Source organism: Scardinius erythrophthalmus (genome assembly GCF_964197995.2).
Source record: "Scardinius erythrophthalmus genome assembly, chromosome: 23".
Taxonomy (NCBI): domain Eukaryota; kingdom Metazoa; phylum Chordata; class Actinopteri; order Cypriniformes; family Leuciscidae; genus Scardinius; species Scardinius erythrophthalmus.
Genome location: NC_138243.1, coordinates 6390166 through 6515915, shown reverse-complemented (window position 1 = coordinate 6515915; position 125750 = coordinate 6390166). Strand labels below are relative to the sequence as shown.

At 38.0% G+C, this 125750-nt stretch overlaps 5 protein-coding genes and 1 long non-coding RNA gene across 13 annotated transcripts in view; 3 read left to right on the top strand and 3 right to left on the bottom strand.

The window, feature by feature from the left end:
• Nucleotides 1-25918: 25918 nt before the first annotated feature.
• On the bottom strand, nt 25919-31954 carry LOC308683543. The gene is made up of 4 exons (XR_014029258.1): nt 31894-31954; nt 30905-31016; nt 30658-30829; nt 25919-27837 (listed from the first exon to the last, which is right to left on the bottom strand). It is a non-coding gene; the product is annotated as an uncharacterized lncRNA (long non-coding RNA).
• A 16798-nt stretch (nt 31955-48752) lies between these two features.
• il11ra (interleukin 11 receptor subunit alpha) lies at nt 48753-84369 on the top strand. Of its 2 annotated transcripts, none has more exons than XM_081353555.1 (12): nt 48753-48929; nt 70628-70724; nt 73672-73738; nt 74205-74365; nt 75592-75706; nt 76519-76688; nt 76790-76959; nt 78233-78380; nt 79170-79259; nt 80612-80711; nt 80824-80903; nt 83182-84369. In XM_081353555.1, exons 2-11 carry the CDS (start codon nt 70628-70630, stop codon nt 80900-80902), a joined length of 1197 nt encoding a protein of 398 aa, XP_081209681.1. In that variant the 5' UTR covers nt 48753-48929; the 3' UTR covers nt 80903; nt 83182-84369. The 2 variants fall into 2 exon arrangements, with proteins under 2 accessions (XP_081209681.1, XP_081209682.1); XM_081353556.1 differs by having other exon boundaries at nt 48794-48929; nt 79170-79247.
• Nucleotides 84370-86053: 1684 nt separating this feature from the next.
• LOC308683219 (uncharacterized protein) lies at nt 86054-97255 on the top strand. Its single transcript, XM_081353561.1, has 3 exons — nt 86054-86248; nt 96490-96564; nt 96650-97255. The coding sequence occupies exons 1-3, from the start codon at nt 86192-86194 to the stop codon at nt 96953-96955; spliced, it is 438 nt and encodes a 145-aa protein (XP_081209687.1). The 5' UTR covers nt 86054-86191; the 3' UTR covers nt 96956-97255.
• tmem267 (transmembrane protein 267) lies at nt 89568-104712 on the bottom strand. Of its 6 annotated transcripts, none has more exons than XM_081353559.1 (4): nt 104538-104620; nt 103334-103744; nt 94124-94350; nt 89568-90786 (listed from the first exon to the last, which is right to left on the bottom strand). In XM_081353559.1, exons 2-4 carry the CDS (start codon nt 103703-103705, stop codon nt 90753-90755), a joined length of 633 nt encoding a protein of 210 aa, XP_081209685.1. In that variant the 5' UTR covers nt 103706-103744; nt 104538-104620; the 3' UTR covers nt 89568-90752. The 6 variants fall into 6 exon arrangements, 3 of the variants coding, with proteins under 3 accessions (XP_081209685.1, XP_081209683.1, XP_081209684.1); XR_014029233.1 differs by having other exon boundaries at nt 90054-91144; nt 92556-94350; nt 104538-104712; XR_014029234.1 differs by having other exon boundaries at nt 90054-91351; nt 93253-94350; nt 104538-104712.
• A 10189-nt stretch (nt 104713-114901) lies between these two features.
• LOC308683643 (cystatin-C) lies at nt 114902-116914 on the top strand. 2 transcript variants are annotated; one of them, XM_081354182.1, is made up of 5 exons: nt 114902-114992; nt 115128-115373; nt 115850-116001; nt 116090-116191; nt 116298-116914. In XM_081354182.1, exons 2-5 carry the CDS (start codon nt 115280-115282, stop codon nt 116382-116384), a joined length of 435 nt encoding a protein of 144 aa, XP_081210308.1. In that variant the 5' UTR covers nt 114902-114992; nt 115128-115279; the 3' UTR covers nt 116385-116914. The 2 variants fall into 2 exon arrangements, with proteins under 2 accessions (XP_081210308.1, XP_081210307.1); XM_081354181.1 differs by lacking the exon at nt 114902-114992 and having other exon boundaries at nt 115083-115373.
• The window catches only part of rassf6 (Ras association domain family member 6), an 11046-nt gene continuing 2201 nt past the window's right edge, over nt 116906-125750 (bottom strand). The window contains exons 5-11 of the mRNA XM_081354180.1: nt 123343-123431; nt 122606-122799; nt 118112-118213; nt 117913-117964; nt 117497-117615; nt 117311-117408; nt 116906-117233 (exon numbers count right to left, since the gene is read on the bottom strand). Coding sequence (XP_081210306.1) covers nt 117158-117233; nt 117311-117408; nt 117497-117615; nt 117913-117964; nt 118112-118213; nt 122606-122799; nt 123343-123431 — 730 coding nt within the window. The 3' untranslated portion in view covers nt 116906-117157. The remainder of the gene's footprint in view (nt 117234-117310; nt 117409-117496; nt 117616-117912; nt 117965-118111; nt 118214-122605; nt 122800-123342; nt 123432-125750) is intronic.

Below are 125750 nucleotides of genomic sequence, written 5' to 3'. Positions count from 1 at the left end.
ATGAATGTAAATGAGGAATCCCCAAATGTGATGAATGTGATCGAACACAGACTGAATGGGCCAGTAGCTAACACTGATGCTAACTGGCGCTCAAGGTCGAGCAGACAGCGGCACTCAGCTCAGAGCACAGCCGAGCCCAGGACTCTGATAGTGGGGGACTCCATAATTAGAAACATTAGCGGCAGGGATACAACTACGTGCTGCCTTCCACAAGCAACAACTTCTGATGTAAACAGGGAACTTCAAAACATTCTGATGAAACATAAGACTGCAAATCGACTCATCATTCATGTGGGGAAGAATGATATTCATAAAGAGCAGTCAGAACTCCTTAAGAAGGATTTCAATGAACTTTTTGAAACACTTAAAAGACTGAAAGTTCAAACATTCATCAGTGGACCTCTCCCAGCAAGAGGAACAAACAGGTTTTCACGGTTGCTTGGGCTAAACACATGGCTGCAAAAAACCTGCAATATAAAAGGAGTAAACTTCATTGACAATTTCAATCTTTTCTGGAGTCAGAGACAACTGTTTCATCGGGATGGCCATCACCCAAACAAATTTGGTTCAAGAGTGTTAAAGGACAATATCTACTTCTCCCTCAATCATCCTTCTTCAGTTTGTGCCAATCCACTCAATCTGAACGGCACACACACACCTGGACACAGTAGGAATGTCCACGGGACTTCACTTCAGCAGCAAAATGGACATGCGGTTGACATATCACACAAGGACAATGATAACACCACTCCGCCACAACAACCTCTGCTCACGGACACAATCTCAGCTGAGCCCTGCCCACAGAGAGACATATCAGAACTGCTTGAAGATTCAGCACCCAAGGACGACTTCCTGGAAAACAGCCAGGGAAGCCAGGACAGCATATCACAACCTCCTATAACACCAGAGCAACAGCCCCTTTCACCAGACACGCTATCCCTCTCTCCAGCCTCGCCTCTTCTGTGTTTCTCACAGAAAATGGAAGAACTGGTGTATGCTGGAACCAGACTATCCCACTCTTTTGCTGCAAGCCCCCAGATACCAACCAAAAAACGACAGGCACCATTACCACCCGCACCAAAGCCTGCGGGCCCAGCTCGCCCTCCCCCTCCTGTGAGAGCTCTTCGGCCTCTGCCACAACGCCAGGGCCCACACCCTCCTCCATCTGTTCGAGGTGAACCAAAAACAACTGATACCAGCTCTCAGTGATGTGTTTTGGGTCCCCGCTCTGATAACAGTAACTTTCTCAAATGTTTACAGAACAAGCGGGAACCCAGTGTGCCGGTATCTTTCTCTATTGCTGTTCTATTACAAGATAGAAAGTCTAAGGCCTTCAATAGCCGTGCAGCAAACCTAACTAATCTGGTGCCTATTACACGTCAAAGTAAGATTGATGTGGGGACAAAAAGTAAGACTGTTAAGTTAACACTTTTAAACATTCGTTCACTTAAAAATTAATCACTTCTAGTCAACGATTTAATAACCACAAACAACCTGGATTTTATGCTTCTAAATGAAATCTGGCTAGAAGACAGCTGCAGTGCAACAGTCCTCAATGAAACAGCCCCTCCTAACTTTACTTTTATGAGTGTCTGCAGAGCTGTTAAGAGAGGTGGGGGTCTAGCTGCTCTTTTTAAAGATATCTATCAATGTAAGCAAATATCATTTGGGAATTACCCTTCTTTCGAATATCTGGGTATTGTGTTAAAAGGTGCTCCACGCATTTCACTTATCATTATTTACAGGCCTCCAAAATACTCTCCAGCCTTTGCTGAGGACTTTACAGAACTGTTATTAGCAATTACCTCAGAGTTTGACTGTTTTGCCATTGCTGGAGATTTTAACATCCACATAGATAATGCAGAAAACAATATGGCAAAAGAAATCAAAAGTGTTTTAAAAACTTTTGATCTGACTCAGCATGTACATGGACCCACACACAATTGTGGACACACTCTAGATTTACTTATCAGTAAGGGTCTAAACATTTCATCGATTGTTATTAAGGATGTAGCACTGTCTGATCATTTCTGTATTTTCTTTGATATATTGATCTCTCCTGCCACTGAAGCTAGATCTGTGTCTGTCAAGAAGAGATGCTTAAATGAGAACACTAGTGTACTATTTATGAAGGCTATATCCTTAACACCAAGCATATCTGCAGACTCGGTTGATTTTCTCCTTGATTCTTTTAACTCAAAAGTTAAAGGTATAATTGATGATATTGCTCCTGTGAAAGTCAGGAAGAAGAGTGGCAGACAAAAAGCACCTTGGAGAAACTCAACAGCTGTGCAAACTATGAAAAGACAATGCAGAAAAGCAGAGCGCATGTGGCGGAAGACTAAACTTGTAGTCCATTATAACATCTACAAAGACAGCCTTCATGCTTTCAATATGGAACTAGGCAAAGCTAGACAGACTTTCTTCTCAAATATTATAAACAGCAATTTAAACAACACACGCACTCTTTTTGCTACTGTAGAGAGACTGACAAACCCCCCAAGCCATATTCCCAGTGAAATGCTCTCAGAGAACAAGTGCAGTGAGTTTGCTTCTTTCTTCTCTGAGAAAATCAGTAATATCAGAAAGGTGATCAGCACATGCTTGAGTTGCTCTGGGGTCAGACAGATCAGACCACCTGAGAAAGTAGTTACTATGTCTGATTTCAAAGAAATTGATGGCAAAATTTTGGAAGAAACTGTACAGCACCTTAAAACATCAACATGCGCTCTTGACACACTTCCCACATCATTTTTCAAAAGTGTGTTAAACAGTTTAGAAGCAGATCTTCTAGAAGTGGTAAATGTCTCACTTCGCTCTGGGAGTTTTCCAAACTCCCTGAAAACTGCAGTTGTCAAGCCCCTCCTGAAAAAGAGCAATCTGGATAAGACCATATTAAGCAACTATAGGCCGATCTCAAATCTTCCTTTCATAGGCAAGATCATTGAAAAAGTTGTCTTCAATCAGCTGAACAAATTCTTAAGCTCGAATGGATACTTTGACAATTTTCAGTCTGGTTTCCGACCGCACCACAGCACAGAGACAGCGCTCATAAAGATAATAAACGATATTCGCTTAAATACTGATTCAGGCAAACTATCAGTGCTGGTGTTACTCGACCTCAGTGCTGCATTTGACACTGTCGATCATAACATACTTCTTGACAGGCTGGAAAACTGGTTGGGGCTTTCTGGGATAGTCCTAAAATGGTTCAGGTCATACTTAGATGGGAGAGGTTATTATGTGAGTATAGGAGACCATAAGTCTGAGTGGACATCCATGACATGCGGAGTACCTCAAGGCTCAATTCTTGCGCCACTCCTGTTCAACCTGTATATGCTCCCAATGAGCCAAATAATGAGAAAGAACCAAATTGCTTACCACAGCTATGCAGACGACACACAGCTCTACTTAGCCCTATCGCCTAACGATTACAGCCCCATTGACTCCCTGTGCCAATGCATTGATGAAGTCAAAAGTTGGATGTGTCAAAACTTTCTTCAGTTAAACATAGACAAAACTGAAGTCATTGCATTTGGAAACAAAGATGAAGTTCTCAAGGTGAATGCATACCTTCACTCTAGGGGTCAAACAACTAAAAATCAAGTCAGGAATCTTGGTGTGACACTAGAGTCAGACCTTAGTTTCAGTAGTCATGTCAAAGCAATAACTAAATCAGCATACTATCATCTGAAAAATATTGCAAGAATTAGATGCTTTGTTTCCAGACAAGACTTAGAGAAACTTGTGCATGCTTTCATCACCAGCAGGGTGGATTATTGTAATGGACTCCTCACTGGCCTTCCCAAAAAGACCATAAGACAGTTGCAGCTCATACAGAACGCTGCCGCCAGGATTCTGAGCAGAACTAGAAAATATGAACACATCACACCAGTCCTCAGGTCTTTACACTGGCTCCCAGTTAGATTTAGGATTGATTTTAAAGTATTATTGCTGGTATATAAATCATTCAATGGCCTAGGACCGCAATACATTGCAGATATGCTCACTGAATATAAACCCAACAGATCACTCAGATCACTAGGATCATATCAGCTAGAAATACCAAGGGTTCACTCTAAGCATGGTGAATCTGCTTTTAGCTATTATGCCAGCCGCAGCTGGAACCAGCTTCCAGAGGAGATCAGACGTGCTCCTACAGTAGTCACTTTCAAATCTAGACTCAAAACACTTCTGTTTAGCTATGCATTTACTGAATGAGCACTGTGCCAATGTTCGTCCGACTGTTTGTACTGTACTGTATTTTATTTTTTTATTTTTCTTAACTGTTTTAATTATTCTTATTTCTTTTTATTATTTTAATTTCTTTTATGTAAAGCACTTTGAATTGCCATTGTGTATGAAATGTGCTATATAAATAAACTTGCCTTGCCTTGCCTGGACACTGTTTTCTCCAGAGCTGTTGTATAGATAAATGAACTTATTTATATTATAAATTAATAACTAGGGATTTTTACAACGGAAATGAATCAACACTGAACTTACTTACTTAAACTGAACAATGACACTATTGAGATTAGAGGTGAGAGAGAGAGAGAGAGAGAGAGAGAGAGAGAGAGAGAGAGAGAGAGAGAGAGAGAGAGAGAGAGAGAGAATTGATTTTTTTTTTGAATTTTAAATACACCTTTATTATAATAATTTAATTTTAAATTATTCACACTTCATCCAACAACTTGTTTTAAACATGTATATTTAAAAAGTCAACAACAATTCATTTCTCTCACATAAAGTACACAATACCTCATTAACACACCAGATTTCTACAAAGTTTGGTAAACAGTCTTATAGTAGGCAAACTCTACTTTTAGTCTAGCTGCCACAAGACCCAAAAAACATACTGTAGGAACCACATTTATTGCATCCTGCCCTAGAAGTTTATTTTTCCTTGTTTTCCAGATTACTAATTTTGCAGTGCCTGATAAAAAATTGATTAAAACCAAAGTCCTTTTCCTTTGAACGGAATACCTTGGACCATAAACAAACAATTTGAAGGAAAAGACCTCACCCAAAGCTAAAAACCAATTGCTTAAAAGGGAAAAAAGAATCAAGATCCCATAAATGTGAGCACTGCACAAATAAATGGAACACTGATTCTACCTCTAAACAAAAAGGACAACCCACCCCAACACTAGGATTAAGATGCGCCGCATGTCTGTTCTACTGCTCCATGTACAATTCTCCACTGGAGATCACCTGTCCGCTTATTAATTGAACATTTGTACAGAGCACGCCAGCAGCCTTTAGGGGAAGAGTCAAGTCCAAGAAAATTCATCCATTTTGTAGAAGAAACTCCAGTCAATAGTCTGGCATTTGACACTTTTAAACAAGTCAAGTACAAAGCCTTCTTCCTAGTTAACTCAAAGCAATCCAAAACAGGGGTTTTAAATGTCAACAAACAGTGATCATCCTCTTCCCAATTCTCCATGGCAGCACTAACTATGAGTGAAGGAAATACATAGTCATGCCCTTCTGTCCACTCATGGATCATCGTTGTGTTATACAGAAAGTCTCTGTACTCCTCTCCTAACGCCCCACGTACTTCTGCAACAAACTGCTGTATCATTCTTGCGGATTTCACTTCAGTCCTTTGGCTTATAGCTTCCACACTGCTACTCAATATATGGCCCAACTTCATATATCCAGCAGCCAGCAACCATGAGCGTAAGCATGCAGATGATAAAAATCTTGAAGACAGGAGAGGGTTAAAGGGTTAGTTCACCCAAAAATGAAAATTCTGTCAGTAATTACTCACCCTCATGTTGTTCCAACCGTGTAAGACTTTCGTTCATCTTCGGAACACAAATTAAGATATTTTTGATGAAATCTGAGTGCTGGATCACTCCTCCTGCAGGCTTATGGACACTATAACTTGCTGGCCCAGAAAATGTATTAAAGACATTGTTAATATAGTCCAAGTGACTCCAGTGGCTCAATCTTAAGTTTATAAAGCGACGAGAATACTTTTTGTGCGCAAAAACAAACAAAAATAACGACTTTATTCCACTTTTCATTTCCTTCTCTCTGGACCTCGAATCTTTTACGTAGTGTTTAAGAGTGACCAGAGTCGCCCAATAGTGAGCCTACGTGGTGACGTGAAACACAGACGCGCTATGCTATTACACTACGTAAAAAAAACTCAAGGTCCAGAGAGAAGGAAATGAAAAGTGGAATAAAGTCGTTATTTTTGTTTGTTTTTGCGCACAAAAAGTATTCTCGTCGCTTTATAAACTTAAGATTGAGCCACTGGAGTCACTTGGACTATATTAACAATGTCTTTAATACATTTTCTGGGCCAGCAAGTTAAGGTGTCCATAAGCCTGCAGGAGGAGTGATCCAGCTCTCAGATTTCATCAAAAATATCTTAATTTGTGTTCCGAAGATGAACGAAAGTCTTACGGGGTTGGAACAACATGAGGGTGAGTAATTACTGACAGAATTTTCATTTTTGGGTGAACTAACCCTTTAAAAAACAAAGGTTCTTCCAGCAGCCAGGGCCCGACTGACAAATCAGGTTATCTTGACACATTAAAAACTTCCCAAGCTTCAAGCATAGATTTATAATACGGGGTAAGGTCTACCAACTCAGACTCTTGTAAATCCATAAGAAATAAGTGTTTATCGAGTCCCATTCCGCCTACCCTCTGCAAAAGGGCTATTGCAGTGTCCATCCAAGCAAAATTGCTGTTGTATAGCAGTCTTTGAACAGTATGTAAACGAAAAGTCATTAGTCTTGCCTTGAGGTCCACCAAACCCTGTCCCCCTTCTTGTACAGGAAGATACAGTACAGCAGATCGGACCCAATGGTATCCAGACCAGAAAAAGTTCACCAAGTGCCTCTGAATCGCTTGAACTAGACCTGCTGGTGGTTGCAGTACATTGAATGTATGCCACAAAGTGGATGCCACCAGATTATTGGGCACCAAAACTCTTCCCCTGTAGGACAACTGGGGTAGCAACCATTTCCACCTAGACAATCGTGTGCATACTTTTTCCTCTACGCCCTCCCAATTTAATTTTTGAAACTCATTAGAACCAAAAAAAAAAACACCTAATATCTTAAAACCCTCTAATTTCCATTTGAGGTCTCTAGGCAATTGTGGGAGGTTCTCTGAAATACCTTGACCTACCCAGAGAGCTTCACTTTTATCCCACACTCTCAGAAAAAAAGGTACGAAAGCTGTCACTGGGGCTGTACCTTTTCAAAAGGTACACTTTTGTTCCTCTTAGGTACTAATTTGTTCCTTTTAGGTACTAATTTGTCCCTTTTAGGTACTAATATGTACCATTAAAGTACCAATATGCACCCTTTAGATACTAAAAAGGAACCTTGTCAGGTACAGTCCCAGTGACAGCTTTCATACCTTTTTTTCTGAGAGTGCAGTTCACCTTGGCTGTTGAAGCCATCTCATAAACATAAACATCAGACAACACCTTGACATCTCGTGTGTGACATATGCACTTAAAACTGTTCTTGAAGTCTTAAAAATAGCAGGTATATGCAAGCCAGACATTTTTTCTCGTAATTTGCAAAGAAAAGGTTCAATCGCTATACTACATAGCTGTCCTGATAAAGGACACCCCTGTCTTGTGCCCCTTGTTACAGAAATGGGACGGCTCAATCCACCTCCCACCTTGACAATACAAGAAGCCCCTGCATACAACAATTTCACCCATTTTAAAACCTTCCTCAAAACCAAAAACATTAAAGAGATAGTTGTGGTCGACACGATCAAACGCTTTTTCTTGGTCCAGGGAGATTAAACCAATTTCTGTTTTAGAAACTCTGCAAATATCCAAAACATCCCGTATCAAAAACAAATTGTCAGATATTGTCTTTCTGGAACACAATATGTTTGGTCACTGTGTACAATTAAATGGAGGTACTTTTTAAGCCTATTTGCAAGGCATTTGGATCAAATTTTGTATTCAGTAGTCAATAGGGCGCCTGGTCTCCAATTCTTCAAAAGAGACAAATCCCCCTTTTTAGGCAACAATGATAAAACAGCCCTTGACAGGACACAGGCAACATATCATCTTTGTAAACAAAAAACTTCAAAAAGATCCTGTCCAGTGCAATGCCAAAAAAATTCAGGTTGCAAACCGTCAATGCCTGGAGATTTTCCTGAATTAAGTTGGCCCAAGGCAGCAGTTATTTCTTGATAGGATATATCAATATCCAAAGCAGTCTTTGAGTCAGAGTCTATTTGAGGTCAATCTTGAAACAGTTGTGCAGAACAGTTTACATCACAATACTCAGCGGTGTAAAGATTTGAATAGAAATCCACTGCGTGACGACGCATATCTTTTTTATCATACGTCATCCTTCCATCCAATTGTTTTGGATACACTCCAAATTAAAAAAAATAAATAAAAAATGCACTTGGGGCATCCATATCTGCAACAGAAATAAAACGAGACCTTACCAAGGCCCCTTTTACTCTCTCATTTGAAGAAGATCACAACTCCATTTTTTTCCTCTGTAACTTACTACTTAAACTAGGTTTTCATAACTACTTTTTTTCATTTTCCACTGTTGCCAAAATATTTCAAAATGCCTACAAAATTCTTTATCTTGAAGCAGTCTAATATTAAAATGCCAAAAAGAGGACTTATTTGGGCTCTGAGATTTACTTATTACAATCGAAACCAAAGTATGGTCTGTAAAACCCATTGGTGTGATAGAAAAATCAATAATTTGACTGCTCAACTGTTTGGATACATAAATTCTGTCCAAACGAGCAGCAGTAACTCAATTATTATTCACCTTGATCCATGTATATTGCCTCACGTCAGGGTGTTTAACCCTCCATATATCCAAAAGATATATAAGCTGCCCTTATTAACCTTGATAAACAAGATGAAGTCAAACAAGATGATATGGGGTTCTTCAGTATTTCGATCAACAGAAAAATTCACTGTACAATTCCAATCTCCCCCAACTATGACATTGCCATCATTAAAGCATTTTTTAAAAAAACTACTTAACACACCAAAAAATATTAATCTTTCAAACCCTACATTTGGTGCATAAACATTGATGAAATAATAAATTTCCCCATCAATTTCAGCTTTAACAACAAGAAGACGGCCATTCATTGGCTCTTCTGTACTCAAAACAGTAACTCTTAAATCAGGTGAAAAGAAAATTGCCACTCCTGCACTTAAATTTGTTTTATGGCTTAATTTGTACTGCCCTTTCCACCACAGTCCCCACTCAACTTCATTTCCTACATCACCATGTGTTTCTTGAAGATAAATAACATGTAATTTGTTCTGCTCTATTATTTCAGATACTAATGCACGTTTGTGCATATCCCTCCCCCCATTAATATTAAGAGAACCTACTCTTAAAGCATCCATATGTAGGTTTAAGAGGGAAAGGAGAAAAACAGATAAAAGCAGCATTACAAAAAGAGACACCATGTGATGCATGAGATGGTCAGCTAAAACAAAACCTTTAACGTTCTCTTTTTTTCCACATTTCTATACTTTCTAATTGCCGTTACATGTTTCTTCAAACGAAACCTTTTATTTTCACTTAAGATCTCGAGACTCACATTCTTTTGATGTACTGAAACAGACTTCTCAAACTTCTCAAAAAATCTATCACATTGACTTGCTTCCCAAAAGTATCATCCAGAAAAGCATTAATCTCCTCTCAAGTATATAATGAGGGATCATCTTGTGAGAACTCTTGAGAGTCCGCCTCACCACTGCACATAGAATCTCCCTGTGTACATAAATCAATGTCATGTATAGATGCAGCTAGTGTTGTCACGGTATCAAAATTTCAGTATTCGGTACCAATACCAGTGAAAATCCACGGTTCTCTGTACCAATTTCTTTGCTGATACTTCCTCGTCATCATGGAGAGCGCAGTTCGCACCGTTTCAAAAATAGTCGATCTCCGAATGCGAATGTACTTACTCTGAATTTTAGTATTGTTTTTATATGAGGATCCTTTTTCAAATACAAGGTCAAAATTGATTTTCACTAATGACAAAACAACAAATTATCCGTGAATTTATATGGAACTAATCTTTAAAAGCTTTTCATCTTCACTCTCCTCATGTAACGTTGCATTCGGAGATCGATAAGTTTCTCCTTTCCACAAGCGCTTGCTCTTCCGTGGCGTCTGTCGCGCCTGGAAAAACGAGCGTGCCGCGTTGCTTCTATTATGAGCGCGCTTGCCGCGCGCCTACATTTGGAGTTACGAATCTGGACGCGCAAATAACGCGCTATGTGAACGGCCACTTATGGCCACGTGACATTAGCCTAATCCAAAATATTTCCAGATGTGTCTCTTTCCTCCTTTCTTATCAGCAGCACCGCCGGTCGCCATGTCTCAGCGCTTTAATAAAGAGGACGCGCAACTGCACGCGCTCAGTGCATGCGTATCAGGGAACCGGGTTTGAACGGGTCCTCGGTGCCACCGGTACTAAAGAAAACTTGGTACCGTGACGTTTACATTTGTTTAGTACCAACTTGGTACCGAAGTACCGGGTCTTTTGACAACACTACCATCAGCATTATCTCATTTCAATTTACCCTCCGCAGCCTCAACACAGCGCGTTAGAGAAGGGTCAGATTTTTGGGCTTTACCAAGTTGCTCTCTCCTCATTCTTAAAGAAGGTTCTAGATCATTGATCTCATCATCTGTTTTAACCACACTGGGATATAAAAATAACCTTAACTCGCTGGGAGAATCTATAGAAGCAGGACAAGTGCCAGATAAATCAATCACATCTTCATTTTTGCGTGCCAGCGCATGCTGAAAATGTTAAAGGAAACCGACTACAAAGCTCCGAATCACAAATCTGAGTCTTCGCTACAATTGGGTGAGGAAAAACCTTACCACAGGCCAGGTCATTTCCCAAGATTAAACGCTACAGGCAGTCTTGAGTATACCCCCACTTTTAAAGGACCTAAAACTAGATCAGAGGTCAGAAACACAGCATGAAGGAGAACTTTTACATAGTTCAACTCGATTACAGGAACCAGCACATCAGTTCCTGTGTACGTCACATATGAAAAAGGTAATGTACTGTACTTTCCAGGATAAACGATTGAGCTGTCTCTGTGTCTCTCAAAATAGAATAGAGTAGAATCAGGAGAAATTGACACACTACCCTTAAATACAAATAAGTAGTTGAGCTAGTCTGTTCCTCAAAAATATCTGCTGCCCAATGTAGTTTTCTTTAGGGCCACAGAAACAAGGAAGCATCTGTTTCTCTCTGACAAATTGAAACCAATGCATAGCTACCTCCTCCACTTCCCATCACTGATCATGAGGCTGGGCCACTTGTTCACTTATGGACAATGAGGTTTGAGAACAAGCACTTATATTTCAAGCAATGTGTGAGGAGTCTTGAAAACAGTCACCAGTTACTTCAGTCTAGAGCCCGACCGATATGGATTTTTGGGCGCCGATGCCGATACCGATAAAAAAAGCCAGATACCGATATATCGGCCGATATTATTTATGTGTATATTATAATATAGTAGCAATATTATTTATGTGTATTATAGTACAGTAAGTTTGGACACACTTTCCAATTGGTGTGTACAAACTTTTGATGGGTATTGTATATAGAATACACAGTATAAACAGAATAAATATATAAACGTTTTGCAATGATCACTCAAATGTGGTGATCAAACACTTGTGTGACAAAGATATGTAGTGCAGGCAGGGTGAATGATAGAATGAGAATTTGAGCTGTAATCAAACTAGTTTGCATTGCATTTTATATTATATTATATTATAAATACTGTTGCATAATCTTCACTAACGACTTTGTCTTTTAATTTAGTCACGTTATTTAAAACATACCTTGTATCAATAAATATATCAAAAGTGTCACTGACAAAACCTTATCTTCTATTTTTAATCTTAATTTCTCTAATATCTACCAGTGGAGGAAGAACTCAGATCTTTTTAGTAAAGTAAAATTAATAATATCATAATGAAAACGTTTATAATTACATATGTACAGTAGTTTTATACTATTTTAAATAAGTAGTAAGCAAAATGTACTAAACGTGAAACTAGGCTACTCTTAATGCAAAATGGCCCTAAAGTGTTATAATTATATAAATTATTGGAATATTGCTTGATGTTGTAACGTAGCAGAATGAGCTTTAACACTGTGTCTACACCGGACGCTGCTGTTATTGCTCGCGTCGCAACAGTTGTTTACCCGAGACGTGGCACAGTGCCCGTTACAAAGCAGAATGGGGCATAAGTTTACTGTCGGAGATTTGTCGCTCGCACCAAGCATTTTAATCAATGTTTCATAAAGGGGGGTGAAATGCTATTTCATGCATACTGAGTTTTTTACACTGTTAAAGAGTTGGATTCCCATGCTAAACATGGACAAAGTTTCAAAAATTAAATTGTAAGTTTGAAGGAGTATGCTCCTTCCAGTTTGTCACAAGTTTCGGAAAGTTTTTTTTTGAGTATGGGCCTGTGTGACGTCAGATGGGGCGGAATTTCCTTATACGGGTCCTAAGGGCATTTCTCCCGGAAGGACACGGGCGCGCGCACAACCGTAGACCAGAGCAAGAGAGCGAAAGCAGTACGCCCATCAAAGCGCTGTGCTCGGCTTTAGAGAAGTCAATGTCACCAAAGAAGTGGGTTTTTGGTTGCCAGGGCAAGACAACCCTGCACAGATTCCCAAAGAACCCGGCGTTAAGGGAACAGTGGATGGAGTTTGTTTTTTCCAGAGCATCAATGGAGTTGTGCAAGACTGTTTGTTCCCTGCATTTCGACGATGATTGTTTTATAAACAAAGCCCAGTTAGACGCCGGATTCGCGACGATCGTCTAATGCTTAAGGATTATCCCAACGATAAAGGTTCACGGTCGTGCGTCGGAACCACAGGCGGTGAGTAAAACTGCTTTTCTGCTTCAAATGTCTGAGTGTTGTTAGTTATCCGCGCATAAGCACAGCTTTAGCTCCGCTCACACGGCACGCCTCCAGCCGCTCGTTTTTTTCCGGAAAGACTCGGTACAGCCTATCTTTCTTTTATAAATATAATAAAACTAAAGACTTTTTGGAGATTTGAAGGATGCAGTACTACTCTATAGGTACTCAAGATTAACATGAGATTGACTGAAAATGAGTGTTTCACCCCCCCTTTAAATATAAATTTATCGGCCATTATAAATGCCGATAGCTAGGAAAATGCCTAATATCGGCCGATAATATCGGCCCGCCGATATATCGGTCGGGCTCTACTTCAGTCCTACATGAACTCCAGCTCATTCTTTCCTCCAGTTTTGCAAGTGAAAGACTCATCCCCTTACCATGTTGAGCTATATAGCAGTAAGGTACACAGTGCTGTTGAGGTGGGCTTGGTCATATCTGACTTTTTGTCGAAAGAAGTGAACTTTTGGGAAACTCTATATAAAAAGGGGTTATTTATATGCCTTAATAATGAAGAGTCTCTGGAATTTGGACAACTTAATCATGTTCTGATGAAATAAAACAAAGATGTGCATGTTCTTCTGATGCCACACCCATCATCTTACCCCCGCTTACAGTTACAAAGATCACAGCAGTTAAACTGATCGCTGATCGATTGCTCCTGTCTGCCTCACTGCCTGCTGTGAGTTTGTTTGCTTCGGTACTGTAAGCTCCATCTTAGCCTCGTATTTCTTTGTTTTGAACCATCATTTACTACAATTTCTAGTTGTTTATACTACTAAATATAGCTTACCCAACATCTCAGATAAACCTGACATCCCTAGCTTCCGTTTCTACTAGCACAACACGCTAGTAGCTAATTCGGTAGCCTGTTAACGCGCCACCCGTGCGCTCAGCTATTTTTTATTTATTTACTTGCGCGCTCGTGCCTTTGAGTTCATAAAAAGCTCAGGTGAGTAAGAATCAGTCAACAAACATGGTGAGTAATGTCTTGTCCTGTTATTGTCACCTGCACTTCATGTCACATGTTTAGCATAGCCTTCTCTGTTGGCAATATAGGATTTATATGTGATAAATGCAAGGAGACAGTTAGGCTGACGGAGAAGATTTCAGAACTAGAGACACGCATCAAAACTTTAATTGAGGATAGTAAGAGTGCTAGAGCTTTAGATACTGCTTTGGATGCGCCTAGCATAGTGAACTCTTTACATGATGCGGTTCTGGCTGAAGTAGAGCCCATGCAGCAGGGCAAATGGGTGACAGTGAAGGATCACTCTAGTCGCGGATCAAAAAAAAACTCTGTGAAACACCCATTGAGAATTCTGTTTATTGTGCCCTAGTTATTGGCGATTCTATTACATGGAACGTGAAAATAGAGACACCAGCCACCATAGTCACATGTTTGCCGGGAGCCAGAGCGCTTGACATCAAAGCAAATTTAAAAGTGCTGGCTAATGCTAATCGTAAATTCTCTAAGATTATTATTCACGTCGGCACTAATGATGTTCGACTCCGCCAGTCGGAGATCACCAAAATTAATATTAAAGAGGTGTGTGAACTCGCAAGTACGATGTCAGGCACTGTAATTTGCTCTGGCCCCCTTCCTGTTCGCAGGAGTGATGAGATAGTTAGTAGATTGTGTTCACTGAATCGCTGGCTGTGTCAGTGGTGTCCGCAAAATAATATAGAATTCATAGACAATTGGAAAAGTTTTTGGGGCAAACCTGACCTGTTGAAAAGAGATGGTATTCATCCCTCCTGGGATGGTGCTGCTCTTCACTCTAGTAATTTGGCTCATAGTCTTAGAGACAGACTGGCTTAACCGACTGTCTGCTAGCGGCCTCGCGTCACCAAGGTCAGATAAATCCCATCACATAGAGCCTCTTTCACCTAGATATCATCATATAGAGACTGTGTCTGTTCCCCGAATTTGGAAATCCAAAAAACATCCAAACCCATCTAAGGTTAAAAATTGAATTGATGTTCAACAAATAAAAAACAGCTATAATACAGATGAGCAAATGCTAAAGCTTGGGTTGCTGATTATTCGATCGCTTACTCCAAAAGCACTCATTGTTAATGATATGATTTCAGATAATAACCTAGATATGCTGTGTTTGACAGAAACCTGGCTAAAACCAAACGATTACATTACTTTAAATGAGTCCACCCAGCAAGATTACTGTTATAAACATGAACCTCGTCTGAAACTCAAAGGGGGAGGTGTTGCTGTAATTTATAGTAATATTTTCAAAACCACTAAGAAATCAAGTTTTAAATATACTTCTTTTGAAGTGTTGGTGCTTAATGTAAAAATATATAGTGTAAACGATAAATCACATTTGAGATTTGTGCTGGCTACTGTATACAGGCCACCAGGGCACCATAAAGATTTTATCAAAGAATTTGCTGACTTTCTATAAGAATTAATATTGACTGCAGATAAAGTACTAATTGTTGGTGATTTTAATATACACATCGATAATGAAAAAGATGCATTGGGTTTGGCATTTAGCCTACAGACATTTTAAAGTCTATTGGAGTTAGACAACACGTGTCAGGACCTACTCATCGTCGTAATCATACTCTAGATCTAATATTATCACATGGAACAAATGTTGATGCCGTTGAAATTCTGCAGCAGAGTGATGACATCTCAGATCATTATCTAGTCTCATGTAAATTACATTTAGCCAAGGCTGCAAAGCCAACTCCGTGTTACAAATACGTAAGACCTATCACTTCTGCCACTAAAGATTGCTTTATCAATAATCTTCCTAATCAGTTTCATCATCTCAGCATCCCAGATAGCTTAGAAGAACTTGATATTGCAACAGAAACTTTTAACTCTCTCTTTTTCAGCACTTTAGACACAGTTGCTCCGTTGCCCAGACGTTTCCAAGCAACACAACAGTAATGACTTTATGAACTTTATGAATAAGATTGATAATATTAGGGAGAAAATTATAACTATGCAACCGTCTACTACAGTATCACATCAGGCAGTGCATTGTAGTCTCCCTGAGGAAATTTTTTATTCATTTATTGATATAGGAGAGAAAGAATTTTGCAAACTCGTTAATTCATCTAAATCAACAACATGTATGTTAGACCCTATACCGACTAAGCTACTGAAAGAGATGCTCCCAGAGGTCATAGATCCTCTTCTTAATATATTTAATTTGTTTTTGTCTCTAGGATACGTACCAAAAACCTTTAAGCTGGCTATGATTAAACCGCTTGTTAAAAAAACGCAACTTGATCCTACAGAATTAGTCAATTACAGGCCGATCTCGAATCTACCTTTTCTGTCAAAGATATTAGAAAAAGCAGTATCCTCACAACTATGTTCCTTTTTAGAAAGAAATGATATCTGCGAGGATTTTCAGTCCGGATTTAGACCGTACCACAGTACCGAGACTGCTCTTGTTAGAGTCACAAATGATTTGCTCTTATCATCCGTTCGTGGTTGTATCTCGCTATTAGTGTTACTGGATCTTAGTACTGCATTTGATAATATTGACCACAACATTCTTTTAAATAGACTAGAAAACCATGTTGGCATTAGTGGAATTGCACTAGCATGGTTTAAATCATACTTATCTGACCGTTATCAGTTTGTAGCAGTAAATGAAGAGATGTCTCATCGATCACAAGTTCAGTATGGTGTACCACAAGGCTCAATACTAGAACTGTTGCTGTTCACTCTGTACATGCTACCATTAGGAGATATCATTAGGAAACATGGAATTAGCTTTCACTGTTATGCCGATGATACTCAGCTGTATATTTCTTCAAAACCTAACGAAACTTACCAATTCACAAAATTAACGGAATGCATTGCTGATATAAAATATTGGATGACTCGTAATTTCCTACTACTAAATTCTGAAAAAACAGAGATTCTAATTATTGGACAAAAAAACTTCCTCACGTAATAATCTAGAATACTGTCTAACACTTGATGACTGCTCTGTTAAGTCTTCGTCGTCGGTTAGGAACCTGGGTGTGCTCTTTGATACCAACCTTTCATTTGAAAATCACGTGTCTAGTATCTGTAAAACCGCATTTTTCCATCTTAAAAATATATCTAAATTACGCCATATGCTCTCATTGACAAATGCGGAACAATTAGTTCATGACCTCAAGGCTAGATTATTGTAATGCTCTACTGGGTGGTTGCCCTGCACGCTTAATAAACAAACTACAGCTGGTTCAAAACGCAGCAGCTCGAGTTCTTACCAGAACCAGGAAGTATGACCATATTAGCCCGGTTCTGTCCACACTGCTTTGGCTCCCTGTTAAACATCGTATAAATTGTAAAATATTTCTGATTACTTACAAAGCACTAAATGGTTTAGCTCCGCAGTACTTGAGCGAGCTCTTAACGCATTATAGTCCTTCACGTATATTGCGATCTCAAAATTCCGGCCAGTTGATAATACCAAGAATATCAAAATCGACTGCTGGCGGTAGATCCTTTTCCTATTTAGCACCAAAACTTTGGAACAGTCTTCCTGTTGTCCGGGAAGCAGACACACTCTGTCAATTCAAAGCAAGATTAAAGACACATCTCTTTGACCTGGCATCAGGGCTTGCATAGACTAGTCGAGTAGTCAATAGATCGACTACTTCAACCACTTGTCGACGCTGTCGGAAACAATCGACTACTCGAGCGTCCATTAACCATAAATTAATTAAAAATGGCGAACGTCACCAACAGACACCACACGTCAGATGTGTAGAAGTATTTCATCAAGGATGACAAAAATATTGTAATTGGCCAACTCTGCAAGAGGCCGTTCACAGATTGCATCTAAAAACGTGTGGAAAATGCTGCCGTGCCGCTGTCTCCTACAAGCGCTTCCGCTCCCATGGCGTCTGTCGTTGCTATGCAACCATGAACTGCGCTCTCCATGATGACGACGAAGAAGTATCTGCAAAGGATTAATTGATTTCTAGCCCTTGCATTAGCTTTACTACTAGGTACATTTCTGGAGATGAGAAGGAAAAACCTGCCCTGTACAGCTACCCGAAGCTGATTGTTTTTTGTCACATGACCTGTGGTGTGCTTGAGGCATTCTGAAAAGTTGAGATGTTTTCATCTCGCCACGGCATCGGCGCGCCTGGAAAAACTAGCGCACCATGTCAATATCGCCCTGCGCCTACATTTGAAATAACGAACTTAAGCGCGAAAAAGACGCGATATGTGAACGGCCCCTAGAAGCAGACGTCTGAAATGAAAGGCAAGAACGGCTATTTATTTGGCTTTAGACTGTTACATGAAAATTTAAAAATAAAATGTCATAATTATAATGTTTTGAGAGTTTACTTATGTAATTGTTGCATTAGGCTATGAATTAATAAATGTTTATTGATAAGATCTAGCTATTTCATGTCTTTTAATTTACAGTAACATGAACGACGAGTAGTCGAGTAACTTGAGTATTGTTTTGATAAGAAATCGACTAGCAGACATCAGTAGTCGTGCAACCCCTACCTAGCATACACATAATACATTATAGACTTCTATAATTCAATGTTAGGCTGCATAGATTAGGTCAGCCGGAACCGGGAACACTTCCCATAAATCCTGATGTACTCGTTACATCATAAGAAGAATGGCATCTACGCTAAGTTTAGTGTCTGTGTCTATCCCGAGGTTTTCCCGCAGCCTGCCGGATCCAGGCCGTATCCAGATCTGATGAAGGATCTTCGCCTGGACCCGATAACAACGCAGTACTGAAGTGCCAACTAGTCTCTTCCTATGGTGGATCCCTTTACCACTCCAGATAAAGCGTTGTCGGGAAATTTGTTTTGCGTACCTAAGTGATAAAATAAAATAAAATTCTGTATCAAAATTTATAAGGAAAGACCTGTACTTTTAGGCTTGGTTTGTAGGGAATTGCGCACATATATTCAAACGCACATAACTATAGAACCAATTCTTAATGCGCATGTGACCGCCATCAGCGTTTCTCACAGGTTCGCGTTTAAAGTCTGTGTAGAGAGAATGGTGTCGTCTTAGCGGCCCCAAATTTAATAACAAATGATCGTTGCGACGGAAGCGAATCAATCAAAACTAACTTTAGCTGGAAAATAACTTTATTAAAGAACCGCTATAAAGCCACCTTAAAGTTACCTTAAATTATACGTTTATCTCTGTAAAGCTGTTTTGAAACAATATACATTGTTAAAAGTGCTATATAAATGAAGATGACTTGACTGATTTACATGTCAGAGTATGGGCTCCATAAAATTGGAGAATCTGCAAGAGATATGGTTTACATTCACGCTGATAAGTGTTTCAATTTTTATCCACTGCCAGCATACTGTCAGTTTGCAATGAAAGTAATATCCAGGAAGCATGGTGTTTTGGACCTCTAGCTACGTTTCATTTTCACTAATCATTTATTTCCACTTTTAGCCACTCTTATTAAAAAAGCACTACCAGCGTTTAGCCCACTGCAACCCATTTTGGCTGTCCTCCAAAACCTTGCGGTGGAAACAGTTAATGATATAAAGTTTGTCCAGAAAGATGACCTGGCAGGAGTACTCAAACCCATTCAAGTAAGGAAGCTTCTTGCACATAAACAGTAAGACCTAATCCGTAATATGACAGATTAATGATGTTGGAATGAAAACATTTCACTTCCAAAAGATAGCTCTTGCTAACTCTGTTTTTAATTACATTATTTGTAAATATTGATACAACGGGCCTGTATTTGGAATATAAGTGGTATAAGTGTACTCATTCCACAAGTTGTACAAAGTTGTGTATTTGGTACAGTCAAAAATGTATCTCTGTTGAAGACTTACATTGATATTTTTAACTGAATGTGTCTCTTTGCTTTTTAGGGGTCTTCTCAGCTTCAAGCCACTCAAACTTGGAGGAATATTTCCCAGTCTTACTCCAAACTATTGTAACACCACCTCGGGTCAGTACAAGCCCAAGCTCAAGCCTACCTGTTACTTCACAAGGAACATTTTCAACACTGACTCCCTCTGTCTGAGACTGGCACTACAATTTTAAAAATCCCTTGGAACATGCTGCCAGCTGTTTTAAGGAAGAAATTAGAGAATAAGGAGCGGTCAAAAGACAGGGAATGAAGGAAATAATTCATATATTTTCAGGCAAAATCCTTGCATTCGCAAAAAAATGTCAAAGAAGCACCTTAATGAAATTGCACGAAAGATGGTCATAAAATATCCAAAGTCTTTAAAAGACATGATAGAAGATGAAGTTGTTGGAAGTGCCCATGATTCTTAAACAAAACAACTTAAGTGCAGAATTGATAACTACTTAGTGAAATGAAATGCTGGATAAGCACAACAGTACTCCTGCAGATGACAAGCACTGTTCCAGAAAATATGAAGAAACGTAAAGTCTCCTATGGCTGTATTGTGTTGGAGTCTGTGCCTTTGCATATGGATGCACAGATGAAGAAGAAAAAAAATTAGATGCAAGAAAGGTACATGAAAAATGACAGGAATGAAAAGCGAGTTAATCTCGGATACATTTGTATCTTAGAGAAGTGACACAAGGTCTGGCAAGGACACACAGGTCCTTAAAGAAGAATGAAGAAAGACTTCAAACTTTTAACTGGTATCCACATTAATGAGGCATTTGAAGAGGCCATGATAACTAAATGTGCAAGAGTTCTTGACTACTTTCAATCTCTTCCAATGGAGAAGTTAGTCATAGTTGCAAAAGACAGAGCTTAAATCCAAACGAGTGGTGGACCCTCTGGGGCAGTGTTGATGCTACTATCAGACTTCAAAGAGGATCATACAAAAATGCTCAACATCATCGACAAAACAGGTTGAGGCTGAGACCAAACACCTGCCACCCACACCATGCATTGTTGCATGTGGTAAGTGAGATTTGTCTGTCATAAATGCAAATAGACACATTTAAAGTAGTGGATTTGCCACACAAGTCCAATATCTGCAGCAGCTTTCATGGTGGCAGCAGACCAGGAAGCGATAATGGAAAATTTGAAAAGCTTCAATGACACTCAGGTCACAATGTTCATCATTTATTACATTTTCAACATGCACTACCTAGTGGAACTAAGGCAGGGCCACGCTTGGAGTTTTTTAGGTAAATGTGCCCTAATTATCTTCTGATTGGGAATGTTTTTAATTCTTTAAGATAGATTATAGTGTTTGTCTCTGTATTTTTAATGCTGTCTAACTGTGAGGTGATGTTTTGTTGATATCTAACAGTGTTTGTATTTTGTACTACTCCTTTACCAACAGATGCATATTTAAGATCAATCCTGACAAAGTTGAGCCTCTGGAAAATTTGAAAATAATGCGTGTGAACCCAGTCCTGACTCTTATAACCCACATTTCTGAATTTGAATGTAGTTCTTGATTGGTGAGCTGCTTATTGTCACTTTGCAAACTTCTACTCACATTATTTTACAATCATAGAACATACATTTATGAAAAATGAACACTGAGCGTAGACACATAGCACAAGTGGCACAAATGTAATTTACAATTTTATTTGGATTATTAAATTTGGATTACTATATATGTCTCTACAGTGTAGTTCATAGAAATTAAATGATTAGCATAGGGCTGCAACGACGTGTCTGATTGCAACAACGTAGTCGATGTAATCGATTACAACTACGTAAATTCGTTGATTATCAGCTCTGATTATGCTGATAATCAGGCATTATGCCAAATATCCAGAATGCGATTAAAAGTGTGGAATTTTTTTTAACCGAGGCCGGATAAAATGGTGCTCGGCACATGTTGTATAACTGAAATGGCGTATCACTATGCATGAACATCTCAAAAGAAAACATCCTGGGGCTCTCCATACTCAAAATTATGAGACAGCGTAAGTATTTGAACTATTACAGTCATTTTTTTCACATGATACTAGAATACAGGCCATCTAGTATGTTATGCTTAATATTGTTGCGTTCATACAGCATTCTGTTTTTTAACGAGCTGCCTTGTGTACAAGCTATAAGGCGCGCTGAAACGAACTTGGTGTTCTCAGATGCTCATCTTGTCCAGTATTCTTGCCGTGCAAACCTGCTGCGGTCTGTTTATTAAATAACAGAAGAGAGAAAATCATTCACTGCTCTAACTTTAGCTTCAATAAGATATTTAAGTATATTTAGAGGGTAAAGTTTTGTATAGAGGGTAAATATACTTAAAGAGGGTTATATTAAATATATATATAATATAAGGTGCCATTGCATGGATTATTTTATTATTTTAGAATGTTTTCTGGGGTGCCCTTATAATGTTAGTATGTTTTTTAGATCAAAATTTGTTATAATTTAGAAATAAAAGGCATTTTTCCTAGCCTGATTTTAGCCTCTGATTTGAACGCTCTGTTTGAAGGGGCATGTCTGTGTGAGACTTCAGTGTAAACGCCCACTGCTGTGATTGGCTGTGAGACTCCAGTGTAAGCAGGGCCGGATCTAGACATTTGGAGGCCCTAGGCAAAATTCATGTTGGAGGCCCCCCCACCCCCAATAAAACACACTTGAAACAAATATGATTCCTAACCTTTTTATTTATACAACATTTAACTTTAAATTTAGTATATTTTTACTTACACAGTACATAAGTTTGGACAAATTACTATTTGTAATGTTTTTGAAAGAAGTCTATAAATCCTCATCAAGCCTGGATTTATTTGATCAAAAATACAGAAAAATAATATAGTGAAATATTATTACAATTTAAAATAATGGTTTTCTATTTTACTAGGCTATACTTTAAAATATATTTCTGTGATGCAAAGCTGAATTTAGTGTCACGTGATCCTTCAGAAAACTGATTTATTATCAAATGTTAGAAATGGTGCTTAATATTTATTTTATAACATGTGATACTTTTTTTCATGATTCTTTGATTATTAAAAAGTTCTTTTAAAAAAGTCTTCAATATCACTTTTATAAATTTAACACATCCTTGCTGAATATTCCTGTTTTTTTTCTGTATTTTTGATCAAATAAATGCAGGCTTGTAGCATAATAATAAACTTCTTTCAAAAACATTAAAAATAGTAATGGGTCCAGACTTGTTACTGGTAGCCTATCAAACTTTATCTAAGCTAATCTCTTTTTTGTTTAATGAAGATGTTATTGTTCTTGTTGTTATTTTGCTGTTTTATTCAGTTTATTCACAGTTCCAGAATACAACTTCAGTAGATGAACATGAACGTGCTTTTATAATTTGTCTGCGTTATGGGCAGGATTTTTCCCTCCCATTTAATCAATAATGACTGCAGATATTGTCATATTATTAATATCAGTAATATGTTATTATGTATTGCATTGCTACCTTAAATATGCTATACACAAATCAAGTGGAAGAGAAAGACACGATCGCTACTGAGCAGGAAAAAAAATCTAAACTAATATTCGTATAGGCTATGATGTCAGGGTATTATCTAATCATCAGCATCAGAATATAGAAGATAGACCCATATGAGATCCTTTATTTGAAACATTTAAAAATGTTGCAGTGTGTTGGTTTTTTAACTTTGAATACAAACGTCTTGTCTTTTACTTTTGTAGCTTTTTTACTAGTCAGCTCTGGACGCGATGTTATTCACTGATTCTACGCGCAAATTCAAAGCGTCGCGTCTGGGCACGTTAATGACGCTCGCGCTCTTTTAAACTCACAAAGCGGTGAATGATTTTTCCAGAAATGACGCTGATCTACAGTAGCCCACAAGTTTATATTTAAAATACATTGCAATCACACCAAAATCGATGACCTGCATTACGAGCTGTGCTTCTTTGCGTGCCTATTTCTGCTTTTGCTTCGCACTCGCAGCACCTGATGGATGCGTTCGTTGACCGCCTCTGATCGCCTCTGACGTCCCCTCGGACTAAACTGGCTGGCGCCTCTATACAGTCATGGGCTGGCGTTAATGTGACGTAATGTAACAGTCTATGGTTAAGATAAACATCGTTACTATTTTTAGTTGATTAATAGGCTACATTTTGAAATAAATTGTAGATAGGACATTTAGGCTAAATTTTCTTTTTTTTTTGTCCCTCTGTCTGGGCCCCATCCCGCCAATCGGGCCCTAGGCACGTGCCTAGTTTGCCTTTGCGTTAATCCGGCTCTGAGTGTAAGCCTGTTGATCACGTGAATGAAGATCTTATCATTGCAACGCAGTTTCTGCACTCTCACTAATGATTTCACCAATGCAAACATGATGTACGTACAGTAAGAGCTTCGTTGTGCAGTGTAACAGCGTCATTGATTTTCATAACGAGTTTTGGCAAGTGTCCAGATAAACTTGCGCTGTGTGATTGACAGCTTGGGCGACTGGAAAGGGATTGTTCTTTGATCGCTATCTGTATATTAATCACAGTTTAAGTAAGATTATTTTCATCCTACTAAGAGAAACGACGTGAAGTTGATCGTTTAGTCACTGGCTTGATTTACTGATGCATAAACAGTATTGAACGACTTTGAGAGAAAGATTATTTGTCTGAACTTGAACAATTACACATCAGACATTCACATAACCCACTGTATCTTCAGTGGCTCGGATGAAGGAACTAAAAAATACCTTTGTGTTCACTTGTACATCCAAACACTGAGCAACTGCCAATGCTTCGCTCGTTTTCAAGCCATGATGTCTCTCGAAGAAAAATGATTCGGACGATGATTCAGCTGCGCAGTTCCGCCTGGCCTTGAACATGGGCTGGCATATGCAAATTTTTGGAGGCGTACATATTAATGATCCCGACTGTTGCGTCACAGTCGGTGTTATGTGGAGATTCGCCTATGAGATTTAAATAAGAAGGAGAAAACAATGGTGTTTGAGACTCACTGTATGTCATGTCCATTACTGAACTCTTGTTATTTAACTATGCCAAGATAAATTCAATTTAAAATTCTAGGGCACCTTTAAGAGGGTAACTTGGTACAAGAACAAGAGTCAATACACACACAATTTCGTAACACATTTTTCTGTAACATGAAATTCTGGTTATTTAAAGAATACCCCCAGATACACAGGCCAGCTGACAGTCTTGCCTGGGCCCGGGACGAGATAATCTTAGATGCCCCCCCCCCCGCCCCGCCCCGCCCCGCCCCGCCCCGCCCCGCCCAGATCTCTCCTTTTCCCTTGCTCTTCCTCTCCTCTGCATTAACTATGTTAACAAATACAACTTTTGATTTCAATAATGTAGGCTATTAGTAGCAAGAATATTAAAATTGATATTAAAGGCATAGTTCACCCAAAAATGGAAATGCTGTCATCTTTTACACTTCCTCAAGTTGTTCCAAACCTGTATAACTTTCTTTCTTCTGCTGAACACAAAAGAAGATATTTTGAAGAAAGTCGGTAAACAAACGACTGATGGACCCCATTGACTTACATAGTAGGAAAAAAAAAATACTATGGAAGTCAATGGGGACCAGCAACTGTTTAATTACCAACCTTCTTTAAAATATCTTCTTTTGTGTTCAGCAGAAGAAAGAAAGTTATACAGGTTTGGAACAACTTGAGGAAGAGTAGCCTAAATGATGACAGCATTTTCATTTTTGGGCGAACTATCCCTTTAAGAATGCCGGTGAAGTGCAGTTTATGTTAACTAATGTAGTTAACTAGAGTTTAATAAATGGAAGATTATTGTAAATTATTATTTTTTTAAATACACCAATTCAGTGTTGGACAGATCAGTTGTTTTAACCCTTCATTAAAGTGAATGGTTCAAAGGAATCATTCGTATTATGCGTATCGGACGTGGTGTCATTAGTGGACTTGTGGCCTACGCACAGTCTATGAGCCTACGGCACGCATTGTGTGATTATCTCGGCAGTTTAGGACATCGCACAAGATTTGTGTCAACACAGAAAACATTTCATCACTGGATAGGTTTTTTCGTTTACTGAAATTGTGGTTTATGTCCGAATGGGCGGCACGCTTTTAAGAGAAAATAAGGCAATTTTTTTTTTTTTTTTTTTAGCACAAGTCACTCGGCTAATTCAGGAGAAAAAAATCTCCAAATGCTCCACGTGAAACTGCGGTCTTCCTACCTTTTACTATAGTGTCAATTGATTTTGATTAATATGCACGAGGGAGAGAGAGCAAGACAGCGCTCTACGTGTTGTTTGAAGACGAGAGAGCGCGCGCGCGCGACCGGCGCTCTCTCTCTCTCTCTCTGAGTCATTCTATTCTACATCACTTACCGATCAAATAAGGCTTTGGCAGGACAAAAATTTGCTTTGGCGGCCGCCCAAAAAATTTAAATGCAGGAAAACTCCTGACAAGGCTCGTAAACGTTGGCTGCGCTGTTTCTTACCTTGCTCTCCGTTGACTTTACTAGTTCCAGCTTCACCGTCACAACCTTTTTTAAAAAATATTTGTTTAGAAAATCTCCCAGGGCTCTAATTTCTTCTTCCCTTCTTCTCTTTTCTTTCCTTTTCTGAGCACCGGACTTGTGCTGACCGGACATTTTGAGAGTTCTGAACTTCAAATCAAATGACAACATCAAATTTTGATCAGTGGCCAAACCATTTTTGTGTTGGGGGTGGGGGGGTTCTTGGCCACTATTTCAATGACAATTAGGAAGAAAACAAATAAAAAGCTTTTATGTAACTCAAATATTACATATTTTTTTCCACAAATAGGCCTTATTTATTTTTATTTTTAATAATTTAATGAGGGCCCACTTTTGGGCCCCCCCTCTACCCTGGGCCCGGGACAACAGACCCGTTTGTCCCCCCCTGTCGGCGGGCGTGACAATACACGTGCACTACTTGGGCATCTGCGGCTCCTCATCCTCTTCAACACTGGCGCTGGAGTCTGATGATGTTCCCAGTGTGTTGTCGAGAAACAATGCTCCTCCTTTGGCATGCGTTACTGGGTTGTCTTGTGCTGTGTTGGTGGCTCCATTTTCACTTAAGTTGAGCTGCCTCATTTTCTTTTTGGCAGCCAGTGTCATGGTTTGTACTGTGCTTTGGACCTTCACGTTGACAGCAGACAAGAACTTAAGTTTTCTGAACCCGGGATCCAGAGCAGCATCGATTAGGACTGTGTTTGGAGATTCAGGTTGAAACACAGTCCTTGCCATCTTGTTGTGATCTGTTCTTTGACATGAGATTGCTATAATTTGACTGGTGCAGTCTCAAAAGCTGAACTCTGAATGGACTTCTTAAGGCTTTGCACTATCTGTGGAAGGGCAGAGAGGGTAACATATTGTTGCCCTCTCAGAAACACCGTAGCTCCATTGAATGGCTCAAGTCCCTGAATTAGCTTCTCAATCAGGTTCCACTGTTTAGGCATGAAATCACTTGGAAATAGCTTGGCGGTTCTTCAGAGCACTTTGCACAACCTAGTTCAGGGTGTGACCTGCACATCGCACAGATGCCCATCCATGCTTTTCTGCCAAAATCTTCACTGCAACATTAGCACCGTTGTCATGAATAACAGCTTTTATTTTCTCTGGTTAAATGTCGAATTTGGCAATAACATCTTCAAGCCACTCTGCAATATTTGCAGCTGTGTGTCTTTCTTCAAGGGGCATCGTCGTCAGGCTGTGGGACTCCTTTTCCCAATCCTCCCAAAGAAAGTGACACGTCACCCCCAGATACACCTCTTTAGCAACACTTGTCCAAATGTCGGTTTTGAGTGCAACGCTGTCAGTCTCCTTAAGGGTTCAACTTGCCTTTAATTTCTTCATATATTTATTCTCCATAATTTTCATTAAGTAGGATCGGAGGAAGCGTGTACCTGGGGTTGAAAGTGGAAATCATCCTCTGAAAGCTCTCATCCTCCGTGTCTGTGACAATCATGTTTAAAATGCTGTTTGTAAACTTAGTTGCTTGCTCAGTTGAACAGGATGAAACTGTCCGCACGAAGCTGTCCATACGACTCTGATTTACTGAAGAAAAGGTAAAATAAAAAATGATTAGGGATATTCACAGTTCCCTTTCAATTGCTCCTGTTCCCTTCCTTCAGGGATTGAGGGATACATTAGTAACCAAGACGTTTTTCTCCATTGTGTATACACAAAAAGTGGAACTATGCCCACAAGTCTGAAAACTCAAAGCTTGTGTATCAACAAGACTCCAGGCTGCTAAACATTAACTACAACCACATTCTTTTCTCTCAATAGAAATTTTTAAATCACATTTTGCATATTTTGTTCATCTGGAAAAGACTGGCATTCATAAGGCCACAACCTAATTACCAACAGGTCTCAGTCACATTTTACCTTTTCAAACTCAATTGGCAAAACACTTCAATCATGTCTCAGAGCATAAAAGAGGACTGGCTAATGTACATGTACATCCTAATAGCCTCGTGCACACCAGGACGATTATTGCACGCGCTTATCACCGACGTTTAATGCCTCGTGACTAAACAAAGGGCATCAATGTGAGTATGCACACCGATGTGCAAAACTCCAGGCGTAAAAGCGTACTTTTTTTTGTATTCGGTTTAGTTTTTTTTGGTTTTATGGAGGAATTATGGATTACGGAGAGGCGTCACTCCATGAGGGAGTGAATTTGCACGTTCACGCGGTGCATCACCAGTATGAACACAAAGACGCGACGAAAAAAGTCTCAAAAAACGCTGGCAATAAGTTTGCGCGATAATCGTCCCAGTGTGCACGAGGCTTAAGAATGGCTAATGTACATTAATTTACTATATTTACCTGATATATTGCTTTCTGTGGTGTTTTTATCCATAACTGTGAGAGAAGTGTGTGTGTGTGTGTGTCAGAGAGAGAGTGAGACTGTCAACCTGAATGACGCTTAGGCTTTCCCAAAACTTAGCTAACTTAGGGACATCATAACTACTAGTCCCCATATTGATCTACGGTCTTAAATAGTCACTGCACATAGTCACATTCAACATTAATTTTTATGGGCCTTCATTTCAACTAGCAATCATATTGATTTAGGCTAAATGTGAAGGCTACCGTTACCTTGTATTGACTCCGCTCCGTGGACCTGGGGTGTATTCCAGAAAGCAAGGTTAACTTACCGTCAGATAAACCTTGAACTCTTGGTTGGTTAACCCCAAACTTGCTTACTCTGGGTATGTCGGTTCCAAAACACATGTGAGGAGTTAGTTTAATCAACCTCCTATTGGTAACCCAGAGTCATGGCTGGACTGGCCATTGGGCACACCGAGCATTTGCCCGGTGGGCCGACGTGCTTTTTGGGCCGATATATTTGGGCCCAAAATTTGTACATCGGCGGGCCATTCGTTTTGTTTTGTTTTGCTTAATTGGCGGCGCTGGGTTTGTGCCGGTGTAATGCATCGGTCAAAGTCAGTGTTAGTTTTTTTTTCTGACAGACCAGCCCATGAAACACGTAGATCAGCGGCCCATTGGCTCTTTTCTTGATTGACACTGGGCTGGCCCAATCACAACTTTAAACGAGTGAGCGAGCGTGCAGCAGTGTCAGTGTGTATCTGTCAAAATAGATGGAGAAGAAACGCAAGGAATGTGCAGATAAATAGCGTGAAAAAATAGAACCAGGCCCTTAAAGCAGACGCTGTAAACTGTGTCAAAATATATGTTTTCTGACCTTCATCAGCTCCTGTGGCAGATGATGATAGTGAGGACGGAGGATCAGGAGAGAGATGGGAGAGTGTAGAGTCCGCGGTAGCCTAAGCAGAACTACTTTCAAAACACTTAGGCCATGTCATAAGTGTAGATTATTTCCACATCTGCATAGTTGACGATTACTGCAATTCACTAGAAATTTAATAAGAGACGTTTGTAAACCATGTTTTCCGCCAAAATAAAAGCTTGATGCAGTTTGCGTCAAAATAAAAGATCATGTGCTTATCTCTTTCAAGTATAGAAATTGGTACAACACTAATTATGAAAGTTTCCTTTATTTTTTAGTGCATTTGTTTTACAAAATATGGCTATTACTGTCATTGGATTAATATTATAACTATTATTAAATAATAGGCCTAGGTGTAATGTAAATAGACACTGTAACTAAAAGTACTGTAACTTAATTTGCACACTGAATATGGGTTGGAGCTTTTAATTTTGAACTCTCAAAGTGCACCAGATTGATGAATTTAACATTAAAATGCACAAAATTTTCTCACGGGTGGCCATGCCCCCGAACCCCCCTGGAAGGACAGAGGTCACACCACCATATTTTAACAAAAATCCTGTAAGAAACACTTGTATTGCTATGCCAGAGCCGCTTATAGCTTGTTTTAGGATTCATCACTGTGGAGTATAGTTCAACTGTATTAATAAATATCAAATTTTGACTTATTTCATCTGTTAACTCTAACTCGTTCCTATACTCGCTCATTACATGGCATTAGTGGTTTTAATGAATAGGAGTTGGTATGCATATAATTAAGGGCGTGCAAAGATGGGTGGTGTTTATGGTCATATAGTGGGCCGGTCTGGGCAAAAATGCCCGGGCCGATTTTTTGTCCCAGTCCAGCCCTGCCCAGAGTTAATGGATCGCCGATTTCAGGAGTCACCATGGAAACCAAGGGAGAAAAAAAGCGAGCTACATATTTCGGTGAAACTGAGTTGGAGGTTTTAATGCTTGCTTATGAAGACTATAAGCCCATTATAACTAAAAAAAGCTGCGCATCAACAAAAGAAAGTAGTTGGCTTGGCAAAAAATTACGGACAGAGTAAATACATGAGTCTATAAAATTATACATGGGCTATTTTCCCCTTTCATTGTGACGCAAAAATATCTCTCACCTCTCACCTTCCACCTCTTAGTGTGGCAATGTTGTGAAGAACAACACCTGTGTTCTGCTGTGGGACAGGTTGAATTGTGCCTGTGGTCCAGGCTCAGGTTCAGGGTAGGGTGTCATCATATAGGGCAGACAAGGGTACCCTCTGTTCCCCAGAAAGTAACTATTGAAGTGTCCTATAAAGGTAGTTAAAGTGTATAATTAAATAAATAAAAAAACATAAAAAAAACATTGTGTAAGGCAAAACATACCTTGTTGAAATTTGTGGCACAATGATGACTCCCTAAACATTCTGGCATCATGCACAGACCCTGGCCATTTGGCTTCAACATTAGTGATGAGGTGGGTTGCATCACATATTACCTAGTTAGTGGAGACCAGTAATGAGAGTGATTTAATGGTTTAAACACCCAAAAAAATCTATTGTCACCTGCACATTGATGCTATGGATTGACTTCCTATTAACATAGTCTCCTTCATTGACTGAAGGAGCTTTAATGGGAATGTGGGTTCCATCAATGCACCCAATCACATTTGGGAACCCTGAAATTGAAAGTTATATAATTAGAAACATTTAAAATGATTGTGACTGTACACAGTTTGGATAGATTAAGTAGTGCTATGTAACCAAAATGGTCTGTCATAGAAAATCATAGAACGGACAAACCCGCCACTCTGTGGAATTCCTCTTAAAGGTGCAATGTGTGATATTTCTGAGGATCTATTGACAGAAATGCAATATAAGATCCATAACTATGCTTTCAGTGGTGTATAAAGACCTTACTTAATGAACCTTTAAGTTTTTATTACCTTAGATATAGTCATTTATATCTACATAACCGCGGCCACCCCCTTCTATGAAGGTCGACATATTGTGACGTCATGTTTCTACCATAACCGACAGCGAACAAACAGCGCTACAGAGCGCGTTTCGTCACTAACTTGAAAGAAAAAGACGAAGCAGAAAACTCAGGTTGTCCCTGACTCTGCAAACGTGGAGAAAAACATGCTGTCTGAACGACGCCTCGGACATAGTAACGTTAGCTATTTCCCCTTACCTAAGTTAGTTGCTTTGATGCTCTAATCTTATACTAACTACCATGGAAACAAGCTATGGTAAAGTCAGTGAATAAAAGACTAACACAATGATAAACAAGTAAAAATAACAATCGCAATAACATGTGATTTTACTGAATAATTAAGTAAATATAATTTAATATAAAATATAATATAGAGAAACCTCATTGCTTGACTTGCTACTCTCTGCTGACTCAGACGACGACATCTTCCGATCCTACGTCGGCCACCGTAGCTTCTCATTCGAGTTTGCAATTTGAAGGAAAGGCCGCAGTTATTGACCAGTTGCAATTCGCAAATCTCACCACTAGATGCCGCTAAAAATCACACACTGCACCTTTAAATGACCCTCAGTGGTTTATGGCCAGGGAACTGCACAAAAGTGTGTAGGAACCGTTTGAGTGCAATGCATACTGTACGAACAGCCCTACACATCCCACATGCTCTGCATTGTATTGTATACAAAAAACTCCCTGTTGCAAAAAAGCGAAGGGCAATGCACAAAATGTGCTCCGTGTTAAGCACTAATCCGCGATGTGTCACGTTTGCTATGTATGGTTTCAAAATCTTCGTTAAATAAATTAACGATTCTTTTGAAAAACGGTAACGCTCCCGCAAATATTCATTTGGATATGAAAACACATTGATACGTGGTCGTATCACCCTCTCTCGGCGGAAAAGGTTTCGTATTATCTGTGCTTCCACATCCACTGGATCGTCTTCAAAAGGGCACTGTCATGATTCTGGCTTTTCCTATCCTTTTCCGCCCTCTTCTGGTCACTTCATTCTTTACACTCACTTGTTTTACGCACGCAATCAATCACTCACTCTCTTTGTCCCAGCTGTTTCCTATCTTCTCCTGTTCTACCCTTAGTGCATCGCACCTGTCCCTTTTTCTCTCTGATTATGGTTGCTACTTCTTCTTTCTCTTTCTCCTGCCTCTTTGTCGGATTGTTCGTTGACTTCAGTTGAATGAAGAACTGTGTTACTTTCTCGCTCAACCTTATTCCTGTCCTGACGAGGAATTCATCTAGCAGCAAGTATTTTACTTCTCATGCTCTAACCAGCTCTCTGTGTTCAGTGAAACGCTTGACTGTGCTGCTGCTGCTGTTCCCCGCTGTGTCTACTATGCATCCATCTCTGTGACCTGAGGCTAGCCACCTGCTGTGTCCTCGCATCGCCGCTGACCGCTGTCCAAAATACTGTTTGCAAGAGGATTATTTCTGTTTATGATTACTGGCCGTATTTTCTGGCTGTTTCTGTTGTCTATTATCTACAAGGAAGATTTCTGTTGAACTGCTTTGCTGGAGGCTACCTCGTTTACTTTCTATTAAAAGACTGATTCACTGTCACTCGCTATTGGGTCTTTTCTCACCTCATAACAGGCACGCCATGCTCCGTCACCTCTCTGAAACAAACTAACCCTGGAACATAACCTGCTCCGGAGCAGGCTAAGTTCAGAGAGTGAGTTGCTATGACTACTAACATACCCTGAAAGTTACCTCCGTTTTTGGAACCAAAAGTTGAGGTAATCCGCTTACTAACGCCCGTTTCACACATACTCCGTTTGCAGTGCGTATGCGGTGCGTATTTTTTCCGTACCCATGTTAACAGGTTAGAGCTTTCACACTGCACACGGATGCAGTCCGGCGATCCGTTCCAGTTGCGGTGCGTATACAGCAGTGCAGCGATCGTTTCCGCACCGAGTCTATTTTTGCTGTGCTGCACGCGCTGAATTAAAGTGACAGTGCATGTTTCGTGGTCAAAATGAACACAGATTGACCTAAAAATGTAGCAATTTCACCATAAATGCGATTAATTAAATAAAATTTAGTAATCTCAACATAAATGTATTTAAATACTTTTTTTTTTCACTTTAAGACCGGGGTAAAGCAAGGAAAGCTACAATTTACCTCAACAAGGTGACATAATGAACAACACTTGTCTCATTCGTGGAGGTGGAAAAACAAGTTCTTAGTGATATGCAAGATTTATTGTATTCAAATTTAAATGAAAAAGAAAAGGCATGAGAGTCGGCTGTTTTTGTCAATTTTAAGTTTTAATTTAAAATGTTTGCGATTTAATATAAAGTACATGGTTAAATATTTGCCCACTTGCTTGAGCAACTTAATATAAGTAAAAGTAATCCATTAAATAATAGGCTGACGTTGTTTAAATTGTGTATAAACGTGCGTCTGTTAAAGAGTGTATATGCGTACAAAGACAATCGGAATGCTGATACGTTAAGACCGGGGTAAATCAAGGGAAAATACCATTTACTTCAATAAGACAACATAATGAACAACACTCGTCTCATTCGTGGAGGTGGAAAAACAAGTTATTAGTGACATGCAAGATTTATTGTATAAAGATTTAAATTATGCAAAAGAAAGGCAAGGGTATGAGTCTGCTGTTTTTGTCAATTTTAAGTTTTAATTTAAAATGTAGGCTATGCGATTTTAATAGTATAGCCTGCCCTACATGGTAAAACATTTTTACCACTTGCTTGAGCAACTTAATATATAATTATATAGAAGTAATGCTTTTAATAATATGTTGTTTAAATTGTGTTTAAACGTGAATACGTCTATTAAACAGTGTATATGTGTACAAAGAGAATCGCAATGCTGACAAAAAAAACTTTTTTAAAATAAAAGTTGCTGATAACTTCTGGATTTGAAATACAAATAGTGAGTATGTATTCGTGGTATAACAGCAGCGAATCAGTTACGCACTGCAAACGCAGCATATGTGAAAGCACTATTGCGCGTGCTGCTCCTGCACTGCATACGCACTGCAACACGCACCGCATATGCACTGCACACGGAGTATGTGTGAAACGGGCGTTACTCTTAAACATACCCGGTTATGTCACATAACCTGCTTTCTGGAATAACCCCCTGATGCGTAGACTGGAAGTTTTCAGTTGAGATGTTGAAGCATTGGACTCGTACTGTTGGTACGCCAGTTCAATCTTACATTAAACACACTGTATGGAGTTTTCTTTCTGATTTAGTATGAAATGATCCCAAACTTTGGAAACGTTCTGTTGTTTTCTTTGGCCTCAATCTTCTTGCCCCTCGCTGTTTTCTCCCTTCCTCCATTTTTCATTCTGACGCATCTTCTGTGTTTACATCACATGGTCCAGAGTTTAGCTGGGTGTGCATCAGTAATAATGGTCTGTGGGGAAACGCAGTGCTCTGTTAAATTGACTAAAAGCTTCAAGGTAAATAATTTGCCTCAATGACTTTTTTTGTATTGACTCGAGGAATCGTTTCATCCCTAGACAAAACATTTCAAGACTCGCATCTGTAAGAAAGTGCTGTTGTCAGTCTCAAACATTAATTGTGAACGCAGCCATAGTAAACACCTTTCCTCATAAGACCTACAGTACACTGACTGCATAAATATTAACTTTTGTGATAATAGTAATCTTTAGTTAAAAACTCATAGGCCTACATAGATTTCGTGTTGAAATATTTCACTGATATATGTATATATATTTTTGGTTTCTTTCTCAGATAGAGGCAAAGGTTTTTTTTTTTTTTTTTTCTTTTCATAAAAAGGATGCCACTGTATGCACCCCCCACGTGGTCGCTGGGCTTACTTAGTATTCTCAACATGACTGTCAAGGATATGAGACCCCTTTCTATTGTGAACGGTCAGGACTTCTGTGAGATGGTCAGCACACTTTGTCCTGAGTATACACTTGCCTCCAGGAACCACTTTGTTGACAGAGAAGAAATATATGGAGACACTTGAGAGTGAAAAGCTTCACTCAAATAGGTCAAAACAAATATCACTCTCACCACTGATGCATGGACAAGTATTGCCACTGAGGCATACTTAGGTGTCACCTGCCATTTTATTAAGGATGGCTGGGAGCTGATTTCATATAACCTGACCACAATGCCACTTGAAAAGCATCATACAGCTAAAAATATTGCTGCTTGGGTGTAAAAAGCAGAGAAATTTGGGATATCCATGGTTAAAGTGTTGGTATAAGACAAATATGAAGAAATGCATTTCTTAGAATCAGTCCCTTTTTCTCTGGGCCAAGAGAATAAGACAATAAAATGTCCTTATATGGTATAGATCTTCTTTCTGAATTAAAATAACAGGAAAACAGCAGAATGAAGTGTGAGTGATATATAAAAAGGCATCACGCACTAGGTGGCAGAAAACTCTGATGTCTGTATGTGAATGGCCTTCTTGCAAGAATAAATTACTACAAAAGACAAGTGGGTTTGGTTTTCATTGCAGTCTCACCACTAAATAGATAATTTCCGCAACTGGGCTCACACATCCTTGAGTCAACATCTCAAGCTCCTGTCTGAGACCTTTTCGCGTGCTTGTGAGCACAACCGTGGAAGGTCCAGACACCCCTAGTGTGGCAGTGTGGGTATTCTCATTCCCAAAAGTGCTTCAGCGCAGCACTGAGTGTAGCTTTTAAAAGGGAACATCTCTGGTCACAGTCTGATGCTGTTAAGTTCAATGTCAATTTCATTGACGTGTTACACACGTTTTTCACAGCTGGGCATACAAAGATGAAATCCCAAAGTGCTTCAGCACAGCATCTCATTCCCGCTTTTTTAGGGAACAGGGTTACAGTAACCCTGCGATGTTACTTAAGCTGTGCATTTGAAAAGCAAAAAGCACCAAATATTACATGTTTTTACTTCAAACTCACTTCATAATGTATGAAAACATTTGAAGTAACATGATAATTCATATTTTTTTTTCTCTAGTGTACTGAAGTGTACTGAAAAAGCAAACACCTTTGAAATGACAGGTATGTTGAACAGGAACTGTTTCAGGAATGACACAACGGTGGTTGACTGTTCAATATCTCTGTTTTGATCTGTGTGCTTAATAATGTGCCTTTTTGTCCTCCGTTATGTATATTTGGATTATGTTGTGTTGTAAATGAAATTAAAAGAATAAAAAAAAATAATTCTGTTATTCTCCTCACATTCTTTGTTCTAGTTCCCTAACAGTCCCATTCAGCTGATAGGGCCATTAGGGGAGTGTCTTTGTCTTCCCAGGTGTGAAACGCATCAATATTCATGATGATTCCGACCTCCCCGCATATAGGCTTTCTTACACAAACCATTTACCTACATGCTGCTCACATATTATTGTAGCAGAGTTTGTGTGCTGAATACAGGGTAATTAGACTTTGGCCATGAAAATTTTTATGAGTAACAGAAGTAAGCACAAATGTCAGGGCATGTCAAAACATCTCCAGGGCCCAGAAAACACTTCAGACCACAGAGGGTTAAACCTGTCACTTACCGTTTACACCTCCTTACAGGTCCTTAAAGCTGCAGTCCGTAACTTATTTGGGTTAAAAATTATCCAAAATAATTTTTTTAGCAAGCACATAACCAGCCAGTGTTCAAAACGATCTGCTTGCCTTAGCTCGATTAAAAACGGTAAGCTTGTAATAATGTTTTTAATTCCAGTGGTACTGGTGGATTTCCGCGGGAAATTCGAGCATGTCTTTGCGTCATTACGTCACATCTGTACACATAAAGAAGAGTCTCGGCTAGTAGGCTATATTGTGTGTGAGGATGTTGGAGGTGGAGATTTATAGCCTTTTCTCACAACACTTGATATAAATAAACTGATCAATTTGATGGCGGATCCAGAAAGGTTCAAACGACAATCACCAGTGACAACTGGAGATTCACCCTTTGTAAAAAGTGGCTACAGAAAAAAAGAGACTGCAACCGGGCCCATGTGAAAATGTCACACGGGCCCATTAAATGTAGTCCCGCAATGCTGATGTTGTTAACATTAACAATTTGAGAACAAAGTATAATTTGCACGGTTTGACATGATATTATAAGCGATCGTTAGATGTTATCAGCATGATTTACTGCAATGCTTTTTTTCCCTTAGTTGGTCAGAACAAAAGTGGATGTTACTTTCTTTTTCAGACGACATTTTTTGGTGTAAATTCTTATGTTGGTCATACTTCCAAAAAGTAGAATCTGTGATTCCGAATGACAGTATCCACACTGGCAATGAAGTTTGACTGACAGTTTGAGATATAATCAAAGTCCTTTTAGGCAAGTCGTGCCACTCGGCCGCCATCTTGGCAACTCCTCCGGGCAGCTATTTCGGACTAACAAGACCAGGCTCCTATCTAAATGAATGGGCAGAGAGTCAGAACTGCACTTTCACTGGTCACTGGGACATAAAAACTGCATGTATAGAAACAGCAGTAAAATATGATAAAAATCGCTGAAAAATTTTGATGACTTTGCCCCAAAATAAGGTTTAAAACGCCTGTTTCCCCACAGGTTATACTTTTACTACGCATGCGCAAGGGTTCACGACACCAACTTCATTGAGTCTCGATTTCTGTTGAGACATTCAGATGGTAGAGTCAGAATTTGGCGTAAACAGAATGAGAACATGGATCCATCATGCCTTCTTACCACTGTGCAGGCTGGTGGTGGTGGTGTAATGGTGTGGGGGATGTTTTCTTGGCACACTTTAGGCCCCTTAGTGCCAATTGGGCATTGTTTAAATACCACGGCCTACCTGAGCATTGTTTCTGACCATGTCCATCCCTTTATGACCACCAATAAACAGAATTTGGCATGACATTCACATCGAGACTCATCAGACCAGGCAACATTTTTCCAGTCTTCAACTGTCCAATTTTGGTGAGCTCGTGCAAATTGTAGCCTCTTTTTCCTATTTGTAGTGGAGATGAGTGGTACTCGATGGGGTCTTCTGCTGTTGTAGCCCATCCGCCTCAAGGTTGTGCGTGTTGTGGCTTCACAAATGCTTTGCTGCATACCTCGGTTGTAACGAGTGGTTATTTCAATCAAAGTTGCTCTTCTATCAGCTTGAATCAGTCGGCCCATTCTCCTCTGACCTCTAGCATCAACAAGGCATTTTCGCCCACAGGACTGCCGCATACTGGATGTTTTTCCCTTTTCACACCATTCTTTGTAAACCCTAGAAATGTTTGTGAAGCAACAGCCATGTGATTGGTTGATTAGATAATTGCATTAATGAGAAATTGAACAGGTGTTCCTAATAATCCTTTAGGTGAGTGTATTGTCACATATTTTTCAATATATGAAAAGCGGCCATTCCTGATGTATTATTCAATATATTGTAATATATTAACACAATATATTATTCTGTATATTTTCAAATATACTGTTAAACCATTTAATATATTGATCATTCATATATGGGAAATATGTTTTCGTTCCGTAAGGGAGTACAGCTCCGATCCCAAAAGCTGAAGGATGTACCCAAACCAAGAAACGTTGGGTGAAATCAGGACTTTGTAGAACTGCTCAGTCCAGAGAACCAAGCTTGTTCAGGTGTATTTGATTTGATTAAGGTTGAAGGAAGCTGTAGGAACAAGGGTCTTGAAGGCAGGAGTTGCCCAGCCTTGGATTAGAGGCAAGACCAATGAGCACCTGCCAATTGCTTTTGCACATGCCACTCCTCTGTACATATGGGTATATACGATGGCGGCACACATCCAATAATTCAGATTTTTGCTTCGGAGCCGAGTGGATGTTTCGGAATGAGCATTTCTAAAGAATGCTTTCAGCACCTTGTTGAATCAATGCCACGTAGAATTAAGGCAGTTCTGAAGGGGAAAGGGGGTCAAACACAGTATTAGTATGGTGTTCCTAATAATCCTTTAGGTGAGTGTATATTTACTGATATATCATAATGTATGTAATTATACTCTTCCAGTCACCAACTACTTACTGTTGTTATAATGCATTGCTGTGGTATTTCGCCTGTTTTTGGCATGGTTAAGTGCAGCGTTTCCCCCTGGGCGCTTCAGCATAAAAGTGCAGTTTTCCTAAAAGATTAAAACGGACAACGAGCGTCTTTTTAAAGATGCCTTTCCGTTTGTGTGTTTCTGTATGTGTTCGTTTCCTATCTTCTTCTGACGGCCATGATCACTGTCTCACATGTCTGGGCTAAGAGCATGCTGTTGGATGATTGTTTGCCTCCCAGGAAGCCTCTCACTGCCAGCTCTTTTACTCCCTGACAGAGGCACGCCTTGGCACGGATGTGTTGGCACACCCTACACAAATACGCATTACCCCCATTAAGCCCGCTCACACAGACACTGTGCAAGGTCAGGGAGGACGAGGAGCAGGTCTTGATGGTTGCACCTTCCTGGCCCAGCCGGACTTGATTTTCGGACCCGATGCTCCTCGCGACAGCCCCTCCTTGGCGAGTTCCCCTGAATAATTAATGCATCTCAAGATCTCACCAGAGTATTTTTAAACAACTTAGCATTGCCTTTTTCACTTATTACAAACTTTGACTTTATTTCTTTTGTACGTCTACAAAAGCTCTTAGTGAGAATTAAAAGAGGTTTAGCTCTAGATAATGCTGATGTTTTATTGAACATATAATTTCATTTGAAGTCACCATTATGGTGATGAGTGTTTCCTTTAGTTGAGCACTTAAGTTAATTCTCTTTCTGCCACTGCAACAGTTCACTTATCACAACAGAATTCAAGTTATTAATCTGTTTTTAAACTTACTTTGCTAAATTGAAACATCTAATAATGTACAGTCATGTCAATTTACAAAAATCAATCCAAAACCAGACAATATTTAAAATAATGAGTTGAAATGACCAATATGGACACTTTGATTGTACTTAAAAATTTAAGGCAGCCTTTTAACTTAAAAATGTCATTTGAAATGGCTGAAAATATTTAACAGTGTACAAAATGTGTAGAGCTCTGGGTCCAGGACTGAAAACCATTGGTCTAGTGCAGTCTTTACGGCATGGGATTTGCTAAAATGTTAGTATAGTGTTTTATAAGATATTTCCAGAAGATGTCGCCATATAGCTGCTCAGACATCCCAATTCAAGGACCAGCAAAAAAAAAAAAAAACCTCTCAGATTAAAAAATATTACACAAACACACTTCTTTTAACTAAATGACCAAAGTGTGATATACCCATGTAATTGAAATGCTTGAAACAAATTCAAATGGTTAATGAATTAATAATTATCGATCATGCATGTAACATACTGCTACGTGTTTTAGGATTTGTAGATAGGCATAGTTCAAAATGAAATGTTGTTGTAGAACATTTCTGATTATTTAGACAAGCTTGAGTGCAGATTGTGATGTAATTTCAAATAAACTAAACTGTTATGTTCTATGAAAATGAAACTGGACTGAAAAGTTCAGCTATAATGTATGATTAGCAAACAGTTTGTGTGATGTGTGCGTTTTCATTTTAGTGGCCACAACACCATTTGAAAATTAATATATTGGGTAACATATTTGTGGGGATGTTGATGTGGTGAGACATCTGGTGCATCTGGTTTTCTAGCTCAGATTACAGACTAGAAACTTTACTTCTAAAACTTAGTGGAAGACAACAAGTTAAAGACAGTAAACACAAAGAAAGCATCATCTGGATTTTGATATACTCTCCATATAATATCTAAAAAATCACCTGTGCTCCAGTGATTGCTTCTATTGTCAAGATGGAACATGTCCATAGTGTTTAACACTGGAAAATATCCATTGCCTTCTCCACTCTATGGTTTTAAAGATTAAAGGTTTTAGATTATTATTATTATTATCCACCACCACCAGGTCTGCCACTATACTTTTGAAATGGAAAAACAAAAATATTTGCTTAAGAGGGAGGGACATTCTTGGAATAAATGAGATGTGAACACTTTAATAAGAAGTGACATAACACTAAAAGTGCATAAGAAAGGTGAGATTATTTAGAGGAATGACATTACAGGCAACTTGTATAATTTCTGTAATTATTCTTATTTACTTTACTTATTGAAGTTAAAACATAAGGAAATGCCTTAGTGATTTCAACAATCAGTGTGTTTATCATGATCAAAGCTATTCACTGATTTTTTTCTCAGTTCATATTTTCTTTTCCCTTGGTTTTCTAAAGCTGATTAAAGGATATACATTAGATACTAGATAACGTACTAGATAACGCTGCAAGCAACAAGTGACCTAGATATCTTGCTCCACAAACTAACAAGTTCATATCCATCTATGCATGTGTTATTTTTATTTGTACACTAGACTGAAAACAGGTATAAAATGATCTATTGAAAGATAAAACTGCTGGTTACATTACATGTGTCACCAATTCAGGTGTGTTAGAGCAGATTAGGAATGTACAATTTTGACATTATGACTTCTTTTGGGCACTCAGTACTGCTGTAAAAATGTTTTGCTTATAATTTTTGCTTTTACTTTTATTGTGTTACAATAATTTTTATTGCTGTGTAATGTAACAGGTACTTCTTTGTGAACGTTGTTTTTTTTTTTTTTGTCAAGAAATGTTTTATAAGGCACTAAGTTGTAGGTGGGGATAAGTGTTTTATGCGTGCTATGCTCTGTGTCCAGTACAAATTTCATCTGGGAAGTATATTTAAGATATTACGTTTCTTGGTAACATTTTTAAACAACTATTTTAAGGATCTTTTTCTACATTTTCTAGGACAATATTTTAAAAATAAATAATAATAAAAAAAAACTTAAAGGGAAATAACATCACACTAAAACAATGCCACATTATTGGAATTTATCCCAGCCAAAAAATCATGGTGGGGCCGATGTTGGTACAACATGGGCTTGAAAAGTGGGCCCTACATTGGTTTGTCCATGGAATCCATGTCAGGCCTATCTGAATTAGCCCCAGTATGGGACCCTTCATGGGTTTGTCCATTGGATCTATATTGGCCCTATCTGAATTAGCCCCAGTATGGGACCCTACGTGGGTTTGTCCATGGGTTCCATTTCGTGCCTATCTGAATTAGCCCCATATGGACCCAAGATGGGTTTGTCCATGGGACCTATGTCATGCCTATCTGAAGTAGCCCTAGCATGGGACCCTACAAGGGTTTGTCCATGGGATCCATATCAGCCCTATCTGAAATAGACCTAGTTATGGTCCCTACATGGGTTTGTCCATGGCAGTGTTCATTTTGGCAGCCATTTTGGATTTAGTCTTAGGCCCCAATCACACCTAACACGTTTTTTGCAGTGAGAGGCACGGTTTTACCGCCTGCTGCGCCTCGCATTTTTGGAGTTGAAAAAAAAGCAACTTTTTTTCCACTGTCCAATCGAATGATTGGAGAGGCGGGCCTTCCGTTGTAATCAGTCCAATCAGTCCATCTTTCATCCTCTTGTTTTAGTCTGGGGAAAAAAAAGGTCGTTAATGAACATTTTTCGTCATAGTTTTATTTTAACGAAATTAAAGGGGTGGTTTAATATGATTTCACTTTTCTAACTTTAGTTAGTGTGTAATGTTGCTGTTTGAGCATAAACAACATCTGCAAAGTTACAATGCTAAAAGTTCAAAGCAAAGGGAGATATTTGCCTATAAAGAAATTGCTTTTTAAGGACTACAATAAACGGCTGGTAGGGACTACACGACATTCCTCCTGGGTTAGTGACATCACCAACACTAGAATTTACATAAACCCCGCCCCAAATGTCCTGTTGCTTCTACATGTTGTCACTTCTTCTTGAGTCTCTCCATCATTAGGTAAAAGGACACAGCTTTTGAAGCTCCGCCCTCTGTGCCGGGAGCAGCAGCTCATTTGCATTTAAAGGAACAGACACAAAACGGTGCGTTTTTGCGCACCCTCAAAAAGTGACAATTTTAACATGCTATATAAAAATATCTGTGGGGTATTTTGAGCTAAAACTTCACATACACACTCTGGTGACATCAAAGACTGATTTTGCATCTTGTGAAAATCATTATACCACCCCTTTAACACTGGTCCATGGGTTCCATGTCCTGGCCCAGGCATGTACTGGCCGTCGGGACTACTGGGAGATTCCCAGTGGGCTGACATGCTTTTTGGGCCGATACATCTCATACTTTTATTTATCTTTTTTTTTTTTTTTGTCTTAACGGCCCATAAAACTCTTACATCGGTGGCCCTTTTGTTTTGTTTTGCTTAATTGGCGGCGCTGGGTTAGTGCCGGTGTAATGCATTGGTCCAAAAAAAAGTCAGTGTTAGTTTTTTTTTTTTTTTCCTGACAGAAAAAATCCCCCATGAAACAGGTAGATCAGCGGCCCATTGGTTCTTTTCTTAAAGGGATACTTCAGGATTTAGCATTAAGCTTTGTATTAGTAGAAAACCTTTGTATTGTATTAGTAGAGGATTTTCTGGCCAGAGGCTAAAGACTACAGCCAGTAGTAGGGGCTGTTCCGCATGTTTTCAGCCCGCCCATAGAGGGTGGGATCTCACTCACAGAATGTACACAGTGTCAGCCGTCTTTCTTTGGAAGCTAAGCTAGCAGGCTCTTGTTCTGTGGAGAAAGCTGAATAGTAGGAGAAAGCTGAGTAAGTAAGGGTTACATCCTCCTTTTCCCGGACTTCGGGACCTTCGACCCCGGGCGAGATCGTTCAAAATGTCCGGGATTCGGCTTTTGCTTTTTGCGGTCGCCATTCATTGTTTACATGCACACCTCTTGTTTCAATCTAACTGAATTCATTCCGATTGGTGAATCTGAATGTAGTGTTTACATGAACGATAAACAAGTGATCGGTTGATGTGCGTTTTACCATTGCTAAGAGAATTCCTGCTCCTCCGTGAGCGATGCAAGACCTATGTGCGAGACCCGGCGCGTCTCAGTAATGACGCCACCCGCCTCGCGCCGTTCTCCCGCGGCCGTCAGCCTCGTCCTGCTCGCCACAGTAAACATGATGAATGGCGACTGTTGAACGCAAAAGCCGAATCCCAGACATTTTGCCCGATCTCTAAATCCCTGGCAAACTCATCACGTAGGCTAGCCTTGTTGTTTTCAACTGCGCACTCTTACCGGTAGGCGTGGCCTCCTAAGGCAGCGAAGCAAGTGCATTCTGGGAGTTGTTGTCTTTCATCCACATAAGCCAAAAATACATTTTCTGGCTTTTCTCAGCCTAGAAAGCTCCAAATTCAAAAATTTCTTCACATTTCTTCTACTTAAATGACCTATTTTTAAATACACATTCATCTTCCCAGAGGTGAAGTATCCCTTTAATTGACACTGGGCTGTCCCAATCACAACTTTAAACACCTCCCCCTTTGGGCTCTGAGTGAGCGTGCAGTGTCAGTGTGTATCTGTCAAAATAGTCTGTCTGAGAGATGGAGAAGAAACGCAAGGAATGTGCAGAGAAATAGCGTGAAAAAAAAATACAGGCCCTTCAAGCAGACGCTGTAAAATGTGTCAAAATATGTTTTCTGACCTTCATCAGCTCCAGTGGCTGATGATGATAGTGAGGAGGATCAGGAGAGAGTGAGAAAGTGTAGAGCCTACGGTAAGCAGAACTACTTTCAAAACACTTAGGCTATGTCATGATTGTAGGTACCCATTAGTTACGCATTATTTCCACTTCTGCATAGTTGGCGATTACCGCAAGACGATTTCACTATAAGTGATTTCACCTAGAAGGCCCGAGGTCCACCCACCAAAAATCATGTGAGAAACACTGGTATTGCAATGCCAATGAAGCTTATAGCTTGTTTTTTGGATTCATCTCTGTGGAGTATAGTTCAGTTGTATTAATAAATGCCAATTTTGTACTTATTTCATCTGTTAACTCTCACTCGTTCCTACTCAGTCATTACATGGCATTAGGTTTTGAGCAATAGGAGTTGGTATACATATCCAAGGACGTGCAAAGATGGGTGGTGTTTATGATCATATGTAGTGGGCCAGTCTGGGCCAAAATGCCAGTCCCAGCATTTGTCCCAGTCCAGCCCTGGTCGGGCCTGACTGAATTAGCCTCATTATGTGCTCTAAATAGGTTTGTCCACAGGTTCCACGTTGGCTTTGTCAGAATTATCCAAATTATGTCCCCTAAATGAGTTTGTCCATGGGTTCCATGTCAGGTCTTTCATACTGGGTCTAATAAAGCTGACCAGATTCACATTTCAAGACATACACAATTAACAACTGCATACATAACATGTAATACATTTGAGAAAACATTTGTGTGAACATTTGCATTTGCTATGTAGACTAAGCAATGACACCATATAAACAGTAAATGACCCTATGAACGATGGAGCAAAGAACAGGCTAAAGCAAATGACACATAACAGGTTGTGACAACTCTTTATCACATATTAAGATATATAAAGATATATACGCTTTATCACATATCAATGGTGTTGCTGCATGGCATGACATAAACTTGTAGATTAATCATTTGTGGATTACATTTACTGTCCTGCCTCATCCAACTGCATTCTCCCTGCAGGAAGATTTCTGAAAAAGGGAAATGAGAGAGTGTGTAGAACATCGTGCCTGGGTGTTTTTATAAAGAGGCTAATGCATTATAATGCATAATATATACAGGTTGCATAGAAAGTGTTGCTAAATATTCTGGAAACCACACCTTAAAATGAAAATAGATTGTTCTTGAAAAGTTGTGAAAACATCCAACCTCAAAACGTCAATATTGCATTTTTTTATTATTATTACAAAACAAATCCAAACCAAACTCCAATGCTTGTGGAATGTTTTATTTTGAATCTGGAAATCTGAATGGCATGCTTCAAAAACAGTGAAAACTCAAAAATATAAACAAGGTCACATTACGTTTCACTGGAAAACAAACACAGCTTACAATGGCAGATTTGTGTAAACAACAGGCAATTTATCACAACTGCCAAACATTTCTCTTTATTTCAACTCTGAATGGAAGAGCTTGTTGCCTGACTGGGCAAGTTTATGCACAGGGAGTCTGACAAGAGGCATGTTTGCTGAGGTAAGACACTTTTACATCATGGCAAATGATATCAGTAGCTTAAAAAAAAGGTTATAGAAAATGAAATATGACAGCAAGTCAAGTCACCTTCATTTATATAGCGCTTTTAACAATATGGACTGTTTCAAAGCAGCTTTACAGTGATAATAGGAAATTAAAGTAACAGAGATTGTTTTGGCATTATAGCAGCTCTGGAGTAAAGTTATTGCCCAGCTAAAGTTAGTTTTGATCGATTGACTTCCAGAATATTGCAGTATCCATTTATTAGAGCCCATCATTATTTTATTTTTTTAATTCATGTGCCTCGCAACCTTGATGAAAATCACTTCCCCTCTCTCTTGCTGCATCTCTTCTCTTCTCTGATGATGTGTTTACTGGCGTGAGGGCGGGGCAACCTGTCACTCACATGAGATCCACCAATAGCACACCACAACCGTCCAATCAATTCCAGTCAATTCAAATCAAGTCCTGTCCGACATTTGTTTTTTGCCTTGTCGAATGCCTTGTCCAAATACCCACACTTGCGGTCTTTGCACTTGACCACTTGTCTACTTGCATGATGTATTTCCTCTATTTAGCCCAAGTGTTCAAGTAGGCGTAAAGACTGCAAGTGTTTGTCATAGTCTTTACAAGTGTTTTTTATTTAATATTTTTTCAATACTTTGCATTTTAAAATAAACTTCTACATGTTTGTTCAGTAATCGCTACCTAACAGAAGACACCAATTTAAAATTGCGGTGCTTCTAATTAAGTGCAGTTGCAAATGTTGTACAACATAGTCCTACACATACCGTACTCATCTTTGCACCAATAAAATGTGCAACACTTTATGTTTTTACTATACCAAATTATATGTATTTAATTCATTTAATACAGTGGAATGTTTTCCTCTACATCTCACAATTTCGGGGCTCATGAGTTCCCGAACATAATGCATGATGGGTATTGGAGATAGTGTGGGTTTAGTGTGCACTGCACTTTGCAATTTTTAAGACATGGGACAGTCTTGCGCACTTCCTATCGCATACACACACTCTCAAGTGGACCGCAAGTGTGGGTATTTGGACAAGGCAGAAATACCCACACTTATATTTAATATAATAAATAAAAGCTCTGTGAACACTTGCATTTTTTGCAAGACTATGCGTGTGTCCCATCGAGTAATCAAAAGTTCAAGTAGACAAGAAGACAAGTGGTCAAGTGGTCAAGGGGTTTTTGGAAAAGGCATTTGTCTGAGAAGCAGTTTCACTACTGGGGTAAACGTCACAATAGAAAAGAAAAGTTGGTAACACTTTACAATAAGGTTCATTAGTTAACATTAGTTAATGTGTTAACTAACATGAACTAACAATGAGAAATACTTTTGTTACTGTGTTAGTTCATCTTTGGTAATGTTAGTTAATAACAGTAAATTCACAGCCCATTAACTAATGTTAACAAATACAACCTTTGATTTTAATAATGTATTAGTAAATGTTGAAATTAATATTAACTAAGATTAACAAATGCTGTAGAAGTATTCATTCTTAGTTCATGGTAACTAAGGTAGTTGTTATACCATGGTCTGGGTGAATACTCGATTCTGATTGGCTGCAGGGTGTCCGTTAAAAAGTGATAATGTACACCTAAATAAACCGTCAGGCGTAACCAAGGAAACCAAGTTATTGTTTGTAACTTGTAACTTTAGATTTCGATTGTAAAACTAATAAAAATATAAACTAATGTTTTAAAAATGTGTTATTTGGCAAGTGACCATGGTATAAGCGGTACTTCGGCGGAGGCAACCGTCCGACGCGCCGTCGTCCATTAATACCTGATAATGGACACCTCGTCGGGCATTAACCCTTACTTAACTAATGAACATTATTGTAAAGTGTTATCGAAAAGTCTATCATAACTTCCATTTCTTGTCTACTTTAAGAGTTTTAATATAGGCGTACATGCATACGTGTGCATTATTAATAACGAATGTAGGCATAATTTAGCATAATTTGTATCATTTAATTATAAATGCTACCAAAGTTTTATTGTAAGCTTAGTAATTAGTTTGTACTTTTTTTTTGACTGAGATTAGATTTTACTGTTCATCTGTAATCATAATAATTAAAAACAATCAAGGTTGTTCCAGTCATTACAGAAAATCACATAGAGTAAATGTGCAGAAGGCATCCTACACACTTGTTGTTTTTTTGTTTTGTTTTTTTAAGTAGGCTACGAAAAGAATGGTAGTATGCCAGTGGAAACACCGCCCAGGACAGGAAATCCTGGCGCGAGCATGTGTGTACTGACAGAGCTCTAATCCAATGGGAACAGCGGAGAGGAAGTCTCATCTAAACCCTCTGACTACTACGAATGTGAAGCGAAGCCAAAGCAATGGAGAGGAACCGCGTCAAAATGCTCGTTTAATGTTTGAAGAAAAGTAAGGTAAGGATTGACCAGAAGAACTTTAAGAGCTTCGTTTTGGGAAAATGTTGTGTGTGTTAGAAATGGCATCATAGTGGCAGTGAGAACAAAGTTTCGGCGACCCCTGGGAGATCATATAACTGTGAGCTCTGGGAGCTGCGCTTGGAAATTTGTCCGCTGCAGTGAAGATAAGCAGTTTATTATGTTAAAAACGTTATGTTTTAAGAATTTGCATTTGAAAAACGGAGACAACTTCGCATGTACAGAGTAACTAGCAGGTCGATACCTGTTGAGTAGACTACGTGATGATGTATTTACTGTGGAACAGAGGAACATCGTTATTTGTTAAAATATTAATCTAGTCTACAGTAACTTGTGTACTACGTAGAAATGTTACGTACAGCAAATTTACAAAAAAAAAAAAAAAAAAAAAAAAAAAATATATATATATATATATATATATATATATATATATATATATATATATATAAGCACTTTAAAATATTTGATAGAGTGGCTATTCTCAAATATTTTTTTCATTAGCTTTTCTTCTGTCATTTTTTTTAAATAGCTTTTTAAAGTCTTTTAAAAGTTGTTTTTCCATGTTTTAAATGTATTTTTTATTTTATTATATAATTTCATCTTTTCCTATTTATGTCAGTTATCTCCATCTTTGATAACGTAACCAAATGTGAATACCATTAAAATATTCTTTCATTATTATTTTCATTTTACAAAAATGTACAATTTGTTAATTGAAACGCATATTGATTTGTCATTAGTTTGAATGTTAGGGATCCTGTCCCCTTATGGGCTTGATCAGCCATACCTTTTCAGTTTACAGTGAAGCTCATACTTTACGTTCTGTTTAGGTGCTTAGGAATTAAATAACCGTATTAACAATAGAAGTGCCATGTGTCCAAAAATAAACTCTGCCAGCATCACATGACTAAATAGAGGAGAGCATAGATAGCAGTTTGCCTCAAACAACTTTGACATATTAGCAGTCATTACTAAAATCACTTAAAGGCGTAACTTGGCCAATGTTACACTTGAAACACAAGTGCTCTATAATTGTAATAGAGATCTGTGATAAATCTAACAGCAAATGGTAAACTTCAATATTTTGTGTAGAATTAAATTGAATGTGTATATGCTAATTAAAGCACAACATCCTTAAAAACTTGACATATTTTAAGATTAAGAAGGACATTTAAAAGTTATATGAGACTTTGTATTAAGATTAAGAAGGACATTAAAAGTTATATGAGACTTTGTATAAAAGCAAGACCAACAATTTGATATGGAAAATGCGTTACAAAAAGTTACTGATGTTACATTTTTGAGTTTTAAGGCCCATTCACACAACTATAGCGATAACAATATCGTTTTGAAAATTGTTTTAAATGTAAAAAATAGCAGAGTCCACAAAACAACTCTAACGATAACGCCATTAGATAGCACTTTCACTTTCAATTTTTTTTTTTTTTTTCAGTCAATCAGAATCCGGTCATTTACAATTGCCATTGCTTTCCCTTACTCTTCTTTACTCCAGTGTGCTTTCATAAGCTTGCCTGTGCAGTTACAGTGGACGGTGAATATAATTGTTTGTACATCTTAGACATAAGACAGAACGAGACATTTAATGCTTATAATCTCTTGGAAAGGTCTTTGTTTTTAAACTGTTTGGGAACAGTGTCTCCAGTCATTTGTGCTGAAACTCTTTGTGTATTCTAACCTTGGATCCAGTGTACACTGGTTGCACAGTCCAAACTGTCTTGACTACTTTTGAAAAACTCCTTAAATACAGACCACTCTCTTAGTTTCCACATCAGGCCTCGCTTTAGCCAGATATTAAGAACATCATCATGTCTAGCAGCTGAACCCTACATAGACAACATCTGCCCAGATGTGCATTCAAGAAAGTTTATGTACTGTAAATACTAGAAAGCGGAATGCAAACATGAGAAAAACAAGTCCAGTTTTTTTTTTTTTAAACCCTCTAAATGCTGGAAAGCGATACGTCTGCAAAGTTTGTTTGGCGGTGGAATGCACGGCTCCATCCCCTCTGAATCCTCTCTGGTTTTCTGACTTGCCAAGCTCTGTTCCTCGTTCAGCACACTCATTTCCAATGCATATTTCAGCACGCATTATGAGTGGCTGTAATCAATTTCGAATTAGACTTGAGTGCTCTTTGTTCTGTCCGGGGAAAAGGGCCTCAGCGAAGGGGACGTGGTCGACTATCTCACTGGCACACCGACGGTGTGTTGGCTCTAGCCTGCTCCAAGATTTAACTTGCTTGAGGCCCTAGATGGGATTTCATACATTTCGCTTAGGCCGCCTAAACGGTTTCGTATGTATTTGCTCAGGATCAGTTTCCCTACAAAAGATATATATGCATTGGACAGTAATTGGGCGGTTAATTATGCAGCGTGATGCTTTAGATTTTGTCATTTTCCTTGAAACTGTAATGCGAGGGCAGGGTGAGTCATTGCAGAAGAGTTCAAGTTCGTTAAGGGTTTGTTTATGAGTTGAAAGTGTCGATTTCTGGTGAAGCCCCACAGTTGGGAAATGTGGTAATTAAACTGAAATAGAGGATGTTTGTCCTGGTCTTTGAAGTCTACTTGGTGAAATGCAGGACATGGCAGGTTGTGCAAAAAGTGAGTTTATTTTTGTGTTGAATATCAAATTCAGTTTTTTTTTTTTTGACCTGATTGAAGTTTTTCTGTAATGAAATTATATCAGGTATAAGGTTTTTGCATATGTTCACCATCATCATTTGAAAACGTTTTCATCTGGCATTTATATTGCGTAATCTGTACTGTTTTTAGTAACACTTTACAGTTGTTTAGTTAACCTTAGTGAACTACTACTACTAATAATTTATACTTCTACATGGGGGTGGGCGATATGACCAAAATCTTATATCGCAATATGAGTAATTTTATTTCACGATAACAATATATATCATGAAAAAACTCTCAAGCTTACTGAAGACAAGTAAACTGAAAAAGAAAGTGAAAAAGACAAACTACAATAGAACAAAGACACATGAAAAAGGACTACCTGAAAAACTTGAAGCACTAGAAATACTACATAAAATGTATAAAGTAAATGTATGAAAAAATGCATAGTCTTTACTGTGTAATTAAATATACATTTATTCTTATTAAGTGATTCAATCAAGAGCAGTGAGAGATTTTCTCTCTTTTGTTGTTGTTTGATTAGCATTAATAATGACAAAAGTGACATTTGGCTGTCACTTTAAGACCGACTGCATGGATCCAATATACTTGTGCGTTTTTTTTGTTTGTTTTTTTTCTCAACTGTTTACGTTCACTTAAGACATAAATGTATTTGTTTACTTGCAAGTACTTGGAAAAAGCACTCAGTTCAGTTCTCACACACTCTAAGCAGCGACTTCATATACTGAAATGAGTTCTCTTTCGCTGCTAATTGCTCTTCAATCACATGTTTTTAAACCGCAGTGCTTAAAGACGCATGCAAACGATAAGCTTTCATGACTAGTGGTCAACCGACATTGGTTTTTTGATGACCGATGCCGATATCTTAGAGAGCAGGGTGGCTGATATAAAGCCGAGATTTATATATATTATATATATATATATATATATATATATATATATATATATATATATATATATATATATATATATATACATATACACTCACCTAAAGGATTATTAGGAACACCTGTTCAATTTCTCATTAATGCAATTATCTAATCAACCAATCACATGGCAGTTGCTTCAATGGATTTAGGGGTGTGGTCCTGGTCAAGACAATCTCCTGAACTCCAAACTGAATGTAAGAATGGGAAAGAAAGGTGATTTAAGCAATTTTGAGCGTGGCATGGTTGTTGTTGCCAGATGGGCCGGTCTGAGTCTTTCACAATCTGCTCAGTTACTGGGATTTTCACGCACAACCATTTCTAGGGTTTACAAACAATGGTGTGAAAAGAGAAAAACATCCAGTATGCGGCAGTCCTGTGGGCGAAAATGCCTTGTTGATGCTAGAGGTCAGAGGAGAATGGGCCGACTGATTCAAGCTGATAGAAGAGCAACTTTGACTGAAATAACCACTCGTTACAACCGAGGTATGCAGCAAAGCATTTGTGAAGCCACAACACGCACAACCTTGAGGCGGATGGGCTACAACAGCAGAAGACCCCACTGGGTACCACTCATCTCCACTACAAATAGGAAAAAGAGGTTACAATTTGCACGAGCTCACCAAAATTGGACAGTTGAAGACTGGAAAAATGTTGCCTGGTCTGATGAGTCTCGATTTCTGTTGAGACATTCAGATGGTAGAGTCAGAATTTGGCGTAAACAGAATGAGAACATGGATCCATCATGCCTTGTTACCACTGTGCAGGCTGGTGGTGGTGGTGTAATGGTGTGGGGGATGTTTTCTTGGCACACTTTAGGCCCCTTAGTTCCAATTGGGCATCGTTTAAATGCCACAGCCTACCTGAGCATTGTTTCTGACCATGTCCATCCCTTTATGACCACCATGTACCCATCCTCTGATGGCTACTTCCAGCAGGATAATGCACCATGTCACAAAGCTGGAATCATTTCAAATTGGTTTCTTGAACATGACAATGAGTTCACTGTAATAAAATGGCCCCCACAGTCACCAGATCTCAACCAAATAGAGCATCTTTGGGATGTGGTGGAATGGGAGCTTCGTGCCCTGGATGTGCATCCCACAAATCTCCATCAACTGCAAGATGCTATCCTATCAATATGGGCCAACATTTCTAAAGAATGCTTTCAGCACCTTGTTGAATCAATGCCACGTAGAATTAAGGCAGTTCTGAAGGCGAAAGGGGGTCAAACACAGTATTAGTATGGTGTTCCTAATAATCCTTTAGGTGAGTGTATATATATATATATATATATATATATATATATATATATATATATATATATATATATATATATATATATATATATATATATATATATATATATATACTTTATATTTATTTTAATCAATATTTAATAAATAAGAAATAAATTAGAAAACAAATCCTTAAAAAAATGCTTGTACTTTAGATGGCAACTTCTTGAATTTGCAATCCTAATATAGTATTTTTCACAAATAAATTAATTGTTTAAAAATATATGAATAAAAAGGAAGTAAACACTGTAACATGGCACTCAGTAATCTGGTAATTTCGTGCGCACTGGTAATCATATTTTTTCAAATAAAGACAAGGTAATGCTAATTTTACATACAGCACACAGTGAAACGATATGAATTTGACACAGTGGGCAACTGCATATAGCACAGCATATTTTAAAATGAAGGATTTCAAGTTTTTCGATCGCGTCTCTTACTTTGCACGGACCGACCGTCACTCGCAGTAACACGTTTATGCAGGCTACAAATGCACACTTCTTAAGATATCACAGCTGGATTCGATTAAATATTCAAGGTTTGTGAAATTAAATGTTTATTAGATATTCAGAGATTTGTTTAAATGATGTAACTATGCGCATTTGCTGAATGTTGACGGTAAATGATAAAGTATTTTAGCCTGATTGTTTGCCTTTTCTGTAACAAATAATATAAAAGCAACGCTTTACTTTTTAACATTAGTTAATGCACTGTGAACTAATATGAAAAAACAATGAACAACTCTATTTTTATAAACTAACATTAAAAAAGATTAATCAATATTTTAACAAATGTATTGTTCATTGTTAGTTACTAAAATAACTAAAACTAAAATAACTAAAAGAAAGTAAAAGCGGCAGCCCCTCATGGACGACTGCCACACGCACATAAACAACACATAATGTGATAGTCGCTCTTCCTTTTATGCTCCCACAGCGATTGCCATGCTCATATATGCCTAAGCGAACCGAAGTAAGGGGTTCTGAAACAAACACCCTAAAGGTGTGAAAACGCCCTAAAAGTTTATACTTTTAGAAAGTCTGAATGGGGGACAAAAAAAAAAAAACTTTTTAAAAATAGGAAGATAATAGATTCAACAAAGTTAAAAGTATATATAATCCATCTTTTAAAACTAGTATCATGTTTTTCTCTTTAAAATCATCTTATGAGACATAAGGGTTCTAATTACCTCACTTATAAGTGTTGGCAGTTTGATTTTAGGCGGTAAGAATTCTCTTGGCTCGGGCCTGTCATGGCAGCTCGCTTTGATTCAGCTAAAGCCTTTTATCTCTGAAGATCTCTTGCTGCCACTCAGATTTAATAAGGGGTTTCAAATGGTTGTAATCCGTTTGAGGAATGGCCTCACTATGCACACATTACAAGAATAAATGTTTGGTAGACATATGACTGCTATCAGGAAGGATATTCAAACAAAGTTCTGTCTGCAGAGGGTTCGATTGTGCTGCAGTGCTTGTGTCTGGATGTTGTGCAGTTTTTGTTTCCCCTCTCATGCCAGAGACAGGCATTCTATGAGCCAAGCATGTTGGAACAGTGGTAAGAGAATATGTGTGCCGTTTCCCAGCAGGTGTGAGTCATAGGCACAAAGAAAGTACTTTATCTTCTGGAGAGAACTCCCATCTGTTTGGGAACCATATACAAATGCATATACCTGCAGGCAATATCTGATACTCTAGCTGTCATGCTGCTTGATGCTAAGCAAACCTTTCACCAGTGGATCATCTTCAGTTGTCTCTATTCAGCCCCTATCACATGCAGCAGGTCAAACAGTATCACCTCCGCAGGGAGTTGTCAACCTTCAACCAGCCTGAGACTTGATAAACGACACTGGAGAACGTTCAACAAGCCATTCAGAGCACTTCACAATGCACTCCAGGGGTTTATACTCCCCATGACTCACTTGGCATTGATTGAATATAAAGAGACTCTGCAGATCCAGTGCCATATTCCTCATGCCAGATACAGATTCAAGAAACAGGCTCTTGCAGCTGCTGGTCTGAGCTTTGCGTCGTCTGACATTTATTTGCTTTCGCTCGTTTGCTGAAATGACATGTTGGCTTTGTGGAGTTTTGTGCTGTTCGTGATGTGGTAGCTTGTCGAAGTGAGCTTTGGCCCGTACGGCCTCCATAATTACATGCAGCGGGACTGTGGCGCCATTTTAAATGCCAAGCAGCCGAGGCTGGTGTTGAGCTGTCATTGTCGATGAGGTCCTTCTCTAGAGAGATCTTCTAATTCCTTGAGCGCGGCGACGTCTGCTTTCGAAGAGCAGATAGTGGCTTTCACACAGCACAGAGGTTGATGGGTCAATGAACGTTTCCAAGTTTGGCTTTAACTGTGACTCACAACTGCGGTCTATGGAAACCTCTTGTTCGAGGTAAATGACTGGTGTCATAAACCGAGAACGCTCCAAAGTGCAACTTCCATGAAAGGTGCTGCTTCCAAGAGAAAGTTTGTGCCATACTAAGTTGTAATCAAGTCTTCAGGCCATGTTTGGAACCAAAGAACAAGGCAATCAATCAGTGGAGGATGCTTTTGTCCTTTCTGTTTAATCCTGTGTTGAGTAAAATGAGGGTAAGTGTTCACGGACAGTCTACCTTCTAGCAGAACTGGCTGAGGCTGCAATTCTCCTGGGAAACCAGCCAAAAGCTTAGTGAATAGCTGGCATCTGGTAGCCATCTTATTCTGGCCAGTGCCTGAGGAAATTCCAGCCTTGAGTGGCTATGATAGCTCTTGTGCTCCGCAGCCTTATCCCCGTTTCACGTCAAACCGATGCCTGTTTTCAAAGCCAGGTCCAAATGTGCGTATTTTACCCCTTTCGATGAGACTTTTAGCTGTGTCTGTCAAACTGCAAAAACATTGACTGTGAGCAGTCCACAAACAGATGCTATTCTCTTTCTTTGACTAGTTAGATCATCTGCTTTCCCCGTGTAGAAGGGTATCACAGAGGCTTTGGGTGGGCAACTTGAAATATGCATTGGCTCACATGTTTATTTGCTTTCTGTGTCATTACCCAGGTTAAATTTACTTCTACACTTCCTTAGAGACACTGGAGCCTTGCAGAAAGGTTGACGTCTTTTGACAATGTGGATGATAACTTTTTTTCCTTTTGATCTGCAACCATAATTGTCGTAGATTTTATCCAGTCTACATAGTTTGGCAACAATTTGCCATTGAGCTAAGCCTAAAAGATTAGTTCACCAAAATATTAAAATTCTTTCATCTTTCATCATTACTTTCTTCCATAGAACTGAAAAGGGAAGACTTTGAATTAAGTACTGGTCATTCTTTTCCACACAATTACGATGAATGGGGACCAGAGCTTTCAGGCTTCAAAGAGTGCAAAAGCTCAATAAAAGTATCATATAAGTTATTCCATATGACTAACAAAGTCATACATTGTTGTACTGAGTCACAGAGAACTGGATCAGTCCAATTCAGAAATTAATCATTCAGACAGTGTTGTGTTAACTGATTTAATGATTCATTGTTGTGTTAACTGATTCAATGAAACTATCTGAAGTACAACACTTCTTTCAGGACCACCCCAGTCCTCATTCATATTCCTCAAAAATTAATCATTGTGTCCCATGGAGTAAATAAATTGGAAAAGCTTTGGAATTACATGAAAGTAAGTAAATAAGAACAAAGTTTCCATTTTTAGATGAACAGTTCCTGTAACCTACATTGACATTGGAAGTTTGTGTTAGATTTCTACAGATATAATCTATCTATCCTGAAGTCCTTGTTTTGAAAAAAAAAAAAAAAAAAAAATACTGTAGTTCTTAAATAATTAAACACAGCATTGTCAGTGTTGATATTGTGGCTTTATATATAGTCAGACACTTGCATGTGTCATTAAATTATTAACATTTTACCAAAATGAAGCTTCAAATTGAGTTACAAGGTTTTTGACCAGCGAATTTCAGACGTACATGTTTTGTCTGTCATTAGAACAGCCACATCCGAGGTGGTAAGTGCATCGCATTACGTTTTCACCAGCTTACTGGTTACAACGTTTACTGTAGGTATGCAGTCAGTCAGTTTTTTTTTATTTATTTTTTTATATATAATTTGGCCACAATCTCATGTTATTAAAGATGAAGTGCTACATGCAAGCTATTTAATTATTGGCTACGACTCGATGATAAATGCTAGAATAAAACACTCTTCTCCGCTCCTCAAATAGATAACAATGTATACAATTTCAAAAATACAATTTCTTGAGTAAAGAAGATGCTGTACTTATTTAAGGAACCACTTTATTTACCCTTCCACCGTGCAGGGGCGGAGTTATAAGGTTTGATTGACAGTTTGAGTTTGAAGATCCAATGGAGATACTAGGTGTAGTCACAAGTTTTTTTTTAAATACTTTTCATTGGTTACGTTTTTGCAAAACCCACAGAAATACGTGAAGGCTGTAAAAAAAAAATGGAGATGCAAGGTTTCTGCCCGACAGTGACGATATTCAATGAATTCTGAAAGGAAATTGATAGGCTGATTTGTGATATTCAAAGTTACGTCAGGTTGAGTTCCAGGTCCTCCAGATCCAAAAAAGTTAAAGTCATTAAGTCTTATTTGCCTTAGGCAGCAGTGCACACAACATCATTTCAGTGCTGTTCTCATGGTAACAAAAATTCCAGTATTTCTTTGTAAGACTGAAAACCACCAGTTGTTTCCCAACTAGACTTCATCTTGTACCTAGTGTTTATGTTTGGACAAAGTCCATATCTTCAGATGAAAAAACATCCCTACCCATTCTTCTTGAAATGGGCAGCCTCTCCCAGTAGACCCGGACCCCATCACCATTCTCCTAGAATATGGGCTCATATTCTGCAAGCACTGCCAGTCAATTATCTGTAAACCACACCTTTATCTGAAGGGCCCTGGGTGGTCTATATTCAAGTTACGAAGACAGAACACAAGCCCTGGTCCCCTCTGTGTCCACATCCTGGACTGTTTAGCAATCTCTGCCCATTCAAACAACAGGGAAGATTACTTGCAGCTTTATTTTCCTTGAATCCCTTGAAACTCGTCTCTTGTTGCGAAGATGTGCTTGAACCGCTCGCTCTCTTTTTCCTAAGACCTGCAGTGGCCCTGCACCGCAGGCAACTCTGGGAAAACGCATCCAATCATCTCAGACTTACAAGGACACGAGTATAGGAAATCACATTTTTTTTCAAGATTTAGCTAAATGGCTTTTCAAGAAGGGCGAGGTTAGACAACATTAGCAAGACATTAAAGAAATGTTTGTTTTTATATATTTCATTTATTTTCTTTGGCTAAACAATAAGTTTATGTTGTTTAGCTGTTCACAAGTGAATACAACAAGATTAAAGCGATAGAGCCACTTAAAGTTATTTTAGTATGAGGAATGGGTATTTTAATAATAATATAATAGGAAAAATTGGTCACACTAGATTAGGGTCCATTTTTTTTTTTTTTTACTATTTACTAGCTATTAACTACAACTTTTTTCTCAATAAACTCCTAATTACTGCTTATTAATAGTTAGTAAGGCAGTTGTTAAGTTCAGGTATTGGGTTGGATTAAGGAATGTAGAATATAGTCATGCAGAATGATATGTGCATAAGTACTAATTATCAGCCAATATCCTAGTAATATGCATGCTAACAAGCAACTAGTTAACAGTGAGAATTGGACCCTAAACTAAAGTGTTACCGAAAAATGTATTAATCCCCAACTAATATAGTGTTCTGGACACACTTGAGTTTGGGCAACACATATTCACTATTAACTATGACTTTTGCCTCAATAAACTCTTAATTTACTGCTTATTATTAATAGTTAGTAAGGTAGTGGTTAAGTTTTGGTATTGGCTAGATTAAGGGCTGTAGAATATGGTCATGCAGAATAAGGCATTAATATGTGATTTATAAATACTAATTAACATCCAATATCCTAGTATTATGCATGCTAATAAGCAACTAGTTTATAGTGAGAATTGGACCCAAACAAAAGTGTTACCAGTGTTTTATATTAATCTATCTGTATTATTTACTTTTGTAGATTAAATAAGTAATTGTGTTTACTTTTCTGGTTGGATAGCAACTTGGAATAAGGGTCATGAGAACTAAGGGAAAATTTAATGTAAAACACATGTGCCGAAAACTCAATCCGTTTTCAAGAAAAGTTTCAATTTAAATGTCCTGTGGTGTAACCATCAAGCATAAAGGAAAAAACATATTTTTTTGTCATTATCAATCAGTTTTACAGTGTCACCCCAACATATTTAACTTTATGCTCTAAAAAGGTGTATTCAATTGTTTTGAAGTGATTCCAGTCAGAATTCAAAGTCTGACCTTGTTATTTTATAAGATATAAATGTAACTTCTGCAGTTGTGATACTAATCACGGCTAATCATTGATTTAGCTGTCTTTTTAATATGCTTAAAGCATTCAAGCATACTTTAACTTTATTAAGAACAACTGTATTGGTTTTCAGTGATGCTGTTGTCAGCTTCCATCAAGCATCTGTTGCCGAAATTAGCTGGTGCCAGATCAAGTGTTAAAAGTTCAAACACATTTTATGTTCCTGTTGACCAGGCTCATTACACACAGGAGATTAACGTAAATGCCAGTTTTGTCCAGTGCACCATCAGCTCTCTCGTAGGGTTATTGTTCTCAACCGCTGCCCTTTGCAAAGGTGAGAATCTAGGGAAATGTCACTTGCACTGATTAATTATTTTGTCTGAAACGCTCACCGCTTGCATATGCATGTGGGCTAGGAAACAACTGTCAGAGAAGAATGCATGAAAACCAGGGCAAATGTGCCTCACATTCCTCACGTGAGCCTTTCCATTTGTCAGGCAGTCTGTTTTCCATTCAGGCGTGTTGGATGAGTTGGAATGTGCCAAAGAGGGAACACTGTCTATTTTCAGTCGTCCTATCTGCATTTTCCCTCGTAAAAAGACTGCATGTTACTTCATGAGTCATATTTGTGATCTGTGCTTAGACTTGCACTGCACTGCAAGGGTCCTAATGATTAGAGCTGGAAAGAAAGACAAACAACCTCAAATGAGTGAACTTGTTTAGATGTCCAAACAGAAGATGATGCAAAGTGTTTGCGTACCAAAAAGTGTGCTTGGAGTCGGCGAAGGCATTGTTCTTTTTTCGAGCAATGCCTCACACAAGGCCACAGGATGTCTTTACTTCTACGCCTTTTATAAACAATGCCTTTTCAATTTTCCATATACAAACATCGGCAATGGGCGATAAGCTTGTGAAGCAGATGGAGATACAATTGTTGCAGCTCAGCTGACATTGAAAATGATATTATATCAGAAAAGACTCACATAAGAGTCTTATCTCTTGTTATCATAGCACTTTGAGAGTTGGCCTCTATTGGCAGGCGTAGCAACCCCATGGAGCAAACGCTGGAATTCAATGGAAAGAAACATAAAATGTTGGCGAGACTTGCACATTCCTTCGCACTTTCTTGGCTGTCTTTCCTACTTTGAGGCAACTTGAGTCCCCCTAGTTCCCCCTGTCTTCCTCCACCTCTCTTTTTTTCCCTTTTGGTCCATTGTCTTTCTTGCAAAACGATTAGTAACTAAGTACTGAGGACTTCATTTGACCTTTAAGGTAAGTATTTTATGAAATCATTCTAAATGAATAGGACTTAAATAAAGACAATGCTAATGTTGGGTGGGATGATAGTATTCTGTGCATTCATGGAAATATATTAGCAAATATCTTGCTACACGGTTTTTTATTTTATTTTTATTTTTTCGTAACCACAGTATTTGCATAGTTAGTTACACAAGATGGCAAAAAAAGTACTTTCAAAATAAAAATTTGAATAAAATCAAATTGAGCTTATTTAAAGGTATTTATTAGATACAATGCAAAATGCAGTTGAACTGCTACAGCTGTTGAGCTACTGTACGTTACGTGACTTCATCCGAAGCACGCACACGGAAAGCACACAAATATTGAGTTCTCTTTCAAGTCTTGTGCTTAATCTAACAAATTCACACACAAAATATGTCAGTATGCCCGTCTTTGTGTGTATCCTAGCAAACATAGTAGGTTGAGTGAATGTAAACAGTAGAGAAAGACAACACACGTGTATTAGGTATATTAGAGCTGGGCGTTATTTCTTAAAGTGACAGTAGCCTAATATTCCTGTTGTCTGTGTTTTTAATCAAACACCAAAAGACAAGGAAATCACTCACTGCTCTTGACCGAATAGTTTTTGTAACTTTAATAATGATTCATCTTTATTTAAGTTATACAGTGAATATGATATGCAATGCTATGTCACACTTGATTACATTATTCAATTTCTGTACCTGAAAACTACTGTTAGATACCTCAAAAATCTGAAAAGCACTGTTTAATTTATTTGGATCTTTGCTCTATAGACCTTTCTCACAACTTCCGTATTTGTGACCGGAAATACGCAATCGTCGTGGTAATCTACTTCCTCCGCAGTCAAGGCAACATAAACAAATGGCGCAAGCAACTAGCAAGAGCTATTGACACGCTAATGATGTGTCATTTTAGTTAACAGTTCAGTAACAGTTAGCCTCGCTCTCTACTTACCTTGATGTTTATGGACAAATTCCTTGTGGATTTTTTTTTACCCTTTATTTTGTTTTTTCTTTTTGGTGACGGAGTTTTCCTCCACGAGTCGTCACATCAGCAAATGTAATATTTGGCAAATCCGTTAAAGGAGAACTCCGGTCAATTTTAACATTGAGCTCATTTTTTTGTACATTTGGAGTGCTGTCAATACAGAGAACAACGACAAAAATCGGTGTTGCCTACACCGAGTTATTCTATTTTTAAAATTTGCACCCTGTTGACTTCAATGGGGCAAGTACTAAACCTGCTTTTAGCCTCTTAACATCCTTGATGTGTCATTACAAGTGCACAGAAAATGTGAGTGATTCCTTCTGAGTGATCACGGGTGAATCTGACTGCAGTAGTGAAAGATATGTATAAAAATGATGTTATTTAAGCCAGCGCAAATACCTGTGTTTACATCCTGTTTTCGGTTGAAGTCCAAAGTAGTCGATTGCCGAGTTCACGCGCGTGATCATACGTAACTAAACCTATGCGCGTGAACTCGGCAATCGATTACTTTGGACTTCAACCGAAAACAGGATGTAAACTGAGGTATTTGCGCTGGCTTAAATAAAATCATTTTTATACATATCTTTCACATCTACTGCAGTCAGATTCATTCGTGTTCACTCAGAAGGAATCACTCACATTTTCTGTGCACTTGTAATGACACATCAAGGATGTTAAGAGGCTAAAAGCAGGTTTAGTACTTGCCCCATTGAAGTCAACAGGGTGCAAATTTTAAAAATAGAATAACTCGGTGTAGGCAACACCGATTTTTGTCGTTGTTCTCTGTATTGACAGCACTCCAAATGTACAAAAAAATGAGCTCAATGTTAAAATTGACCGGAGTTCTCCTTTAAGGAAGTTGTGAAGACTCTTTGATCCATTTTAAACTTGCCCGGGTTTATGTTTTTCTGGTGTGTTGACGCTTGACAGGAACTCCGCTTCCACAACAATTACGTATTTCCGGTTATTGTGAGAAAGGTCTATTGTATTTATTTGTGCTGTTGCCTGTAGTTTGATTATTTGTTCTTATTTTCTTTATTTTTATTTGGTCCTATTTATTCTGTTATTCTATTATTAGTCCCCTTTTCCCTGAACATAGCACATACCCGAGTTCAAGTGCCAGCTCGTGGTCCTTTCAACAAAAAATACTTTTGTGTGGTATGTATTTTTATGTGTATTATGTATTATCGTAACTAAGTGTAAAATTATCGTAACTAAGTGTAAACTGTGCGAAGGGAAAATGGAGAAGAATGAGTTTGGGAAAAGGTTGTTTCTCCATGCCACTGCTCCTGTTTCTTTTGTAATTTTGTCTGGCTCAATCAGACAGTGGTGGGCGGAGTTAGTGTAAATAGCCTCTGCCAACATATTTTTATATGTTGATTTAGTTTTTATGTTTATATTATTTAAGTTATATTATTATTATTTTTTTTTTTTTTTCAGTTATTTTAGTACTTCAACTTATTTTTTTTTAATCTTAGTTAGTTGCCAAGGCAACATTTAAAATTGTAATTTAAGTTGAAGTTTTCTATATGTAGGTTTTGGAACAGAGCCATAGGCTGGTGTTTGATTAGATTTGTGTAGTGAAGTGAGGTTGATTCTAATGTATGAGCAGAGTTACAGTTGCGTGTGGGTTTTCTGATGATTCATATTTTGGGAAGGTTATCCATATGTGTGTGTGTGTGTGTGTGTTTGTGTTCCAGAACCTGATAGTTGCCATGCGTTGTGGTCGTAAATTTGGACTTTTTTTTTTTTTTTTTACATGCTTGAATATGCAAACTGAACATCTGGCTGGCATATGTGCATTTGTGTGTGTATGTGTTTGTTTTGGCATTGAGTATTCAAATATGAAAACGTGTGGTTGGAAAAATTCTCCAAAGGCCATTAAATTTTCATAAATGGCAATTTTAGGAACATTTAGTACCACTGTTCAATAAGATCTTGTAATGGCACATAAACAAAATCTTTTATGAATGATTGTCATAGGATATTATTCATAGCATGTAGATACTCCATTATTATAGCAAAATTTGTATTGTGAGTGATCTTACTGGGTACTATTTTTGTCACTAGTTTTAAAATATTCATATGTTGAAAATCGAATTGTAAAAGGCTGTAATAAAAGGGTATTGTTGAATATATGTATTAGTGCTGGGCAACGATTACTGTATATATGGTATATTATTATAAATATAATAATTTCTTGTTTATATAATCTCATTATTATTATATAATAAATTCTGTATATATTATAATATAAATATTTTAGATATAAATAACACATTTGTCTTAAATATATACATGCATGTGTATTTATATATACAAAATAATTATGCACAGTGTCAGTGTGTGTATATATATATATATATATATATATATATATATATATATATATATATAATATATTAATTATTATTATTATTATTATTTAAAAACCTTTAGACCTGCCCATAATGTTGGGAAAAGTTAAAGGATGTTATGGGTCCTGAGGGTCTGTTTTTAACATGGATTAACAGCTCTGTGTTTATCTTCGCCAGATGCTCAGTCGTTCTGTTGCGTTCATACCAGCCATCCTGAACAACAACAGGCAACAGACTAAATAATATATGAGGATATGCCCCTGATATATAATTTACCACTGGCTTGTGGTCACCGTTTAGCTCTTGGTTTTTCACGCTGTGGGTTTGACATGTGGAAGGTAGAGCTCTTGTGTGGAGATGCATTTTTGTGGTTAAGGAAAAGTCGAAGCATTCCATTGGGTGGGGGTTGATGAAGCCGGAATCATAACTCTGCCCTTTCTGGCTCTGTTGCAAAGAGCCGCAGGTGCATCCACTCTGTGAGAGATACGAAAGGCAAACAGGTCTTGTGACAGGACAATTGATGGTGTGGTATGATATGATCCTGTCCAACATGCAATGTTTGTAAATCCATTTTATTTTTATAATTTCTATATATTTTTTTAATTAAGTAATAAACAACATAACATGCACAATACTATGATTACCATATTACTCTTAGTCACAATTAGTGTTTATTAGCTTTTCTCTTCTCATTTAGCCATAATTATTTTTTTCACGTAATTTACACACACACACACACACACACACACACACACACACACACACACACACACACACACACACACACACACACACACACACACACACACACACACACACACACACACACACACACACACACACACACACACACACACACACACACACACAATATTTGGAATAATTAATGGTTTGGATAGAAGTCTCTTATATTTGATCAAAAATGCTGTAAAAACAAAAGTAAAAAATTATTACAATATAACATAAATTATTTCAAATATAAACCCTTTTTGACATTTTTAAAATCTTACTTACCCCAAACTTTTGAATGGTAGTGTATCATGGTTTCCTCAGAAATATGAAGCAGCACAACTGTTTTCAACATTGATAATAATCATAAATGTTTCTCAAGCAGCAAATCAGGATATTTAAAATATTTTCTGAAGGATCATGTGACAATGAAGACTGGAGTAATGATGCTGAAAATCCAGCTTTGATCACAGGAATACATTACATTTTACTATGTATTCACATAGAAAACAGCTGTTTTAAATTGTAATATTATTTCACAATAAAATACTGTTTTTTTTTTTTTTTTCAAATAAATGCAGCTTTGGTGAAAGACTTCTTTCAAAAACATTAATCTTATATTCCGAACTTTTGAGAGGTACTGTATATTATATATTTATATAGTAATAGTATTGTGGTATAGTATTGACAGTTAATATTCTAATGTTGTTTGTTTAATTAGTTTATTCTTTTTTTCCTTTCGAAAAGTTTCAAAAAAGCTAAAATATTATCATTTCAACTGTATATTGTAATGATTAAGGCCTGATTTTAAGCAAATGCTTTGAGTTGACAGTATCTTAAAACAGACAAAACTGTATAGATTTATAAAATCATTTACCAACAACTACAACATAAACTTAACATATTGGTAATTTCTCCCAGAACATTCAGTCCACACAGTCCAGCCACTGTTATTATAATCAGACAGCCTTTAAGTGGTTTAAAGTGCGATGTCCCATTTCAGACCAACAGAAAAACACTTTACTCTTGCAAATGCTTGATGATAACATGCAGAAGGTCTTTCTGGACCGTGAAAGGAGCTGCACCTCAATGCTGAATTTGACAGTCTTTTGAGAGTGGAGAACATGGAGGCCATCCAGATAACAAACTACGTCAGATAAGAGAATGACCACTGCCGGATTTGAGATGCCCTCAGGTTTGGCACCCTAAGCTACACTTGTACAGGATTAATTGTACATTCAGCTTAACTCACATCATGAAACTTTTAAAGTGCTATTTTTATGCTAAATCCTATTTTAAAGTTTCCTAATTTTGTTTCCTTCAATATGCATCCAAGATCAAGGATTCAGCCTCTCTAAACCCCTCCTTTCTGAGAGTCTACTCTGCTCTGATTGGTCAGATGGCCCAGTCTGTTGTGATTGTTATACTCTGCTCTGATTGGTCAGATGGCCCTGCCTGTTGTGATTGTTATACTCTGCTCTGATTGGTCAGATGGCCCAGCCTGTTGTGATTGGTATACTCTGCTCTGATTGGTCAGATCGCTCAGTCTGTTGTGATTGGTTTACTCTGCTCTGATTGGTCAGATGGCCCATTCTGTTGTGATTGGTCTACTCTGCTCTGATTGGTCAGATGGCCCAGTCTGTTGTGATTGGTCTACTCTGCTCTGATTGGTCAGATGGCCCAATCTGTTGTGATTGGTCTACTCTGCTCTGATTGGTCAGATGGCCCAGTCTGTTGTGATTGGTCTACTCTGCTCTGATTGGTCAGATGGCCCATTCTGTTGTGATTGGTCTACTCTGCTTTGATTGGTCAGATGGCCCAGCCTTTTGTGATTGGTATACTCTGCTCTGATTGGTCAGATGGCCCATTCTGTTGTGATTGGTCTACTCTGCTCTGATTGGTCAAATGTCCCAGTCTGTTGTGATTGGTCTACTCTGCTCTGATTGGTCAGATGGCCCATTCTGTTGTGATTGGTCTACTCTGCTCTGATTGGTCAGATGGCCCAGTCTGTTGTGATTGGTCTACTCTGCTCTGATTGGTCAGATGGCCCAATCTGTTGTGATTGGTCTACTCTGCTCTGATTGGTCAGATGGCCCAGTCTGTTGTGATTGGTCTACTCTGCTTTGATTGGTCAGATGGCCCAGCCTGTTGTGATTGGTATACTCTGCTCTGATTGGTCAGATCGCTCAGTCTGTTGTGATTGGTCTACTCGGCTCTTATTAGTCAGATGGCCCAGTCTGCAGTGACTGGTCTTCCGTTTACAGCATGTGTCAGAAACCAAACACTCATTACCATATCTGAATTTCAGTCTTCTTCAGCACTTGTATGAGATACAAACAGTAACCATGACATAGGTTTTACCGTATCAATTTTAGCACGTGTCCTCATCCTTTGGAAGTTTCTTTTGCAGCACAGAAAACAGCATCTTCTTGACATGACAACAACATGAACCAAACTCTTTCAGTCTCAGCAACAACTACAGTGTTTGAGAGTTAAAGTAGACTATGTTCACATTCAGCCAATGAAGACCATAGGCTGGCATTATGCAAATGTGTTACAAACCTACGTAGGTATGAGCAAGAAGTAAGTTCAGAATCACTTCTTTCTTTGGGGAAACAATAATTGCAATCTTTAAAACATCACAGACTTTTTACATTCACAAACAGCTATTACACAGTGCATGAAATATATAATCTGAAAAAGCATATAGGATAATTTCAAGGCATTATAAGCCTGTGTTTTAGATTAGCAGTGAGGGAAAAACATTGCAGATTGGTGCAGTCCTGCAATAAAGTAGCATAAAACTAATGGGGACAACTTCAGCCTGTGGTTTTGAGAAGTCAAACTCTTCTGATGCACTGAGGAAAATTCATATATTCTGAATTACCAAGAGATGTCAGATACTAATGATGGCTAAACCATACTGAAATAAAAAAATCAAGGATGTTTTTACTGCTCTGTGAGTCTTAGTCTTACTTTTCCCCTCTGAATAGTGATTTACTGTGGAGGATTGTGTCGTTTTCACTAAAATATGTGTCTGTTGATTACTACTACATATAATCTTCTACAATCAGGCTACTGGGTTACTGCTGCCAAGAATGATGACAAAATCCTGAGGGTTTCTCTGACCCGTCTGCTCTCCCATGACGCTCAAGAAGTTGACAATGATAACGATAATAAGGATGAAGCCTATGGGCTAAATAGTTGGTTAAGTGTTAATTCCTGGACTAAGACATTATGACATTCAGCAAATACAGATTTATTTGAATTAAACAAGTCTTTGAATATCTAATAAATGTAATGCCACAAACTTCAGTGAATCCAGTTATTAGATCTTCTGAAGTTTATTTTATTACTATACTCTACTATATCTGTTTGAGTGCTTCACGAGTTGAGTCATTGAGTCATTTATTCAAAAGGCTGAGTCATTTGGTCATTGAATCATTCATGAAATGTGTGCTGATATTCAGTAAGAGCACTCTTGTGTGACATTGCTATCATTAATCATTTGATATAAGACTAAACCCAAGGAGGGAAAAATGGCCAGACTACGTCATGAACTGAAAGTGTGTTGTTTGGTTCTTGTAAAGCGACTGACATTCTCGATAATGCCGGCTTGCATATCATTAAAACAAACGTTAGGGATATTATCGTAGATGATACATATCGCACAACCCTGTGGTTTGCTCACATTTAGCGGAAGTAGCAGGAAAGACCCCAGATAAATTTGGTTCCATGGTTTTTACTGGGAAGCCCAGTGGTTTAACGGTGTCTTTGTTTGTTTTTCTTCTGTGGATATCAGCACACATTGTGGTTTTAGAACATCAGTTTTCCAAACTGACAGCGGTCTGATGCGTCATACATGTGCGAGCCAAGACAATGTGATTTTATTAACAAGTTAATGTTCAGTCTGAAGCCCTATCCAAATATGGTTGTGATGCCCTGAAGTAAAATAAACATGGAAGTAAAAATCTTTCACAGCGCTCATTTCAGTGTGTACTGTAACTTTCAGTAAATTGGAAATTTCAGTGTCCATTTTTTTTGTTTGTGTATTTAATTTGTTTTTAATGTACAATTTCACTGTGATTTTTCTGGCAATATGGAGCTAGATGATCTCTTTAATGTCTTTTGTATGATGTTAAATACCACATTCTCAAAGCAAGATACCTTAAATTTAAACCCAACTGTAAACTATCTGCTTCGGATTTACGTTTACTGTTATCATCACTCCAACAAAAAATCTCCAAAAAAAAATCTTTAAAAACAATCCGCATTATGTAACTTTTTTTTTTTTCAAAATGAATGTTATTATTTTAAATGTAATTAATTCATTAATTCATTAATTTACTTATTTTCCTCTCTACTTGTTTTTGCTCCCTAATTGTGTAGTTTGTTGAAATTTAAGTTTCCCAAAAATAAGTCATACGGTCATAACTTTTGTTTATCACTTCCGTTTGGAAATCATTTTCTGGCATTAATGAATTAATAAACTCCCCTGAGTCTTGTTGTGCGGTTTAGTGACCTCGGCTATTGGAATGTGAATATATTTCCTGCATTTACTTTGCTTTTCCTTTTACGCTTTAGATGCATCCGTTTGTCATAAAACAATACCTGCCAGGCAAATCCCAACCGCATACATGACAGATGTGTCCTGTCAGTTACAGTATTTGTTTAAAATGTTTACAGTCTCTGTTGACACAAGGCTCCTTTGGGCCGTTTTTCAGATAGCGGGCCCTTTTCATTTGACGTCATAACCCAGAATGTCCTCAACAGTTAGTTATTGCGAATATACTTAGCCAAATAACTTCCCAGAATTCTGCAGAACTGTTAAAACTGACCATCATCCATGTCAACACCGCTTTGCAGTGATGTTGATTCTCTGTGCTGTTTATACAGAAATATCAGATGGTCACGCACGTATTGCCATGGTGTCTTGTTTGCCTATATCAAAATTAGAGCGGTTAAATGTTATGTTGTTTCACAGCCTTGATGGTTGCTAAGCAGGTGGATGTTTTACACAGGATGATACCCATTAACTTCCCTTTGACTAACAGCCTAAACTGTTGTTTTTTTCCCCTTCCCTCACAGATGCCCGGTTTAGTGTCATGCCTTGGCGATCTAATAGTCACTGGAATCATCATCCTCTTCTCTGACCACGTCAAATCAGAGATATGGACCAATGAAGGTACGGATTGCTTTTATTTGAGCCGAAGTGCATCAGGATAGCTAGTCACATTAGCATTTGGACTTGGTTGCTGCTAGTATTTGGATTTGTATTCCTGCATATGGAATTGGTCAAAAGTCTTTGTAGCGTGTCTTCGTTTAGTCAAAGCAGGGTGAAATTATACTGTACAACTATTCCAGATAGCAAAAAGATTCATCATGTGAAAATTTAATTTTAATCCATACCAGGAACATAGCTATGGCCTTGTTCTTTAGAACAATAAACATCTTTGTTTAAAACTCCCAGTCTCCATTGCCCTACATATGAATTGCTCAATTTATGTTAGCCACTCTGGTTTGCGTGTGTGTGTGTTATGGCTGCTATTTAGCTGGCCAGAGAGGGAGAAATTTGAGAAATGTGGTGGGATTTCAAATAATATGCTTTTGCCAATATTTCCTGAAAGCCGACATTGAGCACGAGCGTTTCTTGAGCGCAGTTAAAACCCCGACCACTGGAACGACGCCACTCCCAGTGTGTGTGTCTCTGTGCGCGTGTGTGTTTGCCTTTCTTTGTTTAACTCTTGGCAGTAAATGTCTGATATAAATACTGAATTCTGACTAGGCAGAAAAGCACAGTAACATAAACACCTTGATTCCTGCTATAGAATCTCTGCTAGGCTTTTAATGATGAGGGGGAAGCAACTTTTAAGGCCCGTTTACACCAAGGACGATAACGATAAAGATATAGTTCTAAAAATCGTTCTCAATATTAAAGAGAGCAGTGTTCACACCACAGCTATAATGATATAGAGAAACGATATCGTTGGGATCACTTTCGGAATGATTTTTTTAACAGCTGTTGATGAACTATAAAACACTGACAGCCAATCAAAATCTATTCTAGTTTAAGGGCTCACACATTTAAAATGGCAGACGACATTGCGGAGAAGTTACTTGTCTTAAGACAACTTTGATTTCTTTTTTTTTATCCACTTCAAATGTTGACTACTGTAGTTATATTTATAGTTATCGTTCTTTGGTTAGGCGGCCCTTTAGACTGCAACAAATCAAATAAATAAACTTTCCCCACCACTTTATGGACATAATCTTTTTAAGGTGTTTAAGAATGATGAACGTTTCATGAAGATGACATTTGTTAATTCAATAAATGTATAAATGCAGTAAAGTGTAAGCCTGTTTATTGGTCCAAATGGGGGTTTCCAATAAGACGGATGACGGTCTCTGACGATCTCTAATTTAATTCTATTTAAGCTTTTATCTGACTCCATTTTATCACGACATCTAATTTAAGTTACATTGCCAATTGGTTATTGGTCAATTATATAATAGTTTAGCAATACATTTGATCGTTCTATTTAACTCTACTTATATTTTACCCGTATAGATTAGGAAGCTATGTCGCTCAGAGGTCCTCACGTCTTCTGTTTAAAACGCGGGTCTCACGTTCACAAGCTTATCAGTTTTGGTCACTAAAAAGAGGTAAATGCTATATATCTGAGATTGGTCGCATTCACGCATTCACAATCAAAGCTACTTTGGTGTAGCCCCCATGGAATTGCGTACACATGAATTTAACATAACGTTCGGAATAAACAGTCGGAATAAAATCAAATGTAACAATTTATTATGTCAGGTAAATGTATCATGCCAATTTCATAATCAGTTCAAAGATAATAAATACAAAACATCAAATGCTCTGGAATAAAGAGAGAAGATGCGAACCTGACATTATAAAATACATGATGCAAAGTGTTTTGCATACACTCAGCATCACGGGCTAATTTGAGTTACAAATTGCCCTGAGCCTCTTGTTGCATTTCTTTATATAGACAGAAACTTCTTTCACATGGAAGCATTTGCTAACAATGGGAATTTGCATTCAGAGTTTACACCTTTTGGGAGCAGAATGTAATTTGCCTGGAAGACACACCCTCCTCTGTGTGCGAGTAATCTCTAAACTCTTAAATTCCTTATTACCTTTTGGTTTACTTCTTTGGGGATGAGACCTTTGTACCAGTCGCACTGAGACATTTCAAATGATACCAAACGTGTAATACTGTATGATAATTATTTACATTAAACCATATAGCATCGAATAACTAACTAAAACCAAACTTATTGGACAAAAAGAACACTTGAACATACCTCAGTTAGCCTGGAAATCCAGACCTAAATCTAAAAGATTAATGGCACCAAGCATGCATTTGAAAATCTCACTGCACGCAATTGGATAACACTATGACCAATCACAACAATAAACCCCATACGCTTAGCTACCAGCGGAGCTAACTGGTAGATTATACTCTTACCGTATCCGGTCGGCAAAACAGCAAAAACGTCCTTCTTGCAAAGGAACGATTGGAGCGCCGTCTTCTGTTGCTGTTTTAGATAAAAAGCCAAGTCTAACTCGTTCATTGTAGCGGCCAAAGCCGTTTCAAACAACTGGTGTTCATCCATAGCCATCTTGCAATGTTTACTAATGACTTCGATGTCACAGCGCTGTCGTCATCTTTACCTCGCCTCTGGCCCACCTATATCAGATAACCCGATGTGATTGTTGCAGCTCAGATCGAGGGGCATATTTAATTAGCATCATTACTCGACACCAGAGTAACTCGCTGAGCAAATTCAACTTGTGCTCTCGCGAGAACTCTGGATTACCAGGGTATACCTCAGTGTGAACTACCTAAAAACCATCCTTTATTACAAAATTACAAAAAGTGTAATTGGATTTTTTTATTTAAAAAATAAATGTTTATGTTTATGACCTATTCTGCAGCCAGCCACCAGGGGGCGATCAAAATGTTTAGGCTTCACTTTTCAGTCTGTGTGCTGCGGCACACTTGGCTCCGTCAAAATTCCCATGCTATTGGCTTGTTGATAACATAATGACTTGAGATGACTTGACAGCTCTGGAATAGAACAGCTCACATGTTTCCTGCTTTCAGTTTCAGACGTCCAGTTCGGTCGACTGGGCTCCAGGGTCACCCTCACATGCGGAGGCTCACATGGCGGGTACGTACTCCAGTCTATATTAAGTTTTTGCTAGAAATCCATCAGACTCCAGAGCTAAGCTTTCCTGTAAGGAGTGATAATAGTGTGCTTAACCACCCTCTGTAGGGGCATGAGGCCAGTCCTTATAGGGTTTGGACACATTGAGGCTATTTAGAGGGGGGTGGGATGGGGGGGGGGGGGGGGGTTGATTCCCCAGCCTCAGATTTTGGCAAGCCTTGTGTTTCATATAAATGCAGTTGTTGAGAAATCATATTTCTCGCCAAAAAATATGCTATCCAAGAGAATACGGCTGCCAAAAATAAGATTTGCAAGACACACAAACGAGTAACGCGATACATAGGTCCAGTTGGCGTTGATAGCTGTGATTTGGTCGTAGGTATATCTTTGATTAAAACAGGTTTGCAAGCAAACTAGGTGAAGGTTCTTGACTGAGATGTTGACTTTGAGTTTTGTATGGGGTCGTCAGGTCTCCGGTGGAATGGCGGTTCAATGGGAACTCAGTACCGACGTGGCAAACACACGAGGGCTCGCTTGCACTACTGAACACCACACACTCGATGGAAGGAAACTACAGCTGCCATGATGAACAAGGAACTTTACTGCAGTCCATCAAACTACGCCTGGGACGTAAGTCAACTTCAGAGATACAAGAGTCCCTTGTTTCATGTTTTGACTCACAATGTGAATCATTTGATAAAATATTTGAGAAAAAGGGTTTAAATAATCTATGCTTTTAGGATTAAATCTAAATAATTTTCTGTGTCAATCAACATTCTTCTAAAAACGCTCTTGATTGAACTTAACTCGTACAGAACCCAAGACATTCCTTCCTAACCCTAACACCGTTCAACAACGTTTATCCCTCACAGCCTAATTTTCATCCATATAAAATCAAATATGGAATCTACCGCGACTAAGTTCCATTGATTATTTCATCTTTAAAAATGATGTTGGCTTACACAAATAAAAGTGTTGTAGCAACATAAACATAACAGATCCGATACACTTTGAATCATGGTCTAGACTCATTACACATTTCATCTCAGATCATATATCCAAGAAGTGCATGAAGTGCTTGAGGCCTCTAAAAGGGTGCTTCAATGGGAAAGTGGTTCTAAATTGGTGGGCTGCAACCCAAATATGGATCACAGGTCGGTGTGTGTATATACACACTGTTAAGATTTGAAGTTTATGCAGATATTTTATTTACTTAATTTATTTCCATGATCTTTACTTCAACTTTTTCCATAATTATGTTTACTTAATTAAAAAAACTTGGATGTTACATGCTACTATTTTAATTTGTGAATAGTTGTATATTGTAAATCTTTTACACTTTAACACAGCAGCATATTAGTTTTTTCTGTGGTGTTGAAATTTATATTGAAGATCATATTTGATATTGAGAATTAATGGTATTAACAACTGAAATGTTGGCACGGTGACAGCTACGACTCGTGATTGCGTGATGCCTCTGAAACAGTGCTTGTACTAGGACAAATCCTTGGAAAGCCAGGAAGTGTACTAGTAAAAACGGATGCACCCTGTGCCCCGGGAGCTGAAAAAGAAAGTGTGCAGTTCTACGCCCTTTCTGTTTAACTCAGGGCACTTCCGCTAACAGGAAGTCCCTACATCACAGCTCCACAGTTTTCTGATAGGAAGGGTGAGATTGCATGTGTGTTCATTTAGTCTACTGTACGAACCCTCATGTCCTTGAACGCAGCGCATGCGCTATAAACCGTTCTCTTGTGTCGACTGTCTGTTTGGATGTTTTGGATTGCGTCCACAGATAGAGTTTATTGCGTCTAAACTTATCCCATGAGATATTTTTGTTTTCTTCTTCTTTTTTTTAGATCCGCCTCATTTCGTCAGTGTTTCTTGCCAGATGCCGAGTCATATGAAAATCTACTGCTCCTGGGTACAAACTAAGACAACACACCTACCCACAATCTACAAAACCTCCGACAGGTGCAGTCTTATCTTGTGTTGTATAAAATTATAATATATAATAATAATAATTATTATTATTATGTTGATAATACTTATCAACATGCACCAATGCTGCACATTTCTATGTCAAAAAATACTTGTTTCTATAACAAACAAGTATTCATTACTTCAATGAGCTCATTGTTTCTGCCTTAAATTATTAAATTGTTGAAATTAAAAACATTTTTAGCTAAATGTGATTTTGTATATGTACCTTTCTGAAATGCATAACTTAGACAGTTCCCTCTGAAAACAGATCACTCTAAATTGTAATGTGGACTCATGCATTTTCTTTACTTTTTCTGTAGAGCTGCTTTGTGCACAATAACGATGTGTATTGTGAAAAGTGCTATTCAAATAAATGTGAATTGAATTAATTCTAAATATTATTTATTTAATAAGAAATGAATATACCTAATTAGCAACTTTTTCAAAGAATGTTCAACTTTACAAAGAATCCTGAAAAAAAAAATGAAGTAATTAAAATATGAAGCAGCACAACTGTTTTCAACATTGATAATAATCATAAATGTTTCATTAGTACATCAAATCATCATATCAGAATGATTTCTGAAGGATCATGTGACACTGAAGACTGGAGTAATGATGCTGAAAATGCAGCTTTGATCACAGGAATAAATTACATTTTACAATATATTCACATAGAAAACAGTTCTTTTAAATTGTAATAATATTTTACAATATTACTGTTTTTACTGTATTTTTGGATTAAATAAATGCAGCCTTTTGAGATTCACTCCCTTCACTGTTACTTCTGCTGTTTTATACAGTGTTGGAGGCCGAGGGGTCGAACCCTGCGAGCAGAAGCACATTGGTGTGACGGAGTGCACAATTACTGACCCACAGTTCTGGAGCCACTCGAAGGTCCTGGTAAACATCACCGAAATCAACCCGCTGGGATCCAACTCCACCATTTTCCAAATAGATCCTTATGAACTCTGTAAGTTTATATGCCTTCTCATTCTTAAATAAGAATCTTTTTTCTTCCTTTTGTTCTGCTCTGCATAATCAGAATTCATGTCTTTTATTATGTGGCTTCAGTAAAACCGGATCCTCCGGAGGATGTTCGAGTTCTTCCGTTGGAAGGTCAGCCCACACAGTTATTGGTCCGGTGGAGTTATCCTTCATCTTGGCCGGCTGAAAGCTTGTCATCTTTTCCCTTAACATTCCAGCTGCACTACCGGCCGATCGGCTCCAACCTCTGGTCAATGGTGAGAACCTGATACAGTGCTGACAGTGAACATCAGCACAGTAGATATAACTGTCTGACAATCCTATCATATCTTCTGTGGTTAGTCAAGTGTGTAGCAATATAATAATAATACTAATGAATGTTGTAATAATGGAATAATGAATAAATATAAATGATCATAAGCATGAACAAACACCGGTTACAGTGTTTTATTACTCTGTCCTTACTTTATCCTAAGTTAAAAGAATAATTAAACTGAATAATAACAAATCAGATATTATTTACTCTTGTGTTGTTCAAAAAGAACACACGCACACACACACACACACACACACACACACACACACACACACACACACACACACACACACACACACACACACACACACACACACACACACACACACACACACACACACACACACACACACACTCTCACACAAACACACTCTCACTCACTCTCTCTCTCTCTCTCACACACACACACACACAAACACACACACAGCTCTCATATCTCAGAGCCCCACAGTCATGGGCTGATCTTATCTGCTTTCACCAGGCAGCTTGGCCTTTCATCAGACAACCAGATGTTGGCTGTCGTTAGATCCGCGTGTGTGTGTGTGTGTGTGTGTGTGTGTGTGTGTGTGTGTGTGTGTGAGAGAGTCCTGGTAAATCCTACATTATGGGGACAAATTGCCCCCACAAAGATGGCAGTATCCTAAATCCTTGTCCTTGTGGGAAAATGCTTTGGTCCCCATGAGGAAAACATCTTATAAATCACACTAAGTGATGTTTTCTGAACATGTAAAAATGCAGGAAGTTTTGTTGTGACGGTTTAGGGGTTAGTGTAAGGCGAAAGAACATTCAATTGATCAAAAGTGACAGTAGAGACATTTATAATGTTACAAAACATTTCTATTTCTATTCTTTTGAACTTTCTATTCATCAAAAATCCTGAAAAAAAAGTATAACGGCTTCCATAAAAAAAAAGAAGCAGCACAACTGTTTTCAACATGAAGATTGAACATCATATTAGAGTGATTTCTGTAGGATCATGTGACACTGAAGACTGGAGTAATGATGCTGACAAATTCAGCTTTGATCACAGGAATAAATTACATTTATAAAACATATTTTAAACATAAAAAAAATTCAAAAATCTTACAGACTCCAACATTTTGAACAATAGTATATATACACATTTTCGTCACTAAATTCTATGATCATCATAACAGCGTCAGTGAACTCAGTGTCCTTTGTTAAGTGTACGTGTGTGTGTGTATCATCCTAAGCTGGAGACGGAGGAGAACACGAGTCTGAAGATCATGGATGCTCTGGTGGGTCACTCTCATCAGATCCGGATCCGAGCTCAGGACGCCCTGATCAACCACAGCCAGTGGAGTGAGTGGAGTCATGTGGTGGAGGCCCGGCCCTGGATCGGTCAGTCCAAACACACACGCACACACTCTCTCACACTAATATTTCTATATATATTTAATTTGTCACACCATAGGAGTGACATAGTTTCAAAATAAACTAGTCTAGTGAAATCAGCCACCCATATACTAATAAACTGTTTAACAGTTTTAGATCAATTGTCTGTAAATCTTACAGAGTTTTGAATATAATTTAAAATAACAGAATAGTGCTAGAAAAATTTAGTTATTTTCTGTAAAATTTGCTTCTTCTTTTTTTACAGTGTAACTAACTCTTGATCCACACAACCAATCTAAAACAAAATGCATGTATGAATCAAAACCATATATAACCCATCATCTGTCAAATCCTTCAGATAACTAATGCAATAATAGTGTAAATCACATAATATCACAGCTATTCATCAGGATATTAGACTGTGTTCGAAGGCAGATTTCTGATAAATCTAATAAAGGAAGATAATTATATTTAGATGTTGGCAACTCATGTTCAGCAGATCTCCTTATGAAACATGTCTTGTGGTTTGCTTTGTAGAAACTTGTGCTGAAATGGAGCGGTCTGTCTGTGTCAGCCTTACTGTACTGGAAGAAAAGTACCAACATAATATTGTTTTGCCCTCGCTGGTTGTCAGACAGTAAAAATGTGTGCTGTAGGAATATGAATGCAGATTAAATGATGAGCTTTGGATCGTCAGTGGAAAACTTACTCTGACGTTACTTTTTAGGGGAGCTGGTCATGAATAATTCAGAAGTAGTATAAATATATATAATTATATTTGTTTTGCAATTTTAGAGCCTTGGGAAGAGCCAACAACGGAACCAGATTTTAACTATCCATTTGACAATTTGTCATCTCTTGTGAGGACAACAGGCAAGTCCCCAGGTATTTGCTTTGCAGTTTCATTCTCCATATGCTTTATTTATTTATTTATTTTGTTAAAAATGCATTTTGCAACAAATAATCTTTTTGCTCAGTAACTGAGAAGTGTTGGCAGGGAATTTTATACGCATTCTCAGATTAACAAAGTATCAGATGTATTTGAGTTCTTTGCCAGATTTTTTTTTTGTTCACCCCCTAAATGTTATCCAGATGGTTTGGTCTTGTTTGTGGTGGGCGGAGTTTTCCCCATCATCTGGCCTTGACCAATCAAAGCTCCCGTAATGTGGCCGACACCAGCATGACTCATTCTGCTCTTCATTAGCTAACTGTTTCCAGGCCGTTTAATTATAACTACTCATCTAGCATGTGTACATGCTGTACAATTGCAAGAGTCATGTTTATCAGCTCAAGGCTGGAATGAAGTAAATATATTTGACCTATAAAATACTCAATACGTTTTGCTAAAAATGGCAATATAAAATAATGTAGTTTATGGTTGTAGACAGCAGTTTTAAGAAAAAAAAAAAAAATGAAATCACTTTTAAAGAAAAAGGAGAAAATCATTATTATTAGAATTATTCATATTTTTCAAATTTATTTATATTTATATATATATTTTCCTTTTTGGTATTAGTTTTGTACAAATGTTATTTGTTGATACACAGTAACATTTACAGAAAAAAATACCAGTAAATCAATAAACATCAATATTTATCTAATTTTCTTTTTCACTTTATTATTATTATTTATTTATTTTTCAATTTGTATTGTTTTGTGTGTTGTGTTTTGTTTCATTTTATGTTTTTTTGTGCTTTGTTTTGTGTGTCGTCTTTTGTTTCGTTTTATGTTTGTGCGTTGTGTTTTTTGTTGTATGTTTGTTTTTTTGCTTTGCATTTTGTTTTATGTTTGTTTCTTATTTTGTGCATTGTTTTGTTTTATGTTTTGTGTTTTTTGTTGTTTTATGTTTGTTTTTTGTTTTGTGTTGTTTTTTTGGGGTTCGTTTTGCGTGAAAACAAAAAAACTATTTTGTTTTGAGTATTTGTTTTTTTGTTTTGTGTGTTTGCTTTTATTTTGTGTGTTGTTTTGTATTTGTTTTTCTTTGTTTTGTGTTGTTTCATCTTATGTTTTGTGCTTTTTGTTTTGTGTGTTGTGTTTGGTTTTGTGTTATGTCTGTGTGTTGTTTTTGTTGTGTGTTTTTTTGTTATGTGTTTATTTTCTTGTTTCGTTTTATGTTTTGTGTGTGTGTTTTGTTTGTGTTGTGTTTGGTTGTTTGTTTTGTGTTGTGTTTTTTGTTTTATGTGTTGTTTCATTTTATGTGTTGTTGTTTTTTTTCATGTGTTTTGTTTTTTCCTTAGATTCATTACACTCCAGCGGAAGCCTCGGTCTGTTGGTTCTGCTGGGGCTGTTTGCAGCGGTCATGGTGGCTGTGTTATTAACTATCATCGTGCTTCTATGGTGAAAATTGTGCTACATTTCTCTATATTTCACAACTAAACACATACAAATCGGTTGCAGCCATATGACAAAGACAATTAGTTTATTGATCTTTGAACTGTTCCTTTTATAGGGTGAGGCAAAGGAAACAAGACAATGTGAAGAAACAGGAACTGACTTCCATGGTGAAGATGAAGTCCATCCCGATCTAAAGTAAGCTGGCTCAGACTTCTGTCTCCATTCTCACATTCCTCGCGTCTGCTGTTCTGGCGATTGGCCCATCTCGGTTTAAACAGTCTGGAAGAGACTGCATGCTAAACGATCCATTTATGGTTACTATGTTGAGTATATCATCAGTGTCCAGCCTTCCATTTTTACTGCATAGAAAACAAACTCAGTTAAAAATGCAGTCAACAAAACCAACTATACTTCCTCTTGACTTTGCCTTAGCTTTAAGGAGCACCAAATACACACTGCACATAATAAATGAGTGAGTGAATCCCCTAATTTATAGTTTCAGGTGTTTACAGAATATAATAGTCACTCCTGAACTTAGTGCTTGACATAGTTATAACCAAATCGATGTTTTCGTATTGAACAAAAAATAGCTTAACTCTATGATTTTGAGTAAGTTATATTAGCGACTTGAGATGTTTTATTGTTAGTAAATCTCCGTCAACAAGGCCTCTATGTGTTGTTTATGTTGTTGTTGTTGTTGAGCCGCTGCATTTAAATAGCGCTCTCTCTCTCTCTCTCTCTCTCTCTCTCTCTCTCTCTCTCTCTGTGCTGTCGTTTAATGTGGTTTGCAGATAGACCGCAGGACTTGTGCGAGAAACGTGTTTGGAGATAGTAATTTACAAACAAGTCGAGACAAATACCTCTGATTCTGTATTTTTTTTAGCATCACATCTCAGCCAAGTTGTTCATAAGAGAGAAACTTACATTTAAAGTACATCAGTTCATGTCATATTAATGGCCATAGCAGCTAAAGAGTTCAGATTATCATAGTGAATGCATTGTAGAAATGAACCAATCCGATCTGACCGTGAATCAGGGGGCGGAGCTCATGACATTGAACTCAATGAGATCATAGAAATTCCTGTTTACATAGGAATGATCTTGCATATGATTTACAGAAATTGGTTCTGCTGGTGTTTTATGAATAAGGCCGCATGTAAGTACAGAAAGTGATTATGCTCTGAAAATTCCATTTGCCATAATTGATTAGGACAAAAACTTTGCTTATTAATATTATGGAGCAGGTAGTACATGGTCCATTTACAGTAATAGCTAGTTTGTAGTCTACTTTATATGAGCTCTGAATGTTGTAAATTAGTAATGCTAAAAACTGAAGACTAAGACATAAACAGCATATTTCACTTTGAACTTTGCGTCTTTCATACGTCTTCAGATCTAAATTTGTGACTCAAGTGGGAAAAGATGTAAATACGATGATTAATATGAGAAATGTCTGCTCTAGATTAGCCTGTAATCTTCCAAGCTCTCTCACATGGTGTAATGATTAATACTTCAATGAAAATTAACATTATGTCATTATTTACTCACTCTCATGTCATTCCAGTCTGTATGCTGTTATTTATTTTATTAAAATTTTTATGGTAAAAAACAAAACAAAACAGCATTCATGTTTCAAAAGATATGAGGGTGGATAAATAAATTATGATTTTTTTAAGAAAATATAAAATGTACAACAAAATACACTACCATTTATAAGTTTGGGGTCATTTATTTCTTTCTTTTTGAAAGAAGTCTCTTATATGCAATCTTATAAATAAAATAAAAATAGTAATTTCCACTTTTTATTTCACAATTCTAACTTTTTCTCTCATTACTGTACGACTTTTTTTCATCAACAATGCACGTTTTTTTATGAGAAAATAAAAGTCAGAATTGTGGGATACAAACTTGCAATAAAATTTTCTCACAATTCTGCCTCTTTTTTTTTTTTCAGATAAAAATTCGAAATTACCTTTTTTATTTCATTTTTTTATTCCATGGCAGAAATGAGCTTCCATAAACTCACCAAGTCTGCATTTATTTGATCAAAAATACAGTAAAAACAGCGGTATTGTGAAATATTATGACAATTTAAAATAACTGTTTTTATTTGAATATATTTTAAAATGTGAATAAAATGAAAGAAATTTTCAGCATCATTACGTCCAGTCACAGTCACGTGATCCAGAAATCAGTCTATTAATTCTTATTATTATCAACGGTGAAAACAGTTGTGCTGTTTAATATTTTTGTGATACATAAAAAAAAAAAAGATTTATTTTAAATAGATTTGATCAATTTAGATTTGATCAATTCATTGAATGCTTGCTGAATAAAATCATTAATTTAAGTATTAAAAGCATTATATATATATATATATATATACTGACCTGAGCATTTTGTTGCTTCATGCATTTTGTTGCTGTTGTTCATCAGGCTCTAAAAAATCTTTACTTTTCTCGTTTAACTCTAGATTTGAGAAGTTGTCCGTCTCCAGTTCAGCCCACATAGGGCATCAGTATAGGGAACCACCACCACTGCCACCACAGCTGACAGACTCCGTTACCCACAATACACCTCTCCTCTCAGCAGAGCTCTGAGGGACGTCCACTGTGAACATGTACAGTCTACAATGTAGCACAACACAATGGAAAAACACAAGGATTTCTTTCTCTCTTTGCTTTCTTCTGCTCACAGCAAATGAAAAACATATTTTTGTGTAATTCCTTCTTCCCGATATCCTCCACTGGGGACTCATGGAACGCTGTGAAAAGGCTTGGCTTTGCGCGCAGCATACGGGGCATTATAGAGAAAGTGTCTTGGTCAGTGTTTCAGTCCTCAAACTCACTTATCTGGCGAACAAGACCTTTAGACAGCTGCTATCTTTGGAAGACGGAAAGTCTTGGCACTCCAGCGATGGACGTCGTGGACTTTCTTTGGAGACACAAAGACGGCTTTGTCTTTCTTCCTGCGAAATCTCTTCACAAGAAACGAAGTTAATGACAGGTGGACGCATCTGCAGTTGATTGTTTTCGTCTGGTTAGTTTCCAACCAGCCTCAAATTCTCGGCAATAAACTCCCGTAAAAATGCATTTCATCATGAGTTCATGTCTTGAAAGTTTACGCCAGTAACGATTAGAAACTTTCGGTAAGCTGGTGTTCAACAAAAAAAAAAGGACCTTCAATAAATGCATTTAATTTCTCTGACTTTTCCTTTATAAAAGCATTGAATCGAGACATGAATGTAAATCAGTCTTACGATGTCACATATACACATTTGTAAGGTGATTAAAGCTGATTGTTTCTGTTGAAGCTAATAGATATCCGCGATATTAAATTCTATGGTAGCTCATCTATAAAGTTATATTATGTGTTATACATTTATACTGTATAATAGTTTCTACATAGCATACTGCTCTGTTGTACATTGCTCTCCAGTGTCATAAAGCTCAATGCATGCGTTTATTTTGTAATTCTTTTAAAATGTATGATTTTATTGAATTATAAGATTTTAGCATACGTATCCTTCATATAGGTACAAACTAAAATAATGAACATTGTCCAAACAAAGTCATAAAATGGTTATTGTGATGTATAAGTTACTATCTCCAAATGTTATTCTTGTCCAATTAAAAATAACTAGGGCAATTTTTTAAATATTTGTTAAGATGTCACTGTGATAATTTCTTTTAATGCCGGGTTCAGACTACATGATTTTTGCACAATCCATTTGACGTAGTGTGTCGTGGTGATTCGTAAACAACAACAGGCGTCGGGACGCGATAATCGATCGTTTCATCTTGCATAGTGTGTCATATTGGATGACAACAGACTGCGACTCACAGTGTATTATGGGTATTCTCTAGCCGCTGAGCGTACATTGGTTGTACACTCATTACTGCGGTGCGTTATGGGCTTGAATGAGTGCACTCGATAACATACACTATACTTTCGGACACCACTAAAAATGGCGGATTCCAAGCCAAAGACTAGCATGTTTAATTACGCAATGGAGGAAAGGTTCGTTGAGTTTCTATATATCAACAATACTCCTGCCTTTATGATGTATCCTCGAGGCGGCGCATTAGCTTAATGCTAATTCCAGATATCACTCAGTTTCTGAAGCGTCTCCGCTGTCGTTCGCCACTTCAGAAACTGGGCGAGTTCTGGAATTAGCATTAAGCTAACGGTGGCCATTGTTTACGCTCTTGTTTCCAGAAGTCGGTCGCTAGTTCCACCTCAATGACATCACACGCGTTGTTAAAGACGGCAGACGATGATTGGTTGGGAAGCAATGTGTAGTCTGACCACAACTCGACAAGAATTTAGGAAATCGCATAATCTGACACAGTGACTATCATAACAGATATAAATATCTAGTCTGAACCCGGCATAAATATTAACTGAAGAAGTTTGCCAGATGTTTTTTTTTGTACATATCTTCATGCATTTTTGCACCATTTGCTTGTAACCTCTGCATTCATGTTCCTTTTTTTTTTTTTTTTTGCCTGTTTCCTTTCCACCAGCAAGATGATTTGTGTATTTTTAAAATAGCAGTATTTATACTGAAAGTGGCTTATGGGATCTGTGTTGTTATGATATACCCTTTAAAATCTCCAACCTATGCAGCGTAAAGCATTTTCCAATGCAAAAAGAGCAGATATGTAAAAAAAAAGGTTTTTTGGTGTTTGGTTTTGTCAGTCATTCATATTTGAGACTAGCCAACCTCTTGGTTTAAAGTTTAGTCGGTATGTTCTTCCTTCCCTGCTTCGGTTAAAGTTGTCTCGCATGTTGAGAGTACATAGGTTTGGTTAGTGTTATTCTAGACTGAATTTTTATTTGATTTATATGATGATGATTATCAGCATTCAGGAAAATCTGTGGTTCTCAACTGGTTTTGCTTCCGACTTCATGTGGCGCCCAATGCAGTACCAAATTGTTAATCATACAAAGTAAACAAAAATTATTAAAATCAAACACTGAAATGTATTAATATAACTATAAACTGCACCTGCCCACAAAATATTAACATTTCTGTTCTCGCGGGTTCCATTAAAAATGAGCCCCACAAATTATGTTTATCCTCATTACAAATAAACCCATATTAAATGTAGTCTGGGGTCATATTGATTTTCCCGCCTCAATTTAATGTCTGTCTAGTTTTGCTAGTGTGCAGATTTTTACTAAAACAATTGATTGCAATCGATATGCAAATGGTTTTGTTGCAGCTTTGGGTCGTGACCAGTTGAGAACCACTTCAGCAAAGCGTCCGAACACCATAGCAGGCCGAAAATATCAGATTTCTGTTTATTTTTAGACCTCTGTCGTATAACTGCATCTGTAAAGTGACTCGTTAATGGTGTGTTATTGGCCTGGCGTGCAGTTATAGTCGCTCCACACTGACCATCAAGTCTCGCTTCAGAGAAATTCAACCTCACGATTCACGATTCCAGAAACCCGAACCAAAGGAAACAAGCCGATCGATGAGAAATCATCTGTTCCTGGCAGGATGGAGAGAATATATACTTCAAGCAGGACAGGTTCTTTATATATCCCGTTTGCTTTTTTAATAATGTTGCATGCATGGTGTCAAATCCAGATGTATTGGTAAGATGGACTACTGTTGCCTGTTAAAGAGGGAAAGGTGAACACAAAGGCGTCCACAGTAAATGTATATAGTATATTTTTCTGTACAACATAAGCTGTTTTATTATTCCCCTGTTTATATTTTTGTGAAATAAAAGTTATTTTATGTGAAGAAAAAGTATGTATGATTTTCTTAATTTCATGATATTCAGGACAGGATGTTCATAGGGTTATTCGTGAAGTTAAGTGAAGAACAATTTTAGTCATGGATCGGAGAGAGATCTTTTCACTGATACTGTCAGTTTGTTTCTACAGGGAAATTCAGCAACTCGCTTCCAACCAATTTACAAATATTTAATCATGAAAATCAGGCAAGGGATTTAGTTGCTCATTGAGTTTATACAGCAAAATTAGCTTGCTGTTACTCGGCCAAGGTTTTGGTAAAATAATATACCTCCAATATTTGAGTATGGCGATTTGTAGTCTGTTGGGATTTACATGTTATACTGACTTTAAATCATATAGTCCTAATATTTACATGTTCTTTTGAATCATTTATGCTGCATATTAAGACCTTGATTATGGTGTTTTAAATAATGTCAATAGCTGCACCATTTTAGTTTTATCTGGCTGGTCACTGGAATAAAGCCAGTGTGATACAAATAAGACCAACAGTGAATGTCTAAGTATTTTTTTGTAAAGGGGTTTGAGGGAATGTGAAACTCTTGTTAAAGTGAAATATTTTACCTTTATTTTTTCCTCTTGATCTTTCCTCTCGACACATTTATTGAATGGCTGTGATAATTGATAGGGGTACTTTAACATAAAATTGTCACCGATTTTAATGTTCAGATTAAATATTTTAAAGGTTCCTAATTTTGTTTTGCAACCTAGGTCAGAAAATTATATAGAATATACATTATCATTTCACAGTGTCTGAAATGGGTTGATCGGATTCAGTAAACCCTGCCTTTCCAACAATTTGCTCTGCTCTGATTGGTCAGATGGCCCAGTCTGTTGTGATTGGTCTACTCTGCTCTGATTGGTCAGATGAACCAGTCTGTTGTGATTGGTCTACTCTGCTCTGATTGGTCAGATGGCCCAGTCTGTTGTGATTGGTCTACTCTGCTCTGATTGGTCAGATGAACCAGTCTGTTGTGATTGGTCAGATGAACCAGTCTGTTGTGATTGGTCTACTCTGCTCTGATTGGTCAGATGGCCCAGTCTGTTGTGATTGGTCTACTCTGCTCTGATTGGTCAGATGGCCGAGTCTGTTGATTGGTCTACTCTGCTCTGATTGGTCAGATGAACCAGTCTGTTGTGATTGGTCTACTCTGCTCTGATTGGTCAGATGGCCCAGTCTGTTGTGATTGGTCTACTCTGCTCTGATTGGTCAGATGAACCAGTCTGTTGTGATTGGTCAGATGAACCAGTCTGTTGTGATTGGTCTACTCTGCTCTGATTGGTCAGATGGCCCAGTCTGTTGTGATTGGTCTACTCTGCTCTGATTGGTCAGATGGCCCAGTCTGTTGTGATTGGTCTACTCTGCTCTGATTGGTCAGATGGCCCAGTCTGTTGTGATTGGTCTACTCTGCTCTGATTGGTCAGATGGCCCAGTCGTTTGATTGGTCTACTCTGCTCTGATTGGTCAGATGGCCCAGTCTGTTGTGATTGGTCTACTCTGCTCTGATTGGTCAGATGGCCGAGTCTGTTGATTGGTCTACTCTGCTCTGATTGGTCAGATGAACCAGTCTGTTGTGATTGGTCTACTCTGCTCTGATTGGTCAGATGGCCCAGTCTGTTGTGATTGGTCTACTCTGCTCTGATTGGTCAGATGGCCCAGTCTGTTGTGATTGGTCTACTCTGCTCTGATTGGTCAGATGGCCGAGTCTGTTGATTGGTCTACTCTGCTCTGATTGGTCAGATGAACCAGTCTGTTGTGATTGGTCTACTCTGCTCTGATTGGTCAGATGGCCCAGTCTGTTGTGATTGGTCTACTCTGCTCTGATTGGTCAGATGGCCCAGTCTGTTGTGATTGGTCTACTCTGCTCTGATTGGTCAGATGGCCCAGTCTGTTGTGATTGGTCTACTCTGCTCTGCTTGGTCAGATGACCCAGTCTGTTGTGATTTGTCTACCACTTACAACGCGTGTTGGAAACCAAAAGGTCATTACTATATCTGAATTTCAGCTCCAGATCGTCCTCGGCATTTGATACACACTGGTATGAAAAGTAAAAATGGTGTTGGTTTTGCTGTATCAATTCGGGAAAGTACTCATCCATGGGTTGACATGTCAACAACACAAACCAAACTCTTCCAGTCCCAGCTACAGTGTTTGAGGGCGGGTCAAAGAAAAAGTGGTTCGTAGGGAGCCAGTGAAGAAACTTTATGCAAATTTGTTTCAAACCTTCATAGATTCGAGCAAGAAGTAAGACTGGAATTACTGACGACTCTTTTCAGGCAATTCAGAATCGTTTTTTTTTTTTTTTTTAGGACACAATAACTCCATTTACCTGCACTTTGATCTTTGCAGATCTTTTACATTCACAAACAGGTACTACACACTACATGAAAGGTAATATTTGAAAAATCATAATAGTGTGGACATATTTAGATGCTGTCGCAGTGTTCATTAAATATAATAACTCAATATGAATTAATAGTTTATTGCCATATGACATTCCTTAAAGGATAGTTCATACAAAACTTATACTTCTCTTCTGTCATCATTTACTCACCCTCATGTTGTTACATATCACACACACTACACAAAAGATTTTGAAGAATGTTTAGCACTGAAAACATCTTTGTTTCACAGAAAATCATACAGGTTTAGAAGTACATGAGGGTGAGTAAATGAAGACAGCACTTTTCTCTCTGGAATCTGGATAAACTATCCCTTTAATAACAGATTGGACGATGCATCCATCACCATCCTGTACATGCTGAACTCATCTCGAAATGTTACAATTTACCAGTAAACACGCACTGTTTTTAAAGTCGGCATGAAACGGAAGTTGAGATTGTAATTTTTTCCTTGTTGTGACGCATATCCGAGTGAAACGGCTTCTGAAATTAGAAAAAAAAATGTAGGGCGGGGCTTGATTTCGTCCTTCGGGAATTGATTGGATCGTTGGAGGTTTGGCGTTGCAAACAAAATCGAGGCAGATTTGAATGTCAGTTTACGCTCAGTTGTGGAAGATTTCTCTCCACCGGACTCCCCACCGTTACCCTCCCATGAAGGATTTTTTATTTTATTTTATTATTCCCGCGAACCAAGATGAGTCAAGTCAAGTTATCAGCCTTATTAGACATTCTCTGTTATCAGTCAAGTTCACCCTCGAGAGCATCTCGATAGCCGCACCCTCATCGGCTCTGGCCGCACCCTTTCGCCATGGCACGTGACCGAAAGAGAAGAGAGGTCGTTTCGAGGGGGGAGGGAAGGGTAATGTATTTGATTAACGATTATAGGGTACATGAATTTTAAAAAAATAATGAAGTGCACAGATAAATCATTTATAATAAACACTACAATATTACATATAAGAAGAAGTTTTGTCAAATTTGATTTCATGCCGACTTTAAGTGTGGCACATTTTCCAATCTTACCCTACTATTATCTTGACTTAACTGTGACTTGATTTTTTTAAACAAATGCCTGAGAACACAACAGCATTTCTAAGCACATCAAATGAGGCTTCATTATGGCTGTTCAAAACCAAAAGCTTCAGAAGCAACAAATAAAGACCGAAACCAATTATAACAGAAGAGTGCAAACGCACCTTTACTGTGACTGGTGACAGAAATAACGCTTTCAGTAATTTCTTGACAATGCATCAACACCACATTGACAAATCTCAATTAAGTGCAAAGAAGCATATAAATAAAATAAATATTTACACCACTCACATAGTTAACAAAAAAACAACAGAAAATTAAAATATAAAGGAACAAAACACATTGTCTGGAGTTGGTCTACAGCTCCCTCTGCAGGTTTGAAAAGGCCTTGACAACTGAAGCAGTCAAACCAAAAATATTATTTAAACATTGTTACCCTTAATACCAGAATGAATAAATGTGCAATACTATCACTACTTATCAAAATAAGCATATCGGTACACTGCTGTAACTCAAAGCGATAATAAATGCGTCTCCTGATCCATTTAAATCAACGGACATTTTCAAAAGCTTAAAATATTTAACATCTTGATGTATGATGATGAGAATTAGTTTAGCAGACAAATACAAACTGTGTCCTTTTATTGGAAATTAATTGTTTGAAATGGGTGCAGTGAATGTAGAAAAAATATGACAATGGAGATTAAATTATTGATTCAATATTTTTGGGCACAACATAACCCCAGTACGCTATTGAAAAATATTAAAAACAAAGTTTACCAAAAAACAAAAAGTATACACACACAATGCCAACTGCAACGATGCACTGGACTGTAAACGCTAATATTGAACAACGTCCGGTTTATAATTTGACCTGGAAAAAAGCAGAGGTGAGCATTTAGTCCAAGATCTGAAGCTTTCAGGAGCATGTTTGCACTTTACATCAATTTTGAAGTATTAAAACAACAACTGAATAAAAACAAAATGAGCCGGTGGAGCTGGATTAATAGCCAAGAAGCAGAATTGCAGTTTGTATACAAAGACGGTTAATATCCGTATATAATTTAATAGTTTAAAAGTTCCAAGTGGTTCGGGAATAAAACCCAAGTTGGCAAGTATTTACAGTTATTCCAAAGCCTGTGGCTAAAAAGGCAGCAATTATCTTCAGTAACAACAGAAAGTATTTCTGTGCTGTTTTAAAAGGTTATCCAATTCCTTAAAGGAACACTCCACTGTTTTTTGAAATAGGGCTTATTCACCGTCTTTCCTACATTTAGATAGGTGGGCAAATGCATTTTTGTCTCAGTGCATGCATTGTTTTAGTTTGGCAGGTTCGCCGCTAGCTTAGCTTAGCATAATGAATGGAATCCTTTGTTGCCAGCTAGCATGTCCTGAGTAAAAGTGATAAAGATTAAATTAAATAAAAAACCTAATTACTTCTTGTGGCCTGCGTATTCACAACGAGTGCAAATAGCAATGCAGATTAAGACTAGGCGATTTCCTAGGCAGATATTGACTTGGGACAATATGGGGGCGAAGCACAGGCTAAGCACTGTTACTTGGGCGCAGAGATATCACACACTACCTGGAATCCCCCAACTTTCCTCAACATTACCAGCGTGACCTGCACCAAGTATCTTCGCTTTTGGATTGCGTTTAGTTTGAGAAGTAACAGCTACAGCAAACATGGTAATTACATGAATAGTAAAAGGTCATATACGAATGTAAAGTTTCACAGAATTCCATCGAATGTGTAACTGAGAAATCAATGGCTAGCAGCTCTGGATATCTGTACTTCAACACCTCTCTACAAAATTAAACGGTATCGTGTTTGCGAAGAGCATTTTGCACCGGAGGACTACTTTGAAAAAATGCTATATGGACACAGAAAGACGGTACTACGTCTGAAGGATACGGCCGTCCCATCCATTTTCAAAGCACAGGCAGAACCAAGTGCACATGCAAGTTGTTTTTATCACTCTTCCTTACGTGAATCTGTGTCTTTATTCGGTTGTAAGATAGATGCTGAGAAGCTGTATATAGACTATAGTTCAAATTGCCTCGTCTAGTATAACCTCATGTTGAGTTCAAGCTGTTTAGCATGAACAACCAAACTGAAAAAAAAAAAGAAAAGAAAAGAAAAAGCTGTTATCGTTACCTGTGAAATGAAATGACTGAGGGCTAGCTATATTTCTGGTATACTGTATACTTGGTGCAGGTCATGCTGGTATGAGACAGTTGGGGGATGGCAATATCTCTGCGCCCAAGTAGCAGTGCTTCGCCCCAATATAGTCCATATATAAGTCAATATCTGCCTAGGAAATCGCCTAGTCTTAATCTGCATTTCTATTTGTACTCGTTGTGAATACACAGGCCACAAGAAGTAATTATTTATTGTTTTTTTATCACTTTTACTCAGGACATGCTAGCTGGCAACAAAGGATTCCATTCATTATGCTAAGCTAAGCTAGCGGCGACCCTGCCAAACTAAAACAATGCATGCACTGAGACAAAAATGCATTTGCCCACCTATCTAAATGTAGGAAAGACGGTGAATAACCCCTATTTCAAAAAACGGTGGAGTGTTCCTTTAAGGAGTTTTCCATGTTAGCAGTGTTTTTCTATCACTACAGAGAGAAACACGTCCTTCAAGTACGCCTACGGTGACCTTCAACTGCAAATACAGTACACAACACACAATCTCCTCGCACAAGCACTAAGTCCATCAACACATCCATTCCCAGTGCCTATTCCTGGACGCATGACACATCATGAGTCGAGTGTGAACACAGCCTTGTGCCTGTGGTTCCTTTGGAAAATCAGTACAATAAAATGGCATTATTTGAATAGACAAGTCTAAGCTAAATATGAACAACACAATGCTGAAGCTTTCAAATAAGGTTTATAAGGGTGTTTCCCGACCATCTATACTAGGGCTGGGCGACAATATCGAATATTCACAATGATTCTGCTACTAATATTAATTAAATTGCACTAGATTTAAAAGCACTTTTTATTTAGCCATTAAGTTTAAGTCACTTCGCAATCCTTCATTTTCTCATTAGCATTAATAACATCACAACTTTAAATCTTAGTAGAAACCAGGGACATTAATGAGCAGTAATAGAAATCCAAGTGATCGGGAATTGCACAAGGCTGAAAGATTTCCCAAAGTGTTCAAGTTAGTCATATGGATTTGGCAAATTGTCCAACAGAAAGCTGCTCGTTTCGACTGTAATGGCCTTTTTTGCCAAAATTGATTCAAAACTATAAATCAGCAATTTGTTTGCATTATCACTCAAATCGCTCACTGAAGCCTTTGTGTGGCGTCTTAATATACAGTATGTGGGTAAATGTTGTATTACTATTGTTATATTGGCTAAAATTAATCCATTATTAAATATTAACCAACATTAAATATTATCAACTACTTTAAATATTATCTACTACTATAACTATGAGAATCTGGATCCAGATCAGAAAAAATACAGAGCAAACATAGAAATAATCCTTTCAAAATAGTCTGTAATTTGAAGCCTTTTGACCATCTTTTATACGAAAAAAATATCAGAGTACCAGTACTCAACATTTAAAGTGGATCAAAAGAGTTCAAAGTTGTCCTAAGACAAGAACGGGCATTGTTCAAAATTCATGTATAACTTTGGGGAAAGGTTTTGATCCACTTCAAATGTTGACTACTGTGTGTATATACATACACTGACGTTATTTTATTAATTGGTCAAAAACCTGCAAAGATTCTTAATGTCACTTCTCTATTTGCTCTGAGATTGATTTTTTTTAGGAAATATTGTACTAAAAATGCTGCAAAATAGACCTAGAATTTAACTTCGCCCACCGCTAAACCTCACCATACATATTAAAATATTCACAGTCTTCACAGTCAATGCAACCTGATTTCACACTGATACCTGAACAACTACAGTAGTTAAAGTATCAAACAGACTGGAAATCTCTGAAGGAAAAAGGACAAAAAGTGTTGGAATGGCCATAATTGCAGAGAAGAGCTGATGGAAATATTTCCAGTGCCATGTTTGTGCTGGGAAACATAAATAGACAAACAAACATCAATTAAGACAGTGTATCAGACGTCTATGGCGACTCCGTGTTTGGTGGAGATCATGTCTCTCGTGCCGGTCAGATACATGAGCACAGAGCACAGGTGAGGGAGGGTGGCTGTGATGGTGACGTACAGCCAGTAGGGGATGGGCGCCGTGTTGCCGAACGGAAACACCCAGAGGCCGTGGCGAACGCCGTCGCGGATGTGGTGTGACGTCAGCGAGATGAACAGCATCCAGGGCAGGGAGCACCAGGAGTCCTTGAGCCGACAGGCCCACATGAGGAGGCGCAGAGACAGGCACAGCGCTGGGATCAGGCTGGAGCAGTGCAGAGGAGGCCTGTGCGGCAGATTCACAGCAGCCTGGTGGAGGGGAACAGCACAAACTTAGGATCAGGATAAAGGCCCGTGTTTGGGTTTAAACTTCAGCACTTGCAGTGAAAATGTAGCAAAAGTGTCACTGTAGAAATGCGGTAATTGCAGTCGTCAACCATGATTATTTCATCCCGTGAGCAAAAGTGATTAAACTGGTCAAATCCAGATGCACATTTATTTAAAAACTGAAATTTTATTATTTTTTAACTCAGTGGAAACTTAATCATCTTTAAATATATTAATATATCTATATTCAAAAGAAAATCAAAAAATGTAAATGTTAAAAAAAAAAAATTCAAGTAATTTAAATGCTAAAAAGAAATTTCAAATATTGTATTGGACAACGAGGGGGTGTTCAAGTCAAAAACGTCTAAAGCCATATTTACACCATGGAGTTAAAGAGTTAGTTCACCCAAAAATCTACTTTGTCATTAATTGCTCACCTTCATGTCGTTCCAAACCCTCAAGACTTTCGTTCATTTTTGGAAAACAAATGAAGATCTTTTTGATAAAATCTGAGAGCTTTCTGTCCCTCCATTGACAGCTACGCAACTACCACTTTGACTTCAAAAAGTTTCATAAAGACATCTAAAATGAATCCATATGAATTGAGCGGTGTAGTCCAAATTTTCTGAAGAGACTTGATCGCTATGATGAACAGATTTAATTAAGGCTTTTATTCACATTTAATCATTGATCAGCAAACAAACAAAACGCACGAGAACAAACATCATTGGTTCTTGCTGAAGCTCAAACATGTTTGCGTAACACGAGAATGAACCTCATAGGTTCTTGCTGAGGCCCCGTCCACACTACTGCGTTTTCGTTTAAAAACGGAGACCTTTTGCTATGTTTGCACCTCCCGTCCACACTAAAACGGCAAAAACGGAGAGCCAAAACGGAGAAGTTTAGAAACGCTGCCAACCCGTTTTTCGTTTTGAATCTCCGGAGGGCGTTTTAGTGTGGACGGGTTAAAACGGAGGACTTTAGAAACGATGACGTAGTAGAGGCTCACGCTCGGCTCTATGATTGAGTGTCAGCAGTCATGGCGTATATCTTTGCTAGCAGCTGTTGTCCAAGTAAATTCTGCATTTTACAATGCTATAACTGCCTACATGCACCGGAGGCAAGCTATTATTCGAGTGATCTGTGACAATTCCCGTGTGCAGCGGCGGTGTCGACCGTACATGGAGCGTCGGTTTTGGGTTAACCCGGGAAGAACCAGCGCATGGTGAGATAATTGTATCAATTAAGTTGTGTTTACACCGGCACGCGCATGCCCAGTGTTGGTGAATGGTCACGTGATCTGCGTTTTCAGTCGTTTTAATGTGGACGGAGATCAATTCTAATACGCAGCTAAAACGCTGGTGTGGACGGAGATCACATTCGTTTTAATTCTCCGCTTCTAAAGGAAAACGCAGTAGTGTGGACGGGGCCTGAAGCTCAAACGTGTTGCGTAACACACGGGAATGAACCTCATTGGTTCTTGCTGAAGCTCAAACGTGCTGCGTAACACGAGAATGAACCTCATTGGTTCTTTCTGAAGCTCAAACGTGTTGCGTAACATGAGAATGAACCTCATTGGTTCTTGCTTCAAGTGGCACAAGACCACTATTTAACAATTACGGTGCACTACACCAGTGATGGCCACATTCAGCAGACAACACAGCTGTGTATGAGTCACAGACAGGCCTCATGGTGGAAGACAAGATAAATTGCATTCTATAGAAATTCCAGATAAACACAAATGTTGCAGCTGCTACAGTAGACAGCGCCAGCAATATGGATGTTGCACTGAAGACTGTGAAGCTTTTAAAGGTTGAGTGCTTTGCCCATCCCATAACCTGGCGGCCCAGAAGGTTTACAGCATCAGTGCCATTACAAAGTGGTGTGCCAGACCTCAAGCTATCGTGGCGTGGCTGAAGAGGTCCTCCATGACTAAGACTGTCCTGCGGGATAAGCAGCAACTTCTCAGCAAGTAGAGTAGCCTTAGAAATCTCAAAAAGTTGTTTGTTTCAAACATCTTCAGTAGATTGTAATTCAAAAGTAGATTGTTTCCCATGTGTGCCATGTTACAGTTTCTATGATGAAGTACTGCTATTTATGTGTGCAATATTATTTCTACAGCTTACAATGGAGAGCCTTCAGTATATTGAGGAGGAAGGATTGGATGGCCATGAGGAGGACAAGGCAGAGGAACATGTATGTTCATAATCTTGTAATAGGCGATTTAAAATCAACTACATTTTTTGCTGCATGTTTGTCTAAACACTACTTTTGTTTTCAGTCTCCATCTAACAAGAAGCGTGCCAAGACGTCAGCCCTAGAAGAGCTGTTTGAGGATGAGGACCGAGAGCTACTTCAGGCAACGACCACTAAAAGTGGTGCCCTCTCCATAGCTGAACAGGTCCAGAAAGAGACTGAGATCTACACAAGTCTGCCTTCAATCCCATCAGGACAAGACCCTGTAGCCTGGAGGTGGGGAAGCGGGACAGCCTCCCCAGATTGTCTGCGCTTTCAAACACATACCTGTGTGTACAGGCCTCATCGACACCATCTGAGAGGGTTTTCTCCTGTGCAGGACATGCAATAAGTCAGGAGAGGCGTTGTATTTTGCCAGAGAAAGCCAAATCTGGTGATATTTCTGCAAAATAATTGCTGAATTTTGAAGCTGGTTCGTAGCATACCAAGAAGATTTTTTTTTTTTGCTGTTTTTAGTACTGTAACATATGTAGTGTTAAGTTATTGCAGCTGGGTTAGGTGTGTTAGCTGAGTTTTTATTGTAAATGTGTTGCTTTGTATTTACTTATATCTATATATTTAAGTTACTTTAAACTCTTAATATATTGTTCAATTTAAGTAATCTATTTTCAATAAAAAAGACGTTCTTTAATTTTTTTTTTTTTTTAAGTATCGGTTCAGGCACGTTACTGTTTTAAAAGTATCGATTTGGCACCAGTATCGTATAAAGCCCAAACGATACCCAACCCTACGTAACACAAGAATGAACTTCAATAGTTCTTGCTAAAGCTCAAACGTGCTGCGTAACACAAGAATGAACCTCATTGGTTCTTGCCTAAATTCAATCTGTTCATCATGTAAAGCGATCGTGTCCCTCCAGAAAATTTGGACTAAACCGCTCAATTCCTATGGATTAGTTTTACGATCTCTTTATGAACTTAGTGTAGCTTTTGGCAGTAGTGTATCTTTCAATGGAGGGACAGAAATCTTTCTGATTTCATCCACAAGATCTTCACTGTGTTCCGAAGATGAACGAAAGTCTTCCGGGTTTGGAATGACGTGAGGGTGAGTAATTAATGACGGACTTTTAATTTTTGGGTGAACTAACCCTTTAGGCTGCTCTATGTCTGCTCAAAATTCAGTGTAAAGACAAAATGCCACAAAAGCCAGACTAAGTCATCCCTGCACTGACCCACTTCAGCCCATAGTATCAAAGCATATAGTTGTAATTGAACTGTGTATGGCTCCTTCGAGCAGCATAACAGGGCTTGACACTTAGTTTTTTTCAGGGATAACATGCTCCTAAAATGAAATATTTGGAACGGATTAAAAGAAAACTTTACTGGCACAATAAAAATGGATCAATGAATGCGTTTTCCTTAATAAAGGGATACAAAGAGAAATGTACAAGCGTTTACTCTGAGACGGCAGCGCTCATATTTATTTAATGAAATCATAGTCTTTTGAAGTTTAATAATCGCATTAGACTGTATCGTGATTCATGTTTGCCCATCCCCAAACTTAAAGGGATAGTTCACTTTAAAATTAAATTTTGGTATGTTTTAGCTTACCTCAAGGGCATCCAAGATGTAGGTGTCTTTGTTTCCGCAGTAGTTTCAATTTTGATATTTTTAAGTCAAACCGTTCTTGTCTGTCACGAACAGTATTTATATCGTTTTTACCTCTACACAACCACGTCCAAGTGATCTGAGGGCGCGCGCTTCCTGGTGTGTGACGTGCAGAGGTGGAAAGTAACTAATTACATTTACTCGCGTTACTGTAATTGAGTAGTTTTTTTGTGTATTGCTACTTTTTTAAGTAGTTTTTAAAATCTGTAATTTTACTTTTACTTAAGTATGTTTTGTTTAAAGTATTGTAATTCCCTACATTTTAAATCATATCCGTTACTGAGTAAAAAAAAAAAAAAAAAAAAAAAACATTAAAATAATGAAATAGCCTACTATGGGTAAAACATCGCGTTCCGGAAACTGCAGCATTGATTGATTGAAGGGCGGGAGAACAGACAAGCAAAAACCACAACACACACACACACACGAGCAAGGGCGTAGATTTGGTTTGAACATTGGGGGGGTTGAAGTTTGGGTTCTGCATTTTTTTCATGTGATCATGGTATACATATTGAGGGGGTTGTAATGCATAGATTTAAATATTGGGGGGGTTATCTCCCCCTAACCCCCCCACAAATTACGCCCCTGCACACGAGGCGAACCCCTGGTAAGTAACGTTATGGGGATACTTTGGATATAGAAAAACGAACGCGTAGTTGTCCTCGAGGCTCGAGCATATTCATTTTGCAAAAATTGTGGACGCAAATTGGCTGCAAAAGGAGGAAACACATAGAACATGTTCGGGAACACCATCCCTCCGTGCAGATTATGATATGTCCCGTTTATAATTTAAAGCCGAATGATGTGATGCAGAGGGAATCCCGGAGTTTCATTATCATGAAAATGGAATTTACAGTAGGCCTACGCAGATGTCACGTAAAACACATGAAAGTAAACCTGTACAATACATCAAATTGCGACATGGTCTGTAGGCTATATATTAAAGCACAAGAGACTGCTATATAAATGTATAATCTGCGTGTCTGTGTGAATCAGTGCGAATGAGACGAGCCGTTTCGTCTACTACATACTCAAGTACGCGACGCGCTAATGGTGTTTTCAGCATCTCACAAACAATATGAGGACATGAAAACATGAACATCTCCAGAGCTGCTCTGAGAGAACGCCCAGTGAGCATTTTCATAATTTTATTTGAGAAAAACCTTGTCAAATACACTCTGAAACAGGACTTCACTACAACCCATCAAAATAAGTTTGGTTTAACTAACGTTAGAAGAAATGATAACATAAATATATAACTATTGTGGGCCTACAATAGAATGTACTTCTCATAATAATATTAACAACAACAACAACAATAATACAATTTATTTAAACATTACTTAAGGATTTTTTTGTCCGTGGTTTAATTGAGTAAATCTGTTTTGCAGCACTTTGCCAAAAAATAAAAGGATAAAAAAATATGTTAAACTTTAATTGGATTACCACCGATTTGGATAATATATTTGTTTTAAATCATAAAAAGAAAAAAGGATTTTTATGAATGAAATACATTTCATAGAAGTCTATTGTTCTTGAACATTTTAATAAATTATTAATGATAAAAAAATAAGTTGTTAAATGAGTAGTTCACATTAAAATGAAAATTACCCCATGATTTATCAGCCCTGAAACCATCCTAGTAGGCTATATGACTTTATTCTTTCAGACGAATACAATCGGAGTTATATTAATAAACACTCTGATGATTCTGAGCTTAATAATGGCAGTGGATTGCAACCATCAGTTTAAAGCTCAAAGAAGTACGCCATACGCAGTCTACTTACACCTAAAACGCAACTTATGCAACATGACATCAGAAGTAGTGTAGTGCATCCTGGCGTAGCGTAAATATCAGCAGTATGTCGCATTACTCGTATAAGTTGCGCTTTAGATTTAAGTCGAATCCATATGTTCGTTTGGCCGGAAGCTAGTTATTTTACTTTATAAAGTTTTAAATATGAATATCTTTCTTCACAAACTCAATGTTTTGTTTCAGAAGGCCTTTATTAACCCCCCGTTGCCGTGTGGATCACTTTTATGATGGATGGATGGATGGATGCACTTTTACGAGCTTCAAACCGATGGTTGCAATCCACAGACATTATCAAGCTAGGAAGCGTCAGGGTGTTTATTAATATCAGAGGCTTCCTTCACCTCTGTACAGATTAAACATTATCTAAAAGATTCCAGTTTGTATGGATACACGGAAGCGACATTTTTGTTTTGTATTATGCAGGCCAGACAAGTAATTTGGTGAGGGCAATTTGTAAAGAAAGACTACTCGCATGCACACATTCAAATGCACATAGCCTATAGATTAAACACGTAATACACATGTGCAGTGCCGGCCCGAGCCTTTTGGGGGCCCTAAGCAGAATTTGATTTGGGGGCCCCCTCCCACCACGCGGAGTCACCTGTGCTTGACGATTATTGACACAATGTCACTCTATAATGTTACATTATAAATTAATACAATGAGGTTATGTATTAATACAAAATAAATAGCCTAATTAATAAAAAATAGATACTTAAATAAAAATGTTTTAACTTTTTCTTTACTCTTTTACTAACTCTTTGAAACTTCTGAAAACAAACTGTCAAAAAACATTAAAAAAAAAATATTTGCAAAATATTCTCCAACGTTTTGCAACCCTTTGCAGTTTGAATGATGTCTTATATGAACATGACAGAGTATGTGTTTATGTTTCCACTGTTCGATTGCGCCCGCGCCTCACACACACACACACACACACACACGCACGCACACACACACACACACACACACACACACAACATATTCCAGCACTGCAATCTTGACATCGCAGCCTGTTCGTTATAGCCGTAATAAAATATAATAATAAAATAGTCAAACTTACATATAAAAATTACACTGCTCTTTTTAAATAGTCAGTAGTAGCCTACAATTCGTACCATTCAGCGCTGCGTAGCCTATGCACCGCTCCACTGTGATGTTTCCAAGCACATTTTTGCGCAAATGAAGAGAATGATTTTTTCCCTCGATATTGGAACGTGGGTGAAGTACAAAGAAGCCTATAATAAAGAATAGTTTACCATCCAAATCCATCGCGAATGTTGAAACATTTTGATTCTAATGAGAGAGATCCGCTTTCACTTTCGCTTTAAATTATTTCGTTTTGGCTTGTTTATAGTTATTTTTTTTTATTCTAGTTCTGTTCTGAATATCTTTATTTAAAGGATAAATCATTGATCAAATCACATTTGTGTGAAATGACTTAACATTACCGTGACTTTGCGCACAAATTTTCTATGCACGCGAGGTTATGCGCATATGACTCAAACACTGGCAGACACAGCAGCAGTTGTAGGCAGGTATATTGATCATGAAATCAGAATTTTCTTGTCTTGAATTATTAATCCATTCATTAATTTATGTCACTTGTTTAATTTAATTAATATGTAAAAAAGAAAAAAAAAAAGAAAAGAAAAAAAAACTCGCTTGGGGGCCCCCTGGTGGCGAGGGGGCCCCAAGCAGCCGCTTAGTTCGCTTATGCCTCGGGCCGGCCCTGCACATGTGCACGCCGTCAGCGTTTTCACAGATTCACGTTTTTGAAGTTTACACAGAGATGATGGCGTTTTTCAAAAATTTTCAAAGCTTGCACTTTGGAACCTATTTCAAGGTTTACATTCTTGAGCTCCAAACACTGTTGTCGTGCAAATGATGGGCCAGAAAACATTAAAGTTTTCTGTTTTCTGTTAAAGCGGTGTCCTGTTAGCGGCCCCTAAGTTAATAACTAATGATCTTTGCAACGGAAGTGAATCAATCAAAAATGAATGAATCAAAACTAACTTTAGCTGGACAATAACTTTATTCTAGAGCTGCTGTAAAGCCAAAACAATCTCTGTTACTTTAATTTCCTATTATCACCGTAAAGCTGCTTTGAAACAATCTATATTGTTAAAGCGCTGTATAAATAAAGGTGACTTGACTTAATATAACTCTGATTGTATTCATCTGAAAGAAGAATGTCATATACATGGCTTGAGGGTGAGTAAATCATGGGCTAGTTTCATTTTAAATAATTGATTATGAATTAGATTAAAGGAGTAGTTTCTCCTGTAATCTAATTCATAATCAATTATTGAAATTAGTTGATTAGACATGTTTTATTGAAATTTTAATAAACAAAACAAACCAATGTTTCCAAAAAAAAACTGTTTTCATCCATTTAACTGTCATTTTAACTGATGATAATAATAACCATAATTTAATAATACGGTTTTTATATTTAATAATTGTTTAATACCGTAAACCATTATATCTCTGAGTCGGTTATCATACTGTGAAAAACCCATACCATTACAACCCTACTCGGGGGACTCCCCAACCCACCCCCGCTGTTAAAAAAGTAACTCAGTAACTTTTACTCTGAGTAAATTTTAAATGAGCTACTTTTTACTTTTACTTAAGTAGATTTTTCGACCGGTACTTTTACTTGTACTTAAGTAAAAAAAAATTGTAGTAATAGTACTTTTACTTGAGTAGAATATTTTATTACTCTTTCCACCTCTGGTGACGTGTTCGTGCGTTCTGGCTTAGTCTGCGCAAGCGCCGGAAAGTGTACAAGAGGTAAAATGATATAAATACTGTTCGTTTTCTCACACAAACCGCTCGTTTCGTGTCTTAGGCCATCAATGTGTACTTACGATGAAGAATTGTTTAATCTGGACTTCTCTGTGCATGTTCTTTGAGACAGTGACCATAGACCTGCATGATATGACTGACAGACAAGAACAGTTTGACCTAAAAATATCAAAATTGAAACTACTGTGGAAAAAAGACACCTACATCTTGGATGCCCTTGAGGTAAGCTAAAACATACCAAAATTTAATTTCAAAGTGAACTATGCCTTCAAGACGTTGTATAATGATTATGAAGACGTTGTACCATTTAAGATATTTAAGACTTAAATTTATTTATTTTGAAAAATGAAGGACTTACCTACACACGCTCCTAACTAAATATTTAGGAATCAGCGTACCTAAGTAATTACTGTTTCAGTACAAGTGAAAAAAAAAAATGTTTCAGATGCTAATAAAAGACACAAATAGGTCTCACTTTGAGCGACAACGATCCAGCCATGTAGAAGTGGTCCAGGTCAATGACAGAGGCCAGAAAACCAGCCAAGACGACTTCATAGAAGTCACTTTTCTTCCTCAACCCAATCACGATGGCCCAGGACCAGAGTCCAATGATGCCATGGACGGCGTTATCAAGGACAGCCCTGAGCCACAGATGGTGTTGGATGAAGGGGAGCGTCAGAAAGGGGTCGACGAGGAAGCAGAAAGCGCCCAGGCCTGCGCTGGCTAACAGAGACGCAGTGCTGAAGGTCTGGAGCAGGGCCTGAGCTTTCTCAGTCTCCACGGCCAGGTTCAGAGGCACAGACATGCCCAAAGATGAGGTATCCAGCTTTGAGTAAAAACCCCTCATCGCTGGCCTCTTCCATGGAGGGGTCAGAAACCTGATCTGCTGGAAGACACAAGCACACACAAATTAAAGCACAAGCCCTTGCTAATGAGATGGTGTTTAGGCTAATAGTTATGATGCTCTAAAAGTTCTGACTTGACTAAGGGCAGATGAGAGTTTAACAGTGTCAGTGCGCTTTCGGTTTTTCCTCTCAATTGCTGTTAAATTTAAGTCATCTCATATTAATAACATATCACACATTATTTTTCAATAGACAAACTGTCACCATCAACAGATTGTCCAGGACTGTTTAAATCCTCCATTAAACTGTGAATCATGACCACGTGATCTTTTCATGACAACCTCATCAATAAAGGCATTAAAGGATCAAACATGTGTAAGAATATTAATATCAGATTTATGTACACACATACGTATAAACACATATGTATGCATGTTAAGTAATGTGTATGTATATATAAAACATATCGCTAAAAAGAAACAATAAGTATAGAGATCATTGCATTAAAAGTACATGAAGATTGCCGAGATATGTTGCGTTATGTTTTTATTAAGTCTCGCAAAACTGCACTGCAATGGTGCTTTTACATTTAAATTTAAATAAATCATTATTGCGATAGGATATATTTGCCAAGCTTGGTTAATTTTTTTATAGCATTAGCTTTGCTGCTAACTAGCTCATCAGCTAATCCACTGCTCAAAGCAAGTCACTACCTTTATTAGCCAACATTACATTACATGCACATAAAAACCTAAACAGATACGGTTTTTACATAGCTGCGAATAACACAAAAACACCAGACATAGTGTATATTAACACATGCCGTTTCCTCACCTCATCATTCAGCTCACCGGTCTGACGGACGGACTGTTTGTTCTTTTAGTGATGTTTGATTCGTGATCGCGAATCACCGAATCGGTTCCTTTGAATTAAATCACGAGTCGAACGGGGAATGATACCAACACGACTGAGGATGACCTAAACATGATGCTTTCCAATTCGACTACGTGTAGCATGCCCTCAAAGTATGTCGTTTTGTGAAGAAAATGTAGATACCGGCATTTGTTTAAAGGGGTCCTATATTGCTTTCCCACTTTTTCAACAAGTGTGTTGCTGTTTGAGCATAAAAAAGATCTGCAATGGTAAAGCTCCAAGTTCTTTTATTTAACAGAATCCACTTTTCAGGAACTACAACGATCTCCCTGTCTTGGCTGACCAGTCTTGCAATAAATGAGATAAAATAGGCTATTATAATTATTTTTTTAGTTCTAAGCGAGTTTTTCCCATCTGTCAATTCAATCCACATTATTTATTTTAAAATTTAAAATGTATTACCAATTTCAATGTAATAAGGCTTTGGTTAGATCTAGCGCAGGACTATTGAACCATAATCAGTTCACATGTGTTCTTAATGTCACATTTTATGAAAGAAATAATGCTTGTTTTGAAAGACGATTAGGTTTAACCAAAGTGAAAATTAGGGGAAAAATAAACAAAACTCCGAAAACAATGGCTTCATAATTTAGTTAGCCTATTACAAGAAACACATTCGTATTCATCCTCCGTCGATGGATTGTCCACACACTTTACATGGAACCATTGCCCACAGTCACAGGCAATCTATATTAAAAAAAATAAATAAATAAGAGTAACAATTTAAAAAAAAGGGTTTTAAAGCAATGGTCCATTCATTATTACTTTGTGTATGCTACACCAACCAAAAATGCTCAGCCATAGTTACCCAAAGAACATCTGCAGAGTCATGAAAAGTTTCTGCCTCTCCACAAAAGTGGCACAGGTCACTTAGGTCATCTACAGTACAACACTAATGAAAGCGATGCACATCAAAAACATTCATGAGTTTATAAAGCCATACCAGACTGGTGGAGCAGAGTTAAAGCAATCTCCATTCTGAATCGTGGTACGTCTTGTAGCTCATTGGAGAAGTCAGTTGTGGTATTTTGCAGAATGTGTTCTGCAAACTGAGGAAGTAACAAGAAAAACGAACTATCCCATTTTAATGAACATTTAATATTTGCTATAATGCTATAATCACACACCTTCAAAGCGAACACACCACATGATATAGCATCCCTCTGAAGTGGGTTAGGCAAGCTTTCACACACCCAGTTTGAAGCTGAAACACCCTTTGCTACCATCAGGGCTCTACAAACAAGATGGTATGGTTCTCTTTCAAGCAAACAGTATATCACACAATAACACTACACATGATTGTGGTGCATGAAAAATACCTTGTTGTCTCCAAACACCTTTTCTTCTTGATGTCTCCCATTGAGTCAAGCAGAATGTTTTGTTGTTGTTGTTGTTGTTGCTGTTGTTGTTGTTGTTGTTGTTGGGATGGGTATACAAAAATATCCAGACAACACGATAGGTATTAAGGGTTAAGGGAAAACTTAAAGGAAACTTCTATACCACAAATACTTACAACTAGGAACCAGTGGTGGGCCTCGTTTACAATGCCCACTATGACCTCATAGTTTGGGTCCATCTGAAAAAAAAAAAAAGACAAAAAAAAAAAGACAAAAACACACCATTATGATCTATACCTTGCAAACCAAAGCCTTGAGTATGTACCAACAGCACAAACGAATGTACATAAAGTCCTGAACAAAATGGGTATTAGCACAAGTAATAAAATGTTAAATAAATAAAATTTGCAGGACACCTTGAGCCTTTCATAATTTCCCTTCCACGTCTGTCATGGCAAATGTGTCCATATGGAATGCTTTGCCTGGTGAGGTCAAATTGTGCTTCTCACTTTCAGGGAAAGATATGCATTTATAACCTTGATAAACATTGCAAAATTAAACATTATTACAAAATATTAGCATAGCAGATGAAAGGCTTATCTGTCAAAATCAATGAAATGTGTATCTCACTCTCCAACTCCGTTCCAGGGCCGATCTGTAGGTCTTTGTAAAATAGTTTATAGGGTCCCACTCTGGACAGCAGTACATAACTGTCGTTTCCAGCCCAGGCACTTTTGATACCTACAGAGGATAACCAAAAACAGCATTGCACCTATCACCTCATAAATATATTAGAAATCAGACTAATATTGATCTATTAGAAGATCTGACTTTACATCAACACTTACAGCCATGCACTGCGTCTGTTGGGTCAGCTGGTACCTGTGTCGTCACTGTAGGGGTGTGGGACACAGGAGAGGAAAGTGGCATTTTCATTGAAAAGTTCAATGGAGACAGGGGAGAGGATCTAGTAGATTTTGTTGAATGCTTTGTCCCAATTGATAAGTCAATTGGTGAGGATGGAGGTGATGGTGGGGACTGGTTTTCATGTGACTTGGTGATGGTGAGGTCTACAGGTGTGAGTGAAGGGCATGACGTTTCTTTATGTGCTCTTTTATGTTGTGGTTCTTGGGTAATTCTGAGGTATCCGGGGTGTGTCTTTAAATGGTTTGAGATGGTCGGTGTTGATTTTGGGGAATATCTTGCCATTTTCATCCCTTAAATCTGCGCTTTTGTCTTGCAAATGGATAATTTCATATAGTCCCAACCAGCTGTGCACAAGCTTGCCCCCTTTCCTCTGCTGGGTCCTTATGATTTTTCATAGGACCTTCTACCCTACAAAAAATGGTGCCTGATTTGCCACCCTGTCTCCTGTCCTGTTTTTTCGTACATTTTTTTTTTTTTTTTTTACAATGTTGTCCATTTTCTCCTTCAGAGAAATGGCCTTTGATATGGTTTCCTCTGCTATCACAGGTTCCACTGTGCTGTTGACCTTTTCAGAAACATTGAAGATTGAAATTATTTCACTAACTTGTAATTGATACTACATGATATTTATGTGGAACAATGTAAATTATCACATACCTCATACGTCTCAGGCACCTCACAAGGATATCGTGCCTCCATACCGAACATTAAGAAGAATGGTGAGAACTTAGTTGTCAGCTGTGTCTTGGTTCTAAGACCAAACATTACTGCATCTAAGTGCTCGTCCCATTTTTCTGGTCTTGTATCCACTAGTTTGCACAAGGCTCTAGAGTCATAACCAAAAGGAGTTGAAAGTTATGAGTAACCAAAGACACCAATATTTCCCTGAATATTGCATTCCCACAAAGCACCCCGTTAATGAAGGTTCACCTCTGAATGGTTCCATTTAGTTTTTCCACGAGCCCGTTTGTTTGTGGATGGTATGGGGCACAGAGGCTTCTCTCAACATTGAGGAAGGCACAGAGCTCTTCATTGATCTGTTTGCAAAACATACATTTACATTAATCTACAAAAAAAAAAAAAAAAAAAAAAAAATGTGTGACACCATTAGGCTAAATGCTCGTGCATACTGAATTTAGTTCATTCAACAAACTACAGACCTGGTTTACAAACTCAGTGCCTTGGTCAGTGAGTATTCTCTTTGGTGCCCCAAACCTGTAGATTTATGCTGCAGATTTATTTGGAATTGGATATGCCTCGGACCATTTTGTATAATAGTCAACGAAGACAGAAATGTGCTCATTTCCCTGGTTGGTTTTGGTGACTTTCCCCACTAAATCCATGTCCAGCAGTTCCAGAGGCTTATCCACCTTAAAATTAAAATAGCTCAATAAATACATTTAAATTCTGTAAATTCTGCGGTCTCAAAACCCATGCACATCTGTGGACAAGCTTACATACACATATTGGGATGTACTTGGGCTCCTGCTTGATGGACAGTCTGCTGAATCGGCACTGGGCACACTGCAAACCCTGATGTTCAGAAATAACTACATGAGAAATGTATTCCAAAACATAATCCATTTGTATGTTTCACAGCAAAGTTAAAAGAGAATAATTTAGTATTTACCCATTTATCGATGTCCACCCCCATTCCAGGCCAGTAGAACCTCGCTGAAATGGCCAGCTTTGTTTCTTCCGTTCCACAGTGTGCTCCGTAGGGACTGGCATGGAATTCTGTGAATACTTGGTTGGCCTCTTTTTGTCCAACAACCACTTATTTTCTCAAACCCATACCATTTCTTTTGAGGAGATGTAGTAAAGTTGGCCATCTATTGAAATAGCTTTATTGCTAGTCAAATCTAAACAATAACCTACAAGGAGTTTCTGAAGGCCCAATGAAAGAAATAGGCTAATTTAAACTGAAATTGCAGGATAGGTTATTTTTGATGTTCTAGTTGCTGACAAGTCAATTATAAGAAGGCTATAGTCAGAGACAATTTATATGAGACATGCCACTTCCTCAATCCTCAATACAACTATATAAGGAAAACCCGTAACGGCAAAGATGGCGGCTGTATGCACATGTCCCGCCCCTCCCGCTGGAAAGCCAATCATCTGCTTTTAACAGTCAGCAGCTGACCACTAAGGAGCGAATGTAGAGTGACGTGACATAACTGCCATATTCAACCTGTGCTTTCGCGCTGTGGCTGGCGCTGAGCCAAAGACGGACGCGCTCAGCGCTTGTCATCTCTATCACAACTGTTCAGTGTTTTAACCACATAATGTTTATTTTAGGTTTCAGACATTTAAATACATGTAATTGTTTAAGTGCTGGCACAACACCGGCATTCTGGATAGAGACGTAAATTAAGTTGGTGTCGTGAACGTGAACCCTTGCGCATGCGTAGTAAAAGTATAACCTGTGGGGAAAAAGGCGTTTTAAACCTTATTTTGGGGCAAAGTCATCAAACTTTTTCAGCGATTTTTATCATATTTTACTGCTGTTTCTATACATGCAGTTTTTATGTCCCGGTGACCAGTGCAAAGTGCAGTTCTGACTCTCTGCCCATTCATTTAGATAGGAGCCTGGTCTTGTTAGTCCGAAATAGCTGCCCGGAGGCGTTGCCAAGATGGCGGCCGAGTGGCACGACTTGCCTAAAAGGACTTTGCTATAGTCCATGGACAAGTATGGGCTTTTTGTTTGTATCAAGTCTTTGTGTATCACTACACCTCACTCCTGTCTGTGGAATTATCTAGAGTTATCTCCACTGTCTAGAATAATTATAATTTAGAACAGATTACTTGCCATCTATTTGGAAATTGGAGGAAAGTCTGCGAATTACATGTTTATGGGCTTTTTTTTTTAATGCCAAATGGGCATGTGCCTTGTTTTATAGTTCATGATTTTCTCTTACATTTTGGGATCCATTGTTGGAATGTGCCAGCAAGAATAGAAATTCAGGCGACAATGTTGTGTGGTCATCTCCCCAATTTATAACACCATTTATTAACTTGATTAATTGATTGATTTAATTAGTGCCCTCTGAAATTGTATGTTAATTAATTATGATTATAATGTCATGTTGCACCCATGCATCTTGCATGTGAAAAATATTAAAGAGGGTAATAATAGCAATATATGGTTTTATTCATATTTATTTATTTATTTTTATTTCATACAGGGAACATAGAAGGTGTCACCTGAAAATGTGTTTCCCTTGTGACAATAATATGAGGAACTCTTTTTCTCATGTGTATTTTGGTGAGATTGAACATATTGATAATACATTTTGTATACTGTTTACAAAGTTGTATATCATAAACCTGTCATCTCTGACGTTTTGCAATCTTTATAAATAATAATAAGACAATAATATGAGGCACTGAGTTTGGACGTCAACACGGACAGATAAGGCAATTTGTATGGGCAAAATTCAACTGAATATATTCAGACATAATGCAAAAACTATGAACTAAGTGCAAGATTAATTCAATTCACAGAAATATTACTGGAGTGTGAGAACCATTTTTTATTATGCTGCAGTGTAGCAAGACATTAAAATGTTGCTCCAATGCTTTTGGCCTTTTTCGCTTTCCGTACATCCAGCTGTGCTTTGATGCCTCTGCTACGCATGTGTTGTCAGCAGACACGCCTTGTTGAGGGGGAACAGGAATTCCGGAAGGGAAGAGAATCGACTGCTTCACCGGATCCAGGATGATGTCCTGATCGAGAGACTCCCAGTCGATGTGGTAGTTGGTCTGAGGCTGGTAGCCAGAAGAGAGGCTGACTGACACACCTAGGAGGGAGAAGAATGCCTTCCAGACTTGGAAGATGAACTAAGGACCTCATGCCTTCAGGGAGACTGGAGTGTCTGAATAGGGGCTTTCGCACCAGAGGAACCTTTTCATAGTTCCTAGAACTATTGGCGGAAGTTCCCGGATTTTGGCGTGTTCGCACCGCAGGAACTAGGAACGATTTTAGCTCTAGGAACTCTTTTGGAGGAACTAATTTACCTCTACTTCAGAGTCGGGTCTACACCAGCACCCGCCATTTTAAAAAATAGGCTGTGTAAACACACAGATTATAGCCTATATCAGTGGTTCCCAAACCTGTCCTGCCGGCACCCCAACACTGCACGTTTTCTTTGCCTCCCTAATCAAACACACCTGATGCACAACAACAAGCGTGGCTTACGTCACTTCAGAGTTTCTACTGTCGGTGCGAATGCAACCCTAGAGGAACCATTAGTTCTCTGGGAACCACCCTGGTGTCTTGTTCCTTGAACTAAGTTCCTAGAACTACCCAGTGCGAAAGCCCCTAATGACAGAATAGTGCTTCAGTGGCCCCTAGAGCTGTAGGCAGTCTTTTCAGACATATGGGGACTCTCCGCCCGGCGGGCAGCCAACAGCAACAACCCGGGTGCCGTAGCTACGGCTCTGTGCGACCAGGGGTGATGTGGGACAGGCAACAGAGAGAGCTTGCTCATTGGAAGGTGGCGAGGAGACTTTGAGATGCATATTCAGGGCAGCACTGAACTTCCTCAGACATACAGGGCCACAAGTAACAGTCACAGAGGAGCGAGTGTGGGGTTAGAATTGTTCCACTATTCCAAATAAAAAGAAATATGATTTTATGTCACAAACAAAACTCTGCCTGGCATGAATTTGTGGATCACTACTTGTGGATCACCACACACATTTGTGGACTTTGAAACATTTCTAGCATCAAGATGTGCACACAAATCCACTAAAACCCCACTGTTGACTCAAGCCAATCAAATAACGGCCACATTGTGCTGACCAATCGTAGCACATTCTCACTACAACCAATCACGTTTTGCTTTACACTTGGGGTAGGAACAGATTCATTTTGTATTCTCTGGGTGCTTTGTTTAAATTGATGATCAATTTGTGTTCCACAAATGCACAAGAATTGATTTGTGATTTTTGTGAACCTCTTGTGGATCATAATGGAACAATTCTAACCCCTATAAGTGAGAGTGTCTGATGGAAACGAGAATGAAAGCCTGTTCACCCCAAGGACGATAACTATAATGATAACGATAAAGATATAGATCTAAAAATCATCCTACATATAAAATAACAGCAGTCCACACCACAGCTATAACAATAACAGCACAGAGAAACAATATCATTGGAATCACTTTCAGAACGATTTTTTTCCAGCTGACGAATGATAAAAACATTGACAGCCAATCAGAATCCATCCTGCTTTAAATAGCTTGAGCATTTAAAGTGACAGACAAGCACACGCTTATAATAAACAACAATATTGTCCACTGGTGTGGACACTAATATAGTTATCGCTAAAGTTATCTTTATAGCCAGTTATCTACTAGTTATCATTCTAGGTGTGAAAGCGCCTAATGCCCACCAGGCCTGGCGAGGGTTCAACCGTCACACTAGAGATATTTGAGGTTTAATACTTCATATTGGTGGGCCTCATACCACAAGTCAGGCTGTAGGTAGGGTATCCGGGGGTCCGGTGCAGGCTGCTGGTTGAAATAGTGGGAATCGTCACCACTTTTCTCCCCTCTAGCAACTCAAGAAAAGAGCGAGTTCTGCTTAACAGGTAGTCAAGTCAAGTTAAGTCATCTTCATTTATATAGCGCTTTTAACAATGTAGATTGTTTCAAAGCAGCTTTACAGAGATAAACGTATAATTTAAGGTAACAGAGATTGTTTTGGCTTTATAGCGGTTCTTTAATAAAGTTATTTTCCAGCTAAAGTTAGTTTTGATTGATTCGCTTCTGTCGCAACGATCATTTGTTATTAAATTTGGGGCCGCTAAGACGACACCATTCTCTCTACACAGACTTTAAACGCGAACCTGTGAGAAACGCAGATGGCGGTCACATGCGCATTAAGAATTGGTTCTATAGTTATGTGCAAGTAGTGTGCAGGTAGTGTTGGTGGACCAACAGCCTATTGATCCACATTTAGACCCTCTTAAGTACCACTTAGCTGGATTTAGCCTATATATCGTCAGTGGTTGAAGTGCATCTTTATTGTAATGTTACTGTATGTTGTTACAGGAAATGCCTATTATGCCTGCTATATGAAAATTATACTTAAATTATTTTTATTATGAAAAATAAATGCAATTTTATAAACTGAAATGTCCATGCATGCAAAATGAAAACAAATATGCTGCCATCTGTTGGGGAAACATTTGTTTGTTAATAGAACTGGGCAATTTTTACAGCATTTCACACTGAATTTAATTAGGACTTTCTGTTTCAGTCATGATTATTATAAACTGTAAAATGGATTGATTTATCTAAAACTATAAGTACATCCTCTCAGACTACAACAAAATACGTCAACGTTGTCCATTACACACTGATCAGAATCAGAAAGACCTGTTCTAAACACAAGTAGCCTAATGTAACTATAGGCACCCATTGTACATACACTTACTGTAGTTGTATGCAGTATTTGATAGTGACACTTTTTAAAGCTTTCTGTTTATCATTAACCTAAATACACATGCAAATCAGTCTGCGTATGTCAGATGGGTTTTAATAGTTCATCGTCAGTTCAAGTCCTTAAAGAAGCTTGTAGAACAGAAGAGCATTTTAACAGCATTAAGCCCTACAGGGCTTAGCTTATCACTGCGACTGACCAACATGACAGGGTTAACTGAGGTTATCATAGTCCTTATAAAAGAGACTGTATTCATCTGATATACTTGATGACATAATTGATCTTAGAGGATGAGTTTCCGCATTTACTCCCTAATATTTCCTAATATCATACCAATATTTCCAACTCCATAAAGTAAAATCCTTGGGCCTGATAAGCACAACTCTTTGTAACCATTTGTTTCTAATGGGTGTAAACCATTCAAATCAAACTATACATATTACACAATGAATATAATACCATAGTACATCACACATTGTAATTACAAAGGCTATATGTCATCACTGGTCTGAAATGCAGTCACATACAGACATGACATAAGGCCAGATGAGATAACTGCACAATTACATTGCCACTAAAAAGTGCTGTAGAGATTATTGTAAACAAGGCAAACTGGAACTGCCTACAGACGATGGAATTTTAGTATTTTATAAAGCACTGGTGATATATATGAAGAGTTCAGAAGCACAAGCCTCTAAGTGCCATCTGAAATTTTCTTCTAGAATGATCATTTTTACCAAGCTCGTATATTTAAGTTAAGTAATTTCACTTAAATGACAATTAATAGGTAATTTGCATTGCCATTTAAGTGAAATTATTGAACTTAAATATACGAGCTTGATAAAAATGATCATTCTAGAAGAAAATTTCAGATGGCAGCACTTAGAGGCTTTTGCATCTGAACTCTTCATATATATCTGTTGTGCTCTGTCAGCATGTCCTTTATGTGACTCTGGGCTGATTGTTTTGTCTGGGCTTTTGTTTGGCAGTGTGGGTGTGATTTTTGTAGCTCATGTTCTAGATTGTTTTGTTTTTAAATGTGGCCTTGGTGAGAGGTATTTGGGCGTCAATGTTCAGGACAAATGACTAATTATCTTCCTGGGACCAGCAAAACATGTTTTGGGATTTAGAATGTATTATTATTATTATTATTATTATTATTATTCTTTGAAGAAATTATAAGAGGGCACCATATTAGACACTATACATGCAAAACTTGACTTTTTCATTCAGAATTAAATGTTAAAAGGTTTAGTTTAGATTTTAATCTACAACATATGTAATACTGATATAAAATGTTTCTATATGATATGATTGTTGTATGCAAGGTACTTTAACACACACACACACACACACACACACACACACACACACACACACACACACACACACACACACACATATATATATATATATATATATATATATATATATATATATATATATATATATATATATATATATATATATATATATATATACACACAGTATAGCCTACAGATGCAGTTGCATGCAATACAAATAAATAAGCAGTGACGTTTGCTCTCAAGTGTGGTTAAACTCTTTGTAAGCTTCACCTGTAAGTGACAGGAAGTTAAATTACATGCCGAAAAGCTGTTTAAGCAGACCGACAGCTTACGGCGTAAGAAGATTACCATTAATTTCCTCATTTTCAGACCTAAAGACACACACACACACACACACACACACACACACACACACACACACACAATGTTTCCTTTGACTCACCGCCGTCTGTGTGAATTCACCCTTTCAGACTCATTACATCAGTGGGCGTCACACGAACTCCACCCTCACGGGCGGGATAGGGCGCGTGCGGCACCAGGACGCGTCACGCATTCCGTGTCTACATGGCAGGATTCTCCTCATTCCCTGGGTCATTCTCTCAGAGAGCACGCAGTCGAAGCCATGGATGTCTGCTTTCTTCTCCTCGTGTCTTTTCTCTCTGTGTTTCACTCCGGCACTGCTGACCAGCCTTTGGAGGAAGCAATAGTTGTAGCAAGTAAGCTCATATTGTTCTACATTGGGTTATTTACACTATTTCAAATGTTGAACGTGTTTTTTTTATTGTCGTGTGCATTAAGTGTGAATATTTTAAATATCAGAATTTGAACTGTCATATAGCAAATAGGATATCTAGACTATAGCTAGTTTTTATAGGCTAGGCTACTGTGTAATTATTATTGAGAGATTAGCTTACGTCGCAGATGCAAGATGGAAACTTGTAATTATGAGGGAAAAAAGTCAGAATTGCGAGATAAAAAGTCTCAATTTCGATTATGGTACTTCACAGAATACATTTCCTATCAAAAAAAAAAAAAAAAAAAGTTATCATAATTGCAACATGGATTAACAAAAAAACAATCTTTGTTGGTGAAATGTATAGGCTATAATTTGACGTAAAGTGAACAATGCAATGCAAATACATTTCTTCAAAAACAAGTGCTGTCATTAATATTCCCTCTCCGTGTCTCACAGGAAATGTGGAGCTTCTTGGTGGCTGGAACGACGCCAACCCAGAGAGTGAAGATGTTCAAGAAGCTGCAAAAGAAGCCGTAGAGGCATTCAACATGAAGTCCAAAGCAAAGAAATACTTCAAACTTATCAATATAACATCGGCTCGCATTCAGGTACAGATTTCATATTTTTATACTGTTCATGTGTATATTATGTGTTCTAACCAGCATTGAATAACAGTGAGTGAACATGTCTGTGCAGGTAACAAATGTGATAAACTACAAAATAGAGGCCACTATTGGAAAGACAAAATGCCGCAAATCAGATGATGCAAATATTGAGGCTTGTGGAATGGCAAAAAAGGTAATTCTTTTTTTTTATACATATATACTTCATTTTTAGTTGATTGTTGCCAGTGTAACAAAAATGTACGTTACTTTACTTTTTACTCTTTTTTTTTTTTTTTTAGCAACTGGCATGCAAGTTTGATGTAGTCCTTAACCAAATGACTGATGACCACGATGTGCAGAAGATGACCTGCAGAAGATCCTCTTGAATTTCACATGGACACCAAGTTGCCACAGTTTTGCACTTTTGGATAGTTGACCAGACCACACATTCTTTTTCTTGACATAAACATTTCTATTTTCTTTTTCTGATATATAGCTTATGTAGAATGGAGTACTTTTGTAAAAACTTATAATGTGGATTAAAAAAGCTCCCTTTGAAAGGAATTGTATATTTTGTTAAGTACCTAAAAATGTAAGCTGTTTTATAAATGGTGAGAATTTTATAGCGAAGTGAGATCAGTATTTATATGTAAACTATTTGAAAACAAATTATGTAATGACAAAATGATATGTGATTTTAAGTGATACATTTTGCCAAAGAAGGGTAAAGTTAAGTTTAGAATCTGCCATTGACAGATGTTTTCCAGAATTCTACAGTAAGCCAGTTGAAACTTATGAAGTCATTCTGCAAACCTTTTTTTTTTTTTTTTACATTTCCAAGAATACAATCTTGAGAGCAAACCACAGTATAGCAATAGAGCTATTAATCCACAAATAAACTGCAAATCAAATACCAGTATTTTATTTGGTTTCTCGCATGATAAATATTGTAATTACATTTATGTGAAAACTATTTTACATTATATTTACACTACAACCACAAACATTAAAGCCATGTTTGAAATGGCCTACATGCACTATTGAACATCTCACAATCCTGATTTCTGTCCTGAAGACTCCAGTTTCCATCTTATTTTCCATTTCTCTTTGTACCCTGAGACTTCATGTGGAAAACAGTTTTCCATTACCAAGACTTCATTTATACAGTTGTCTCGGTTTTGACCGGCATCATTTTTTTCAAGCACTGCAACAAAATATTCCGTTCCGTTTTATACCTGTATGATAAAAAACACACATAAGCTTATCAGGCAACACTAAAGTCATTGGCAAAAACACATTTTGTTTTTCTTACTTTGCGATTATTCTTTGTTCTTCTTGATGCTCTTGCTCTTCCAGCTTCTGCAGAATTACTCTCAAAATGGGCATCTCTAAATTGAGGTACTGAGCGACCTGTTAAAGCAGTGGAAACAGGACATTAGTTTAACTTTATTTGAGTATGAAATACAAATTGCTGTTATGTCTGGAGAGCTAGTCTTACGTCAAGGCTGACTTCCTGTTCGTCTGCATCCATGAGGAACATTTTCATAATGCTGTTTGATGGTCCCTGTAGAACACGCTCCCACAGTGGCAGGTCTGAACTGCTCAACCTTCGTTTCTCTACCAACAGTGGATTTAACAATCAGAAATGTGATTCTGTGAATGTCAGCTAAGTCTAAACTCTAGGACAGAGAATCTTGGAACAAATATTGGATGAATGATGGCATAATTCTTATCATATATGGATCAAAAATGGGGGGGGGGGGTATATAATATAATTATAAAATAAATTACTCCCACAATTAGAACTAAATTAAGATTTAAAACTATTTTGTTCCTTGTGAATTGTTTTTTTGAAAATGTTTTGGAATAAATTGAGGGTGAAAACATAAAACTGAATCAGTAATTCTACTTTACCTCCACTTTGATGAATGCAGTAGAGAGCAAATTCACTTGGACTGTTTTCTACCTGCATTAAAAAAAGGTTATCTGTGAATTTGTCTATCAAAATTAAGGGTGGAAATCATGAGTCAAGTACAACAAAATGACTGAAATTACTTAGCAAAATGTTAAGGGGGTTATGTATTGAATTGCCAGTAGTAATAATAATACTTACTTTAAATTTCTGAAGGAGCTGTGTAATGACTTCTTGTGTTGTCATCTTGCTGGTAATGTGCACATTTGTGGTTGCTCCATATGATGGCGTGAAAATAGATGTCTGCGTAAACAAAATAAACCAGAATGCTATAAAAAGGCTCACAAAAGTACAATCTTCCCCTTTTGTATTCATAGAAGAAAGAAATTTGTACATACGGGTGAATTAACAATGACTTTTCATTAATGGGGGAACTTTTCATTTAAATAGTTGGTCTGCTTACAAGACCCTTTTTTTTCTCTTTTTCTGGTTGATTCTGGGTTTATTTTTTACTACAATAAAATTAATTCAATTTGTTATTAGCACATTACAAGTGCATTAAGTAGTTAATGCTACTTAAAAAAAAAGATTTGCATTAAGAAATATTAAGCTTAGTGTCAGTTCTGGCAGGTTACGTTAGTCAAGCTCGCATCAGTTGACTCTCAGCTGATCCACGTCTACCTATAGGAATATGACACCATCACTGTATACATATATAAGCTCCTTCAGTATTATCAGCAGCTATCGCGTTTCTCTGGAGCTAATTACCCTCCTCCATCCCCAGCTCCTCCTCTCGTCAGTCAGTTTGGCATTCTGATTCCCCTTTGAATCACAATAAATTCGCGAACTATGTTGTACTTTAAAATCTTGAACTAATGATATCTGGAATACAGTCATGTTGGTTCTGTTCGGTTTACCGTAATTGCTGCTCTCCCTGGTCTTATCCATGGATGCGCAGGGAGTTCTTGCCCAGGACAGAACCATACCGCCAATCCTAATTGTATGCTAATTGTCAATCGTATTTAGTGTTCCTGACAGAAAAATAGTTTTTGTGAAGAGTCATCTGAATGGAATAAATCAAATGAGATGCAGGGAACACTATACAAAATCCTATATTAAATTTCTCAGAATTGTGAAATATAAACTCATATATGTCTCAGAAACGCAGTTTGAAATCACCCTTGTTCTCTACGCCACAAATAACATTGTAACCAGTCACGCCAATGTGGATGTGAAACAGGTGCGCCTTCAGGTTTCGATGTCTTCAGAGATCGCATTGTTTGTGTGTGTGTGTGTGTGTGTGTGTGCTACTCTCTCTGTCTATCCACTTTGTTAGGAGTTAGAGTTCCAACTGTCAGTGTGCAGAAATTTCTCAAGTGTGAAAAAAATTAGGTGATTCGTGCCTGCTTGTTAAGGGCCCATCCCAGAGTACGAGACGCATGATTTTTGCTTTGAGTGTTTGGGGGAAGGGTATGCACCCCTTGCATTTGAGCATGGCGAGTGTGAGCACTGTGAATTGCTCACTGTTAAAGTGATTCATACTCATCTCACATATTTTCAAGGGCAAGCTCCTACATAGAGATCGTGAAATTCTGTGACAACACAGGAAGTTCCTGAGGTTTGCTTTCAGGGGCAAAGCTTACCAATATCGGGTTCTTCCATTCGGCATAGCCTTGTCACCCCGCACATACACAAAATGCATGGATGCAGATTATGCTCTGCTGCGATTCGACATCTGAATGTCGTCCTTACTCATCTGGTTTATCTGGGGTTGTGGCTCAACATCAACAAATGCATTCTCTCTCCTGCCTAGAGGACAACGTACTGGGACTCGGTCACCATGCGGGCACAACTGTATCTGTAACTGCAACAGTGGAAATTACTCTGCATCACTTTCAAAGATTTGTAGGTCTTATGGCAGCTGCATCCATTGTGATAGCTATTGGCCTTTTGCACATACGACTGTTTCAGTTGTGGCTCAAAGCCAGGGGATTTCATTCAAGGGCGGATCCTAAAAGGCAATTAAGGTGTATGCGCCGCGGGCATCGTCACCTGTTCTATGTGGCTCAGATCCCAATACCTATCCCTGGTTCCCACTCTTGATGCGGGTTGTATTCACAAGATGCTAATGACAGACGCATCCCGTATGGGCTGGGGAGCGGTCTTAGATGGCCGTCCAGCCCGAGGGATCTTGAATGGCCATCTCGATTGGCACATCAATTGTCTCAAATTGATGGCTGTATTTCTGGCCCTGAAGGACTTCCTCCAGCAGTTAAGGGGCTACAATATCCTAGTGCAGGTGCTCAACACTACGGTAGTCTACTTAAGCTGCGTCCACGCCCTCTGAACAGGCTAGCCCGACAGGTTCTGCTTTGGGGACAGAGTTCTGCCTGGACATTTGAATGTGGGAGCAGATTCATTATCTAAACAGGCTGTGACAAACGGAGAATGGATACTCCAATTCAAGTCACCTTCATCTATATAGTGCTTTTTACAATATACAGTACAGATTGTTTCAAAGCAGCTTTACAGTGATAACAGGAAAATAAAGTTTGTTTCAGCTATACAGCAGATCTAGAAGAAAGTATTTTGATAGTCCAGCTTAAGTTCATTGTGATGGTTCATTTTTGTTCTAAAAAAGTTATTAATTAAGTTCATCTATATAGCCGCTTTGGAGAAAACATTGATTTCACCCTGACCCAAACACAAACTTCACCCCAAGATAGTCAAACAGATATGGGAACGATTCTACGAAGCAGAAGTGGACCTCTTCACCTCTCAAGAGACAGTGCAATGTCCCCTTTACTTCTCTCTGAGCCCCCAGGCCACCCTGGGTCTGGATGCAATGGCGCATACATGGCCCTGAATGTGCCTGTATGCATTTGCACCGTTCGCTCCCCTGGCCAAGGTGTGTCAAAAAGGGTCTTACTTCTTATTGATAGCACCTTGTTTGCTGATCAAAGTTTGGTTCTCAGCGATAAAATCCCTCCTCAACCAAACATAGAGGAAGGATATTATCGAACAGGAGGAACCTTCTGTCTCAGGACAGTATTCAATATTTCATCCCAGAGGATAATATTTCATCCCCGGCCCAAGCTGTGGCCCCTTAAAGTCTTCTGTCGTCCGCCTTTCACTACAGAAGCAGGATAAACTTCACCAAATGTGTCTAATCCGTGCTCTTCAGACTTACGTCCACTTCACTAGCCAGTGGTTTAAGTCTGAGCAACTCTTCATTTGCTCTGGGTGTCGTAACCTGGGGGCGGCCTCCACCAAGCAAACAATGTCACACTGGGTGAGGGATGCCATTACCCTAGCATTCATGATGTGTGGTCAAGCTTCGTCTAGGAGTTAGGGCTCATTCTACCAGGGGAGTTGCTTCCTTCAAAGCTTTGGCTAGGGGCGCACCCTTGCAACAAAAATGTGATGCGGCAGGCTGGTCCTCTCCACACACATTCATCAGATTTTATAGCTTGGATGCTCATGCTCCCTGAGTCGACATCCCAAGCTTCCTTGGCATGTTGGCCACACACTCACAACTGGTCAAACAAAAATGTTTTCCCATAGTGCTATGAGCGCAGCATCTCATTCCTGCTTTTTCAGGGAACAGGGTTACAGTCAAGTAACCTGAGACATTATCTTGGTATATTTTTCTGTTGATATGAAAAATCAGGTACATTTAGCAATTTAGTGGGTGAATTATGTATGTATTTTACAATGTTATGATAAACAAAATGTCGTTCTCCACTGATGTTCGAAGTTGTTCAAAGCGTTTCTAAGGATATGATTTTTAGAAGGAAGCTGTCTGAATCTGAGATGGCGAATGGGAACATGGTTTGTGTAACATCAACACATTATTAGATGTTTAATAATGTAGTCAAGCAAAAGGCTAATCATTACTGTGATGTGCCCAATGCTGTATAGAGCAATACATAAAACACATTACCATTCTGATGCATTGACTTGTATATGAGCCTGAAATGAACTCTTACACTACTTCTTCTGAATCAGTTTCTGGTTCAAACAAACATGGCTGATTTAAACCAGTATTTCCACTTGCCATTGTGCAGCTTTTTCTACAGTTAAGTTACCCAAGTGGATGAGGTATTTTGAGCTTGTGTGATTGCATGGAGACTGGGCTAATTTGCATATTCATCGGTCCGCATATATTAAATAAAGCATTCAGTGTTAATTCAATGTTGATACAAGACCTTATTTCACCCATGTTGAAAGGCAAGACGGTGAAACAACGTTGCAATGTCAACACTGATTCAACCTCAGTGTCTGACGTTTTCACCTGGCTTTAATGAGATTTCCTCAATAAATAGGCAAGAATAAACCTGGTGTCCTCCATGATTCCTTTTCTTTCTGACAGCAAAGCACTTGAATACGATGAGTTCAAAATCGCAATTTCAGAAGTGGGAAGTAGGACATTTCTGATAACACGTGAAGGCAGCACGATTTACATAAAACTCGACAATCATGGTGAAATAGATAGATGCTAGTACAAGTACAAATTTAAAGTTACAAAGTTCACAAAACATGTTCTCCTTTGGACTTTTACAGATGTATGTATAAAGTATGTGTATTTCAAAAGTTAAACTATATAAAATACCTATCAAAGCAATATAATACTAACAATATTATTGATAATTTACATCTGGCTTCAATGTTGGTCATGGTAGATAAGGTACAGACCTTGTAGTTGTAGAAGTGTCCATTGATGGAGAAGCGATTATTTCTGTTCCTCTGACTTTCAACCATCTTCTTACTTTTCACCCTCATTTTCACCAGCGAGGCATCACTCACGGTACGGGTCAGATATGAACTTTCTTCACTGATAGACGCAGTCCGTGAAGGCCCTAAAGTCTTGCTCTCGTATTGGATGTAGCCTTAAAGAGAGATTTAGTTAATTAAAGGAGTAATGCCATTTTTAATGCAGAAATCAAACTGCAAACAGTCGGGTTCCCGAAGTAAAAACTTTCATTTTCTCCATAGAAAAAAGCAACATGCGGGAAAAGATCTTGTTAGCTCCGCCCACTCCCATGAAGCATCTCCATTCGCCCTCAAAATACTTAAATATTAGTATTTAAGCATATTTTGCAATAATCTTAAAATATATTGTTTCAACATTTGTGATTGAGTAATTTTATATTTCTCCACCGGTTTTGATTAAATTATGCTATTTGCAATGCTTCATGGGATTGTAGTTCTTTCCCTCACTAAAGCCGTAAAGTTCACAGTCTTGTACCCTTGTATTTTTGTTCGCATTGTCTTGGTTCATGGCTTACAACTCTTTAATGAAAACTTTAAAATACCTATGGGGAAAAATTTATGGATAAAATACTTCCAGAACCAGCGCCTCTGAAAAAGTGTGCATGCGCTAATGCACTCTATACTGACTGTACTTGTAATACAAGTATAAGAAATGTAACCTTGAGTAGGATTTTCAGGTTTCGTGGATTCAGCTTCCTCCAGTTCATCAATACGAAGATCATCAAATTCTCCCCATCGTGTCATACCCCTAATGGGACATAACATTTTATTAAATCACAAGCATATACTCTAATGAGAAAGCATAAAAAGACAAAGTCTTTAACAAGGTCATTTAGTCATGTTCAGACTGTACAAATGGCTTAATCTCATCTAAGACAGAAAGTTTGTTTTGTGTCCACTGGCTTCCTGTTATAATCTTGCCTCGCCCATTTTGTTCAGACTTAAATGTTCAAACCTTATCTTCCCACTGTAGATATACTCATTGTTTAGTTAGTTCTGTTCTGTTCAAAATTGGGACTACAAGATTGTGCCATGAACCTGTAAATTCTGATTTAATTATGATTGAACTTCATGTAATAAGAGTTTGGTTTTGTTTTTTTTAAAAAGAGTTTTTTTTTTATCATGTAATTTTCATTCAAAAGTGATAATTCTGTCATCATTTACCCTCCCTCAAGTTGATCCAAACCTGTATGATTTCTTTCTTCTGTTGAAAATAGATATTTTGAAGAATGTTTGTAACCAGGCAGTTGATGGACCCCATTGTAGTATTTTTTTTTTCTACTATGGAAGTCAATGGGGTCCATCAGTGGGGTCTAGTTACCAGAATTCTTTAAAATATCTAATAATAAAATATCTAACAGAAAAAAGAAACTTGTACAGGTTTGGAACAACTTGAGGGTGAGTAAATTATGACAGAAATTACATTTTTGGGTGAACCAAAAAGGATTTTTATTATCCCTTAAGGATTTTCAATTATTACGTAGGCTACATATTTATATTCATATACTTATTTACATATGAGTATTGTTTTAGCTGATATTTTAAAGTTTATAGTCATTTTCTTTCTGGAAATAAACCAAACAATATTGATGACTCATCAAATGCTTATCCAAATGTTGTTCAATCAAATGCTCTCTAGCATGAGAATGTCCCTCCTCTAATTCCACATACAAGCAAATCATGTTTATGATCTAATCCAGTGGTTCCCAACCTTTTTTTGTCTGAGACCCCCTTTTTCCCAAGAAAATATTTTAGGGCCCCCCTTCACAAGTTCACATTTAATGATATTATCGCTCTTGTAAACTTGCAGCAAGGATGACAGAATATGTTGTTTTCAAGCAAACGGTATGTTTACTACAACCAGATATGTTTATGAACAAATAATAGCCTATAATATTGAAAATACAATAACAAAAACATCAGTAGGCCCTTTGTAATTTAAAAACGTAAGCCTAGGAGTAGCCTATAAAGTGGCCCTATTTGAAATGCAATAACAAAAATATTCAGGTAGGTGTAGGTAAAAAAAAAAAAATATATATATATATATATATATATATATATAGGCTATTACTAAATGACTGCTGTCTGGGACCTCAATACTTGCATGTTATTTGTGAGGCTTTATTTTTGACGCTTTTGGCGCTATAACGAGTGATAATAAACATGCGTTTATTAACAGAATAATGCGTCTTTCGGAAGAACATTGTAGCCGGAACTACTTCTCTCTGTGTACGTCTATGACGGGTCACGCAGGTACTAGGCTACTCCGCAGCTGCAGCGATCCGAACCAGTGTGAAATAGTCCCAATGTAAACACTTATCATAGGTGTACCATAGTGGTTTAGGATAAGACAAAAACACGGATTGGAAAATGGATTCATGATGAACTCGCTCATTATATACATTTTGTAAATTTTGAACAGAAAAAAGTTAAGGACTTTTATTTAATGCTCATTGCTCAAAACTATTCAAAATATGACGCGACCCCCCACAGAGCTCGCTGAGGCCCCCTTGTGGGCCGCGACCCCCCTGTTGGGAACCACTGATCTAATCCAAAAGCAAACTAAAACTAAAGACTAGAGATTATGTCTTCGATATGTCCCACTCCATCTTTGTTTCAGTAGAAAATGCATCAATACAGCATCACTTGGTTTCATGGGGTCTTTAAAGTCACCATAAACTCAAAATTGACAATTCTTATTTTTTTAAATGAAATATTACAGTATTTAGTATAAATAATTTTCAATTCATGTGCCTCGTAGTCTTTAATCAGAATCTCTTCCCTTCCGTTCCCTCTTCTCTGATGATGTGTTTACTGGTGTGAGGGCGGAGCAACCTGTTACTCACATGAGATCCACCAATCACAAACCACAACCATCCAATCAATTCCCTATGGACAAAATCAAGTTTTTCTTGTCTGAGTTTCACTCGGATATACGGCAAGAAAAGACTATTGCAACTTCTGTTTCATGCCAAATTTAAACTCTGGCCCCATAGAGATCCATTGTACAGTACAGGAACGAGTCAACTTTCCATGCCACTGATATTGTCAATAAGAGTTCAGGCTT

Bases quoted from the DNA above. Each gene is read 5' to 3' on its own strand.
- tmem267 (XM_081353557.1), bottom strand. From the start codon at position 103,705: ATGAGGGGTTTTTACTCAAAGCTGGATACCTCATCTTTGGGCATGTCT. The intron at 94,351-103,333 runs GTGAGACCTATT...CCCCTCCACCAG, and splicing joins CTGGATCGTTGTCGCTCAAA to GCTGCTGTGAATCTGCCGCA.
- LOC308683643 (XM_081354182.1), top strand. From the start codon at position 115,280: ATGGATGTCTGCTTTCTTCTCCTCGTGTCTTTTCTCTCTGTGTTTCAC. The intron at 115,374-115,849 runs GTAAGCTCATAT...CGTGTCTCACAG, and splicing joins GGAAGCAATAGTTGTAGCAA to GAAATGTGGAGCTTCTTGGT. The intron at 116,002-116,089 runs GTACAGATTTCA...ATGTCTGTGCAG, and splicing joins TAACATCGGCTCGCATTCAG to GTAACAAATGTGATAAACTA.
- LOC308683219 (XM_081353561.1), top strand. From the start codon at position 86,192: ATGAGAAATCATCTGTTCCTGGCAGGATGGAGAGAATATATACTTCAA. The intron at 86,249-96,489 runs GTTCTTTATATA...TTATTTCTACAG, and splicing joins ATATACTTCAAGCAGGACAG to CTTACAATGGAGAGCCTTCA. The intron at 96,565-96,649 runs GTATGTTCATAA...TTTTGTTTTCAG, and splicing joins AGGACAAGGCAGAGGAACAT to TCTCCATCTAACAAGAAGCG.
- il11ra (XM_081353555.1), top strand. From the start codon at position 70,628: ATGCCCGGTTTAGTGTCATGCCTTGGCGATCTAATAGTCACTGGAATC. The intron at 75,707-76,518 runs GTGCAGTCTTAT...TGTTTTATACAG, and splicing joins ATCTACAAAACCTCCGACAG to TGTTGGAGGCCGAGGGGTCG. The intron at 76,960-78,232 runs GTGAGAACCTGA...TATCATCCTAAG, and splicing joins GCTCCAACCTCTGGTCAATG to CTGGAGACGGAGGAGAACAC.